General features: G+C 39.2%; 12 protein-coding genes, 1 long non-coding RNA gene and 2 pseudogenes across 26 annotated transcripts; 11 read left to right on the top strand and 4 right to left on the bottom strand.

The window, feature by feature from the left end:
* The first annotated feature begins 22,355 nt into the window (after positions 1-22,355).
* LOC122036882 (3-oxoacyl-[acyl-carrier-protein] reductase FabG-like) lies at positions 22,356-24,752 on the top strand. Its single transcript, XM_042596315.1, has 3 exons — positions 22,356-22,716; positions 23,430-23,659; positions 24,471-24,752. Exons 1-3 carry the CDS (start codon positions 22,359-22,361, stop codon positions 24,747-24,749), a joined length of 867 nt encoding a protein of 288 aa, XP_042452249.1. The 5' UTR covers positions 22,356-22,358; the 3' UTR covers positions 24,750-24,752.
* A 3,696-nt stretch (positions 24,753-28,448) lies between these two features.
* LOC122036879 (thioredoxin-like protein Clot) lies at positions 28,449-31,224 on the top strand. Its single transcript, XM_042596311.1, has 2 exons — positions 28,449-28,689; positions 30,851-31,224. The coding sequence occupies exons 1-2, from the start codon at positions 28,542-28,544 to the stop codon at positions 31,102-31,104; spliced, it is 402 nt and encodes a 133-aa protein (XP_042452245.1). The 5' UTR covers positions 28,449-28,541; the 3' UTR covers positions 31,105-31,224.
* A 1,077-nt stretch (positions 31,225-32,301) lies between these two features.
* On the top strand, positions 32,302-34,513 carry LOC122036883 (IRK-interacting protein-like). Of its 2 annotated transcripts, XM_042596317.1 has the most exons (3): positions 32,302-32,725; positions 32,846-32,864; positions 32,953-34,513. In XM_042596317.1, the coding sequence occupies exons 1-3, from the start codon at positions 32,589-32,591 to the stop codon at positions 34,351-34,353; spliced, it is 1,557 nt and encodes a 518-aa protein (XP_042452251.1). In that variant the 5' UTR covers positions 32,302-32,588; the 3' UTR covers positions 34,354-34,513. The 2 variants fall into 2 exon arrangements, with proteins under 2 accessions (XP_042452251.1, XP_042452250.1); XM_042596316.1 differs by lacking the exon at positions 32,846-32,864 and having other exon boundaries at positions 32,303-32,725.
* A 342-nt stretch (positions 34,514-34,855) lies between these two features.
* On the top strand, positions 34,856-35,559 carry LOC122036894 (histone H3.2). Its single transcript, XM_042596327.1, has one exon. The coding sequence runs from the start codon at positions 34,919-34,921 to the stop codon at positions 35,327-35,329; it is 411 nt and encodes a 136-aa protein (XP_042452261.1). The 5' UTR covers positions 34,856-34,918; the 3' UTR covers positions 35,330-35,559.
* A 264-nt stretch (positions 35,560-35,823) lies between these two features.
* Positions 35,824-43,098, bottom strand: LOC122036872 (E3 ubiquitin-protein ligase makorin-like). 4 transcript variants are annotated; one of them, XM_042596302.1, is made up of 8 exons: positions 42,882-43,098; positions 40,748-40,835; positions 39,878-40,680; positions 38,976-39,045; positions 37,784-37,872; positions 37,629-37,689; positions 37,298-37,387; positions 35,824-36,234 (listed from the first exon to the last, which is right to left on the bottom strand). In XM_042596302.1, exons 1-6 carry the CDS (start codon positions 42,887-42,889, stop codon positions 37,656-37,658), a joined length of 1,092 nt encoding a protein of 363 aa, XP_042452236.1. In that variant the 5' UTR covers positions 42,890-43,098; the 3' UTR covers positions 35,824-36,234; positions 37,298-37,387; positions 37,629-37,655. The 4 variants fall into 4 exon arrangements, with proteins under 4 accessions (XP_042452236.1, XP_042452237.1, XP_042452238.1 ...); XM_042596303.1 differs by lacking the exon at positions 35,824-36,234 and adding an exon at positions 36,296-37,014; XM_042596304.1 differs by lacking the exon at positions 35,824-36,234 and adding an exon at positions 36,297-36,992.
* Positions 43,099-43,476: 378 nt separating this feature from the next.
* LOC122036868 lies at positions 43,477-46,500 on the bottom strand (annotated as a pseudogene).
* A 607-nt stretch (positions 46,501-47,107) lies between these two features.
* On the top strand, positions 47,108-50,508 carry LOC122036884 (heat shock protein 81-1-like). The gene is made up of 3 exons (XM_042596318.1): positions 47,108-47,298; positions 47,404-47,826; positions 48,755-50,508. Exons 1-3 carry the CDS (start codon positions 47,173-47,175, stop codon positions 50,303-50,305), a joined length of 2,100 nt encoding a protein of 699 aa, XP_042452252.1. The 5' UTR covers positions 47,108-47,172; the 3' UTR covers positions 50,306-50,508.
* A 445-nt stretch (positions 50,509-50,953) lies between these two features.
* On the bottom strand, positions 50,954-52,782 carry LOC122036886 (GPI-anchored protein LLG1-like). The gene is made up of 3 exons (XM_042596319.1): positions 52,476-52,782; positions 52,345-52,401; positions 50,954-51,466 (listed from the first exon to the last, which is right to left on the bottom strand). The coding sequence occupies exons 1-3, from the start codon at positions 52,558-52,560 to the stop codon at positions 51,111-51,113; spliced, it is 498 nt and encodes a 165-aa protein (XP_042452253.1). The 5' UTR covers positions 52,561-52,782; the 3' UTR covers positions 50,954-51,110.
* A 12,507-nt stretch (positions 52,783-65,289) lies between these two features.
* Positions 65,290-67,863, top strand: LOC122036895 (BTB/POZ domain-containing protein At1g55760-like). 2 transcript variants are annotated; one of them, XM_042596329.1, is made up of 4 exons: positions 65,290-65,702; positions 66,422-66,570; positions 66,772-66,890; positions 67,067-67,863. In XM_042596329.1, exons 1-4 carry the CDS (start codon positions 65,617-65,619, stop codon positions 67,682-67,684), a joined length of 972 nt encoding a protein of 323 aa, XP_042452263.1. In that variant the 5' UTR covers positions 65,290-65,616; the 3' UTR covers positions 67,685-67,863. The 2 variants fall into 2 exon arrangements, with proteins under 2 accessions (XP_042452263.1, XP_042452262.1); XM_042596328.1 differs by having other exon boundaries at positions 65,291-65,735; positions 67,067-67,862.
* A 1,938-nt stretch (positions 67,864-69,801) lies between these two features.
* On the top strand, positions 69,802-72,420 carry LOC122036887 (pentatricopeptide repeat-containing protein At1g62260, mitochondrial-like). The gene has a single exon (XM_042596320.1). It carries the CDS (start codon positions 70,067-70,069, stop codon positions 72,125-72,127), a length of 2,061 nt encoding a protein of 686 aa, XP_042452254.1. The 5' UTR covers positions 69,802-70,066; the 3' UTR covers positions 72,128-72,420.
* A 488-nt stretch (positions 72,421-72,908) lies between these two features.
* Positions 72,909-76,021, top strand: LOC122036867 (ubiquitin-conjugating enzyme E2-17 kDa-like). 2 transcript variants are annotated; one of them, XM_042596299.1, is made up of 5 exons: positions 72,909-73,017; positions 73,300-73,387; positions 74,472-74,599; positions 75,367-75,471; positions 75,693-76,021. In XM_042596299.1, exons 2-5 carry the CDS (start codon positions 73,318-73,320, stop codon positions 75,834-75,836), a joined length of 447 nt encoding a protein of 148 aa, XP_042452233.1. In that variant the 5' UTR covers positions 72,909-73,017; positions 73,300-73,317; the 3' UTR covers positions 75,837-76,021. The 2 variants fall into 2 exon arrangements, with proteins under 2 accessions (XP_042452233.1, XP_042452232.1); XM_042596298.1 differs by having other exon boundaries at positions 72,976-73,017; positions 73,244-73,387.
* Positions 76,022-78,807: 2,786 nt separating this feature from the next.
* On the top strand, positions 78,808-86,313 carry LOC122036866 (phosphatidylinositol/phosphatidylcholine transfer protein SFH13-like). 6 transcript variants are annotated; one of them, XM_042596293.1, is made up of 16 exons: positions 78,808-78,955; positions 79,228-79,427; positions 79,510-79,604; positions 79,677-79,983; positions 80,152-80,251; positions 80,736-81,002; positions 81,257-81,334; positions 81,401-81,502; positions 81,588-81,637; positions 81,737-81,836; positions 81,950-82,048; positions 82,148-82,249; positions 82,814-82,976; positions 83,473-83,840; positions 83,953-84,027; positions 85,900-86,313. In XM_042596293.1, the coding sequence occupies exons 3-16, from the start codon at positions 79,583-79,585 to the stop codon at positions 85,915-85,917; spliced, it is 1,851 nt and encodes a 616-aa protein (XP_042452227.1). In that variant the 5' UTR covers positions 78,808-78,955; positions 79,228-79,427; positions 79,510-79,582; the 3' UTR covers positions 85,918-86,313. The 6 variants fall into 6 exon arrangements, with proteins under 6 accessions (XP_042452227.1, XP_042452231.1, XP_042452229.1 ...); XM_042596297.1 differs by having other exon boundaries at positions 78,808-79,037; positions 82,151-82,192; XM_042596295.1 differs by having other exon boundaries at positions 78,808-79,037; positions 82,151-82,249.
* Positions 86,314-87,245: 932 nt separating this feature from the next.
* On the bottom strand, positions 87,246-101,844 carry LOC122036864 (transmembrane protein 245-like). Of its 3 annotated transcripts, none has more exons than XM_042596288.1 (2): positions 99,950-101,844; positions 87,246-87,580 (listed from the first exon to the last, which is right to left on the bottom strand). In XM_042596288.1, exons 1-2 carry the CDS (start codon positions 101,783-101,785, stop codon positions 87,482-87,484), a joined length of 1,935 nt encoding a protein of 644 aa, XP_042452222.1. In that variant the 5' UTR covers positions 101,786-101,844; the 3' UTR covers positions 87,246-87,481. The 3 variants fall into 3 exon arrangements, with proteins under 3 accessions (XP_042452222.1, XP_042452223.1, XP_042452224.1); XM_042596289.1 differs by lacking the exon at positions 87,246-87,580 and adding an exon at positions 99,498-99,786; XM_042596290.1 differs by lacking the exon at positions 87,246-87,580 and having other exon boundaries at positions 99,951-100,122; positions 100,232-101,844.
* LOC122036865 lies at positions 92,314-92,621 on the top strand. Its single transcript, XR_006127453.1, has 2 exons — positions 92,314-92,370; positions 92,455-92,621. It is a non-coding gene; the product is annotated as an uncharacterized LOC122036865 (long non-coding RNA).
* A 275-nt stretch (positions 101,845-102,119) lies between the features above and the next one.
* Positions 102,120-105,578, top strand: LOC122036842 (annotated as a pseudogene).
* Positions 105,579-108,529: the final 2,951 nt, after the last annotated feature.

The raw sequence follows: 108,529 nt of genomic DNA, 5'->3' as shown, positions 1-108,529 counted from the left end.
GAAAATTACACTCTATTTTTTATCAAACTGTAAGTATTATATTATATTATATTATATTATATTATATATATATATATCCAATAACCGTTGGTTATGTATTAATTACTATTATCTTTTATATGTAGGTGTTGTTTTTTAAAGAGTTAAACTGGTCATACTATCACAATTGGCATCAAAGATTAGCACCTTCCTCCGGTAGAGACTTTAAAATGCTTCAAGTTAATGGCCCCACACAAAGCAAATCGTATGTATTTATGTATGTTCCATCATCTTTACCTCACAATAGACTCTCACCATTATAATATTTTTCCTTGTAGGTTAGATTGTGCTTTTTTTATGATGCGCTATGCAGAGAATTTGATGTTTCAGAGGTCAACAAACTTTACGCAAGCTGACATTAGAGCTTATAGATTTAGACTTAGACATAAAATCATGTATGACAAAAACTTTATCATCTAGAAATTGAAAATTTGTAATAAAAAATGTGTAATAGACTATTCTTGTAATGATATACTGTTTGTGTAAATTAAAATTATGGTGAATCAAATTCCCATGTTGTAACTTCAAATTATGTTATTTTTAAAGGTATCATATCAGACCCACGTTGGGCCAGATATGGTATCATACCAGGCCCACGTTGGGTCTGATATTGTACCATATCAGACCCAATATGAGGCTGAATTTTTTTTCCAAAACATCCTGCCACACATAGAGAGTTGTACAATAGTAATAGATAGCACCGTTGGAGTCCTTGCAATAACAGAATCTAACCAGACTGAAAATGGGTCAAATCAGAGGTGTCTAGGTCCATCTGTGGGTTTTGACCAAAACTCACTGATGGCCTTATGCTACTTAGATTTACTTAGTTCTTGCTGTTTTTTTTCAAGTCTGAAAACTCTCCCAAAACATGAATCTGTCAGTTTGCCAAACAACTCTCCCACTACGACGAGGCACTGTCTGTAATTGTGCATTATTTGTAACACGTGTTACAGTTTCTTGTGGTATCTCATCTTGTACTGTTGTTACTAGATTAGACGTGTCCTCTCTTATTTCCTTAAGAACAATTTTACTCATGGGCTTGTGGTTCATTACATAGTCCTCTTCTAAAAATTGGGCATTGGTGCTAACAATGACCTTCTGATTTTTAGGACTATAAACCTCCTTTTGTTTCTCTAGGATAACCCACAAACAAGTGAACTCCTGTCCAACTTATCAGTGTCTCCCTTCAGCACATGTGCTGGACTACCCCAAAGTCGAATATGCTTTAGACTATGCTTACGCTCATTCTACAATTCTATAGGAGTAGAGGATTCTGACTTAGAAGGTACTATGTTCACTTCCGTTTCTAGAGTATATCCTCAAAACGAATTTGGTAATTCTGAATAACTCATCATTAATCTAACTATTACCATAAGAGTCCTATTCCTTCATTCTACTACACCATTTTGTTAAGATGTACCAGGTGCAGTCAGTTAGGATTGAATCCCGACTTCTGATAAGTGACTCCTAAACTCTCCTAAGAGGTACTCGCCACTACGATCTCACCGTAGTATCTTGATACTTTTACCTTGACATTTTTCCACATCAGCCTTGTACTCTTTGAACTTATTAAAGCAATTAGACTTATGGCGCATCAAGTAAATGTACCCGTATCTCGAATAGTCGTCTATAAAAGAGACAAAATATTCAAGACAACCTCTTGCCTGGATAGTCAAAGGTCCACACAAATCAGAATGAACCAATTCCAACATATCTTTGGCTCCATACCCCTTAGGCTTAAAAGCTTCTTGGTTATTTTTCCTTCCAAGTAAGACTCGCAGGTTGGAAAGTTTTTCACTACCAATGAACCCAAAAGTTCATCGGCTATTATCCTTTGAACCCTACTCAAGTTAATATAACCTAGTCTTAGATGCCAAAGATATGATTGATTCATCTCTGAAGGTTGCTTTCTCTTATTAAAGTTAGAAAATGTGTTATTAATTTCCATTTGTTGCATCGTGGGAGTTATTGAATTATAAATTGTCAACCAACGTACCAAAACAGATAACTTCACTATTTTTCTTGATAACAACTTTGTCATCAAAATAGACAGAATATCTATCCTTAATAGTTTTAGCAACTGAAATTTAGTTCTTTCTAAACTTGGTACGTAAAGACAATTTCTCAATATCCATATTTTATTCCTATCAGAGGATAAATATCTCCCACTGCAACAACTGCTACTTTTGTAGCGGTGTCAATGTAGATGGTATTTTCCCTTTCATGTAGTTGTCAGGTTTTCTGGAACCCTGCAATGAATTGCAGACATGATCAGTGGCTCCTGTATCTACACACCAGGTACCGGTAGATAACACCACTAAACATGTTTCTACAACTAATGAATAAAATACACCTATATTGTTCTTAGTTCTGAGAGGACAGTCCACCTTAATGTCCAAGTTTTGTTTCCAGTCATAATTGGGACTACTAAGTCTATTCTATAGTATAACAGCTAGGGGTGATTGACAAACATTTGAAATCCTAAGAATCACAAAAATATTTGGTCAAGACCAACACCTCAAAATCCTTGTGATTTATCCATTAATTTTATTATCTTGTCAACCTAACTTTATGACAAATAAAATTAATAGTTGGTCTGCCTTTGATCAAATATTTGGTCAAAACTTTTGAATTTAAAATAATATTGATTCCTCAAAACAATATCATTTAAATTCACCAACACCTCTAACACCTTGAATTTTGTATGGCACGTTAGTGTGGACGTATATAAAATCAAATATTTGTAAGAGGAGGGTCTTACCCATTAATTATCTTGTCATCCTTAAATTACCTCAAACGCCATGAATTTTGTATGCCACATTAGTGTGGGTGTATACAAATTCATTTGTTTGTAAGAGGCGGTTTTACCTAATTTATTTTGTCAAACTAACTTTATGACAAAATTACCTCAAACACCATGAATTTTGTATGCCATGTTAGTGTGGACGTATACAAATTCAAACATTTGTAAGAGGAGGGTTTCACCTAGCTTTATGACAAATTAATAGTTGGTATTCCTTTGGTTCCGCAAAACAATAGCAGTGACTCCGTTGGGGATGATACTATTGAATGCGTCTAAGTGTATACCATTACTTGATACTTAGTCCATTAAATAGGATTATGCCCCTTCAGTTGGAGAAGATCACACACTCATAAATAATTTTCTATAACCATCCATAAAGGAAGTTTGATCTAGTGATCCGCAACAAACCCATCCGTTGTGGAGGGAGGCACTCAGAGCCAACACGCAAGCTTGTTGCATCACTTACAGACCAGTAATGGAGACTGTGGAATTTATTTAAAAATCCCTCTCCCACTTAGTTTTTAAAGTGAGGAATTTTAACCTATGCTAGCATACATCACATGCACATCACAGTAAATAAAAGCAATAAATATGGAAATTAATTTTCCAACTATTATGGCTTCTTCCATCACTGTTCTTCTTGTGTTCCAACCTTGGTTGCTGCCATCTTTAGCCACCGCCATCGGGTCCATGTCGTCAGGTCCATCGAGCTTCCTTTTCTGCTGCGCCTCTGGTCCTCCAATAGCACCACGCTTCGCAAGGATACGCTCCACGACAAAAATAGAATTTTACATATATCGATCATATATTCCACAAAGGAATGTACATGTTATCTAGATCGAAATAAAAATGTAAAATCCTAATAACTAATACAGCTCCTGCTGTATTTAATATTACAATCATCCACACACAATAAAATTCTCTTGACATGTCCAAGGGTATAATCACACACAATATCTATATGTCATAATAGTTGGAGCCTGCAACCACAAAGTTAGCACATCCTACTATTATCCTGCCTAAATTATGTATGACATGTGCATAATCTATTTGAAAACCAAACACACAGAGGCAAACCCTAGCTCTGATACCAATTGTTAGTTGGTCCTAGGAAGATCGTACCGGATCCACTGTATAAAAATTTTGTACAAGTGTTGAATCTTTCCTAAACAACCTATTGTGTCCTTTAGAAATTAAATTAGGAATCACAAACGGAACTTAACATTATTGATTTCCAAATTTAACTTATCTGTTCTTAATGGTTTAGATTTGGATCGCAAGTGGAACTTAACACTATTGACCCAAATCCACCTATGTTATAAAGTTGATTAAATATTTATTTCTAAAATCGGCTCCCATGTCAAACATGGCGAGGCACTAGGCCTTCTTGGGTATGGGATCATCCACCACTGCCTCGACAAAGCCTTTAATAGAAATTCAATATTTAATTTCCTAAAATAACATTAGGTTTAACCGAAAAGAACAATCGAATAACAAATTCGAAAAATAAAACAAAAGAAACACAACTTCGAAACAAATCCGAAACTCTAGAATCATATGTCTCTTGTGTTTGGAAATCATACAAAGAAAAACTAGTATGATGCGGAAAACAATTACTAGTTATACCTTCCTTTATAAGCAAATAACCTCTTGATCTTCTACCGTATTCCTCTTCTAATCTTAGACGTTGTGTGGGCAACGATCTTCCAAGACGAGAACCACTAAGCTCCTTCTTCTCCAAGCTAGATTCGGTCACCACCAATTCTCCAAGAGAAGTATAGTCCGGCCACCACCACCAAGCTCCAAGGGATATGCAAGAAACAAAACCTCCTTTCTCTGCTTCTTCTCTTAGCTTGAGCCGGCCACCAACAAGAGCTCCAAAAGAGGGATGAAACCGGCCACTAAAGAAGAAGAGAAGAGAAGGAGAAGAATCTCTAGGGCCGGCCACCACCAAGGAAGAGAGGGAGGAAAATAGAATAGAGTTGTCACCCATGAAGGCACCTCTACCCCCTCTTTTATAATCCTTGGTCTTGGCAAATAAGGAAATTTAAATAAAATCTTCCTTAATTCCTTTGCCATGAAAAGGAAAATTTTAATTAATTAAAACCAAATTCCTTTTCTAGAATTATATGGCCGGCCACCTCAAGAGCTTCCAAAATAGGCAAGTTTTAAACAAAATTAAAACTTCCTTATTTGTTTCCAGAAATTTTAAAAAATAAAATTTCTCTAATAATTTATCCTTTTATGGTTGGTTATAAAAAGAAATTTCTTTAAATTAAAATATCTCTTTTAAAACATGTGGATGATTTCCAAAAAGGAAAGTTATCAATAAAATTAAAATCTCCTTTCAATCTATAAATAAGAATAAGGAAAGATATCAAATATTTTCTTAATCTTTTGTAGAAACTTATAAAAGGAAATATTTAATTTTAAAACTCTCTTTTTAAATCATGAACATGGTTACAAAAAAGGAAAATTTTATCAAAATTAAAATTTTCCTATCAATCTACAAATAAGGAAAGATATCAAATTTTTTCTTAATCTTTTGTAAAAAAGCTATAAAAGGAAATATTTAAATTTTAAACTTTCTTTTAAAACCATGGAATCCACATAAGAAAAATTTTAAAATAAAAATCCTTTTATTTTGCTTATGGCCGACCACACCATGCTTAGGCTCCAAGCATTGGCCGACCCCTCTATTTGGCTCAATCTTTGGGTCTTGGTCGGCCCTAGCTTGGGCTCCAAGCTAGCTTGGCCGGCCACCAAAGAGTGGGTAAGAAGGTGGGTATAGGTGGGTATAATTCTTTATATACAAGAGGCTACGATAGAGACTGAGATTAGGAGGAATTGGTTTTGGTCTCCCGATGAAATTAAGCTTCCCGTGTTCGCCCCGAACACCCAACTTACACTACAAGAAAAAAGCTAATAGACAACGCTTTAAAAGCGTTGTCTATGTGGCTAAAAAAGCGTTGTTAAAAGCACTGTTGTTAAAGTCTGCTCAAAGACAACACTTTAAAAGCGTTGTTGTTTATAGCAAAGACAACGCTTTTACAACGCTTTAAAAGCGTTGTCATTTCTTACAAAGACAACGCATAAAAAACGTTGTCTTTGTTAAAGACAACGCATAAAATGCGTTGTCTTTGTTAAAGACAATGCATAAAAAGCGTTGTATTTTTTAAGAAAGACAACAATTTCACAATGCATAAAAGAGCGTTGTTTTTTTATAGTAAAAGATAAGAAGTTTAAACTATTATCTTTTAATACCAAAGATAATTAAGAGATAAATGAAAATAAATATATTTCAATCAACAACATATTATTAAATAAACAATTAAGATCAATATAGAAATTATCATCCTTACACTTCTATAACAAACATAACTACTTGCATACAAAGAAATTTTAATTAGGAGACACTCAAAACTACTCCTATCGACTACATCTTATTGCATGAACTTAAATAATCTTGATAGATGCTACTTATCCTCTTGACTTGAATGCTCTTTACTCATTGGCTTTAACCATCTTCTCGTTTAAATCCCAGTCTTCTTAATAGTTCTTCGCCAAAGTACTTTCCAGTGGCACCCTTGAGGTTTGGATGCAATGCCACATAGCATGTAGTTGTTGCTCCTATGATCATCCATATCTGAGTTGTAGCTGGAGTTTCTGAATACCTCCATTCACCATTCAAAATATTTGAAAAGACTCTGCATGTAAAATTTTCAAAATCTCAATATTTAATGAAAGTCAACAGGAATAAGCAAACGACATGTGAAATTTTCACAATCTCAACTTCTATCATCCAAGAAGTCAAAACCTTATTTCAAAAAAGTTAAGAAATTGATGCATTAGAACATAGTCAACTGGAATAAAACTATCAACTAAACATAAAGACAAACATAGGAAAAGTAAATACCTTGCAGATGACATATAAGATTATTTCTGTAGTCCACATGGCAAGGTCTGACTAGGATAATTAGTATCTATTCTATGTAGTTGTTTATAGATTCACAATGTTGAGATACAGACTCAGTCACAGTTTTGTCACCCAAAACTAACTCCTGCAATGATAATCATCCAATGACAAACTATATATGCATGTCAACAATTTGCAAGGGAAAGTAGGAAACTCACTTGTTCGCACTGTGGATTTTTTATCCAATCTAACCTAGAGCATGGAAAGTAAAAACACATCAAGTAAACATCTAGTGAAACAAAAACTAGAGCATGTAACAAAACCTAAACTAATTGCATTCAAATAAAGAACAAATATCATAGGAACATAAATCACTAAACTAACAAGCATTACATGGAATTAAATTAAAGAGACATTTCACCGAACACCTACTATGCATGAAACAAATAAAGCAAGATGAGTGCAATTCAAACATAGGGAATTAAGTTAAATACAAGCATTCAAACAAAACTCTGCTGGTGGCTGCACACTTTGACACGACGATGGTGAACGACTCTTTACTTGAAGAAACCCTCTCTAAATGAAGTTGGCAAGCTGTGGAAATGCACTGCAAAGGAAATTTATGATCACTACTGATTCTGAAGATTACCAAATATCTAGTATCTTTTGTTAACAAAAGAAATAAGGTTGAAATTCAGAAATTCAGATGACCAAATAAAGATCAAACATTTACCCAAGGACATGTGAAAGCTACAACAAAGCATTCTTAACGGCAAGAATTGGAGTTCAAAGAAATACTTGTGGGATATTCACAAACTCAAAGTCAATTCTATCAGTTTGAAAGGATAAGTGATATTATACAAGGCTAGAGCTAAGTTCTGTTACAACTGCTAAACACTAACAAAGAAGTAATATTTCTCACATGTCCTTGGATAAATATTACAATTGCAAGAGGAACAAGAGTTTCACAATACTAAGATCATTCAATGATAAATCTAGAAATTATAAATGCATCCCTTTCCAGTGAGAAAAATATCACAAACACTTAGTTAATCTGCCGGAGTCAAACATTTAAGATCCACAGAAACAACTAAAGATGACATTTAGAAACGACATAGAATTCTTGTGTTTTTGATTCAAAATCCCGTGAGAATCCACCTACTCAAGTTCCTAACTTTAGTGAGCACACAACTAGTTCCATCACGCGGACTTTAAGGAAACTCGTCTAAGAGGAAAATTCACAAACACTTGAAAGCATGAGTCAAGGGACACCAACCTCCAGCGCTTGTCGGTACCTTCGGCGCACACGAAGCTCTCTGATTATATTCTGGAGCTCTACGTGTCGTACGGATTTTCTCTTGTTGACCCAACGGTCGAGCACCGACGAGGGGTTAATGTTGGGGGTCGCCTAACGGCCATATCTTGGAATGTAGCGTCAGACGACGGGGTTTCCTGGTGCAGTAATGTCTGTCGTTCTCCAGCGCCGAATCCCAGTGGAGGAGACGGCTTTCGAGGAAATTTAAAGTTAGAACTTCTTTTCTAGAACAAACTCTACTTGATTCTGAAGATTACTACTGGCTAAGAAAGAAACTTCAAAACACAGAAATTTAAGAGAACAACGAAGAGGGAACATTGAGCCACTTGAGATCCATCTCTAAACTCAAGAAAGAGGCCGGGAGAAGGAGGGGCTGCCTCATCAGCCGGGGCGGAACATTGAGCGACGTCTCTCTCCAAGGCGGCTGCCTCATCGGCCGGGGCGGAAGAAAGAGGTCGCGAGAAGGAGGGGCTTCGTCGTCGATGGAGTAGGAACGGGAAGCACGCAGTGGAAGTAAAAGATACGGCGGTGGGCACACCTCGTTGTCGTCCTCTTCCTCCCAGTTCACTTCGGAGAGGGGTTTGCCGGAGAGGCGTGAGAGGAGGAGTTGGATGTAGAAGGCGTGAGATGATGAGTTGGGAGAAGGGTTCGGGAGGTATTCTAGCGGAGGATAGGTGGGCGAGTGAAACCTAGGGGTTTTTCTACTTCAACGCGTTTTTTACGAAGCGTTGTCTTTGACCCATAAAAATCACTAATAGACAACGGTTTTTAGAAAAGCGTTGTCTATTAATAAGAAAATAATGAAATAGACAACGATTTTCACTAAAAGCGTTGTTAAAAAAAATAGACAACGTTTTTTAAAAAAAGCGTTATCATTTAAGTGTTGTAAAATCCCAATTTTCTTGTAGTGTTAATTTCATCAATAATAATTCATACCACTAAAATATTATTATTGAACTACCGCATTAATCCCAAATTATATTTTGGGCTCCTTTTTATATGAGTGTGTTAGTCTCCCTGTGTTTAAGATGTCGGATGCCCACTAACTAATTGAGTTACTGACAACTCATTTTAATTAATGTCTTAGTCTAAGAGTAGTATCACTCAACCTTATCGGCATGTCGAAATAAATCCACCTGCAGGGTTTAACATGACAATCATTATGGGCTCCTCTTGGGGACATTATCAACCTAGATTACTAGGACACAGTTTCCTTCTATAATCAACAACAAACACTATAAGTAATATCATTTCTCAACTTATCGGGCCTATTGATTTATCGAGCTAAATCTCACCCTTTAATAAGTCAAAGAAATGAATACTAAATATATGTGCTTGTTATTATATTAGGATTAAGAGCACACACTTCCATAATAACTAAAGTGTTGTTCTTTTATCAAGTCAGTACAAAAAGAACTTACCTTAGATGGTCCTGCTCAGTACACTCAAAGTGTACTAGTGTAATTTATCAGCCAAGATAAACTAACACCTAATTACACTACGACTATTTCAATGGTTTGTTCTTTTTCATCTTAGTCGCGAGCTACTGTTTATAATTTATAAAGAACCGATAACATGATCTTCTGTGTGTGACACCACACACCATGTTATCTACAATATAAATTAATTAAACAACTACACTTAGCATAAATGTAGACATTTTTGACCAATGTGATTCTTTATTTCAAAATAAATGTTTACAAAAGCTAGGCTTTTAATATACACTCTAACAATTAGGTCCATCAGTGGGTTTTGACCAAAACCCACTGATGGCCCTACACTACTTGGATTAACTTGAAATCACATTCCCTATGAAGGTTTGAGAGGGGAGATGGTATATATGGTGTCAAACCTTAGTTATACACCTTGGATAAGAAGTTCTTGCTCCGTGCCATTTGGCACGGAACAGTGCACCTATTTTTTTTTCAATGAACGACAACCAATGTCTAATTTTTTTTTCAAGCATCACAACAATCATTTTGTCTAAGTTTTAACTTATTTATAGTTTAAACAATCATTTTGTCTAAGTTTTAATATCAGACCCACGTTGGGCCTGATATTGTACCATATCAGGCCCAATATAAGGCTAAATTTTTTTCCAAAACGTCATACCACACATAGAGAACTGTACAATAGTAATGGATAGCACCGTTGGAGTACTTGCAATAAAAGAATCTAACCAAACTTGAAATGGGTCGAATCAGAGGTGTCTAGGTCCATCAGTGGGCTTTGACCAAAACCTACTGATGACCCTACGCTACTTGGATTTACTTAAAATCACATTCCCTATGAAGGTTTGATAGGGGAGATGGTATATATGGTGTCAAACCTTAGTTATACACCCTGGATAAGAAGTTCTTGCTCCATGCCATTTGGCACGGAAAAGTGCACTTTTTTTTTCAATGAACGACAACCGGTGTCCAATTTTTTTTTCAAGCATCACAACAATCATTTTGTCTAAGTTTCAACTTATTTATAGTTTAAAACAATTATTTTTGTCTATATATAGCATCATATCATACCCACGTTGGGCCTGATATGGTACCATATCAGGTCCAATATGAGGTTATTTTTTTTTCAAAGCATGCTACCACCCTTAAAGAGTTGTACAACAGTAATGGATAAAATCGTTGGAGTCCTTGTAATACCAGAATCTAACCAGACTTGAAATGGATCCAATTATAGGTGTCTAGGTCCATCAGTGGGTTTTGACCAAAACCCACTTATGGCCTTACGCTACTTAGATTTACTTGAAATCATGTTCCCTATGAAGGTTTGAGATGGGAGATAGTATATATAGTGTCAAACCTTAGTTATACACCCTGGATAAGAAGTTCTTGCTCCGTATCATTTGACACGGAATAATGCACCTATTTTTTTTTCAATGAACGACTACCGGTGTCCAATTTTTTTTAATCATCACAACAATCATTTTTTCTAAGTTTCAACTTATTTATAGTTTAAAACAATCATTTTGTCTAAGTTTAATATCAGGCCCACGTTAGGCTTGATATAGTATCATATCAGGGCCACGTTGGGCCTGATATGGTACCATATCAGGCCCAATATGAGGCTGATTTTTTTTTCAATGCGTGCTACCACCTTTAGAGAGTTGTACAACAGTAATGGATAGCATCGTTGGAGTCCTTGCAATATCAGAATCTAACCAGACTTGAAATGGGTCCAATCAGAGGTATCTAGGTCCATCAGTGGGCTTTGACCAAAACTCACTTATGACCCTACACTACTTGGATTTACTTGAAATCACGTTCCCTATAAAGGTTTGAGAGGGGAGATGGTATATATGGTGTTAAACCTTAGTTATACACCTTGGATAAGAAGTTCTTGCTCCGTGTCATTTGGCACGAAACAATGCACCTATTTTTTTTTCAATGAACGACTACCGGTGTCCAATTTTTTTTTCAAGCATCACAACAATCATTTTGTCTAAGTTTCAACTTATTTATAGTTTAAAACAATTATTTTTGTCTATATATAGCATCATATCAGGCCCAATATGAGGTTATTTTTTTTTCAAAGCGTGCTACCACCCTTAGAGAGCTGTACAACAGTAATGGATAACATCGTTGGAGTCCTTGTAATATCAGAATCTAACCAGACTTGAAATGGGTCCAATCAGAGGTGTCTAGGTCCATCAGTGGATTTTAACCAAAACCCACTGATGGCCTTACGCTACTTAGATTTACTTGAAATCATGTTCCCTATGAAGGTTTGAGATGGGAGATAGTATATATGGTGTCAAACCTTAGTTATACACCCTGGATAAGTGTTGGTTGTTACTCGGAAAGCTTAACGGTTCCACTGTATAAAAATTTTGTACAAAGGTCTGAACCTTTTCCTAGCTACCATGTGTTCTTTTAAATTAAACTTGGATCGCCTGCGGAACTTTACACGTTTGATCCTAAGTTTAACTTATTTGTTCTTTTAGGTTTAGACTTGGATCTCCTGCGGAACTTAACACGTTTGATCCAAATCACCTAAGTTATTAATTCCATTAAATATTAATTTCCAAAATTGGCTTCCAGGACCGCATGACGAGGCACATGGCCTTCTTGGATATGGGAGCAACCACCACCGCCTAGACAAAGCCTTTTAAGGAAATCTAATATTTAATTTCCTTAAATAACTCTAGGTTAACCAAAAAGAACAATCGAAGCACAAGTTCGAAAAGAAAACAAAAGAACACATCATTGAAAACTAATTTGAAATACTAGAATCGCATGCCTCTTGTATTTGGTATTTTTACAAAGAAATAAAACTACTATGATGCGAAAATTAAATACTAGTGTACCTTTTCTTTTGCAAACAAAAACCTCTAGGTCTTCTACTGTATTCCTCTTCTAACCTTGGACATTGTGTGGGCAATGATCTTCTGAGATGAGAACCACCAAGGCACCTTCTTCTACCTTCCTTCAAGATTCGGCCAAGCATATCTTCTAAAGGATGAAGAACCTTTTTCACCAACCAAGCTCCAAGGGATGCAAGCTTTCTCTCCTTCTTCCTCAAGCTAGATCCGGCCACCTCCTCCAAGCTCCAAGAGATAAAGGATTTCGGCCACATAAGAGGAAGAGAGAAAAGGAGAAGGGTCGGCCACACCAAGGAAGAAAAGAGGGAGAAAATAGAATAGATTCGTTCACCCATGAAGGCACCTCTACCCCCTCTTTTATAATCCTTGGTCTTGGCAAATCAGAAAATTTTAATAAAAACTTCCTTAATTCTTTAGCCATGAAAAGGAAAATTTAATTAATTAAAAATCAATTTTATTTTCTCAATTCATATGACCGGCCACCACAAGCTATAAACAAGGAGAGTTTTAATTAATTAGAACTTCCTAATTTGTCTCCAGAAATTTATAAAAATTTCTCCAATAATTTTAATCCCTTCATGGTTAGTAAAAAGGAAATTTTATAAATTAAAATCTTTCTTTTAAACATGTGGATAAAAAGAAAATTATCTCTAAAAATTAAAATCTCTTTTAATCTACAAATAAGGAAAGATATCAAATCTTTTGTAGAAACTTATAAAAGAGAATATTTAATTTTTAAACTCTCTTTTAAATCATGAACATGGTTAAAAAGGAAAGTTTTCTTAAAATTTAAAATCCACCTTTTAATCAACAAATAAGGAAAGATTTCAAATTTTAAACTCTCTTTTAAACATATGGATGATTTACAAATAAGGAAAGTTTTTACCAAAAATTAAAATCATCCTTTTAATCTACAAATAAGGAAAGAGATTAATCTCTTCTCTTAATCTTTTGTAGAAAGCTATAAAAGGAAATTTTTAATTTTTTAAACTCTATTTTAAAACCATGATATCCACATAAGAAATAATTTTAATAAAAATCATTTTTAATATTCTAGTGGCCGGCCACCTAAGCTTGGGACCCAAGCTTTGGCCGACCACCAACTTGGCTCATCCACTTGGTCTTGGCTGACCCTAGCTTGGGTTCCAAGCTAGCTTGGCCGGCCCCATTGGATGGGTAAGAAGGTGGGTATAAATCTCTATATATAAGAGGCTACGATAGGGACCGAGAGGAGGAATTGGTTTTGGTCTCCCGATGAAATTAAGCTTCTCGTGTTCACCCCGAACACACAACTTAATTTCATCAATAATAATTCATTCCACTAAAGAACTATTATTGAACTACCGCATCAATCCCAAATTATATTTTGGGCTCCTTCTTATTATGAGTGTGTTAGTCTCCCTGTGTTTAAGATGTCGAATGTCCACTAATTAAGTGAGTTACTGACAACTCATTTAATTAATATCTTAGTCCAAGAGTAGTACCACTCAACCTTATCATCATGTCGGACTAAGCCCACCTGCAGGGTTTAACATGATAATTCTTGTGAGCTCCTCTTGGGAACATTCTCAACCTAGATCACTAGGACATAATTTCCTTCTATAATCAACAACACACACTATAAGTGATATCATTTCCCAACTTATCGGACTTATTGATTTATCGAACTAAATCTCACCCATTGATAAATTAAAGAAATAAATATCAAATATATGTGCTTGTTATTATATTAGGATTAAGAGCACACACTTCCATAATAACTGAGGTCTTTGTTCCTTTATAAAGTCAGTATAAAAGAAACGACCTCTAATGGTCCTACTCAATACTCTCTAAGTGTACTAGTGTAATTATATAGTTAAGATAAACTAATACCTAATTACACTACGACCTTCCAATGGGTTGTTCATTTCCATCTTGGTCGTGAGCTACTGTTTATAATTTATAAGGTACTGATAACATGATCCTCTGTGTGTAACACCACACACCATGTTATCTACAATATAAATTAATTGAACAACTATATTTATCATAAATGTATACATTTGACCAATGTGATTCTTTATTTCTAGATAAATGTTTATACCAAAAGCTAGGCTTTTAGTATACATCCTAACAATAAGAAGTTCTTGCTCCGTATCATTTGGCACGGAATAGTGCACCTATTTTTTTTCAATGAACGACTACCGGTGTCCAATTTTTTTTTAATCATCACAACAATCATTTTGTCTAATTTTCAACTTATTTATAGTTTAAAACAATCATTTTGTCTAAGTTTTAATATCAAGCTCACGTTGGGCTTGATATAGTATCATATCAGGGTCACATTGGGCCTGATATGGTACCATATCAGACCTAATATAAGGCTGATTTTTTTTTCAATGCGTGCTACCACCTTTAGAGAGTTGTACAATAGTAATGGATAACATCGTTGGAGTCCTTGCAATATCAGAATCTAACCAGACTTGAAATGGGTCATCTAGGTCCATCAATGGGCTTTGACCAAAACCCACTGATGACCCTACGCTACTTGAATTTACTTGAAATCACGTTCCCTATAAAGGTTTGAGAGGGGAGATGGTATGTATGGTGTCAAACCTTAGTTATACACCTTGGATAAGAAGTTCTTGCTCCGTGTCATTTGGCACGAAACAGTGTACCTATTTTTTTTCAATGAACGACAACCGGTGTCCAATTTTTTTTTCAAGCATCACAACATTCATTTTGTCTAAGTTTCAACTTATTTATAGTTTAAAATAGATTGACTTGATTTTGAAATTAACAACCCCTACCTGTTGAATTGAAATACAGAGATGGACTAAACCTATTTTTTCTAAGTATTCACAACTGCTAACGCGTTTTTATTTTACAAAATGGATATATGGTGTGAAGTATTAGTTCTGCCTTGTTGGGATGGTTTACACTTCTCATACCATAGATAACACTGTATTATAAAATATATACTACAATCAAAGATATAACAGTAACATCACTTTGCACAACTGTTTTAGTTACAATTCTATGGATGTACTGCATATAAAATATACAAAATATATGGATCAACTCCTCCAATTTACAAGTAAGTCAAGACCCAGGGGCTGACGGCATTCTACAGGTCCTCCGATTATTGCTCAGTTGTTTGCACTGGCTGCATTTGAATTTTACCTTCCTGTTATGTCTCGACTCGATCCATGTCTTCTTTCGCCTACCCGGCTGCTCAAGGCTACGGGGACATAGAACTATAATGTTGTTTACTCCCCTAGGTTAAACTTCTTTGCTTCGACAGGGGTAAATACGATCCATGTATGTCGCATTCCAATTCTGTGAATGAAAATAATGCTCACAATATGGGAGTACATCCGTGTTTCGGTGAATGATGACGATAATTGTATGTGAGCAAAGCAATCCTGAAATTTGAAACTCCCCGTAGTTACAATATTTTCTCTTCAAATCAACAATGAATGAAGCACCTCATGTCTCTACTTCCATTTCAGATTGAGAGTAGGGGTAGACTTTATATCGTCTAGCTTTCTCCCTCCTTGAATCCATTTCTTTGGTAGCATGAGGTGTCAAAGCAACATACCATTTTGAGACTTCCTCCCTACGGTTATAGAACCATTGAGCTACCTTTCTTCTGGTATTATCAATTAACCTGTTTATGGGAAGTTCACGTGCCTCCTTGAACAAAGCATTTAAACTCTCTACACAATTGGTGGTTAGCATTGTGTGCATTCTGCCAATAAAGTGTGAATTAGCCCATCTTTTAGGGTCAATGTTCTGAAGCCACTTATGAGCATCTGGATGTTTTTCAAGCATGGACTGCATTATGAGATCATATTGGAGTGTTGTGTTTGCTTGAGCTGCTACCCAAAACAAGTCTAAACCTGACCTACTGCCAGTATCTGTTACCATATTACAAGACATGTGGTGACAACAGAAAGCATAATGGGTGGTAGGGTAGACTTTCCTAACTGCTAATATAATGTCGCGATGTCTATATGATACTATGCTCATTGACTCTGCATCAACAGCAAACGATCTCTTTGTATGATCCAAAAATCACTCTCATGTAGACTCACATTCAACTTCAGCGATTCCAAAGGCTACTGGGAGGACATTGTCATTAGCATCAATTGTTGTAGACATCAACAACATACCCGGATATTTCCCTCTTAGATGTGTGACATCAATTTCAATCAATTTGCGTAGATAAGACCTGAATACTCTTCTACAAGCTCCAAAACCTCAAAGATAGCGTTGGAACTGATTATCCTCATTCTTGTGTAGTGCCACATAGGTTTCAGGATCCCTGACTCTTAACTCACGCAGATATAGTGGAAGATCTCTATATGCTTAGTCATAATCTCCAACGACTTTCTTCATCGCTTTCTCTCGAGATATGTATCTTTTCTATATGATATGGTCACTCCAAACCTAGCTTTTATATCTGATATAATCATACTTGGCTTGTACTATTCATTAGCAAGAAATTGCTCTTCAACAAAAGATGCTACAAAGGAGGAAGAGCATGCTTGATGATCAAAACTTTCCCTAATGGTGCTACATTGGTGTTCCTTCATATATATAGTAACAATAAACTCTACATCCCCTTGGCCAACTACTCTCCATGTACATGGTTGATTGAAGCAGACGACTTTTACTTTATTTTTTCGAGTGTCAACTGGGTTATATCTCATATGTTTAACCATGGCATGTTTCACAAGTGTATTCTTGAACTCTCATCAAGACGGAAAAATCTGTCCAACGCAAAATTCATACTCATCTGTTGCCTCTTCAATTGGCCTTTGGAGCAATCGAGAATTTAGAATATATGGATTATCAGCTATTGGAAACTCCTCCTCTAAGTCACTGTACTGCTCTGGAGAAATTTCATATTGTTCAATCTGCATATCATCAGCTAAGAACTCTTGTACATTTGTATTACATTGTAATTCCTCTCCAATTCGGGTATAATACTCTTCCTCCTCACTCCAAGTAGGCTCAAAGTAATCACAAGTGTTGTATAAGGATTCAGAACCTCATCTTCTTGAATACTTGCTTCTTCATTTAGATCAAATGTGAAATTACTGCTTGTATTTCGATTTGTGTTAGGCATACCACTATACTCTGAAGACGATGGAATATTTCTTCTGGCTAATTCTCCTACATTAGCTTCATGTCCAATATTAGAATTTGTATCAAGTGTATTCCATATCTCAGAGAGAATTTCTTCAGTTATGTGATCGTCCCTGATAAATAAATTACAAACTAATTTAGTAAATTTGCAACTACATAATCAAGTGTTGTTGTACATACAAATTTATCAAAGACTAAGTATATGATGTACCTATTAGATTTTCATAATTTATCAGTGGTTGTGACATAAGCCAACTGATATGGGCCTAGAGTTTTTGTAATTTTACATATTTCCAACTGCTAGGAAGGGTTTAACGAGGAAAAGATCTATATGATGTAAAAGTAAAGTTTTAACAAAAGATCATGTTGGACCTGATATGATCACATATCAGGCCCAAGCTGGACCTGATATGGGATGATATTGTTGGTTGCTACTCGGAAAACCTAGAGGTTCCACTGTACAAAAATTTTGTACAAAGGTCTGAACCTTTTCCTAGCTACCATGTGTTCTTTTAAATTAAATTTTGGATCGCCTGCGGAACTTAACACGTTTGATCCAAAACTTAATCTATTTGTTCTTTTAGGTTTTGACTTGGATCTCCTGCGGAACTTAACACGTTCGACCCAAATCGCCTTAAGTTATTAATTCCATTAAATATTAATTTCCATAATTGGTTCCCAGTACTGACGTGGCGAGGCACATGGCCTTCTTGGATATGGGAGCAACCACCACCGACTAGACAAAACCTTTTATAGAAATCTAATATTTAATTTCCTAAAATAACTTTAGGTTAACCGAAAAGAACAATCAAATCACAAGGAAAAAATAAAACAAAAGAACACAACTTCGAAAAACATATTCGAAATACTAGAATCGTAAGCCTCTTGTATTTGGTATTATTTCCATAAATAATTAGCATGATGCGGAAAGAAAAATTACTAGTTATACCTTCTAGAAAGACCTCTTGATCTTCTACCGTATTCCTCTTCTAACCTCGGACGTTGTGTGGGCAACGATCTTCCGAGATGAGAAACCACCAAGCACCTTCTTCTCCTCCTAGCTAGGTTCGGCCAACACAAAGAAGCTTCACCAAGGACGAAGAACAAAACACCAACCAAGCTCCAAGGGATACAAGCTTTCTCTCTTTCTTCTTCTTCTTCTCCAAGTAGTATCCGGCCACCACAAGAGCTCCAAGCCAATAGAGAAGGTTCGGCCACCACCAAGAGGAAGAGAGGAAGAGAGGTTGGCCGGCCACAACACCAAGGAAAAGAGAAAGAAAAATAGAATAGAGTCGTTAGCCTTGAAGTCTCCTCTACCCCCTCTTTTATAATCCTTGGTCTTGGCAAATAAGGAAAATTTAATAAAAACTTCCTTAATTCCTTTTCCATTGAAAGGAAAATTTATTTAATTAAAAATAATTTTCTTTCTCAATTTTATTTGGCCGGCCACACCAAAGCTACAAACAAGGAGAGTTTTAATTAATTAAAACTTCCTAATTTGTCTCCAGAAATTTATAAAATTTCTCCAATAATTTAATCCCTTCATGATTGGTTTATAAAAAGGAAATTTAATAAATTAAAATCTTTCTTTTAAACATGTGGATAAAAAGAAAGTTATCTCTAAAAATTAAAATCTCTTTTAATCTACAAATAAGGAAAGATATCAAATCTTTTCTCAATCTTTTGTAGAAACTAATAAAAGAGAATTATTAATTTTTAAACTTTCTTTTAAATCATGAACATGGTTAAAAAGGAAAGTTTTCTTAAAATTTAAAATCCTCCTTTAATCAACAAATAAGGAAAGATTTCAAATTTTAAACTCTCTTTTAAACATGTAGATGATTTACAAATAAGGAAAGTTTTTACCAAAAATTAAAACCATCCTTTTAATCTACAAATAAGGAAAGAGATTAATCTCTTCTCTTAATCTTTTGTAGAATGTTATAAAAGGAAATTTTTAATTTTTAAACTCTCTTTTAAAATCATGATATCCACATAAGAAATAATTTTAATAAAAATCCTTTTAATATTCTAGTGGTCGACCACCTAAGCTTGGGACCCAAGCTTTGGCCGGCCACCTACATGACTCATCCACTTGGTCTTGGCCAGCCCTAGCTTGGGTTCCAAGCTAGCTTGGCCGGCCCCATTGGATGGGTAAGAAGATGGGTATGCGGTGGATATAAATCTCTATATACTAGAGGCTACGATAGGGACCGAGAGGAGGAATTGGTTTTGGTCTCCCGATGAAATTAAGCATCCCGTGTTCGCCCCGAACACACAACTTAATTTCATCAATAATAATTCATTCCACTAAAGAACTATTATTGAACTACCGCACCAATCCCAAATTATATTTTGGGTTCCTTCTTATTATGAGTGTGTTAGTCTCCCTGTATTTAAGATAACAAATGTCCACTAATTAAGTAAGTTACTGACAACTCACTTAATTAATATCTAGCTCCAAGAGTAGTACCACTCAACTTCATCGTCATGTCGGACTAAGTCCACCTGCAGGGTTTAACATGACAATCCTTATGAGCTCCTCTTGGGGACATTCTCAACCTAGATCACTAGGACACAGTTTCCTTCTATAATCAACAACACACACTATAAGTGATATCATTTCCCAATTTATCGGGCTTATTGATTCATCGAACTAAATCTCACCCATTGATAAATTAAAGAAATAAATATCAAATATATGTGCTTGTTATTATATTAGGATTAAGAGCACACACTTCCATAATAACTGAGGTCTTTGTTTCTTTATAAAGTCAGTATAAAAGAAACGACATCTAATGGTCCTACTCAATACACTCTAAGTGTACTAGTGTAATTATATAGTTAAGATAAACTAATACCTAATTACACTACGACCTTCCAATGGTTTGTTCCTTTCCATCATGGTCGTGAGCTACTGTTTATAATTTATAAGGTACTAATAACATGATCCTCTGTGTGTGATACCACACACCATGTTATCTACAATATAAATTAATTGAACAACTACATTTATCATAAATGTAAACATTTGACCAATGTAATTCTTATTTCTAGATAAATGTTTATACCAAAAGCTAGGCTTTTAGTATACACTATAACAGATATCAGGCCCAAGTTAGGCCTGATATGAGATGTTGAGCGAGAGAGAAGGTAGATATGGTATCAAACAAAACTTTTGATCAAGGCAGAAAGTAGGCCTGATATGATCGCATATCAGACCCAACGTCCTGATAACACCATATTAACCTAACATGCATGAGCAAGGTTTAGCTGAAATCTAGCATCATACTGGAGCACCTTGCAAATCGATTAAGTATTGGATTACATCATATTACATGTGTTGTTAAATATTTATTCCCCACACATCCAATGAAACCATAAACACGATTTTTTTCATCGCCCTTTATAACTAAACTGTAATTTTTTTTACATCACTACCCTATTTACAATAATAAATCTATACATACATCGCTAAATCTTTAACTGTATTATTTTACTAATTTCACTCTTACTAGAAGTTTGTCCTTCAACATTGATGTTTTTAACTGCTGTTGTCCTTTGGACTTCTCTTGAAACTCTTACGCCAATATCCCTAAACCCTAACTGGTCTTTTGCATTCCCGCCAACTAGCACGAGGAGGAATGACAAGTTAAGGAGGTTCATATTTCTTTCGTGTTTATAAGACCAAGCCAGAGGAATGGAGGGAGAGAGACGGTGAGAGGATGTGCATCCGAACCATAAAATAATTTTCAATTCAATTTGTGACTTGGATGCTTGGAAAATGATGATTAAAAAGAGGAGGTTGGCAAGTTGTCAGAGGGGTAATCTGAAAAATAATTTTTTTTATCTGTACCATTTGATATAAATAAAAGTACCTTACCTCTTTTGATAAATATAATATACAACGTACGTCTTTGGGTAAATTGCCCCTAGTTGTCCTTATGACTTGTATTTTAAAAATCAATACGTGTTTTATAAATTTTAAAATTAATACTATAATAATATTATATTTTTAAAATACATTAATAATTTCAACATGGTTCTTTAAGTCGATGTCGGCAGAGACCTGAGTGTGCCAGGCTCGGTGGCATTCGTCGTAATTCCGAGGAAGAAATTATCGTATTATTTCGGCATTGTTTTTCTATTTTAAAGGGAAAACAAACTATTTGAATTATTAAATAGCCTCCCTTTTATATTGTTATTATTTTACTTTTTAGAGAATAATTATTTTTGTTAATGATTAACAACTTGGGTTTTAGGCTTAAGTAGTCATTAGAGCAAGAAATTAATTTTTGCCGATAGTATGTTTTTTTTTTAAAAAAAATCATCCCATCTCCTAGATAATTTGACGATAAGTATAAATTATCTTCATAATTTATCTCTTTTTATTATTATAATCTAGAAACGGATTATAAAAATCATCCGAAATAAATAAAATCATCTTTTATTATAATTAAATAGTCATTACAATTTAATTATTTATTTTTCACCGGACGCTCAAGCAAAACTGACTGTATGGATAAAAAGAGATGAGATACATCCACAAAGGCTGAACCAGATCCTTTGGGGGCAATGTCCCCTATCTATTAGCCTCTTACCAATTCTCTTTTTTCGATCCAGGAACATATCAGCAAAAGGGGTAAGAGGAAGTCTGTTTTTTAAGGCAACTCATAGCATAGGCCATTTATACAATTTAATTCAATAATATATAAAATAATTTAATTAATTATTATATAATTCAATTAATTTTGACTTGGCGTAGACGTATTTTAGTTTAGTCTATAAATAGGCCACCCTTGAGGCGGATAGTATTAACGTCGCCATGGTGGAACATACGGCGACGGCGGCGGCGGCGATCTCGAGCCGAGGAGTCTCGACCCCGTGGGCGAGGCTGGAGGGCAAGGTCGTGATGGTGACAGGCGCGTCCTCCGGCATCGGACGCGGCCTCTGCCTCGACCTCGCCCGGGCCGGTTGCCGAGTCCTTGCGGCCGCGCGGCGTGTCGACCGTCTAGAATCCCTCTGCGAGGAGATCAATGGGTCCTCCGCGCCGGAGGATCCGAGATCCGTTGCGGTCGAGCTCGACGTGAGCGCGGAGGAATCGTCGATAGCGGCCGCCATACGGAGGGCGTGGGAGACCTTCGGTCGGATCGATGGGTTGGTGAACAACGCCGGGATTCGAGGTACTCTTCGTTTGGATCTATCTTTATTCGAACAATTTGGTATTTTAAAGAAAAACCTAAATTTTTTCACCCCGTTTTGTTCTTCAACAGCCTTCGCCTAGTTTTCGCAAAATGCAAACATCTATAAAAGAAAGCCAAAGTTCTTTATTTCCAGTAATTTTTATGATAATCGAAAGTGTTCACGAACTTAGATTCCAGTATCATCGATTGAACTATTGATTAAATCAAACATTGGAGCATATTTCTGATGAACACGAAAATGGTGTCAAATCGGAAACTGTATTCTGAGCGAGATGACAATGGACTGCATGAACAAAAAGGAACAATGCATTGTGAATTTTAGAAAGTCGTGTACAATAATGTGTTAGTAACACTACCTAATGATACATTGTCTCTTTTCTCTTTGTTGTTCTGATCTTGTTATGCCCTTATGAGGTATATGTTGTTCTTCAAATGAGGCACAAATGATTGCTTCATAAATAACTTGGAAATTACTGAAGGGTATATCTTTCATTCTTACTCTCACTTGAACTGCGTTCTTCTGTTGTTGTGATGCTCACTTGAAACAATTGGTTTTTCATCAAATCATAACTTTTGTTCTTGTATGCTTTCAAATCCTGACATTTTGGGTTCCTCTCTGTTGCCAATTTATGTGATCTATCTGCTTAATTTCAATACAATGCATGATCAATGCTTTCAATTCTTTCTCTCAGGTAGTGTGCATTCACCTTTAGATTGGTCTGAAGAGGATTGGAATGACAACATCAGAACAAATTTAACTGGACTGTGGCTTGTCTCAAAACTTGTGTGCAAACTCATGCGTGATGCAAAAGTGAAAGGATCCGTAGTTAACATTTCATCTATTGGAGGCATTGATCGTGGCCATTTACCTGGAGGACTTGCCTATACTGCATCAAAGACTGGTGTCAATGGAGTTACTAAGGTAATCTTCCAACTAAAAACATACCTAAACCTTCCCTAATAATAATACTTTCAATCATGATGCTTGAACAGAACCAGTTTCAGAATTTTATAACTTTTGCTTTAGATATTTTGATTCTTACTGCAAACTCTAGTAGCTAAAGTTATTAGAGACACTATTTTTATTAATTATAAGCTTCAGTGCAATCTCATTTTTTTAGTGAAACAAAATGAGATCAATAAATTATTTTAATCAGTCAAGAGTTCACTAGGTCAAAATTAATTTATTAGAGTTTAATATAATTGGATCTATCACGTGTATTAAACACATGGCAAGACAATTGATATTTAATTGCAAAATTAAGTTGGGCAAATACCGGAGAAGATTGGAGGTTTGGAGCGAAAAGTTATTGAAAGATAATTAAAGCACACTTAAGGGTAATTTCTATTTCTTTGTGTGATGCATTATTCAATTCATGTTAAATGTGTAAAATAGTCAAGATTTTGTGGTGAGACGTTGTTACATAAAATCAATTTTTGTAATTTAACTTTCTCATCTTGGCTCAATATAATGGTAATTTTGATATTGGTTACATATTTCGAAATGATTTATACATGTGTTAGATAATAACAGTATTAGGAACTCAATAAATTCTAATTTGAGTTGAGGAATTCTTATTGGTCTGGTAGAACTCTTGGGGAGAGAAAATGTAGTATTACATTGTTATATTAGGATATAACATAACCCTAAACCCTAAACCCAAAAAAATACTAACGCTCCTTTTGTTTATCTTCACATCTCTATGAGATTTGATAAACTTTTTGCCTAACAGGCCATGGCATTGGAGTTGGGTCAGTTTAACATTCGTGTCAACTCGATCGCTCCAGGACTGTTTGCGTCTGAGATCACTTCAGGTCTAATGAAAAAAAAGTGGCTGAACAAAGTGGCTGAAAGAATAGGCCCACTGAGAACTTTTGGCACATTGGATCCGGCAATGACATCGATTGTTCGATACTTAATTCATGATTCATCAGAATATGTTTCAGGCAACATCTTCATCGTCGATGCCGGCGTCACCCTACCTGGAGTCCCTCTTTATTCTTCCCTTTAATCCTTGTTCTTCTTTTTGTTATATTTTCCTGATATGGCTACCCAAAACCTGATCAAGTCAATTTAGTTGTTTCATTTAGGAAATTGCTTTTGTTCAATAAAATAACTTCATTGGTTCATAAAGATGGATTGGTTCTCTTATGCATCACATTTACCACCTGTCTCCCTTTTTTATTCACCGCCATTTTAGTTTCTTCATACAAAAATTAAAAGTTTATTTTTTCTCTATTTATTGTAATTGTTTCAAGAGGGTATAGTGTTTTTTAAATCGGTTTTTTACTTAACCACGTATATAAGTTTGTAAAATATTTATTTCACGTAGGGAAGTTTTTAAATGATCAAATCATGTACTTATTTCTAATTTTACCCTTATCAGTCGACTAGTGTTTTGGAACAGTCGAATCGATTTAGTTCTGTATTGAAATGCCAAATTGTTAGTCAAAACCAATCGATTGATTTTAAAAATCAGTCGAATTGATTTATTTTTTTTATTGTTTTTTAAAAATCAAAATTGATTTTAGATCAAATCGGTTGATAGACCAAACTGTTGGGACCTTGACGTCCGCTAGAGGGGGTGGATAGCGTCTCACCCAAATCGTCACTTCCTACATTTGTCAGTACACAGCGGAAAACAAAATATAAACTAATAAAAAGAAAGCTAAACCCTATAAATAATAAGGAAAGACAATAAACCAAAACAAACCGTAAGACTAGGCGTTTACGTGGTTTGGAGATTAGAACTCCTATTCCACAGCTGTCCGTAAGATGGACGATCACAATCTGTCGGTGGATGACTCTTCGGAAACCTCTGGCTAACTCAAACCTCCTTCTTGGTGGAAAAACCTCACCACAACCTTGATCCAAACACTCTTAGATCACAAGAAGAGCTTAGAAGCTTTGGAAGACTACTAATAGGGGTTAACCACCTCTTTTTCGTCAACTTTGCCCAAGGAACCCAAGCTCTATTAAATAGAGCTCGGGAGGAAAACACCAAATGTTTCCCACCACCAGTCGACTGGTGTATGCATCAGTCGACTGGTCCTTTAAGTGAAGTCGACCATTACCCAACGGTCGACTATCAGTCGATTGCTACAGTGTACCAGTCGACTGTTACAGTGTCGCGCTACAGTAAATCCTAAAAAAACATAAGATTTTGCCCTGAGTACAATCACTCAGCACTCGTCCTTGCCCGACCAACCTAAACCTAGCCTTCTAGCCTCCTCCATCAGCCTTGCGTCCCTCGGATGTCTCCCCATCCTTCACGTCTTGCCTTCTAGAGCTTCCTTCGACCTTGTCCTTATTGTCGGGTCTTCCTTTGCCAAGAGGCTCCTCACCTCCGGGATTCATCCATTGTCAAGTCACACTTAGACTTACGTTGCCAAGGCTACATGCTTGGACTTACATCTCCAAGACTCATCCTTGGACTTTCCTCTTTTACCAAGATCACACTTGGACTTTCCTTGTTGTACATGTATCCTGCACACTCACAATGCATATCAAATATAACAATAAACCTAACTTAAACCTTTACCTAAACATCAAAACCTAGGGCATCTAGATTGCTCCAACACAAACGACCTCGGATTGATATGAAACTAATTCCTATGTATTTATCTATCTATCTTGATTATATGTATGCCCTCAAATGTCAATGATGCTTGGTACAACAGTCGATTTTGCCTAAAACCGGTTGATGTACCAAATGATCTCAAATTGACATGAAATTAGTTCTTATGTGAAATGTTGATTTGACTCAATATATTGAGAGTAATGATTTGTTGAACATGAATATGTATGAAAAATTTAATTCATGTTAAAAAAAAAAATTGCTCTCAATATATTGGGTCAAATTGAAATTTGAGAGTATGGATATAATCAGAAGAACTAGCCGAATATATAGGATATAGTTTCATGTCAATCCCAGGTCATTTGATCAATCAGCCGATTTTGAACACGAATTAATATTTTTTAAATATTTTTTATTTCAAAAAATTATTACTCTCAATATATTGGATCAAATTGAAGTTTGAGGGCATGGATATAATCAAGAGAACTAGTTGAACACATAAGATCTAGTTTCATATCAATCCGAGGTCGTTTGATCCATTATTGCTCTCAATATATTGGATCAAATTGAAGTTTGAGGGCATGGATATAATCACGAAAACTAGTTGAACACATAGAATCTAGTTTCATGTCAATCCAAGATCATTAGATCCATCAGTCGATTTTAGGCAAAAACGGCTAATGAATCAAATGACCTTGGATTGATATAAAATAGTTCCTATGTGTTCGTCTACCTCTCCTTATTATATCTATGCTCACACACTTCAATTTAACCCAATATATTGAGAGCAATAATTTTTTGAATACAAAAATATTTGAAATTAGACGAACACATAGGAACTAATTTCAAATATTGGCGTGTTTAAAATATTATTGCTCTCAATATATTAGGTCAAATTGAAGTTTGAGGGCATGTATATAATAAGGAGAGGTAGACGAACACATATGAATTAGTTTTATATCAATCCGAGGTCATTTGATCCATCAATCATTTTTGCCCAAAATCGGCTAATGAACTCAATGACCTTAGATTGACATGAAACTAGATTCTATGTGTTCAACTAGTTTTCCTGATTATATTCATGCCCTCAAACATCACTTTAACCTAGTATATTGAGAGCATTAATCTTTTGAAATAAAAAATATTTAAAAATTTTAATTTGTGTTCAAAATCGATTGATGGATCAAATGCTATGAGATTGACATGGAACTAGATCATATGTATTCAGCTAGTTCTCTTGATTATATCTATGTCCTCAAATTTCAATTTGACCTAATATATTGAAAACAAATTGATGTTTCAAGGCATCGATATAATCAAGAGAGGTAGAGAAATACATAAGAACTAGTTTCATGTCAATATAATATCATTTGGTATATCAGTCAGTTTTACCTAAAATCGACTAATGTACTAAACGTCAAATTGATATTTGAGTGCATTGATATAGTTAAGAAAGATAGACAAACACATAGAAACTAATTTCATATCAATCTGACATCGTTTGATTTATCAATTGATTTTATCTAAAATCAATTTAGATTAAAAAAAAATCAGGTCGTTCGATTTCAAAAATCAAGTTCACTGATTTGAATCAAATTTTCTAACGATTCAATATTCGATATAGAACCAAATCGATTCAATTGTTTTAAAATATTAGTCGTCTGATAAGGTTAAAATTGAAAATAGATACATTATTTTAAAATTTCCCTATATGAAATTAATATTTTACAAATTTATGCACATGGTTCAATAAAACAGTCGTTTAGAAATTGAGAGCAGATCCTCTGGTCCATAAATTGGGGATCAGAGGATGGTCCATTACATGAGTACCCTTGATTTGGATGGATCCCATCTTTAAATAGATGGGGTCTATCTAAATCAATGGTCCACATCAGTGGATCATCCCCTGATCCGTAATTTGTGGATTAGAGGATTTTTACTATTTAAAATCACCTTTTGAGGATTTTATATTTCAAGGGATGTTTTAATTGGAGGTGTAAATGAATCGAATTGAGTTAAATATACTGAAAAGTTTAAGGTTCGAATTCAATTTAAAATAGATATATTCGAATTCGAATACGATTCGAAGCTCAACAAAATTTAAAATTTTGCGTTCGAATTTGATTCGAATTAGGGCTCGAGTTCAACTCGACAGATTGTTCACGAAGTATAATACACGCTCATTTTCCGAGGAAGAAGAACCAGTTTGGGGGAAACGATACTTCGATGCCGCTGGAAATCTGGGACGCCGTCCTCTCCGATTTCGATCGAGTTTTCGAGAGGTTTGACAGCACGCAGAGCGCCCAACCCGCGCTCAAGTTTCTACTCTTTTTGGCCGACAAGGACCCATCTACCAAGCTTAGCTGGTGCCCTGGTGCGTGCCTTGTGCCCATCCTCTCCTCTCTTCTTCGTTGCGATTTTGTATGAACTGAATCAGGAACAAAAAGAGTGCTCGTGATTCGACTGAGAACTGCCCGCCTAGCTAGAAGTTGAAACCCTCATGTTCCTTTTTAGAAATTCTTAAAAAAAAAGGTTTTTTGGGGTCCGATCAGGTACTTAGGCGTCCAGAGGATTTCTTTTTGGAATCTTTGTGTTTGAGGTGCTGAATTTTGAGGTGATAGATTGTTTACCATTTGGTTGTTAATATTGTTTTTCTCGTTGTTTTTCCATCGACTTCTCAAACTTTCTCCAAAAGTTGATTACCATTGGTCCATTGGATCGTGAAACCATATTCATTATCATGTAAAAGGTCATACATCCATCTTGACTCCCACTCTGAATCAAGTAAGATGGTATAGGCTAATAGATCCATCTATCTTTAGATAGGAATAGAGAATCTAAACCCATAATTTCCAAACCACTTGATAGATGCAACTATCCTTAATAATCCGATTATCTGTAGTAATTGACCTAGAGGCAGCAAAGTCGAGGTTGTGGAAATAGGTTTATTTTTAAGAAGCAAGTAGAAGTTCCCAAGAATTCAATCCCACATGATAATACAAACTGCAAACTATTCAAAATGGACAATCTTGTACTGTAAATCTCTTGCCGAATGCTGAACCAGTCTTTAGATTATCAGAATGTCCTTAATAATCTGATCATCCATAGCAATGGCCAAGAAGCAGAAAGCTGTGGCTGTTAATCTGATCGTCTATTCAGTAGCTAGTGGAATATCCAAAGGACTTAATCCCATATGATAATTCAAAGTGCAATCTATTCAAAAAATGGCCCAACTTGTACTGTAAATCTCTTGCCAAATACTGAACTTGTCTCAGAACAGTGAGTTCCCAGCACCATTGCTTCTCTTTGTAGATGATTTTGGTGCATAAACTCTTTGTGCATTTGTATCTGATTATTAAGGAAAAAAATATATAAAAAAATATTACTGTTAAGGAAAAGGTAGGTGTAACTTCAGTAGATGGTAAAATGTGAGCAAACATGTTTTAGGTGGTATGAACAAGTTCAAATACAATCAATAAGTTCTATAGCAAACAAGTTAAACATGGTATGAAAAGGATGATTATAATGTTAAAAAAAAAAGGAAAAAGTTAAGAGGTCTGTATGTTACTAATATTATGACCTTTCACTGAGGTAGGATCCAAATAGCCATCCAAGACTCACGGTTGTTGTTGCTATTGTTGTTTTCTATTATATCTACATGTACAAGTAACAAATAACAAGGCTTATCACTGTCATAATCCATAATGCTAGAGGCTGTGGCATTTCAACGGGGTTTGTAACCACTCTGCAAAACATGTTCAATTTCTGCCTACACATGGTCTTTGTTAGTTTTTGAAGAAACCAAGGGCTGATATTGATCAAAATCGATTTTGCTATCCAGTAGCTACAACATTTGCCACCATTAACAATTGATCATTGTTAAGGCTTATTCTCAAATGACCTATATCTATAGCCATAACTACTTTCCTAGTGTCATTCACATGTCTTCTATCTATTTCTTTTCCTTGGAGACACTCTATGCTTGGAGGTGAATCACCAGCATGCCACCTCTAATGCAAAAAAATCTCTGGCTACAATCAACTTGATCTGCAGGTTATCCTGTGCACAAATTGACTTTGTATTTTTCCCTGTTTTTTGCTTATGTAATTTTGGTTCATTGGACTGAATTGCTTCTCTTTCTGTGTCCCAGTCCATCTTGACTGCATCCTTATTACGAGTGTTAAGAGTCAATTTTGTGTCATCAGAAACCACCACCAGTGTTCATTACTTTGGTTGTTCCATTTGTCTTGTGCTCTCGGCTCGATGCAGTGTTGTTGTTGCCTAAGAAATAACCTTAACAGATTCATAGCAAAATGCATAATATGATGGCCTTAGTGGTTGGGGATGATACTCTTAAAGTGTCAACTATTTGGAGCTTTATGATTCCTGTTTGCATATGGTCAAGTGCTTTTTTTTACTGAATAATATACTTAATATTCATCTAATCTACCAAGTAAAACTTTATAAGGAATAGAATCAAGTTTATGTTTCTGCAAGACTGTTGCTGCTTTGTGAACTAGACTTCCACTTTACAGATTGCAATGTTGCTGAGCCTGTAATATACAAAAAGCTGGAAGCATCAAGTAGCAACGTGGTACTTCTGAGAGCATATGTTGGAGATAGACCTACATGGAGAAACCCTAGCCATCCATGGAGGGTGGACCCTCGATTCAAGGTCAAGGGTGTTCCTACGCTCATTCGGTGGGAGAATGGCGGGGTCACCAAACGCCTAGAGGATTACGAGGCTCATGCCGAGGAGAAGATCGAATCCCTTTTGGCTACCAAATGAACTCTGTCATGGATGTTAGGGAGAAGATATACAAACTATCCTACTGAATAATGAATCAATGATGTAGCATGCACTCTGGAGAAACTACAGTGTTGCAAAACTTTTCGTATTTGATATTTACTCTTCTTCTGATCCACTGAAGTTTCAGCCTCTTGTTAACCTCGAGACAGCTGCTTTGAAACCCCCAAATTTGTTGGTGAAGGCCACAAACAAATGAGCACAGCTTGGAAAAGGACTTCCTGCCTTCCTCACGCCTTGTCTTCTCCCCCTCTTGTGCACCAACTTGTCTATTCCCTTCATTTCCTGACAAATTTCCTTTGGCCCTCGCACATCTCTCCCCCTCTAAATCCAAAATGCTAAATCGTCTTTTCAGATTCAAGACTTTCTTTTTTTTTGCAACGTGATTAAGCTTTGTCTTTGCATGCCAACTTTAACCCGAGCAGGAATTCTATTGCATAACTTATTATGGCCAAGTCTGTGCCGTGACTAAGTTTTGGCTTCTTATGAAAACTTACCATGCGCCAGAGTTTCCACTCTTGGTGAGTTTTCTGGCTTCTCTCTTGATCCAATGCATCTTTATTTGGAATTTTTATTTTTTAAAATTATTTGTTGTTTGATTAATTATTAAGTTTTATTATATAAATTTATTTGTTCTTTTTGAATATTTATTTATTTATTTAATAATTTGATAAAAAAATTTATTGATGGATATTATTTATGTATATTTTTCATCAAGATGAAAATTAACGAATTGAATATATATCTGTTTAAAATTATTAAATTAATTTGATGAGTATTTTATTTTCTAAGTCAACATGGTTCTTATTTAGAGCCTAAGTAGTCTCCATTGTGGCAAAAAAAAAAAAGGTGAAATGCTTGTTCCCATAGCTTTCGTCATACCCGATTCAAGGTCATCACTAGGGAGATAAATTACAGTATTCGAGTGAACATGTGATGGACAGGATATAACATGGGGATAACCTAAGTAGCCCCCATGAATTTAGTTGGAATGATTAGTGCGTAAAAATTTAGTTGGAATGATTAGTGCGTAAAAATTTAGTTGGAATGATTAGTGCGTAAAAATTTAGTTGGAATAATCAGAGCGTAATTTTTTTTTTTCCCTGTGTATCGACTTTTGCCACTTATTTTTTGAGCCTAAGTACACACACGTGTTTAGTTTTAAAAAAACATGGCGCACAGAGGCTGGGCACAGACTAAAGCATCCATTTTCCTATCCTCCTCCGTTCGATACACTCCATTAACACACACTGCTGAAAACGAAGCAGCGACGACGACTACCCTCCTCCACTACTACTCCGGCCACATATTTCTTCTCCTCCTCTTCTGAAGCTTCCTCTTTGACGATTGCGGCCGCTCCTCCATGCCCGTTTGAGCCCGCTCCATGGCTTCTTCCGCTGCTTCCTCTCTCCGAACCGAGGACATCCACGCGGCCATCGCTAAGGCCGCGGAGCTGCGGTCGTTGCATGCGTCGCTGGTCCAAAGGATCCAACTTGGTAGCCCAGCCACCTTCGCTCCGCCCGCCGGCGCTTCCCCTTCACATCTTCCCCGCCGCTCCAATCTGCTTCCCTCCGCCGGCGAAGATTACCCCATCTTCGCGGCCGTGAGCAATCTCGAACCCTAATTATTTTTTCAGAACAAACCAAGATGAATTCTTTCCTAATTTCCTCTTCATAGGAACGCATCTGGATCGATTTACACCGATTTCCCTATTTTCTTTCAGAAAAAGATCGATCTCTCAAGTAGTATTTATTCATCTATTTCGGAGCAAGTTCAAAGTTTCTATGGATTATCATGCGTTTTCAGTCGATCGCCTGTTCTGTTTGACAGAGTAACGAAGATGAATCGTGGCGGAGTCATCGATGTATCATCGGTCCCGAAAGCCGAAGCTTTTCGGAAACATGGAGAGCCATCAAGCTCGGACAGGGGAAGATTGATGAAGCAGTGAGTGCAGGCAGAAGCGAACACTACTCCACTCCATGTAGCGAGCACAGCTTCAGGAATGAGCAGCTGTCGAAGAGGATCTCGTGTTCGAATGCTGTTTCGAGTGCTTCTCTCATCCAAACAGCTCGCAGGTCTCCCAACATCAGTATAGAATCTGGAAGCGAACACAATTACTCGAAGAAGCTGAAAAACATGAACCTTTTGCATGATTCGGAGCCACAGCCACGGGGGTGCTCGAGACGCCGAGGGCGGCGCATTCTGTCATGGCTGTTTTCTCGGCCGAAACCGAAATCCAGGCCAGAGATGTCGCCGGACGCAACGCAATCCAATGAAAAGGGGGTAGTTCTGGATGATTGGGGATCATTTTCGTTTGAGTCGCTTAAGAAGGAGGTGCATGAGGCCAACAGGAAGAGGGGAGCTGCGGTCGATCAAGTCTCGGAAATGAGATCTTCGATCGGCGATATGCAACAGAAGCTAGCCCACCTAGAAGCACACTGCGAAGAGCTTAAGCAAGCATTGAAGCAGGCAAAGCTTGGCAAGCAACAGCAGCTTTTGAGCACTCCTAGTTTGTCAGTGATACCGAAATGTAATGGCGGAGCGGCCGCGAACAAATCCAAATCGACGATGCCGGTGAGCCATGAAGCAATGGCAGAAGGCTTCATTCAGCTGCTATCCGAGTCGAGGCTCTCCATCAATCAACTTTGCAAGACGCTGCTGATGCTCCAACCCCTTCAAGTGGCAATCAGCAGTGCTAGCCATTCCAAATTGTTGATGCACCATGTCGAAGCTCTCGTGAACCAGTCTCTCTACCAGGACTTCGAGAACTGTGTGTTCCAGCAGAATGGATCTCCAAAGTTCCTCGACCCGCGGCAAAATCGTCAGGCGAACTTTGCGGCGTTCGTCGCGATGAGGAACTTGAGCTGGAACGAAGTGCTGCGGAAGGGGAGCAAGTGTTACGATGAGGAGTTCAGCAGATTTTGTGATAGGAAGATGAGCGGCATTGCTGCTTTGCTGAATTGGCCGAGACCTTGGCCGGAGCAACTACTCGGATGCTTCTTTGTCGCCGCCAAGTGCGTCTGGTTGCTCCACCAGCTTGCATTTTCGTTCAGCCCGCCATTGGCGATCTTGCGAGTCGTCGAGGGCCAAAACTTCGATCCGATTTACATGCAGGACGTGTCGGTAGATCGAAAGGGAACAAGAACCGCAGTTTATGTCAAGATCATGGTCATGCCGGGATTCTACGTTCAAGATAGGGTCATCAAGTGTAGAGTTCTTTGCAAACACTAGTGGATCGTTTTTGGTGTGGTTTGTGCTTCTTCTTCCGTTGTCTGTTGAAATTGTCGATCCGACGTTCGAACCTGAATTTGTGTTCTTCTTCAAGTAAATTTCTGAATCAAATAAGCAACTGTAATTTCCATCTAACCAATGATTAAGTGAGATTTTGAAAGAGTTTAAGTGCTGTAAATTTCTTGGTTTTGTTTATTATAATTGATTGATGGAAATTTTGAATTGATAATTTTTAGAACTGATTTTAATAAAAAATCATATAAAATAAAATTTGACGCTAGATTACAATGGCGATCACGTGATCGTCACATGCAGTTAGTTTCCATAAGGTCTATTCCTTTCGAACACCGATCCGTGTGCTCTTGGTGCAATAAATCTTAACCGTTAATCTTGCAGATCGAACGTTACCTACTCTCCATTTTTTTCTCACATTCCCGCTTCCAATTCCAATGGCGCCTTGCTCATCTCTATATAAAGCACGACCCTCTACATCTTCCAAGGCATCAAATCTACCGGCCGGAAACCCTAAACCAACCCTATTCTTCCTCTCTCTACTTGCTTTGCGATGGCTCGCACGAAGCAGACGGCGAGGAAGTCCACCGGCGGGAAAGCACCGCGGAAGCAGCTGGCGACGAAAGCGGCGAGGAAGTCGGCGCCAGCAACTGGAGGCGTAAAGAAGCCGCATCGATTCCGTCCCGGCACGGTAGCGCTGCGTGAGATCCGAAAGTACCAGAAGAGCACGGAGTTGCTGATCCGGAAGCTGCCCTTCCAGCGCCTGGTCCGCGAGATCGCGCAGGACTTCAAGACCGATCTCCGCTTCCAGAGCTCCGCCGTCGCCGCTCTCCAGGAGGCCGCCGAGGCCTACCTCGTCGGCCTCTTTGAGGACACTAACCTCTGCGCCATCCATGCCAAGCGCGTCACCATCATGCCAAAGGACATCCAGCTCGCCCGCCGCATCCGCGGCGAGCGCGCCTAGTGCCGATACCGGAGATAAAATTCGATCGCTCCGTCTAAGTCCCTCCTCGTTCATGTGTATCTCAGTAGTTGTAAACTTGATCTCATCGTGGCAATCTATTTGCTTCGATCTTTTGGTGAATTTTGTGTCAGCGTGTCAGTAATTGTATGCAATTTTCGATCTTTTGGTGAATTGTGTTCGCTTCTCAGTAATTGTATGCAATTCTCCATGTTACAATTGCAGATTTGAAATTGACGAGCAGTTGCTGGTGATGAAGAGTATGTTCATTAAGAACAATTCAACAAAATGTGCATTTGATACTTCTAGGATATTGAAGGTGTTTATGACACTTCATATCCATTGCTCGAGTTCATTGATTAATCTTGCTGTCGATTGAATATGATTGAGGTTTATCAAACATTTGATTAAAATTACTCGTAACTCGAAATGTAGTTGAACAAACGTGCAGAAAAGTAGAAAGGGTAAAATTTTCAGCAGATGAATGCACCCAGATATTGCAAATATTGAATCAGTTCGATTCCCTAACCACCAAGTTGAGAAATATCACAACTATACTTTCCAAAAAAATAAATTTGTTTTGAAGACCTGCTTGTTCTTATCATCACTAGCTCTACCCTCCAACAATGGATCATTCATCTTCATCAAACATAAACAAAGTTTTGCCACAAGAATGATTCAAAACATCAAAAGATTCATTCAGGTTGATGGAGAATCGATGAACTACTGGCACAAGTTTGCACTCGAGGTTTTTTTTTTGTTTTGTTTTTTTGTTGTTGTATTGGTTTTTCATTTTATGATCTTGTAATTAACATCCATAGTTCTGGTGTCAAACATCAGTTAAGCCAAATGGCGTTCCTTGTACAAATAATTATGCCTTCTTATCCTCCTCCAGAATGATAATATTTCTGCAATGAAAATATTCCATGTGAAACAAACAGTCATATGGAAAAGTCATGGGAAATTTGAAAAAAAAAATGTAATTAATCACTGGAGAAAATAGGAAAAATGTTAGTATTGCAAGGTTAGGAAGTTGATAGTAAAACAAAATTAAGAAATTTGGATTACTGTATAGTTTTTGAGAAAGACAGGACTGTCGATAATGGGACTATATTTCAGCGATAGCCATATGGTAGATATGTCAAAAAGTTCTCCGTGGTTAAAGAACGATGGAGAAGTTAACTGAAATGGATTAGTAAAAGGCTTCTGTGGTATGATTCAAATGCCTAACGCACATAGGATAGAAGGATGACATAATGAACACTTATCTCGCAACCTGTATTTAAACTGTAACATCTTACTGGCAATGGAAAGGTGTTGTTTGATAAATTTGATTCATGGTGTAAAATTTTTAGCCATGCGGGTTGAGATAGGCAAAATTTACCATTATGCCAATTGATCGACACATGAAACTCATCAACACAAATGACACGGAGTTATCAACTCATGAGGCTTGTCAAGCAACACTGCTTTTAGGTTTCCATGGGCTAGTGTTCCATCATGAACCCCGTGAGGCTTCTGCATGCTCGAGGTTGGCGACAAGAACAGGTCTTCCACAAGCTAGGGTTTTATAGGAGGCTTAAGCTGGAGGTCAGTGGTGAGATCTCCCACAAGCTTCCTCCCCATTTCTTCTTCTTCCTTCTTTGATCCCTCCTGCAGATTGGTGCTGACCAGTGCTAACGTCATTTCTTGTTCATACAGCGAATGAAACCCGATAAGAAACCGGGATTTCGAACCTTGATTTGCATAAAGTTGAACTTGCACAAATTATAAGTTTTATCTCTATATACAAACATATAATCTTAAACCATATGGTTCTTTTGTAATACTTGACATTTGGCTGGAGATACAAAAAAAAATGCAAATCATGGAAACAACTGTCAATTTAAATGGCATTTTGTGTAAACAACCAGAGATAAATTTGAAGAAGAAAAACTAGAAACAACTAAACTGCTGCAGAGAGAAGAATACCTCAATATCGTAGTCTCAGTAGAATGATAAATCCATTTCATCGCATATAGAGGAGCCAGCACAGCAAATATCCTTGAAACAATACGTTTCCTGCAGTTAGATGGAAAAATTAATTCCAACAGAATTTACCAGAGCAAACGTAGCAAAAACAGACTAAGCAAATATTATTTCAACAATGCCATCATTCACTGCATCACCAAGAAAGTTACAATACATTAGAGAAAGATGAGAAATCCATTGCAATTTCATCAAAAGGAAGGATGGATCAACTTTAGATTGAAATCTGGAATCACTAGCTGATGAGAAGAAATAAAATGGTCTCCATGCTTACGTTTTATTATACACAAGTGATATGAGCCTACAGACGCAGTCCGCTGAAGAAATCGGAAAGCCTGATAAAATAATAGTCCAATTGAGTCAGCTATAAATACACTTGTTGGCAATATAGAATTGAAAAAAAATAACAATGAGACATCATTGAAGAACCTTATATCTTTGGCAATGACCGTGTTTCCATCTTCAGCATCTAGATGGCGTAGTACGACTTCTTCCAAACGACCATCTCTATATGCATGCTGTGAAGGTTAATGTCAATCGTTAAATGAAAAACTCAAACAAGATTTTTCAAAAGATGAATCAATTAAAGATATATAGTCATTGATAATGAACAAATAAAGAAAATTGGTGATATCAATTTTCTTAAAAGAATATGTTCAAGACAATATAAAATAATTGCCGATAGTGATAACAACACACCTATTGATGGAAAAGATGATTAGCCATGAATTTCAACCATTTGGGATTGGCATATGGACCTTATCCTATTCCAACCATTGAGCACTAACAACTTCTAGAACCATTTTGGATCACTTTGATCATGTTAAGTAACATTATATACAGCCACATTTACTCCTCACATCAAGTATTATTAAAAGGACAGCTTGGTGCACGAAGCTCCAGCCATGCGGGGTCCACGAGAAGGATCCATTTTACGCAGTCTTACCTTGCTTTTTGCAAGAGGTTGTTTCTAGGATTCAAATCGTGACCTTTTGGTCACATCAACTTATTATTGATTCAACTTATCTAACTACGAAGTCCACAAGAACATATCCATGCCAATCCACACCAAACATATATTTTTTTTCATCATGGAAATGACATAAGAAGACCTCTGACACTGTTAGAAATGGATATTCCAAGCATGGTCTTTAGGATATAATAGTATGTGTGCATCGATCAGGTTAATTCATGTGCATTCACAAGAATATATCCAGCATGTAGTATTTTGATTCCCAATCGCTATTTTAGCATTCAACTTACCTAACCAGAAACATAATTTCATAATCTGTATTCTTAGCACTGTTCTTTACAATATTTGTAGTAAGCATGATTGGGATGATTCTGTACTAGGAGATGTAAGTATAAGTACATGTTTGTCCAATAGAAAAATGAGCTATTAACAATTGCAAAAAAATAAAAACAACAACATCCATATATAATCATGATAAGTCAGGCAATATGAAGAATGGAGATGCTCTTATACACACATATGCTTGTCTAATTGAAAAATGATATCTCCAATCAAAGGCTGAGAAAGAAGTATAACTAAAGCTCCCATATATATCTAAGCATGAAATAGTACGGCAATGCAAAGAATCTTCAAGGAGTGACATATAACCTTGTAGAAGCAGCTAGTTCCAAAAGGGCATGTGCCATTTCCAAAGTCAAAATATTTGCAATCAATTGATCTGACAAATTAGACAAGTCAGTGATCTGCATAAATATACATTCTAGAGATATCATCTTAATGACACTAAGATGTGGTTCAAGAAAACTGTAAATGATGAAGTTGCTGCATGTGGCACAATCACAAGTCATAAGAGTAGCCTATTTATTGAAATCGAAGCTGAAGAATAAAAGACAGATTTTTCTTCAGCATTCGATCAAAGCTGATTGATAATTTGATAATTGGACTGCAACTTCATGTCACTTAATTTTAACCAATATAAATGAATCCATTGGTTTCATTATTAGGTTTCAGATCAAAATTGTCAGTGATCTAGCATAAATATACATTCTAGTGATATCATCTTAATGACACTAAGATGTGGTTCAAGAAAACTGTAAATGATGCAGTTGCTGAATGTGGCACAAACACAAGTCACAAGAGTAGCTTATTTATTAAAATCATAGCTGAAGAATAAAAGAGAGATTTTTTTTAGCATTCAATCAATGCCAATTGATAATTTGATAATTGAACTGCAACTTCATGTCACTTAATTTTAACCAAGAGAAATGAATCCATTGGTTTCATTAGTAGGTTTCAGATCAAAATTGTCAGAACTAGAACAACTCAATTAAACTAGATCAATCTACTAGCCTGAAATAACCACTTTTCATTGAGGATACTGAACATGAAAAGAATAATCTAAGCCGCAAAAAGGAAGAATTCAACTATTTTTGCATCCAACTTAAGTAATTAGATTATATATCTTGCCCTATCTACTTAAAGCAACAGATAATTATATATTGCATACTTGACAAATTAGCACAGATAATTGAAAAAAATATATATGATACTTGAGTTTGGCTTTGTAGTTGTCAACGATCTCCTGCTTTTCCTCCTTTGTAGAATACCAGATGATACTAGGGATGACAAAGTATGATAGCTTTCGGCATATAGGACAAGCCCTTAATGCAGAGTTGATATCCATGCCAGATGCTGGAGAATTGCCACGCCAATTGCGAATACATGAGATACAAAATGGATGGTCACACTCCGAAAGCAACCCAAATTTCCTCTCAGCTGGATTGGGTTTAGAGTGTACTCGGTCAAGACAAACGCTGCACTCTATTTCTTGACTGTATTTCAGGGCTTCAAGGTGCTTGTTATTCTTTTGACACATCTTTATATGTTCCTCTCTTTCATCAGGACGGAATGGATGCAAGCAATGTTTTCCACAAATGGTGCATAAATCACCATGGAGGCGAGGGCAACTTTGTCCATAAGGACATCTACCAGCGGCAGCAAACGAGCAGATGGGGCGGTCAGAATCTGTTAAATAGGTAGGATGGTCTCCAAGCTCATCATTCGAAGAAGTAACAGTTTCAAAATTACTTGTCCATACAGATGTAGAAGGAAGTTTGTGGATCAAATTCATTGTTGACACATCTATGGATTTGCTTGGTTCCAAAACATGTTCTCTTGCTGAAGGAACTTCAGAAGTGTGAGTGACTTGATGAGAACCCGATGATGAGCGAGGATGAGAGTTTGGTGATAAGGAGAATGATGGACCTGATGAATGGGTACGGGAAACTTTTACATGGTCATATCTGCAACGACTACCATAAGAGCAGACACCTTTCTGGTAAAAGGTGCATATCTGTAATAAATACACATTAGCAACTAAAGGAGAAACAATTTTCAATCTGGACAACAAGATGAGTTACATTGTTGGCTTGATCTTGCCAATCATGGGAAAACTCACAGTGATCCCCCTTCAAGCAAGCTCCATGCATAAAAAACTTGCACAAAGTCCTAGATTAATCAAAGAAAAAAAAATCATCTAATTAACTTATAAACATATTATAAAACAGAGGATTTTATAAGACAAATACATACAAAATTCATCTTTACATGAAACATACAAAACAGACTATACTTATGAAATTTACAAGGGATAAAAAAATCTGCATACTCAGCATTAACAATGAGATATTCAGTAAAACTAAGCCATAAAGAATTGATGCAGAAACAGTTAATTCATTTTAATTATTTGAACAGTTGTTTTAATGAGATGCGTTTAAGTTTAAGTAGGATTAAGTGGATGCTATGAACTATTTATTTACTCTCTTAATCTTATCTCTTTCCTCTTTTCCCCTATTCCCTTCTCTTTCCTGTCTTCCGGTCTTTTTCCACTGCTTAAATTCATCTATTAAAATTAAATCTAACCTACTAGATACAACTCAATCGATTGGAAATTAACCCAGACTATTATTAAAAAAAGAATCTACTGTTAAAAATAGAACTGGAGAGATCAGGTATGGTAGAATCACAACATTGCATTGTGATAGAAAATAGAAATGTTGTCATGTCAAGACCTAGTACAATAAACAAGGGCGGAGTCTACATCTGATGATGCCTGGGAAGAAACAAGCTTGCTGCATTGAGATTGGAGTCAGTAAGGATGAGGTCCACAATAACCAATAAATTAACTCTTGCCAGATCAAAGCCATCTTTCTCCCCTCTTCATATAAAGGCATCATGGCCAAGCTTCCTATCTTCATTTAATTTAATTTGATTTTTCATTTTTGTTTAGTTGGCTATTCAAACTATTTAGATTTAATTAATCCACTTCTCAAAAATGATTTGCACTATTCCACATACCTTACCAAAAAAATGGTCCAGTGGATTTCCAAATGAACATTTCATTCCATTTTCTTGTACTCCATTATTGCTTAACTAGCAATTGTTTATGATTTCTTTCTTTTTTGCTTTGACGTTTAGTCTTCCAACAATGGAGACAAATAGTATGAGAGTTTTATTATGGATAAAAAAATAGCAATTCCTATAGATGGTCAAATGGTTGTTTGCAAGGATGGTAAAATTACTATGAGTAATAGGTTCAATTGTTCAGAAAAGCTTCTACTGGATGCATTAGATTGGTTGGAAAAGATTTAAAATTATTTAAAAAATAAAAATAAAAAAGAAACAAAGAGACATAACTACAAAAGCACAAAATATATGGATTTGCATTGCTCTGAATGGATTATGATTTTATATGAATTCCTTCATAAAACTTATATTTTACCTGCACTGTGATTAATTCAACATTTTTTTTAGAAATTCTAATAATTACAATAACTTACAATGTACTACTGCAGAGAACAAGCTGTGAATCTAAAATATTTAGGGTAGGCTACATAAACCATATCTCATTTATTGAACTGCATAAGGCTATAGCTAATTGACATATTGCCCTTAGAGGGGGTTTACAGTACTAAAGTTAGTGCTCATAAATTTTTTGATATTGTTTCACATTGGCTGTTAGGATCTATGCAACCCTTAATCTTTTATATCCAAGCTTGAAACCACAATGAACGGTTTTGTATCTCGTTATTACTAATTCAAATCCTTAAGTTGCAATCGTTTATTACTTTATATATAAATTTAGTATCTTGTGTACTTAAAATATGAATTCCATGCTATATAACGGTATTTATTCTGCAGTATCAAATTTCTTTCTCAGAGTTATTAATCACAAAATAGCTACCCAATCCAACAAATGGTTCGACAAAAAGGAAATTTTTGTGTTAAATGGCAGTGAGAAGCCCAAAAACAAATTGGAAAATTGGGGCGATCTAAATAAATGAAATTCAGGTGAAATATTCCCTATGCAATTCCAGCCACAGAATTCAAGGATGATTATACTAGAAGCAAAACTCTAAACGGAAAGACAACAACAACAGAAGCAGCAAATAGTCAGACGGAAGCACGAAAGTCAAAATCAGTTTGAGGAATCAGACCGATCATAGATCCCTTAGAGTAATTCTAAAGCGAGACACGGAGAAAGACCCTAAGTACCTCCTCATATCGTACGGACCGGAGGGAAATTTGGTGGAATAGGGCGAGAATCGGCAGGATCAGGCAGAAAAGTTCGAGGACGCGAATATCTGGAGGAGGAGCGCGGTCTACGGAGTCTCCGGACGAGGAGGCGGAGACGATCGGCGGATGGCGGAGATCGACGGCGCGATAAAGTTAGAGAGCGAAGAGAAGATACCAAAGGAAACGGAGCCGCTTCGGTCGTATATATAGCCGTATAGGTATAAGGTACTATGGTAATAAGCTATTTTTGGCTTTTTCTTTCAGGGTATAATTTTTTTTTTTTGTTGTTTTGAATATTAAAAAGTTATTTTGGTATCTTCATCCGTAACTACCCTTCACCACTCGTGTAAAAATTAAACCGCAAAAATTAGATTGTAATTTATATAAAATGAGGGGAGGGGCAAAAATTAAAAAGGCATATCTGTAAATCTTTTTCGAGTATTTTTTTTTAAAAAAGTATTAAAATAATATTTCATCATATTTTTCATTCTAAAAATACTTTCATTACATTACAGTCCTAATTCCATTTGACTTTAATTCAATCCCAATCCAAACAAGATTTAGATTACCTTACTGATGTTTTATTTTATATATATTTTTGTAATATAATAAAATGCTTATTACAATTATGAGGATAAGTTAAAAATCTTGAAACATAAAAGCAGAAAAAAAATGTTTGCTGCTTGATACAAGCCAGACTTCTAAAATCCAGGATCAAGTTTATGAAGACTAGCATAGCACACCAATCCTTGGCTGGGATCTTCTCAACTAAGGAACTTGATTCATTCTCAGTTGAGGACAAAATAAATCAAATCTGCACAGAATAAAACTAAATTTTAGTGTAAAAAAAATGATGGAATCATCAAAAATGCAGAGCCAAGACATGCATAAGAAGAGAACCAAAACATGTATCTTATGACTAAAAAATGACTGTCTAAAGAGTACGTTTGTCCAACAAGAAAGAAGAGTAGAATAGCAACAAACTAAACTGCAAATCTCTACTCTTACCTTAGGACTAAATTCCATTTGTTGAAAAGTTTGCTTTATGCAAAATCCACTATACAAACAAGAAAGCACAAATTCAATTGCTTTACAATTTAGTATAAAACATATAGCCAGCACAAATTCATTAAATTCACAATTTAACTAGAGCAAAGCTTGTTCCATTCAAGTAGAGTTGAAATAAAACATTGAGATTCCATTTATTTGGCATTTTTTTTCTCAGCATAATCAACTATCCAAACAAGAAAGAACATAAATAATGTATTTCCATTACCAACTCACTTACTGTTGCAATTCAGTCTAAACTCTAGCCAGAACCTAATGTTCTAGCTCATATTTGATTCATAATTTAAGTATAGTAGAGCTTGTTCCATTTTGTGATAATAAGTTGCAGAACTGAAGCTGTCCTCCATATTTTCACATGGCTAATTCACCGACTGTAAATTGACCAAATATAAGCACCAATCGAGTAGCAAACATATTAACTTATTACCCTTCACTCAAAGAAAGACATTAGGCTAATAGTATCAAAATTCCATTTCTTCAGCGTTTTTGTATATACATAATCCACTATGTTAAATTCCCAAGTTCTCCATTAAAATCTAGATTGAAGTCTATACCACAACCAAATGTTCTGACTCATGTTTGACTGACAATTATGTATAGTAGAACTTGTTTAATTTTGTTATAACAAGTTAATTATGCTCTTTATTTTCACATCAACTGCCTATTTCACTGACATTAAAGTGATCAGATAGAAGCACCAATCAAGTATCAAACCAAATCAACTTATTACCCTCCACTTGTAGAAAGACATTAGGTAGCTACTATCAAAATTCCATTTGTTCAGAGAATGTTCCTATGCAGACTATATTTCCTTTACCAACTCATTCTCTATTATAATCTAATTTGAAATGTATAGTCAACATTCAATTTCATGACTCATTAGATTCGTTAATTACGTATAGTAGAGTTGTTTCATTTGAGCTTATTAGTTGTGGGATTATCATCTTTATTTTCACATAATTGGTCAATTCACCGATTGTAAGCTAATTGATGTTGGATATATGTGAATGGAGAAGAAGTGAAAGAGGCATGAACCTCCATTGTAAATGAGACTTTAGCCCCACATTGAGTTTCAAGGCATATTGGCTGGTTTATATTGATTCACATACATTGATGGTGTGAACAAATGCATAGGGAAAAGTTCTCTCTCACACGTGGGTGCGCAAGGGGGTGCAAATCCAGGACTCGGATTGCATTGAACAATGTTGACTTGTTAAGTTGAAGCTCTCCATGCCCGTGATAGCAGTCGGGTACCTCTCAGTTCGCCATGACCATCAGTGCTTGGTGGGGATCACGGTTCACCATTGCATCCTCGAAAATAGACGATCCGAGGAAATCTCGAAACACAAACGGAGATGGGGCGGTGGGGAAATTGCGACCCTCGGAGGCCTCGGTCCATTTGCTCGGTCGGTTGCATGCTTGTTTAGCCGCTCGGTCACTTGGTCTGCGACTCACCCGTCCGGTCACTCAGTTGGCTCGGCAGTTCACTCAGCACTTGACAGAAACAGACGACCCGAGGAAACCTCGAAGCACACCATCTGCTTGCTTGAATTCTCTGCTCAGGACAGATAAGTTGGATTTAATTTGGTATATTTAAATTTAGCTAATTCCCAATATCTCCGGTAATAGATCGGTTTGTCCAACAATTGTTTGGCAAACCAAATTTTCTTCTTCCTCTACATTTCTAGAAAGACATTAAGGCTGCTAGTCTATAACAGAGATCCTAATTGTAAATTATGCAAGTTCTGTTACTCTTATAGAGCTAAATATTCCTCTAGAAAAGGATTAGACGCTCGCCAAGCAATCAAGAGAACCTAACTAAAGCATGAGTGTAGAAAGAGGATCATATTAGGGATTGCATACTACAATTACCTAGCTCTAGTTCTCAGAAGAGGCTGCTGCGGTGGTTCCTTCTGCAGCTTGGTTAGCATCCTTCTCCGGCAACTGAAATACGCTCAATAAGGAGACAGCAGGAGTCTGCAAGCAGCCGAGGAGGTAAGCGTACGATTCCATCCGCGTGGGCATGGTCTCAAGGGCTTGGAAGTCGATCGTCGGGCCCATAGAGACGGCCCTCAAAGACGGCGCCGGTGAAGTCATTGAGGGAGAGCTTGAATTCCCGATGTAAGTCACGGCAGGGCTTGATGTCGGGCGGGATCTCGTCCGAGTGCACGAAGAGCCAGGCGTTCATCCCCTTGGCGCAGGGCTGAAGGGGGTCCCACCGGGTGCCGGAGATGGCCTTCTCCACGAGCGTATTCTTGGCAACGATGAGATTCGAAGTGGGAGGAAGGGATCCACGGAGCGCCTGCAGCTGCCGTACCGTGAGGCCATGGCACCAGATCCTGGCGAGAAGGTGGCAGTTCTGCAGCTCCCGACGCACCGTCTCCTTCTTCATACGGGACACCACCGCGCGTATCGAGGGAGGGTGGCGGACAAGGCGGAGCTTACGGATGTCATGACCGGAGGAGGAGGAGAAGGAGGCCCTTGTCGCCGCCGTGGAAGCCCGAAGCCTAAATGGTAGCACAATCCCAGTTTAATTCTCGACTGAAGATGACGGCAAATGCTTTAATTGACGTGTTTATTGATCACAAAAAGCATCAACGGCGGAGAGCTTTTCTTGGCTGAATTAAAATTATTTATATTGAAAATTATATTTTCTCACATTTCCGATTTAGAATATTGTTTATCAAAATATATAATAACAAATTAACAATCCAATTCAAAAACAAAATCTCCATTAAAAAAACACATCATAAAATTTATTTAATTAATGTTAAAAGACCACACACATCAATTTATGTATATGTAAATATTCGAAGCTTTATTTAATAAAGGGGAGAGGAAATAAATTGATTTGATATGTAATTAGATAACATTCTAAAGAATTATTTATTTTTATTTTTAATCTTATTTATCGACAAATTGATCTTCGTTCCAACAAATTTCCAGTTAATATAAGATATGAATGGAAAAGTGTTTTAATTAGCGTACACTCTTTAAACACAGAAACATCTAGAATTCTTATCGGATTCGGATCCTGCTTTTGTCGTTTGATCCGGTCTCATAGAAAATGATCTACAGAAGAGTCTAGAACCACGCTTCGCTTCTGCTACATTATATATTCCGCCTCTTCCTTCAACCCTAGTCCTCATTCTCGCCCACATCTCCGGCGCCGATCGCTTGGTGGAATCAAACAGATCCTGCCATGGCTGCCGAGACAGAGACCTTTGCTTTTCAGGCGGAGATCAACCAGCTCCTCAGCCTCATCATCAATACTTTCTACTCCAACAAGGAGATCTTCCTTCGCGAGCTCATCAGTAACTCCTCCGATGTGAGTTCTCGTCCTCCCTAATCTCGATCATGAGAACAACGTTTTTGCTTTGTTTTTTTTTATATGAAAGAATTCTTCGTTGTTGCTGTCATGGCTGTAATGAAGGCCTTAGACAAGATCCGGTTCGAGAGTCTCACGGACAAGAGCAAGCTCGACGCTCAGCCGGAGCTCTTCATCCATATTGTTCCGGATAAGGCCACGAATACCTTGTCCATTATTGACAGCGGTATCGGTATGTCAAAATCCGATCTGGTTAACAATCTTGGTACAATTGCCCGGTCCGGTACCAAGGAGTTCATGGAGGCCCTCGCTGCTGGAGCTGATGTCAGCATGATCGGCCAATTTGGAGTTGGGTTTTATTCTGCGTATCTGGTGGCTGAAAGGGTCGTGGTGACCACCAAGCATAATGACGACGAGCAGTACGTTTGGGAGTCCCAGGCTGGGGGTTCGTTTACGGTTACCCGGGATTCCTCAGGGGAGAATCTTGGAAGGGGAACAAAAATCACTCTCTTCCTCAAGGAGGATCAGGTAACACCAAACTTTACTCAACCATTACGTAGCTTGTCGTTTACAGGATTGCTTTATTCTGCTTGCTTTATTCTGCTTGCCTGTAGAAGAAAAGTTTATAATTACTTTTCCATAGTTTAAAACTTGTATAAAATCAATTATTGCTGGAAAATATTCCGATTGCATAATTCTATATTGCTGGAAATTCCTCAGTTTGTATTTAATATGTGGGGAGTTGTAAAGTATCTATATGCTGGCGTTATGTGTACTCCACAATTACTCTTATGAATTTTTAAGAATTCCTAATAGTATGTTTAGTTATTTTTCATCCAAATCCTTTTTTTGATTATATGTAATTTTTGAATTTTTAGTTTGTTTGTAGAATGCACGACTCTGAATTTGTATACGAAACAGTTCCTAAATTTAACTCCATTAACGTTGGAACTAGCTTTCAACAAATAGGTTATTCAAATATGATTGAAACTAGAGTGGAATTAATTATGATATGAAACTTGATGGAGAAATGTTGTTTATTGTAGATGTAGAAATCTTTCATGTGGCAATTACTCTAAACAAAATGTATTTATTCTATTTCTCTCTTCTAATTTCCTTGCATCCTCATGTGATGTTAAACAACAAGTGTTTGACATATTAATCTTTTAGCAAAACTATATCGATGACACTGATGTTGTGAATCATATGCTCTTTACTTCACTATGCTGCTATCTGTAGTTGTAGATTATCCCATTGTATAAAATAGGTGTGATTTTTCACAGATTACTTGCTTATCCTTCACTTTTTTAAGCTCTATGTTTCAAGATAGAATCATAGTGGTTACCTAGAATCATTTGGTTGTTCATTGTACTTTGTTTCAACAACCATGTTTGATAATTAAGATTGTCGGTGGTACTAACTGATAAGATGAATGACTCTGGATGTATTATTGCAGTTGGAATATCTCGAGGAACGCCGCCTTAAAGACTTGGTGAAGAAGCACTCTGAATTCATCAGCTATCCCATCTCCCTGTGGACTGAGAAAACCACTGAGAAAGAAATCTCAGATGATGAGGATGAAGAAGAAAAGAAAGACACTGAAGAGGGCAAGGTGGAAGATGTTGATGAGGAAAAGGATGAGAAAGAGAAGAAAAAGAAGAAGATCAAGGAGGTTTCCCATGAATGGTCATTGGTCAACAAACAGAAACCCATCTGGATGAGGAAACCTGAAGAAATCACCAAGGAAGAGTATTCTGCTTTCTACAAGAGCCTCACAAATGATTGGGAGGAGCATTTGGCTGTGAAACATTTCTCGGTTGAAGGCCAACTTGAGTTCAAGGCTGTTTTGTTTGTGCCAAAAAGAGCTCCTTTTGATCTCTTTGACACTAGGAAGAAGCTCAACAACATCAAGCTCTATGTTCGTCGTGTTTTCATCATGGACAACTGTGAGGAATTGATTCCTGAGTACTTGAGCTTTATAAAGGGAATTGTGGACTCTGAGGACCTTCCACTCAATATCTCAAGAGAGACTCTTCAGCAGAACAAGATCCTCAAGGTTATCCGCAAGAACCTAGTGAAGAAATGCATTGAGCTCTTCTTTGAGATTGCTGAGAACAAGGAGGATTACAACAAGTTCTATGAGTCATTCTCGAAAAATCTCAAGCTCGGAATCCATGAAGATTCCCAGAATAGGTCTAAGATTGCTGAATTGTTGAGGTTCCATTCCACCAAGAGCGGTGATGAGATGACAAGCCTCAAGGACTATGTTACAAGAATGAAGGAGGGCCAGAATGACATTTACTATATCACTGGTGAAAGCAAAAAGGCTGTGGAGAATTCTCCCTTCCTTGAAAAGTTGAAGAAGAAGGGCTATGAGGTTCTCTTTATGGTTGATGCGATTGATGAATATGCTGTTGGCCAGCTGAAGGACTTCGAGGGCAAGAAGCTTGTGTCTGCTACAAAGGAGGGACTGAAGCTGGACGAGAGTGAGGATGAGAAAAAGACAAAGGAAACTCTAAAGGAGAAGTTTGAAGGGCTCTGCAAGGTCATCAAGGAAGTGCTTGGTGACAAGGTTGAAAAGGTCGTTGTCTCTGATCGCGTGGTTGACTCTCCCTGTTGTTTGGTCACTGGTGAGTATGGATGGACTGCTAACATGGAGAGGATCATGAAGGCTCAAGCTCTGAGGGACTCCTCCATGTCTGGTTACATGTCGAGCAAGAAAACTATGGAGATAAACCCAGAGAATCCAATCATGGAAGAGTTGAGGAAGCGGGCTGATGCTGACAAGAATGATAAGTCTGTCAAGGATCTGACATTGTTGCTCTATGAAACTGCCCTCTTAACTTCCGGTTTCAGTCTTGATGATCCCAACACTTTCGGCAACAGGATTCATCGCATGCTCAAGTTAGGTCTCAGCATCGATGAGGATGACAAGGTGGAAGACACCGACATGCCTGCCCTTGAGGAAGGGGATGCAGAGGAGAGCAAGATGGAGGAAGTCGACTAAGCTTTTCAATGCTGCTTGTTTGCTGGAGTTCGTGGTGCTAATTTGAGTTTATGGTTTTGCCGTGTCCTCTACTTATCCATGCCTTGACAAAGTCTATTTTCCTTGCAGTAGCCTTAAGACTAATAGAAGCTTTAAGTGCATTTTATTTTAATATCTACTTGGACATTTTGCTTAATTCTATCTTAATTTGATATTTAGTGAAATATCTAAGATCAAAGTGGAGCATGGGATGGTTATCGGTGACAGTGGGAACTCTACAAGCTGCCTTTTCGTTATTTTCTTTTCATTTGAGTTCTAAATCAATTGAAGAATCCATTAAAGTTATTAGTTTCCCATTTTCCCCTCTAGATTTCTGATAGTTCGAATGATTCTTTGGACTTTTGATTATTCATCATGTACTTACAGCCCTCTGGAGGGGCTGTAACACCCACATGATTTCTGATGGGAAAACCTTTTGCATTGTTTATGCAGTATTATAAGGATCTTTTAGTCTTGTGCAGCTCTTAGGAACACAGGAATGAGCTAATCTACTTGATTATTTTTGCGTTTTGAACAAGCAGTTCTTTCATTTTGTCAAGGTTCATTATGGAAGAGGACAATACGACCTGCAACAAAAGAGGAACAAGAGCTCAACTACTTAAAGATGGGTTACTAAAAAAATCTTATTGTTCTATCGAATTAATAGATACATAGTGATAACACATGGCCATATTCCTATAACAATTTTATCAAATTTAACTCAACTGTAATAATATTGGACTGTGGTCTTGCATCTTTTGGAAATCTACAACTTATTCCACTTTGGTTAACAAAGCATAAACCCTAGGAGACCACACAAAAGCAAGGCCAAAGAAATAAGGCTTTGGTTCTTGCGTCCTGTGCGTGAACTGATCGGCGGCTGTGGGGCACTAGCCATGCAAGAAATCCCTAACTTGCCACCGTGGCATTCGTTCGCGAATAGCCCTGGAGGGTAGTTCCCGTAGAGATGGATGTAACTGAACATGATTTGTGCACAATCGTTCGTCAAATTGTTTATTTGTTCAGCATACGGGCATGCAAAATCCGTGAGAGCTCTGCAACATTGATCTGCCGGATACCGGGGACCCTTGCACCGGCTTGTGATGATTGTATAGTTCATGAACTCAAAGTTCACAGGGCAACCTAGGCAGTGATGCAAGACGAGTTAAACTACAAATTCATGATAAATCCAATGGATGACCACAGAGAAGCAAGAAAATTCTACATAGCAGTTTCTTCCAATGATCCCTCATTCACATGATGAATGAAATCACTCGGCATCTTAGCTAAAGCTACTGGTGCAAATATTGCAATATGATGACCTTAGTAAAATGTCGAGTTAGTTTCTAGAAGTGCAAATTGTGACAAGTTCACCTTTTGTGCTAAACCTTCTGACATTTCACTTCTATCCTAATTCATGTATCATCTCAATTGAGAGATGCTCACTGCAAATAAAACTCAGCTTAAGTTGCTGACTCAAAAACAATATTGCCATAAACATGAGTTGCTCAATCGCTGGTTCATCATCGACGCCACACACATGAACAAATCTTTACTTATTGTTGTTGAAGGACGCATTCCCTTACACTGTATATGAATCCATCAAACTGTTCTTTGTGAAACGATGGGCAAAGACAATGTGGAAAAGCTAAGTGAGAAACAAGACAGTCAAATCAACTACATGATGCTAAATCTCCTCGAATCATTCGCAGCTACTAACTCAAGTCTGTGCTATGGATTAGCATAAGCTTTTTCAAATCAATAACTGATAGCTTAGATGGTCAGGGTCTTCAGGTACATGAATCATTAGCGGAGCTGAAATGAGTGGGACTAACACAGCTTTTGTTGTATTAAATCAGGGACTACAAATTCTTCATCGAAGTTAATAATCATTGACCCAGATTATTGAAAAAGAAAAAATAGGCAAAACGTGCGTTCGAGAAACGCAATGGATCTCGAGGATAAATCTAAGAAAAAGATGGTTAAGGAGGTAAAGAAAGGAACAGAGAATGAAATCTTACTAGTTGTTGCTTGGAGCAAGCTCCGACCACCAGATCCATGAGGCACCGACGCATCATCTAAAGCCAAAAACATTTCGTAAACTCACCAAATCCGGCTCGAAAGACCAAATTTCACCAAGAAGAGGGATCACCTGAGATAAAGCTCGAAGCAGCCGCCAATCCAGCGATCGCCGAAAGAACAGCAACCATTAACGAGAGCTTTGGATTCGAGTCCATTCGGCGTCTTCGTTCGCCGCCTCCTTCGATCAAGGGAAGAGGAGAGAAGGTCTAGGTCTCCGAACCACGAAATCGTTGGAGATGGGTAAATCGGCGATCGCCACCGATTCCGAAACTAAAACGGCGACGAATATTTAAAGAAGAAAAGAAATTCAGCGATTTACTGAAACCGCGTTCTTAGTCGTAATACCCACCCAATACGCGAATCTGACTTTCATATTTATCAAATAATTTCCAATTATATCCTGCTGTATCACAATCAGGGTGATCAATTGATTTCAAAATTTTAAAATTATATCTGCAATAAACACAATAAATTTAGTTTGAAATATTTATGTGATGTCTAAAATTATCAAGGCGGATCGGCTCGTTATTCGGACGGATTGAAAAAATAATCAATCTAACTCCAGGTGGATTGTTAATTAGACGGGCCAATTCAAGAGCAAGGTCGGCCTATTTGAGGTATTTAGAAAAAAAAAATTCGATCTTTAACATTGTTTAGAAAAAAAAAAACCTCAAATTGGGATAAAAATGGTAATTTAATTTTTTTTTACAAACAAAATATTAATTTTAAAAAATATTTTTTTATACAATTTAATTTTCTTACTTTTTAAACGTAAAATTATTAATTAAAATTTTATATTCAAATTTTGATAATCAAATTCAAATAAATATAAATTTTACAATATTAAACAGAGTATTATTATTAGATATAATAATTAATAAGTTTACAATTCTCTTAACTAAAAAAATAAGTGTATTCAAAATTATTTCAAAATAAAGAAAGATAAAAGTTTGTCTAATTATTTAAATGAAAAATAAAGAGAACAACCCTTATAAAAAAAGGAACAAAATTGAGTAAATAAGAACAATGAAATAAGATAATAATAATAATAATAAAATCATATTCTCATGCTCAACTCATCATCGGTGAAGCACAAAAAATAAATAAATAAAAAATAATGTCCAAAAATAATAAAACTGAATACAATCCTTAAAAAATAAAAATCGCAATGAGACCAAATCAGCTATTATCATTTATCAAGAACTAAATGAAAGTCTTTTTAGGCATAGAGCAAAAGAAAAAACAAACTATATTTTTTATTACCTAAACAAGAACAATTGTAAATGATAGAATGTAGACAAAGGGAAAATAGAATAATTTATAACTATTGATCCTGTCCGAATCGCTGAACCAACGGACGTTGGGCACGTGGCGCTCTCCTAGTCGATGACGTAGGCCTCCATCTGGTCGCACGAATCTCCGGCGAGCCTGCACAAAAGTCGGGCCAGGAAGGGGTTCCCGGCGACGAACCTCCGACGCTCAAGTCAGGTAAGCAAGCAATGAAAAAGTGGCTCTCCAAATATTAGAATGCGTACCTCCGGCGAAGGATGAGGGTCTTTATATAGGGCCGCGGAGAAGCGAGTGTACACATACCGAGGTGTACACGTGTCTGCGGCCCATACCCCAATAAGGGCTTGTCAGTGAGCTTACCTGACCCCTACTGCTACAGTCCAAGCATGTCCTCGATGGGACAATGGAACCCCCTGTCATAAGATTTGGAGTATGGTCTACATGTAGAACATACCCGCTGTCAGAAAAAGATGTCACTTGTCCTTTTGCCCTTACTCCCTGGAGATCGTCCGGCCGGCCAGCTTCCACGACATCCGCCCGGACGTATACGGCGGTTTACTTAGGGCGATTCTCAATCACGTGCTTTGTGGCGACTTCGCAGTATGCTACCTGATGGCTTTGGCCGAGCATGCAGTCCGATCGGCCCTGCGATCTTGTCCGCTGAGCGTCGGAACCCTGACTTTCGACGAGACGCCTTTAATCAACTAGACACCGCCCGGCCGCTCGGCCGGTCGAACCCACCCCTCTCCGGCCGGCCACCTGCCACTTTGACTTCCACGTGGCGTTGACCCCACCGGACGGGGGTCCCCTGTTCTTACAACCGGATCACTTGCCTCCCCTTCAAGTCTAGTCGAAGGAGGCGATTGCTAGTCGGGCGGCTCCTCCGTGCTAGTATCCTCCGATCGGCCTACCGCCTAAATGGCCTTAAAAGTAAATCAACAATGGCATTCATCGGGTCTCCTCGTGTGTTGCGCCAATCTTCGACATTAAGGCTGAGCATGCGTTCATTAAATGCTTCGAATGGTCGAATGCCACGTGGCGTACTGCCATCATCGTACGGCGGCGGTGGCATGGTGCTTTGATGTGATCGAAGCGATTCGAAATGGACGGCACGATGCATGCTTTGTTTCCCGTGACCTGGATCCAACGGTGGAGGCCGCCCGACCTCCACCCTATAAATCCTTCCTTTCCTTCTTTCTCTCATTTGCCTCCGCGATTTCAACCCCTGCCCCCAGCGCTTGGAGCTCCGGCGATACCGTTTCTGTTCTCCGACGCTCTCCGGCGCCTCTTCCTTGATCCCTTTCCTCTCTGTAAGGCTTTATAACTTTTCTTCCTCATTTCCGGTGTCTCATCCGCATTTCTTTCCCTAGTTCCAATCCTTGAAACCTCTTTTCGTTGGCTGTTGTTTTTCTCCTGCCTTTTTGCCTTTTTGACTCCTTCCGATCGACTCAAGGCTAGCTCTTCCCATCCCGAAGAACAGTCCCTCGGCCCATGGTACACCACCATGCAGTCCCGATTCGACCAGTGCGATTTTGATATTCTGACAGACAATTTCGAAATCCCCGAAGATTTTGAACTTCTTTTAGCCGGTCCTTCCGCTCGGCCGCACAGGCCGCCGCGCGGAGCTTTCTGTGTCTTCCGCGACCAGTTTACTGCCGGTCTACGTTTCCCCGTACATCCTTTCATCATAGATGTTTGTAATTTTTTCGGTGTGCCGCTCGGCAGTCTGGTACCCAACACCTTTCGTCTCCTCTGCGGTGTTGTTATTTTGTTCAAGATTCACAACATCCCCCTCCGACCGGAGGTCTTCTTTTATTTCTATTACCCCAAGCAAGCCGAGCCGGGCACTTTCATGTTCCAAGCTCGGCCCGGCTTAGTCTTCTTCAACAAACTACGCACTTCCAATAAACATTGGAAGGATTATTTTTTCTACATCCGTATGTCCGATCAGGCCAACTTCCCGACCAAGTGGCAGGTCAAATTGCCCCCCACTCCCGAGCTGAAGAAATTCAAGACCCGACCGGACTACCTCTATGCGGCAAATATGCTAGCCGGTCTGCGGCTTGACATCAATAAGCTTCTTCACGAAGGGGTGATGTACATCTTCGGCCTGAGTCCAATGCGGACTCCCCTTCCGAGCGACTTTGGTAAGCATTTTACTTGGTCCTTTGTTTTGATTGCTAACTGATTTCTCTTCTTTCCTTTACAGCGGACATCGTCATGGATTCGGTAATGGCCGACGTTTTGAAGAGAAAGGCGGCGACGCTCGAAGCCGCGGCGGCCAAAGAAATGGAAATGCTGGGTATCCAGCCGGTCGGATCCCATGAAGGGGAAAGTGGGACTCAGGCTGAGTCGGCCGCTCCAGCTTCTCAACAAAATGTGGCCAGCGGAGCCACCGCCACTGGGGAACCAACTGTCCCCGAGGAAGGTTCCGCTCGGGAGGAGGAGCAACCTCTACCAAAGAGACGCCGAGTGGAGACTCCCCTGCGGTCGGCTACCTCCGCGGTCCAACCATCCGAGCGGGTCACTGCGACGGCTCGGGGCAAGGCGCCAGAGGTCGAAGCCATTTCGTCCGACCGGACGCCTTCCGAATGGGACGAGCCGGCTGTTCCAATTGAGGCTACTCCGGTTAGCACCCTTCCGCCCGCTCTTCACTCAGTCCAACGCTCAACCATTCATTCTCAGTTTTCTGCGCCGGCTTCTGATCCCCTTCCGACCGCCGGTCGGACGACCCACGGTCATGGCCGCACCGTACGAGTCACTCTTCATCTCCCGACTGAAGAACTGCTGCCAGAGGCCGACCGGCCAACCGCTCCCGAGCACACCACTACCTTGAAAGGGCCCCTAGCGGAGATGTGGGCCGATGCTCGGGCGCGCATCGCGCTGATTCCCCTCCGGAACTTGGCCAATAGCCACATGCAGGAGGCCACGGGGGTAAGTTCGCTTTCTTCGAAGTTTTGTACACATTGTTTCCGATCGGCCACTAATAACTCTAATTTTCTTTTGCCAGAGATGGGTGGAGGATATTGCAGTCTCTAATCGTTTAGCCATGGTGGATGAGGAGTTAAGGCAACTGAAGGCGGCGTGCGGTCCGTCCGGCTCTCAAGGCCCGTCTTACTCCGAGCTGCAGAAGGAGCTTAAGAAGACACAAGATATGTTGGCGGCCGAACAGAAGAAAACAGCCGACCGGGCTCATCATCTGGCCGAGCTCGAGCGGCAGGTCAAGTCGTTTGAGCAAAAATTTACCCTGGCCACCACTCGGAAGAATACGACCATTTCCGACTTGGAGACGAAGAATGTGGAGGCTCGAGGCCTGGAGTTGAAGGTCAAGGAGTTGATGGAGCAGCTTGACCAAGAGAAGATGAGCCGCTCGGCCGACGCCACCAAGCATAAGGACGAGCTGACCACTTTGCAAGAATCCCTCGCTGCAGCTCAATTAGCCTTCAAAGAGTACCAAGAGACCGAGCCGAGTCGGGTTGCTGCTCTAAGACAGGGCTACATCCGCTCGCCTGCATTCTCGGAGAAAATCTGCGAGCAGATGTACACAGCCTTCGACTTGGCTATGACCGCCACCCTGACATATCTGAAGTCTAAGGGTCTTCTCCTGGAGTCCACTACTATTCCGGTCGGCGATCAGATGGCGCTTTTGGATAACATCCCCAAGACCCTTTATGATTATATTGAGTAGTTTCTGTAATTTGGCCACTCGACTGGATATGATCCTTTTTGTAATTAGGTCGCTCGGCCTAAAGTTTTAACCTTAATGCAATGTTTCCATCGTATTTGCTATCTTTTTACATAACCGAAATGTGTGTTTATCCGCTCGCCCATTATTACTTCTCGTGCTCCCCCAAAGGGATTTTCACAAAGTAATCATCGTGATCTCCCCGCTCGGCGAAATGTACCCTGTTCCTCTTTGATAGTAGAGATCGTTTACAAAATGCCAAGTACCTTTGGATACTGGGCCAATCGTAGCGTAGAGACGGTCGAACAGTATCGAAATCGCGTGCCTCGGGCTACTTGCCGTCCTTTTTATGGCTCTATTCCGCTCGGAATATTTATATACGCTGGCTCGTCTCTCGATATTTAACGTCGGAGCTCGACGGTCTTCCGCTCGGCGGGTTTATAGACGCCGGCTCGTCTCTCGATTTTTAACGTCGGAGTTCGACGGTCTTCCGCTCGGCGGGTTTATAGACGCAAGCTCGTCTCTCGATTTTTAACGTCGGAGCTCGACGGACTTCCGCTCGGCGGGCTTATAGACGCCGGCTCGTCTCTCGATTTTTAACGTCGGAGCTCGACGGTCTTTTTATGGCTAACTTTAATACTGTCGTTCGGCGAAACCACCAGCCATCCTTTAAACCATTTATGCTTCCTGCATTTCAAGGACAGGGGCGACCAAAATATACAGAAATGAATTACATCAATGCACCTTTCACCCAGCTTTATAAGGCTGGAGATGATTCGCGCTCCACGGTCGATCAAGCTGCCGTCCGTCTTCATCCTCCAAATAGTAAGAGCCCGAGTGAAGCTTTTCAATAACCTTGAAAGGGCCCGCCCAAGGAGCTTCAAGCTTGCCAACGTCGCCGACCTGCTTGACTTTCTACCAGACAAGGTCGTCGACCTGGAATGATCTGGGGATTACGCGCCTGTTGTAATTTTGCTTCATTCTTTGACGATATGCCATCAGCCGGACAGATGCCTTTGCTCTTTCTTCCTCGACCAAATCCAGCTCCATGTTCCTCCGCTCGAGGTTGTCCTTATCATAATTTTGGATCTGAGAGGACTCAACTCCAACTTCGACAGGAATAACCGCTTTGCCGCCATACACCAAATGGAAGGGCGTGACGCCAGTTCCTTCCTTCGGGGTCGTTCGGATGGCCCATAAGGCGCCTGACACCTCATCCACCCAGCTTCCTCCCATATGATCGAGCCGAGCGCGCAAAATACGAAGAATTTCTCGATTGGCTACTTCGGCTTGACCATTGCTTTGGGGATATGCCACGGACGTGAAGTGTTGCTCAATGCCGAAGCTTTTGCACCAATCTTCGAGCAATTTTCCTGTGAACTGCCGCCCGTTGTCGGAAATAAGTCGACGAGGGATGCCGAACCGACAGATGATGTTCTGCCAGATAAACTTCTTGACCATCTGCTCGGTGATCTTGGCTAGCGGCTCGGCTTCCACCCAATTGGAAAAATAATCGACTGCCACTAGTAAAAATTTCCGCTGCCCGGTCGCCATAGGGAATGGACCCACAATATTCATTCCCCATTGGTCGAAGGGACAGGATACAGTAGCTGCTTTCAACTCTTCCGCCGGTCGGTGGGAGAAGTTGTGGTACTTCTGGCAAGACAGACACGTCGAAACGGTCCGAGCGGCGTCTGCTTGTAAGGTTGACCAGAAGTATTCGGCCAGCGGGATCTTCTTAGCTAATGATCGTCCGCCCGGATGCCCTCCGCATGATCCTTGATGCACTTCTTGAAGGATGTATGCCGCATCTTCCGAACTTACGCATTTCAAAAGTGGGCGGGAGAAAGCCTTCTTGTAGAGTTGATCGCCGATGAGTGTGAACCGGCCGGCTCTCCTCCTTAGCAACTGGGCTTCATCCCGATCGGACGATGTAGCTCCCGAGCGGAGAAACTCCATGATGGGTGTCCTCCAGTCGCTCGGAAACGCGAGGCCCTCCATCCGGTCGACGTGCGCCACCAAAGATACTTGTTCAATTGGCTGTTGGATGGCGACCGACGTTATTGAGCTCGCGAGTTTGGCTAACTCATCGGCCGCTTGATTCTCTGCTCGGGGTATCTTTTGGATAATAACCTCTCTGAAGTCGGCTTTGAGTTTTTCAAAGGCTTCTGCGTAGAGTTTGAGCCGAGCGTTGTTAATTTCAAAGGTGCCAGAAAGCTGCTGAGCGGCCAATTGCGAATCCGAATGGAGCGTTACCCGACCGGCTCCAACATGCCGGGCGGCCTGTAAGCCGGCTATAAGGGCTTCATACTCTGCCTCATTATTCGTGGCTCTATAATCAAGCCGGACGGATAGATGCATCTTCTCTTCTTGGGGAGATAGCAATAATACACCAATATCGCTTCCAAGCCGAGTGGACGATCCGTCCACATATATTCTCCACATAGCTTCCGGCTCTGGATTCTGCACCTCAGTTACAAAATTCGCTAAGACTTTCGCTTTAATCGCCGAACGAGGCTGGTATTGAATGTCGAATTCGCTCAATTCTATAGTCCATTTGATGAGCCGTCCGGACGCTTCTGGATTCAACAGAACTCTTCCCAGAGGACTATTCGTACGGACGATGATGGTATGAGCCAAGAAATATGGTCGAAGGCGCCGAGCGGCGAGGACCAGAGCGAAGGCCAACTTCTCGAGCCCAGTGTAGCGAGATTCAGCATCTTTTAAAATATGGCTCAGAAAATATACAGGTTCTTCTCTGCTCGCTCTCACTAGTGCCGAGCCGACTGCTTGCTCAGTTGAAGATAAGTAAATACAAAGCTGCTCACCTACAGCTGGCTTGGCTAGTATCGGGAGAGAATTCAAATATGTCTTCAGATCTTCGAATGCCCGATCGCATTCTTCGTCCCATTGAAACTTGGCGGCTTTGCGCAAGATTTTGAAGAAAGGCAGGCTCCGGTCGACGATTTTGGAGATGAACCTAGACAGGGCAGTTATCCGACCGGTCAAACGCTGCACTTCCCTCAGATTTCTTGGAGGCGGCATGTCTTGTAGAGCTTTCACCTTGCTGGGATTTGCTTCAATACCCCGCTCGGTCACTATGTAACCTAAGAAGCGTCCTCCTTTTGCTCCGAACAGACACTTCTGGGGATTTAGTTTAACGCCATACCTCCTCAGTATTCGGAAAGTCTCCTTCATGTCGTCCAAGAGGTCGGCCGCTCGGACGGATTTGATGAGAATGTCGTCCACGTATACTTCTAGATTCCGCCCGATCTGCTCTTTGAACACTTTGTTCATCAAGCGTTGATACGTGGCTCTCGCGTTCTTCAATCCGAACGGCATCACCTTATAGCAATAGGTGTCGTCGGCTGTAACGAAGCTAACTTTTTCTTGATCTTCCCGAGCGAGCGACACTTGATGATAGCCTTGGTAAGCGTCAAGCATACATATCAATTCGCAGCCGGCCGTAGAGTTCACCAGCTGATCTATCCGGGGCAGAGGATAAAAATCTTTCGGGCAAGCTTTGTTGAGATCCCGAAAATCTATGCACACTCTCCACTTATTGCTTGGCTTAGAGACTAATACTACGTTAGCCAACCAGCTCGGGAACTGCACCTCGCGTATATGGTCGGCCTCCAGAAGCTTCTCAACTTCCGCCCGGATGATGACATTCTGCTCGGCGCTGAAGTCCCTTTTTCTTTGCTTTACTGGCCGAGCGTCCGGTCGGACGTGGAGCTCATGCTGTGCTATACTTGGTGAAATTCCGGGCAGCTCCTGTGTCGACCAGACGAAGACATCATGGTTTCTTCGGAGACATTGGATCACCTCCTCTTTCTAATTCGCCTCCAGATCGGACGCGAGGAAGGTCGTGGCCCCCGATCGGGTCGGGTGTATCTGCACTTCCTCTTTTTCTTCGTAAACTAAAGAGGGAGGCTTTTCAGTGATGGCGTTTACCTCGATCTGGGGCGTCTTCCGAGCGGAATTGGCTTCTGCTCGGACCATCTCGATGTAGCATCGTCGAGCTGCCAGTTGATCTCCCCGTACTTCTCCCACTTTATCATCCACGGGGAACTTGATCTTCTGGTGGAAGGTGGAGACGGCCGCTCGGAACTCGCTGAGCGCCGGTCGTCCCAAAATGACGTTGTATGATGAGGGCGAATCGACCACCACGAAGTTTGCTGTCCTCGTCCTCCTAAGCGGCTCCTCTCCAAGAGAGATAGCCAGCTGGACTTGTCCGACCGGCAGGACTTCATTGCCCGTGAACCCGTAGAGGGGGGGTTGTCATGGGCAACAGCTCGGCTCGGTCAATTTGTAGTTGATCGAACGCCTTTTTAAATATGATGTTGACCGAGCTTCCTGTGTCAATAAATATGCGGTGAATAGTGTAGTTGGCTATTACCGCTTTGATGAGCAGAGCGTCGTCGTGGGGCACTTCGACTCCTTCCAAGTCCCCGGGCCCGAAACTGATTTCGGGTCCGCTTGCCCGCTGTTGGCTGCAGCCTACTGCATGGATTTGGAGCTGCCGAACGCTCGCTTTGCTTGCTCGGTTGGAATCTCCTCCGGTCGGACCACCAGCTATGATGTTGATCTCTCCTCGGGAAGTATTACTTCTATTTTCTTCTTCCCGAGCGGACGGTCGAGACCGTTCTCTAGACATTCGCCGCTTCTCCCGCCTCGGGGATCGATGCCGATCGGGAGTCTGTTGCTGTCGCCTATCAACTTGCGTCCGATCGGCTTCATGAGTTCTCTGTTGCCTATCGGATGAGGGAGATCGTCGACCACCATTCCGGGGAACTGGATGAGCAATCAAGGGAAGACTTCGACAATCCCTTGTGTTGTGCGTATCCGTTCGGTGGAAGGAGCAGAACATCGGGGTCCATTTCTTCTTTGGCTTGGGTCGGGCAGCAGCTACCTCTTGCACGTTAGACCTGGCATGGGGGGAGCGGATTGCTTCGACCCTCGGCCCTCTAGGTGGATGAGCAGCGTGCGGCTTCCGCTCGGCAGGAGGAACCCGCTCAGTTGGGGCTTCTTTTTTCCGGGCTGCTTGGGCTTCCTCTACGTTGATGTACTCGTTGGCTCGGTGTAGCATATGGTCGTAGTCTCGGGGCGGCTTCCGAACGAGCGAGCGGAAGAAATCCCCGTCCACAAGGCCTTGTTTGAAGGCATTCATCATGGTTTCCGAGGTGGCCGTGGGGATATCCATGGCCACCCTGTTGAACCGCTGGATATAGGCTCGTAGCGACTCGCGAGCTTCTTGCTTGATGGCGAACAGGCTTACGCTAGTCTTCTGGTAGCGTCGACTGCTGGTGAAGTGGTGGAGGAAGGCCGTTCGGAAGTCTTTGAAGCTGGTGATGGATCCATCCGGCAGCCTCCGAAACCACCGTTGAGCCGATCCCGAGAGGCTGGTAAGAAAAACTCGACACTTCACTCCATCTGTGAATTGATGGAGAGTGGCAGTATTATCGAACTTACCCAGATGATCATCCGGATCGGTGGTCCCATTGTATTCGCCGATCGTCGGAGGCACATAGTGTTTGGGCAGAGGGTCTCGTAGAATAGCCTCTGAAAATTGGCGGTTGATCCGCTCGGGCGATGTGTCCGCTCGAGGGGCTTCTCCTTTTCTGCCATCTCGTCTTGGCATTTCATCCGATGATGATCCCCGATCTCTGTTAGCTGCTGCGACTTCAGGCGTGCGGAATAGGGCCCTATGGAATGCTACGGTGGCCTGAGGTGCTTCCGCTCGGCCACCAGACGCGGACGTTGCTTGCTGCTCCGGCCGCTCGGCTGCTGCTTTCTGTTTTTGCTCCACAAGCTTGGCGGCCCTCAACTCGATCAGAGCATCGTGTTCCTCCGTGGAAAGCGTCACCGTGTGTTGTCGTCCAGCCTCGTCCATTGTTTCCGTTCGGATGCAGGAGCGTTTCCCACAGATGGCGCCAAATTGATCCTGTCCGAATCGCTGAACCAATGGACGCTGGGCACGTGGCACTCTCCTAGTCGATGACGTAGGCCTCCGTCTGGTCGCACGAATCTCCGGCGAGCCTGCACAAAAGTCGGGCCGGGAAGGGGTTCCCGGCGACGACCCTCCGAAGCTCAAGTCAGGCAAGCAAGCAATGAAAAAGTGGCTCTTCAAATATTAGAATGCGTACCTTCGGCGAAGGATGAGGGCCTTTATATAGGGCCGCGGAGAAGCGAGTGTACACATACCGAGGTGTACACGTGTCTGCGGCCCATACCCCAGTAAGGGCTTGTCAGTGAGCTTACCTGACCCCTAATGCTACAGTCCAAGCATGTCCTCGATGGGACAGTGGAACCCCCTGTCATAAGATTTGGAGTATGGTCTACATGTAGAACATACCCGCTGTCAGAAAAAGATGTCACTTGTCCTTTTGCCCTTACTCCCTGGAGATCGTCCGGCCGGCCAGCTTCCACGACATTCGGCCGGACGTATATGGCAGTTTACTTAGGGCGATTCTCAATCACGTGCTTTGTGGCGACTTCGCAGTATGCTACCTGATGGCTTTGGTCGAACGTGCAGTCCGATCGGCCCTGCGATCTTGTCCGCTGAGCGCCGGAACCCTGACTTTCGACGAGACGCCTTTAATCAACTAGACACCGACCGGCCGCCCGGCCGGTCGAACCCACCCCTCTCCGGCCGGCCACCTGCCACTTTGACTTCCACGTGGCGTTGACCCCACCGGACGGGGGTCCCCTGTTCTTACAACCGGATCAACTATAAATATATCTAAATAAAAGTTAAATTTAATGTATATCAAGGAAGTGGAATGGTAGAGATATCTAACTCTTTATTCCTAGAAAAATAATAAAATATTCTATTTTGATCAGAAATAATATGCATGAATACATTAATATTTGAATTTAATCAAGCAAGGAGTATCGGTGTTAGTGTTAGTTGTGGTTTCTCTTCTCCAATTTCAATGAGCAAGAGAAGCACAGAAAGGGAGAGTTGGAAAAGGGGAAGAGTAGGAACTTAAAAAAAAAATTAGTATTTTCATTTTACATTGTCTAAATCATATTCTTATTAATTAAAGTAGAAAGCATCACCACCAAGTGAAAATGTAATGAGAGTAGGTTATAATTAAGAGATATAGAAGAGAAATATATTAGATTTTATAAAATAACATCCATAATTAAAAATAAATTTAATTTATAAAAAAAATCTTTTATGACTCTATTCATTGAATTATATTAAATTCGAAGCTATGATAGATAGACCTTATAAATATTTAATCAAGTGAGCTCTAGTCTTTTATATTGTCTTATAAAAATATATTTAATATATTAGAAATAATGATCCTAATTTTTAAAGAATGAAATGGTATAACTTTTTATCATGTGGAAATTATTTGTTCCTATTCTCTTTAAAAATATATATATTAATATGTATTTAATACATAAAAATAATGAGTCCTAATAAAAATTGAGACCTTAGGTGATTATGACCTCTGCCTAAAGTTAATCATGTTCAAAAGCCTATCAAAAAGTTTTTTTAATTTTCATTTTAAATTTTAAATTTTAAATATTTTTTTCAATCCATCCGCATCCAGCCACGTGGGATATTAGCGAAAACTATATACCCGGCTGAATACATGGCTAAAAGAAATTTAAAAGTGGTATTCTAATAAAGCAGAAGATGTGCAATCGCCTATCTCGTGTTAACCATTTACAAAAAAGTGTCTCGTTTAGTCGTTTTTATTAGTTTTAAAAGTAAGTTCCTTGTGGGGTGCCATCTACCTGAATACAATTTACATGATCATATTAAGAATGGTGAATGAGACGAGACAGGTGATTCACCGCTCGGAGCTGAGACGGAGGCGATCGACTGATCGGACGGTTGGGAAAAAAACTTGTTTCCGAGCTGGATCTTGCTGGAAGATTTGATAGATTTCGTCGTGTGTTGGAAACATATGTCACTAAATTATTTGGAAGCCCATGAAAGGGTCGCCTTCCTGGCGCTCCCTCTCCTTTGCCAATGCTTCTTCAATGGCAGAGAGGCGATTGCCCTTGCTGGATTCCGCAAAAGAGACGCCTCGTTTCTTCGCCCCTTTGCCTATTTCTAGATTTTGACAGGGGCAGTTTTGTAGGGCACTGCCGCGTTCATGAGGAGAGGGGATCGGAGGAGGCAGAGAGGCGGAAGAGCAGAAGGCGGAGCGGTGGCGGAGTTTCCTGATGCCACGGAGAGGTCACCGCAGCAGCGATCGCGGCAGGACCAACGAGGATGAGCGATCGAGCGTACCGGGTGGAGAGCACAACGCGGCTCGCGCAATGGAGGATCGATTCCCTTTCCACTTTCTCTTATCGCAGGTCCGACCTCTTCAAGCTCGGCCTCTGGAACTGGTATCAAAATCTCCATTTTTTTCTCATCTCTCCAGATAGTATCGAAATCCCCAATTAACCTATGCGTTCTCAATTGAAATCGATCTATGATTCAATTTGCTAAAAGTTTCTCCTTCATTGGATATCGAAGTGCACATTTGTTAATGCAGGATATCTCTATCTTCATCTTGTTCCTAGTGAATTATGCTTGCATTGAATTAGTTTTGTAAGTTTTATTCTTAGGTATGCATTGGGGGTTTGAATCTCTAATGTTCCTCATAACGTGAATTGAATATCAAACTTCAAATTTGGTTTGCTAAACGTCTCTATCTTCATCTTGTTGTTCCTTGATTGTGCTTTAGTCGCCACCCCGTCTTATCCTCCTTTGTCCAACTTGTATCGAAATCCCAGGTTAACCTATGCGTCTTTCAACTGAACTCGATCTGAGACTCATTTTGGTAAATGAGCATAAGTACAAATTTTATGCTTGCATTGTTATAGTTTATACTCAGGTCTGCACTAGAGTATGATCCTCTACTGTTTCTTATAATTCTGTTTTTGTTTATGGAGTTATATTTAACCAATAAACTTTATCTGTACATGCAGTAAATTATGCTTCTTTCTAGTTTGGATTTTTTTTTTTTCATTTTCCCTGTAATTTTACAAAATCTAACCAACCAAGCCCATGCTTGGATTACGAAAAACAGGTATCTCGCAGTCGAGAAGAGCAAGCAACTCTATGTCAAACTGTACCCTGAGGATTCTAGCTTCACAAGAGAAAATCCACCTATTGCCTCCTTCAACATCAAGATTGTGTTTCCATCTGTTCCAAATCGCCAAACCTTTATCCATCCAGGTCTGAGTTTGTCAAATTGACGATTCATTTTGTTTCTTAGCAAAAGATAAGAGTTTCCACTTAGATCATCACAAGTTTGGAAACAGAGCTGAGTTTTCCAACAAGGCGATTCATTTTGTTTCTTAGCAAAAGATAGAGAGTTTCTACTTAGATAATCACAAGTTTGAGATGGATGCTAACACATATAACATTTATGTCCAGGAATTTCTGACAAACAGTTGAAGAACAATGACGACTTTGTGTGGGTTATTGATATGTTACAAACTGGCAGATTCATCATCGACGTTGAATTCCTTGATCTAAAGATTGTAGCTCCATCAGTAAGCAGATTCATCATCTAATGATAACTCTAATCTTTCTCTAACTACTACAATGTGACCTAAAGATATTGAGGCTTCAAGCAATTTTCTGGGTGTTTAAGAAGTTTGCAGAAGGATCACAAAATGGTGCTCTCTGAAACAATTATCATTTCCTGATTTTTCTTCTTGTGTTTCAGGGTGGTGATCCTACATCCATCTGGACTGGCCATCAGGCTGACAAGCACAGAGGGGCCGCGACCACCCTCGACTCGTTTAGGAGGATGCTAATTCATGGTGTCCACACAGACATCAGGATCAATGTCACTGATAATCTCGCTGACGGCAGCATTGGTGCACACAGAGCTGTCCTGGCTACAAGATCTCCTGTTTTTCGCAGCATGTTTGCTCACGACCTCAAAGAGAAAGGACTTTCCACCATCGACATCTTTGACATGCCGTTCGCCGCTTGCCAGGCCTTCGTCAACTACATTTATGGCAATTTCCAGTCCGATGAATTCCTTGTCAATCGCATAGCGCTCCTACGAGCCGCCGACAAGTACGACGTATCTGACCTGAAGGAGTTGTGCGAAGAAAGCCTCGCGGATGACATTGATGCCAGCAACGTGCTCGAGAGGCTCCAAGTTGCCCACCTCCACCACTTGCCTAGGCTGAAGAGCAGCTGCTTGAGATATCTTGTGAACTTTGGAAAGATCTATGAGATTACTGAAGACATCAATGTCTTTATGCAGAATGCTGATAGAGAACTGATAGCTGAAGTGTTTAAGGAGGTTCTTGCTGCGTGGAATGGCCTCTGAAGGCATATCTCACAGTGCTTATTCTTATAGAAGGGGTTGATTGTTTTTTTCAAAATAAAAAAATAAATTATTGTACATGAATTTTTATATTGTAAAATGTATGATTTGATTAGGAGAATGTAAACGACTATGAGCCTGTAACACCATAAATATTCCGTGGTTTCATGTTGCCATTCAGCATTCACATCTTGTTCAATATAGTCATAGAAAGCCGATGCCAGATTTTATAATGGTTTTTTGGCCGTTGATGGGCGAATTATCACGAATATTTTTGGATTTATTCGGTGGCTGAACCAGAGGATGGCCGCTAAGGATTAACCACCTTGCTTATCTATGACACGGTGCAATAGCAAGGCTTTAGGTGGATATACAAAGTATCATGGTTTGAAATCCAATCGGGACGAGGGCAAATTTTACAATGGATTTTGAGCATCTTGAGCGTTTAGAGTGCGTTTGATTCAAGGTTATTAACCATCTTGCTTATCTATTCAAAATTATCAACAAGGTAATGAGTGATTCTAAATGCCTAACATGTTAGCAAACTGGGGTTGCGACCTGGAATGCGATTCCTTCAGAGGTTTTAATGGGAATCCAGTTGTAGTTGGTCATTGAGCACAAGCAACGGTGGTTGGTTGTCAAGCGAGTAGGGAGGGCGGTGTCGGCTCAACGTCATCGTTGTTCCTTCGTGCGGAAGGCTCGCCGAATGTGGCAGGCGGCTCACCGACCATCCAGCATTAGTAGTGGTACGATCGATTGTCAAGCGAGAATGATGCCAACTGAGGTAACGATAGCGGCAACGAGCACATGTCACAAAAGGTGAAATCGTTCACCCCAGCACACCCATCGCATCCGACCCCAGGTCATCACGAAGAAGGTAAATCACGACAGCCGAAAGGGTAAGTGGTGGTAGGATGAGTTGCACAAGGTCCGGAAATTTACCCCTTGACAGCCCTACGATTCAACCCCACGACCTCATATGATAAGTATACCATCACTTACCATCTCGGATGACCCGTGGGGTCTAGCGGCAACGAGCACACGTGCATGAGGGACAAAACTGCTATTTTTTGTTACTTGATTTTTGTAATTAAAATTTTAATTAATTAGTTCTTACTATTCCCTTAATAAAAATATCTCAATTTTTTTTTAAAAAATAAGAATACAACTGAAAATATTATTTGAATTTGGTTATTTATATATTATACCCACTTCTTCTACTACTACTACTACTAATAATAATAGCAATTTATGATAACTTAAATCAAACACACTTTTAGTATTTATTTGAATTTTTTTAAGATTTATGATATATTATTCAATTTTTTACCAAAAAGAGCAGTCACGTGTTTTTATTTTATCCAAAAGAGCATCTTAATTTTAAAACTACCAAAAAAAAATATATAAAAAATTGTGTTATTCCCTTCCTACCCCTCCCGCCAACCTCCTAAATCCTCTCTCTCGTCGTTTTACAATGCATTCTCTCCACTTACCATATTAGGCTCATCATTGGTGTGTTTGATATTTTCTCATATCAAGTCTACTCTGGATCTGATATGGTCCAATATCAGGCTCAGCATGAGTCTGATTTTATCTATATCAGACCGACACTAGGCCTAATATTTTCACATATTATGCATGTTGGGTCTAATATGAAAAATATCAGGCCCACGCTAAGTTTGATATGGTCCAATATTAAATCTAGTGTAGACCTGATATTTTTTTATATTAAATTTATGTATTAAAAAATAACATGAGATTTAGGAGGTTGAGGAGAAGGATAAAAAAAAGAATAACATCGTTTTTGATAATTTTAAAATTAGAGTGTTTTATTTTGATAAATAAAAAAAAAATATGATCACTCCCGGATAAAAAGTCGTATATTATTTAGGTTAAGTAATGCTTTTTTTTTTTTTTAAATAACACTAAGTCCTCGTCGATGAATGCAGTGCTATCTTCCTTCACATGTATATAATTTTTTTAACTTCCTTTAACCTAAATGCTATATCATAATTCCTAAATATTAAATCCCGAACCCTACATGGCAACACGCAACATCCCCTAAATCCTCTTTTCAATGCTAACGGATCTTTAATCATAGAAAAGTTATGCCAGTCGAGTGATTAAATTGAACAATGATGGATTTAAGTTTGGGATCGTAGGGTGTGGAATGAGAGCGGGAAATAGGAATGCACCAGTTTACTCACTTGTGAGGGATTAAATCCGAAAGATCCACTACCAATTTTCTAAATCAAATACTAATTTTTCATTTCTTCCCATTACTCACTCCCATCCCATTCCATCCAACCAAGCACCCGTTTTTCTTAACCTGGGCATTCTGTCGAACGCCTTGATGGCGATCGTAATTGGAGGAGGTCAGGCCGCATGAGAAGGTTGGCATCGTCAGCCGCTCGCAGCGCCGGCGCATGCCAAGCTCCTCGCCGTCCTCTCTGCGTGGTCACTCCTCCCCTCGAACCTCCGCGGAGTCTGAACAAGGCTCTCGCTCATCTGATCCGGAGCGGCCGCCTCTGCGAGGCCCGGCGGCTCTTCGACTCCCTCCCTGGCCACCACAACGTTGTCACCTGGAATTCCATGATCGGCGGCTACGTACGTCACCGTGAACTCTCTGAGGCCCGGAGGCTGTTCGATGAAATGCCCGCTAGGGACGTCGTCTCCTGGAACTCTATCCTTGCTGGCTACGCGCTGTCCAGTGATTTGGGAGAGCTCGAGGAGGCTCGCCGCATCTTCGACCGGATTCCGGCCAGGGACATCGTCTCGTGGAATACTATGATCACTGGCTACGCTCGGAACGGCAGGATGGGAGAAGCCATGCATCTGTTTGGAAGAATGCCCGACGCCAATGTCGTCACATGGAACTCGGTGATCAACGGATTTCTTGGTGTTGGTGATGTCAAAAGGGCAGTGGAGCTGTTCGACAGAATGCCCGTTCGAAATTCCGCTTCCTTGAATTCGTTAGTTTCGGGCTTCATTCGGAATAACAGATTGGAAGAAGCAGAAGAATGGCTGCTTGGAAATCGAAGAAAAGTAGCCGAGATTGATGGCTTGATCGACTCGTACAACACTTTGATAGCTGGTTATGCACAACGGGGAAGGGTCAATGAAGCAAGGAGATTGTTTGATTCAATTCCTTGTTCAAAAGTTGTTGGAGATACAACAATGTCACACGAAGGAGTGAGATTTGAGAGGAATATTGTATCATGGAATTCTATGATCATGGGCTATGCGAAGACCAATGATCTTCCAGCTGCCCGGATACTGTTCGATGAAATGCCCAAGAGAGACTTGATATCATGGAACACTATGATTGCTGCCTATGTTCGTCACTCATCCATGGAAAAAGCCAAAGCTCTGTTCGAAGAAATGTTCAATCCTGATGCATGGACATGGAACTCAATGATATGCGGATTCACGCAGACAGGCCAGGTCGATCGTGCAAGGGAATTTTTTGATAGAATGCCACAGAAGAGCATCGTCTCCTGGAACACGATGATAGCCGGATATGAGCAGAATGGAGACTATCATGCAGCATTCTGGTTGTTTGCTAGTATGTGTGCTGCTGGTGAGAGGCCTGACCGACATACACTTTCATCAGTGCTCAGTGCTTCTGCTGGCCTTGCCATGCTTCTCCTTGGACTCCAGGTGCATCAGCTGATTACGAAGACAATACGTCCAGACATTCCGATTAACAATGCCCTTGTTACGATGTATTCCCGGTGCGGTAATCTGATGCACGCCAAAACCATCTTCGATGGCATGGGGAAGGAAAGGGATGTAATCAGTTGGAATGCTATGATTGCAGGATATGCGCAGCATGGACAGGCAAGAGAAGCTCTTGAGCATTTTGAAAGAATGAAACTGATGAGCATTAAGCCTACTCACATAACCTTCATTTCTGTCCTCAATGCTTGTGGCCATTCAGGACTAGTGAATGAAGGACGGAGACAATTTGACTCAATGGCCAGGGATTTCGGTATCATCCCCAGAGTTGAGCATTATGCTTCACTTGTCGATCTCATAGGTCGCTATGGCCAGCTTGAGGACGCGATGGAGGTAATACATAACATGACAGTGAAGCCTGATAAAGCTGTTTGGGGTGCATTGCTTGGTGCTTGTAGAGTTCACAATAATGTTGCATTGGCTCGAGTAGCTGCAGAGGCTTTGGTGGAGATTGAACCCGAGAGCTCTGCACCATATGTGTTGTTGCACAACATGCATGCAGATGAAGGGAAGTGGAGCAATGCCACTGAGATAAGGAAACTGATGGATAAGAACATGGTGGTGAAACAGCCTGGTTACAGTTGGATTGAGTTGCACAACAAAGTTCATATATTTATTTCAGGGGACAGATCTCATCCATTCTCACATGAAATATTTTCCCTGCTAGAAAGTTTCAGCAAAACGATAACCGACCTACAAGTTGATTGAATTATCGGAGTACTTGTTGTGGATCACTTTCTGTTCATTCTTTTCTTTTGACTAAGTTGATAAATTGCAAGTCAGGCCATCTTTCTGGTGCTTTGACAGTCCCGAACGCTGAACGACATCATGATCTGGAGGAAACACTGGTTGCATTGCAGTTGTTGCGAATTCCATAAGCTCTAAATTTATTAGAGAAACCAAATAAGAGGAAAATTTGTGTGCATTGATAGATCAAGATTTGACAGAGATAGTGTACTGGTTAATTTTATCTCAAAGAATACAAAAGTAAGGGTGACAGTTCAGATCAGAAATTGTGTTCTTTCCTTGAATGCTCCTTCCCTAACTACTTCCCTAACTATTTTGTGCTTTCAGATATGGAGCTTCTCTTCATTCGCTCAGCTCAATAAGTTGACAAAATAATGATTTCTCCATATTTTTAGTAATTAAACATTAACAATTATACAATAACTTTAAAAATCAGTTTCTACAGGTTTAAAATATAATTAATTGAACCTTATTTTTTTTTAAAAAAAATAACTTTGTAAGTCAAGATTAAAATTGTCTTAAAAGTAGGATATTGTTCAATGCAAAATTATATTTAAAAGTAATTTCAAATATACTCGTAGAAAAGAAAAGTAGAGAATAGACTAAAACTAATTAGTACATTAGACATTTAAAATTGGAAATTAGCGAACGAGTAATGAAAAATAAAATTTTAAAAATAAGTTAGTGTTTAATTATGAAATTCTTAATAAATTCCTACTGCATCGTAACTTGATCCGCGGCCGCAGGTGCGAATCACGTGTCGCAAATGGGCCTTCCTCTATAAATGCAGCGGCTTCCCCTCGCCTTTCGGTAACCGAAAACAACCATATCATCGAAGAAACCCTAGCGAGGTAAGCTGGATCCCTTTCCCTTTTGTTCGTTCATTGCGCGATGGCTGTTCCGCTTTGCTGTTTGTTTGTGTGCAATCATTTATTCCCTTTTCCACATCGTCTTGGATCTCTGCGTTTTGATGATCAACCGAGTTTGTTGGTTTTGACTGCGAGTGATCGATCCATTTCCGGTCGATGTATTTTTTGTTCGTTGCTTGAGATTTCAGTTTGATTTCGTATTTTGCAGATGGGTATCCATAATCTAATAAGTTGTGAATGTTTTCATGGTTGATCGCCGTTCAGAATATTGTTTGCTTGTTCATGGCTTCCAAGAGGATACTGAAGGAGTTGAAGGACTTAGAGAAGGATCCGCCCGTGTCCTGCAGTGCAGGTAAATTCTACTTTTTTAAACTCTATACAGTTTATGATTTTATGATTAGTTTACATTATGTTCTTATTGCTTGGCTGCATTTTTTTATTTGCTCTTGATTTTTCGTATTAGAGAAATTTCATAAATTGATGTATTTGTTTGAACATTACACAAATAAGGATTTTCTGTCTCAGAAGTTAAGGATATTGAGAATTATATTATTCACAATTCGTATCATATGATACATTACGGTTCACATGTAGAACTCTGGTTACATTCACACAAGTGTTAATCGTTTGGATTTGAGTACCCTTCCTTTTGATGGATAACGTCAAGATACATGTCCGTTAGGTTTTTGGCAGTGTTTTACATTGGTTTTTAGGACCTAACACCAGTCTCTACGTTTTTCATTCAGACATGGGCCTTTTTCATTCACAATCAGTTTTTGGTAAACATTGGATTAGTGTCTATGCAATTTAAATATGTGGACTTGATATGTTGTGGCATTCGTATCCATTCTAGTGATATAAGATAATGGATTTTATTTGTTTCATTAGTATTGTGCTCATGTTCTGTATTTAGCATTATATTCATTTCAGCAGAATAACCTATTAGCTTATGTACATGTTATCCTTCTAACCTTTCACTGGTCACGTTAAATAAAAATGTTTCCATTGCATTTGCTCCCTTTCGTACAATTAGGTCACTATCCTGATTGTTTATGAGGTCCAGATGGACCACTACATGTTATATACCTATTAGTTTATGTACATGTTACCCTTCTAACCTTTCACTGGTCACGTTAAAAATGCTTCCATTGCATTTGCTTCCTTTTGTACAATTAGGTCAATCCTGATTGTTTATGAGATCTAGATGGACCACTACCTGTTATATACATCACCTTGATTTTGTTCTGGAATAGTTGTTTGTTTTGTTTGACTTCATAAGTTGTTTATTGTATCTATGTTAAAGCCAAACGGATAACGGTAACTAGCGTTAAAATTGTCCACACTACATACTGAAATAAAATTCATGCACATGCACAAGTGTATCAATTCATGCATGTTCATTTCATCCCTTTGTTGTTGCTCATTGACATTTATAGGACCTGCTGGCGATGACATGTTCCACTGGCAAGCAACGATTATGGGACCTGTTGATAGCCCCTTCGCAGGTGGTGTGTTTTTAGTGAATATTCACTTTCCACCTGACTACCCATTCAAGCCACCTAAGGTAACAAACAACTGCCTTTAGAGAATTTCCTAATTTGGCATGATCAAAGCTCGTGTTCAGTTCAATTTCTTATGAATCTAATTTCTTGTTATATACAATCTTTCGTGAATACAAGTTTTCTTAGTACCTCACATACAAGATCAATATAATAACCCATAATAGATTCAATTGTCAGTATTAGATGTTTGCTGCTTTGGTGTTTGGTAGGTTATAATTGTACAAAAGTACACCTTGTTGTGCTTTGCAGGATATGTACATTTATGTGTCATGGTTTTTATAATCAAGGAATGGGTTCTTATCGATCTGCACTATTCGCCAATTTATGGTTGCTGCCATGTTGAATCTTATTTCTATAAATTGCAGTTTTAATTAATTGTTCTACTCTTTCAAGTTAAAAGCTGTTGGTTCTTGCCTTGTCATTTTGTAGTCGTGCTAACAAGCGTATTCTAAACTTTTTTTGTTATATATTTGTCCCATTACCATCTCGTTTTTCTGATGCTTCTATTAGATGCCTATGTTTCTGCTGCTTGATCTGTCTTTAACGTTGATCTCTTGTACCTGCCCGATATATGAATATATTGGTGGGCTCTTGCTCGCTATTTTTTTTTCTTCTTTGAAAAAAAAACTAGTCTCATTATCAGATCGAGAGCTACAACAATCATAGATACATCTGCGGTGTGTTTATCCTTTTGAAAAAACTTATTCCATCCTAACTAGGCATATGGTTCTTTTTTGAATGATATCTCAAAAGCAAATTGATCTTGTAGGTCTCTTTTCGCACCAAAGTTTATCATCCAAATATTAACAGCAATGGTAGCATCTGCCTTGACATCCTCAAGGATCAGTGGAGCCCTGCTTTGACATTATCTAAGGTAACATCATATGTTATTTTGCAGTTTTTTTATTTCATCCTTTAATCCTGGAGCCAAATTTTGGAATAAATTTGTGCATCTTTAACTGTCTCTTTGGAGACATCCAGTAAAATTGGAACAATACAATTAGTGTTCAGTTAGTACATCTGAGGGTGGATTAGGTAGAATGTACTCACACAGAGATCTTACAAGTCAATTGGTCATCCAAATTCAAAATGCAGGTGTTACTGTCGATATGCTCACTTCTAACAGACCCCAACCCCGATGATCCTCTTGTTCCTGAGATTGCCCACATTTACAAGACTGATAGAGCCAAGTATGAATTGACCGCAAGATCATGGACCCAGAAATATGCCATGGGTTAGTGGCAGTGATGCTTTTCCATCTTAGTAAATAATAATCTCAATAACCTTGTCTCCTGGCTAAAGACTCATATTCCCACTCTCCAAGGATCCTTGATGTCACTTGTTATTTCCATATGTACTTGTGTTGGTAAGTTCGGTTAATTGCATATAATAACTTTGCATCTTAAAACAAATTTATGCCTTAATTTTTTTTTTTAAAAAAATCTAATCTTATCCTTCAATCCTTATCTCTCTTGTGAAAGATACAAGAAGGGTTACAACACAAGTAGGCTTCTCCATAACTACTCATGACTTGTCTATTTGCTTAAGAGGACTATTACGTAACTGTGGTGCGTGTTGCGCACTTCATCCCAGCATATTCAAGAGCTGCGGGCTGTGACCTTTTGATTGTGTTCCCTTTTCGATTTATTTATTAACGATCCAAAAAAGTTCATTGTGAATGAACAAGGTGGAGTAGAAGAAAAGGTGAAGGGAGAATGGAAAGATGGTTGAGTGTCTTAACTTGTGAGCTCGTCTTGTAAGTCAGCATGTTGATGGACCTCGAATTACCATTGTAGATGGACAAATACTAGGCATTGATTGCTACAGTAGTGTAACAATACCCGAAAACCTGTCATACCTTATCATTTGTGCAACAATGATGTTTGGTCGCAATCAAGTTTAAAGAAACCCTTGTTGTCCTGCTCGCTCCTAAATCAAAGCTGCGACACAATGTTGGATGTCGCTAGCACGAGCCCCCAATTCAATAGTATCGTGTGTCACCGTATGCTATGCCGAAAGGGCACATACCACCGTCACAACTTGAGACATCAGACTCAATGCCGTGTTAATTAATTGTACTTTAGTCTTGTTATTATTATTGTTGTTGCTTAGTGATGGATGTCTCAAAGCAGTAAGTTTGTCCACGGTTACAACCCCATCAGAATGTCTTCATTGGATATCCAAAGACAGCATGCAAGAGTTCCAAACTTTTTCTTAACTGTAAACAAGATTTCACAGATCGATCCATGATAGTCACCTCACGAAACAATTGGCAGAGAAATCTCATCATATAATCTGTATTTTAGAAGGAAAAAAAAAGAAACTGAAATTCTGCATTCAAACAACATCCTTGTATTCTCAACCATTCTGCAAGTCCACATATGCCTAAATTATACTGAAGAGGACGATAGATTCCTACATTCTCAACCTTTCTTACAATAATTCTTCTTTGTTTGTTTCTACGTCGACAGACCAAAACCGGTGGAACACAGTAGAATGGTCCTTTCCCTAATTTATTGTTGTCTTCCTCTGTATTATCAAGTGAACGACCTAGCAGAAGAGTGGCCGTCTGCTCTTGCAGCTTATTTACTTTATTTTCTTTTATTTTAGTGTCAATATTTATATAAATCTTTTTGTCCTGTAAAGTGTACATAAAATGGAAAATATCTATATTTGAGAAACATATTTTTTGATGCAAGCAAAATGTTAGATGTTACTGAGCTTGCCTTAGTGGTTGGTTGGTCCCTTTGAACAAGGTGAGCTGGTGAGATTTCATATCATGTAGATAACGTTTAGAACTTGATTTTTTTTTCCCAATTCAATCGAGTATGTTTGATTGCTCGATCAGAAAAAAAATTCACTCAATCACCAGAGATGTCGCCATAATGAGGAGACATTTCAGACGAGCACCAAGGCAATCAAACCCATCAAAAAAGCAAGTTATGGGTGTCTCAATCAACAAAAAATGAATTTCAAAACCATGCCACTGGATATCAAAATTATCTTTAAAAAACAAGCATCGGTCATCTTCAGAATTAAATGGTTTGAAAACAACAAACAAACAATTTAATGAATGATGGTGTTGGATCACAATCTATTACTATCTCGTCGTGCACTCTCCCCCCATGACATGATTCTAGATCAATCAGCATCTCATATTTTAAAGGGAGTTTATTGGAGCAAATTAAATAAATAAAAGAGATAGCTACGGCTGCTGCCGACAATATTTAGGATTTTTCTAAAATGTCACCTTGAAATTTATTAGCCTTTTGAAAGCGCCCTTTTAAATTTATAAAATACTTTTAATGTTTTATTGTTTTGCCAAAAAGTCCTCTTCCCATTAAAAAATGAATAATTTAGGTGATATTTTAGAAAGATAAAATATCTATGTTAATGTCAGGTAGAGATATTTTTTATAATAAAATAAAAAATAATGATAAGTTGAGTTAACCTTATTGATTATCGGTTAGATTTTGTGGAAATTTTCTATCAGCCCGCATAGATAAATCGAGAAATGTGCATAGTAATCAGTTCAGAAGTACATCATCTTTTGGTTGCATATCTTATTTGGAAGAAAAATTTCTACAAATATATTATAATTAGGGATCGAATCGTGGATACTTGGGTGATAATCTAAATGTTCTACCGTAGTAGCATTCCCTTTGGTTGCGTGCCCATTTGTCCCTAGGGTTATGGTACCATGGTAGGACATTTAGATTGTCACCCAGGTACTCGCGGTTCAATCTCCAGCTATGATGTATTTATAGAAATTTTCTCTCCAAATGAGATGCACAAGCAAAAGATGCTAGACTCTTAAGCTGTCTGTCGTGCACGTTTTCCGTTTTACCCTAATAGTCGGTGGGAAAATTTCGTGGAGCCGGATCGATTACCCCTTGGGTCCATCGTTTTTTTATATAATAAAATAAAAAAGCTTATATTCAAGTGCACTAATCTTTTTATTATACTAAATGATAAAATATCATTTAATTGGGATATTAAATAAATAATATAACAAATTAAATGTGGGCCAGTTAAAAATTTATGTTTTATCTTCAACTCGAGCAATAAAAAGAAAAAGAAAAAAAAAAACCAGTGAGTGATATATATAATTAGTATAATTAATGAGGGGTAAAATGATTTTTTTGGCCATACAGTATCATATTCGTGCAAATATATTCGCATAGAAATGCTCTATGCGTTTATCAAATATGGCGATACGATCTCACGGCAAATGTGAAAAGCAACAATGGAGACGATGCTATAATTAAACTCCTGCGACGATCTCTCTTCTGTCATGTTATTCTTGCGATCCTTCGATTCGCTCTGCTTCGTGTTCCCGATCCGGCGATCCCAAAGTGGTGCGTGCCGGTCTTCCTCTTGTTGTTGCGGCAAACCGAATTCTTCCGATCAAAAGTTTGGTTCCTGGTCGTCGGATAAGAAGTGAGGGATAGAAGGGTTCTTTTCTTCATTTGGTATCGGGTTTTGGGGCGGTTTTTGTGTTTTGGTTTTTGAGCATTGCCTTTTTGGTCCAGTTGAGGATCTTCGACTGGGGTTATGGTGATCTACGGCTGGTTAAGGTTAAAGAATGGTGTTTAATTTGTTGGTTTTGGTAACTGATGGATGAATGCAGGTGCTGGGGATCTTGTTGGATACGAAGGCCGGTTTCCCTGCGACTGGATCTTGAGATGTTGGAGCAGTCGACGAGGTGACTTTTGCTTCGGCTGCGCGATCCATCTCTAGATTCGATGCGCATCTACTTTGTCGAGATGATGTGCTAAAGATGACTTCTTCTATTCTGTTTTTTGATGATTTTTATATGATGGTTGCAGAGTAATGTACCTTTCTTCACCTAATTTATTCCATTTTTAAAAATTTATTTCTTAATATAACACCATTTTTGGACCTTCGATAGATTGATTCTGAGTAGAAGCATAAAGTGCAGTTCAATACTTCTGAAGCTCGTACACTGAGAAGGTTGTTCATTGATGGCTCGCGAGAAAATTTTAGGTGGGTAGTTCAAGGAATTTTGGTGTGACCACATGGATGGACTTCTCAAAAGTGTACTTATCTTCCTTGCAGAATGTCCTGAGGGTTCCACTTGTTTTGATCAGAGCAAAGAAAGAATACCTGATGTAGGAAACTCTGAAAACGAGCTTGGGAGAAGAAAAATAGGATCTTTAAAGAAAAAAGCATCGCATGCCTCCACTAAACATACTCATCCCCTCAAGAAGCGGAGTAAGAGGAAAGTTGAATTCAGGGTTCCTTCATTTTCTATTGAGGATGTGAGAGATGCTGAAGAGGAGCGAGCTGTCCAAGCATTCCGGCAAGAACTCATTGCCAAACATTTATTACCTGATAAGTTTGATGACTACCATACATTGCTCAGGTTGGACCATCTGTTCCTAATTGTTTGATCACTTAGGTTGGCATGAGTAGCCTTGCTGTGGCTTGTTGTTTATGTGGGGGCTTTATATATTATATTATGAATTTGTGAACACATTAATCCAGAAGGAACTTTATCTAAGTTCTTCTTCTTATTATTATTCTTTTGTAGATTCCTTAAATCCAGGAAATTTGATTTGACAAAAGCAAAACAGATGTGGGTAGAGATGCTTCGATGGAGAAAACAATTTGGAACAGACTCGATTCTGGAGGTAAGACATTCTTCACTTACATGCACCACCCCTAACAATTGTGACTATCAAAAGAGAGTATGTTTGCATAACCTTCTTCATTTTTTGAAAATGTCCAGGTATTTGTTTATGTCTTCTATAATATTTTTCTCATTTTCAAGGAATATAGCAAAACCAAATTAGCCCATATGGATATACCACGCAATAGTCTGTATTCAAGGGAATGGACTTTGATTCAAGGGAATGGCTTGTTATTAGCAATAATAGCCGGTTGCAATGTATTGCATGCAACGGATATCAGAAATGTTAATACCAACTTTATTATGTAAACCTATTCACGATTTTTATATGAAAAAAAGGAATTGACTGGGCCAGTGAAAAAACTGTGCCTGAGATTTTTGTATTGTTGTCAACTTTAGAAGAATTCTTTTGATTGTACTGAAGTCTGTTCTTTTTAAACAATGTTTGCATGTTGATCAAACTTAATTTTTTTAATCAATTGAAGGACTTTGATTTTGAAGAGCTGGAGGATGTCTTGCAGTATTATCCTCAGGGGTATCATGGGGTTGATAAGGAGGGAAGACCTGTCTATATTGAGAGGCTTGGATGTGTTGAGCCTGACAAGCTTATGCACATAACTACAGTGGAGCGCTACTTGAAATATCATGTTCAAGAGTTTGAGAGAACCCTGAATGAGAAATTTCCTGCTTGTTCTATTTCTGCCAAAAGACATATCAGTTCAACAACGACAATATTAGATGTACAGGGAGTAGTATGTTTCTATCATTTCTTCCTATGAGCTTTCTTTGTATGCTCTGTTGAAAAATTTGTTTAAATATTTTTCTTCATCCTCTTGTATTTAACAACTAACAATGCTTTTGGACAAAATGGAAGACCATTATACAATTTTATGCTATATTAAACACCATTAATGGCCTCTCAGCTTCATTTTATCTAAATTGGAATGGGTAATTTATTTGACTTCTGAGTGTAATTTTGAACTACCCAATGCATTGTGGATTACAGGGACTGAAGAATTTCAGCAAAACAGCAAGGGATTTGTTGTTTAAGATGAACAAGATAGACACCGAGTACTACCCTGAGGTAGGTTTAATTTCTCTCTTCATCTTCTTTATGGAAGAAGGTTCTAACATGTTTAAGTTTGTACAGACGCTTCATCAAATGTTTGTGATAAATGCCGGGCATGGTTTTAAACTTCTGTGGGGCACTGTAAAAGGATTCCTTGATTCCAAAACAACTTCAAAGATACATGTAGGCTAAATTCTTCCAGTGAATTTGTTCATTGTGCCATATTTCTTCTGTTCTGCATGACATCTATGGTAATCTTCTCATATAGGTTCTTAGCACAAGGTACCAGAGTAAGCTTCTTGAAGCAGTTGATTCGAGGTTGGTAGGTTTTGAGTTTCTGGCTTTAGGTAACTATTGTATACCTATGATCATTAGTTGACTTACAAGGCTCAGGTAGAAGTGTTTGTTTTCTTACAGCCAATTGCCTGATTTTCTTGGTGGCACATGTACTTGCCACAATCAGGGAGGATGTCTCAGGTCTAATAAAGGACCCTGGAATGACCCAATTATAATGAAGGTAGGTACCGTATCTCCATCTTGTGATCTGCTACATCATGTAGCTTCTATTTACTGACAAATAGACTAATATGCTGATCAACTGAGAGATCTATGGCCCATTTTCCTTTGTAGATTGTAAATTGCATTGGAACATCATGTACTTGGGAAATCAGGCACAGAGATGACAATGAACAAACTAATGCCTCGTATCCCAGGCGACATCCATCAAAGGCAACATACTGAATTTGTGACTTCTGTCAAAAAAACAAAAAAAATTGTGTCCACTTTTCATTGTCACTAAACTTACTCCATGTCCTTTCCTTTGAACAGCAGAAAAGTAAAAGAGTTAAGTCAGTTGTTGAATCAAGATCTGAGGTAGACTTTCTTGATTCTCCAGTCACATCAACTTCTGAATATACTCATTTAGCTCTGGTGCGTGAAGACTTAAGTTTGATACATCTGATTAATAAATGCTTACTAGAAGTAATACAATTTGCAACATGTGTTTTTATTTGGGTTGTATGCATTTTGGGAAATCCTCCAGCAGACCATGATTATTTGAATAATATTCTAACAATCAATGCTCATACTAAGAAATACTGTAACTATCTCTTAGTTGAGGTAATAAAACAGTTTATTACATAGAAAAGAGAATAATTATCCTCATACATATAGTACCACAATAATAGCAATAAAGATAAATTCATCAGTTATATTCTCAACACTCCCTTCGAGTTAAATTGTTTATCAATGCCTTAATATGCAAAATAGAAAAAAAATCTGTGTCCTATAAAATCGAGGATCATGCCGAAATTGGAGATGTCACACTGGTGATCCCATTGAGTCTTGTTTTTTCATTATTTCCATATTAACTTAGACACATACTTCGGGAAAATATATATATATACATAATATAGTTGTAGCTTAAGGTTTCTGCACAAGTATAGTAACTACTAAAAAGTCTTAGTGCAACTCCTTGTTTCATTGTCTTGACAGGTCAGAGCAGCAGATTCTACAAATGCATATGGCTGTTCTAACCATGTTGTGCCTGATGCTATACTTGTAGGAGCTGGTGGTAAAATACCAGTATCAAGTGTGAACTGGTCTGATGAAGTAAAGGACCATAGTCCTTTTCCTGCTAGAACATCACCTTCATTAGGTATTATAGATTGATCTAAATGCCTTCTTCTTATTAAACAAATAATTTGGTTCTTGGATTCTTTTTTTCCCCATAAAGTGAGAAAGATCATATAGCACTTAAATTTGTCATATAAATCTGCACCAGACCGAAATGAACATTATACTAATTTTTTCCTAAACCAAATCTTTGATACAAATGTGCCAAATTCTAACGACATAACAGTATCCATAAGCAACACTTGTACAACCATTCATCTTCTTTATCTTCTATCTTACTTCTTGGAGATCACAAAATTAAATAGTCCTTGAAGCAATAACAAGAAAATTACCAGTTTCATCAGAACATTAATGTGTGATTCATTCTTTCAGTATGCATAGATGTGCTCCTTCTCATACTTCCTCTTTGATATTCCTTGTATGAATTGTATGAATTTGCAAGTCAAGCAACTTTACAAGTCTTGCATAGCCTCTTCTAAATATTGGGTGAAGTTTTTACCTTTATTTTGATGTTTCAGGCAGCTTGTCCTTTGAAGGTTACAATACCACTGAGAATGAGTCAAGAGGAAGACTGCAATCTTATGGTAGAGGATTGATCACTTTGTTGGTAAAAGTATTGTCCTTCCTTCTTACCCTCCGGTCTAGACCACACCATAGACTTCACACATCAGATAGACTGAGCTTGATAACTGATAAACATTCAAACTTGGGATCTGCCAAGGAAGATGATGTCGCTCCATGTATCAAACGTCTTGATAAGCTGGAGTCATTGTTTAATGAACTTAGCAGAAAACCTGCAGAAATTCCACAGGAGAAAGAGCATGCAATCCTGGATTCAATGAACAGGATAAAAAATATTGAGTTGGATCTTCACAAGACAAACAAGGTAATACAATGTGTGGATATATTAGTCATGTTCATTTGATGAAGTTGGTGTGGATATTTCTCTTTTTTCCACATCTTAGTTGCATTATTTTGATCTGAAGTTCTTCATTCAGGTATTGCAAACAACTGTGATGAAGCAACTGGAGATTGAAGCGTCTTTAGAAGCTCTAAATGACACAATTTTTATGGTATGTGGAGAAAACTTTTCATATTCCCTCATCCATTGCCACATTCATTTATATGCTGATGAGTGAGAAAGCACTAATCTTTTCAGTTGCTTGCTGCTCTTATTTCTTAATTTTTGAAACAAGATTTTCTTTTGAATTTATCTGCTGGTTTAATTTAGTAGCTTCAGCTGGAAAAGGAAACAGACAAAATAGCTAATCAGTTAACCAATGTAGTTTATTTCATTCCTTGTTCGAATTCTGATATACTCACTATGCATCTAAATAAATGTTTGATCCATATAATTTATAATGTATAGTGGTCTTCTAAGCAGGCTATGAATTGCTTAAGAGAGAGTAAGCAAGAACTTTTGTGATACGTTAGGCAAAATTAAATCACTACCGGCAAGAATAGGTTCTTCTAACCATTATAGACTCATATTTTGTTTGGTTTACCAATTACAATACGCAAGGAATATAATAACCAATCCTAGGGAATGGAATTATATAAAACATAAAATAGTGAATAAGTATTGACTAACTAGTCTCATGTTTTATTCATAAGGAATATTATAAAAATAAAATATTATAAAAAAGTAAGGAATAACTTTTATAATTATAAGATTTTCATACATAAAGTATTTTGTTCAACTCATCTACCCTGTTCAATAAGTCCAACCAATCCGTTGGCTCGCCCTCCCCAATATGATCAAAACACCCAACTTGATTGCTCTCCTGACTTATTGATACATTTCAATTCGCCCATTTGACTAATTCTTTTGGTCCACTCAATTGACCCATAAAGCTTGGTCGGTCTAGCCGACCAGTCATCACTTCATATAACTAGCAAATTCAGTTTGCTAGGTCAGATGAATTCGCTTAATTTGACTAGCTCAACTAACTATTCCACTAGGATTGCCAACTTGCTTGGCACAACTAACTCATTCTATACGACCCAGTTGGCCATGCCAGCCTGATTGGATTGATTGGCCTTGTCTAGTTCATCCAGCCAAATTTGTTTGCCATGCCCGATTCTTCTTCGGTCCTACTAGTTCAGTCAACACACCTTCTCATTGGTCCACTTCTCCCCTTCATAATATATAGTTTTGAATGGTTGAACAAAGTAAGAACATGCATTATTTAAAAAATGAATATAAAAGACATTTTTACTGGAGTAAGGAATAGCTATTACTTACAAATTAGAAACCACAATTCTACAAAAATTAGTATTCCAAGTTCATCTTTACAGCCGCACGTAGAAACACTTATCCTACACATAAATACTTATACTATGAACCAAACAAACCATCAACCTTCGTGGAATTTGATGCCACAATACTGTGATTTTGATTGCTTACTGTGCTAAGTGCTCTTATTCTGAAATCTAGTGCTCAAATACACTAGTTCTATATAGGCTCCTCAAGTGAGAAGAGACTCGCCGCTCTTAATTTGTCAAACTCTTATCAAGGATTTCGAATAGAGTTCTTCAACGTGTTGATCTTCCAGTTCATGTGGCAAAAGACGATTCGTTCACCCCAGCGCCCCCGCCAATCCGTCCTTAGGCCAACACGGAGGAGGTAAATCACGAGTGACTACTAGTCATTAGTGCAAATGGCCAAGACATGAGGGAGGTTATACTCGGTCACACTGAGTTTCGACCCCAAGACCTCATATGGTAACACCCTATATTTTAATCATCCCATCGCCCCGAGAGGACCTGATCTTCCAGTTCGTGTACTTGGAAGAAGTTGTGTACGTAGCCGATCAGACATTGAAACATAGAGTTCCTTTCTACGAATTGAATTATTTTATACTATTTCGACTAATTTAAGGCCTAGTATTATTTATTCAAACGTGGCACTGCTTTACTTGTGTTCTGTTTTTCTTTTTGTGCAGAGGAGAAAATTTTGTTGATGCCTCAAGATAAAACAGAGATTATCATATTTCCTTCCCCAGTCCCTGATTTTTTTTTTAAATGTTTTGGCTCGAGAATGAAAGTAGAAGAAAGGAGTTGAACGGGTTAATTAGGATGGCCACGCTGCATCTAGCAGACTGTTTGGAAAATGGAAAAAAAAAATACAAGAGTAAAGAAAGGGCCAAGTAGATAGATAAAAACATGAATTTTTAGGCTTTTGTGCTTCCTTTTATCTTAGTTTCCCATTTGTTCTAGTGTTGGTGTTTTTTTCCCCCCTTTCCTGGATGCAATATATGTAAATAATTTTGTAATATGATACTGCTATTTGATGCTTAAATTCTGGCATCTAGTAGACTTCATGCTTCGGCATCCTCAAAGCAAGTGTGGTGATTTTTGTGAAGTTGTACGGTGCAATTCGCTTTTTCTTAATAAAAATTTGATTACAAAGAATCAAATAATAAGATCTCCACGACACACTCTTTTACCAGGTAAGTGCTCTGCCATGAGATATCTAATCTCAACTCACTCTACTTTGCTATCCATCATGTTCATCAAGGCAACTGTGTGAACAAAGCATGTTTGCTTTGGGATATATGAACAAGAACTGTTTTATAAAAATGATTAGATGCATCTATTTAGCAAAAGAGATGGAATAAATATGAGTCATGCCTCTCCTATCATAATATTCCGATAACAAGATGGAATGCTCTATCCATGCATTACAACCTTTCATCCAACCCGCCAATGCATTTCATTCCAGAAGCACAGGAGCAGCTTCCCTATGTGAACAACTGCTGAAACAAATATCACCTTCTTTTGTATTCAGTTGTCGGCCAAACTGCTGCATTGATAGTTAGATTTGTCGCAGCAAAAGCGCCTATTACATCCTTCCTAAACACCGCAAACAGATGCCACACCTTCCATTATCTATACTGCTTTATTTGCTTCCAGCAATCAAATCTGCAACTAAAGTTCCCTTAAACTGAACAAGACAAAAGCATCAAAACATTCACGAGTTAACTTGGAGAAAAGTCTTGTTCTCTTACATGAGCAAGTGCACGGACAATTAGTTGAGTTTAAACTCTGAATATAATAATTACTCAGTACCATGCTCTAAGATTTCAACACCACAAAGGGCAACAAACTCCATCTAATATACAACTAGTACGCGTGATTTATAGTCCGAAGGTTAAGAATACACATAATTTCTAACTAAAGCAAATATCTTCTTTCAAATACTAAACAAATTGGTTATATACATGGACTCTTTGTTTTTAGAAAAAAAATAATGCAAGTTTATTACACTAAAATATAGGTACATCGCTGCTTATCTAAAATTCATAAATGGGACGTACAATTTTTTTCATTGAACAGACAACATTGTTACAGAAACAAAAATAATAACCTAAAGAAAAGCAATCACTCACAAAATGATTCATAAATATACCAACAGAGATAGGTCGTTGAAGATCTGATGTACATCCCAAATGCCGCTACCCAGTCTGTGCAATCTTACATGTACAAAAATAAACTGTTACCATCTTTCTTATCTGTAACCACAAATTATCCTTCATTTTCCTCTTTATCAATGAGCACAAATTCCACATACAAATTCTTCAAAGCAATGACAACTGTCATTATAAGTGGACCCATAATGGCTCCCTGAAGAATGGAAAACGAAGTCAGAAATTGCTACTTAAATTGATTATTCAAATTGGACAAACAAGAAAGAATTTCCAATGTGAGAACACAAGAGCCACAGTGGGATTATTGACAGTTGCAGCTTACGGTTGAAAGGAGATCAAAAGAAAGAAATTCTATTATCATATTTTATGCTTTTACAAATAGCAAAATGCAACAAGTGGATGCAACATTCAACGCAACAGTTGAATGAGATATATGATTGTGCCTTTGTTTGAATTATATGTGCGAATGGTATGATTATGAACAAGACTGTAAATGAACCAAACGTTCGTGAACAAACATAGTGTTCGGTTTGGTAAGAACTTATTTATGTTCGTTCAATACACATAAAATTAATTAAACAAACAAGTTTGAAACCTCGTTAAGCTAAACAAACAAGCTTGAACACATATATGTTCAGCTTGTTAATGTTCGTGACTAACGTTCATTAACCATATTTATTAACAAAACTTTTTTCAATATGATAAATAAACAATAAAATAAAATAAATTAATTAATTAAAATTATCAAGATCAATAACCAATCAAACAACAAAAAGTTTCAAACAATCAAACAAGCTTGAATTGAGAGCTTGATGACATCTAAACAAACCAAGCTCAAGCCAAGCTTGAATTGAGAGCTTAATTACATCTAAACAAGTCAAGCTTAAGCCAAGCTTCAAACAAGCTCAAGCTCATAAAAAATAACTCAAGCCAAGCTTGAACAATCATTTCAAAAGCTTGTTTATTTTAAACTCGGCTCAGCTCAGCTCGATTACCTTATCAAACAAGCTTGAACACCCCAAAGCTCGGCTCAGCTCAGCTCGACTTGTTTACAACCCTAATTATAAACACACTAGAATACAGTCTTATCACATGATATCAAGGATGTCTCATAGAAAGCTTAGGACTGCAATTACCTTGCACAAAATTATGAGAAATAAGGTATAAAGATACTTTAGTAATCATAATCTCATGTGGTACTGGGGTAATCAATGAAGATCACGTGGCTAAAAAGGTCACAAATCTTGCCATGATAGTAGTCAAAATCAGAGAAGGCATACTCCTGGCTCCCAGTTATCAACTCCCCGCTCCCGGTTACCGACTCACGACTCTTGGTGACCGACTCTCGACTACCGACTCCCCGCTCACTCCAATTTCTCAAAATTCGACTTCTAGCCCTTGACTCGGTTCTCGGACGAACCGTTATTCATGGGGATGTGAACCACACAACCATTATTGCGAAAATGGTGGAAAATGCAGTTATTTACTCCGAAATAAATGGTGATAAAAGACTATTTATTGCCGAAAATGTGGTAACGAGAAATGGGTAGAACGTGGCAAATAGTCAAAGCCCTATAAAAGGTAGTCGGCCCTTGTGAGTAGAGGTACACACACATAATGCATCAAACCCTAATTTATGTGATATCACATGATATTTCTCCCTTTTTGAAATCTTACTTAAGTGTTGGAGTGGCTACGCCGGGGAACCTAGCCATCATTCTAACTTGCTCTGGGGGTGTTCTTCATCTCAGGCATTTTGGAAGAAATTCACGAGATTAGGTGGCCTGGTGATCCCTCTCGAAAGTCAACATCAGCGACACCTCACTAGCGAATTGACCATCGACGTTCTCAGGCAGAATCAAATTGACACCATCTTAGGACTCTAAGTTAAGAACTAAACTGAGACGTTGTAAGATGGACAACACCAACAGATCCAACGCAGAAGATAGTGAAAAATCGAATGTCATCATTATGACGATAGAAGACTTCAACAAACTAGTGGTAATTACGGTGCATGCCATGTTGCAAGGACAACCCCAACAATCAACACCGCTGGGGCTTAGCCCCTTAAATGAACTACCGCCCCAACCCGCACAGGCCTCACCCACATTATAACAAAAGTCGACACGACATGTTCCCTACTCAGGTCGGTATTTCCATTATGAGAAAAGAATCTTTGGGATATTTAGGGGAACTCCTTGTCGAAATCCCCAAAGAAAAAAAAAAGTGTTCTTATCGGGCAAAGTTCAGGACTCCAAAGGTACCCTCCCTTCTCACATAATATCTTTCGAGATGAACTACCCAAACATTTTCGAGCACTGCAAATTGGAGAGTATAATGGCGCGACTGATCAGAAGACTACATTTGTAAATTCAAAAATGCCTTTGTACTGCATCAATAGTGTAGGGATCTTTGTGAAAAATAATAAACATACGCAGTGAAAAAATCGATCCCTTTAAAGATCCATGCAAATATAGTATACAAAGTTTGATCGAGTTGTTACCTTTATTGCGTGAACGGTACAATCCCGACAACAACTTCTCAGTGCGATCAGAGTGGATGCGCCTCTTCGGTATCCACATACACACGTCCTTCGTTCGTTGTATGAACAAAAGAACAACCTTTGTTGTGCTAGCAACAAGAAGGTATTCGACCATGAAAAGAAGAGGAAGAAGAAAATCAAAAAGTTTCTCTTGAAAATTTCACTCAAAAAACATTTTATATTCCTTCAATGAATACCAAGGGTTTGCCTTTTGATCTTCTTCCATTAATGATGAATTAATCTCCGTTAATCTTCTTAATGGGTTGGATTTTAATATATTGAATTACTGTGTTGTTAAAGGCGCGCCTGAGGCGCGCCCCAGGCGCAAGGCGCGCAAGGCGCGAGGGAAAACGCTTCTCCCCGCGCGAGGAGGGCGCTGTTCGCCAGGCGCGCGCCTAGGCGCGCCTCGTGCGCCTTTGCACCTCAACGAAGCGCGATCGAGGCGCCGCAATAGATCTTGACCAAATCTGGATTTTAAACAAAAAAAAAAATTCCAAATCAGCATTGTTTGGAATTAGGGCACGGGAAAGAGGAGCGAAAACGCAGCAGAAAACGCAGGAAGGAAACGCAGGAAGGAAGAGAACGCAGGAAGGAAGAAAACGCAGGAAGGGAGGAAGAAACCTGAACCCATTTCCGTCCGCCGCCGCCATCGCTGAGTCGCACCATCGCTGAGTTGCATCGTCGCCAAGTATGTTTTCCTTCTTTTTTCTATATTTTTCTGTTCTTCACTTCTTCTTCTTCTCTTCTTCTTATTCGTCTGTTAACATCTTCTTCTTCTCTTCTTCTCTTCGCTGCTTTCTCTTCGTTTCTTTTTCTTCTTCTTTTCTGTATTTTTTTACCTGCTGCAGTTCTGTATTCGTTTCGCCGCCGAGTATTCTTTTCGCTGCTGTTCGGTTCGTGTACTTTCTGTGCTGCTGTCAGGTTTTGTTTTGTTTTGGTTTCTGTTTTTAAATTTTTGCCGGTTGTTTTTTAATCACCTTCTTCTCTTTTGCCGTCTGGTTTTGGATTTTTGATACTGTTTTTTTGTTTCGTATTTGGTGTTGTATTAGTGCTACGCGTCCACTGTCCAGTATTTCAGTCCACTGTCCAGTATTTCAGTTTTTGACTTCCTACGTGCTGCTGTCCACTGTCCAGTATTTCAATTGTTTTAATGTTTTTTCATTTTTTTCTGTCTTTACTGCTTTTGGTTTTGTTGTATTGGTGTTGGCGACTGCCGTGCTCTCCACTGTCCAGTATTTCAGACTTTTTACTATTTTTTTATTTTTTTTTTCTTTACTGCTTTTTGTTTTGCTTTGAAATGAACATTTCTGTTTTTTTACTGGTTTTTATTTTTTCAGGCGGTAGGTACAGTGCCTGAATTGGTCTAAGTTTTACTTTTAAATTACTGGTATAGATTGTACAATGCTTTTTTATTGTTGGTACCTTATTGATTCTATTTTTATTTTTAATTTTTCAGACTATTTTCTTGTTCAATTATCATGGAAGGTAGTAGTGATACTCCAACATATATATCAAAAGATCCGGGATGGAATTATTTTCAAAGAATTAATCCGGATAATAAAAATGATTTAATTTGTAACTTTTGTCAAAAAGTTACAAAAGGGGGTATTTATCGTGCAAAACAGCATCTTGTTGGGGGGTTTCGAAATACTACGACTTGCAAAAAATGTCCACCTCATGTACGTGAAGAAATTAAAAATTTCATGGAGAAAAAGCGTTGAAAAGTAATCTTTCTCAACTTGCGACATTGGACTTTGAGGATGTAGACCCTCTTGGTGATGATATTGATATGGATAATATTGGAGCTAAAGTTGTGTCGTCGCCTACAAGTACAAGTACAAGTTCTAGATCAGTGAATATGCAAAAAAGGCCCAGACAAATAGGTCCAATGGATACGTATTTTGCTCTTAATGTGAAAAAAAATATTGAAAGTAGAAAGGGTAAAGAGAGACAAACTACGATAAATGAGGCATACAAGAAAGAATTGAGGGAAAAAGCTTGTATGGCCATAACTGAGTGGATGTATGATGCGGCAATTCCTTTTAATGGCGTTAACTATTCAAGCTTCAAAAAGATGTTGGACTTGGGCGGCCAATATAGTATAGGTCTAAAAGGACCTAGTTATCATGAGGTGCGGGTTCCTTTTCTAAAAAAAGCTATTGATAGTGTGACAAATGATTACATTAAGTCGTGTGAAACAGAATGGGCCAAGTATGATTGTAGTTTGATAGCAGATGGGTGGACAGACAAAAGACACAGGACATTGATTAATTTTTTAGTGAATTCTCCTAAAGGTTCAGTTTTCATCGAATCGGTTGATGCTTCTGATTATGCAAAGACTGGAGAGAAAATATTTCAGTTGCTTGATCGATTTGTGGAGCGTGTAGGAGAAGCAAATGTTGTTCAAGTTGTTACGGATAGTGCAAGTAACAATGTGCTTGCTGGTAAGAATCTATTTAATTCTTTCTTATCAATATGCTTTTTCTTATATATGTTAAATTTATCTACTTTTCTAACTTCGTTTGTAGGAAAATTATTAGAAGCAAAAAGGCCACATTTGTATTGGACTCCTTGTGCTGCTCACTTGATCTTAGAAGATATAGGGAAATTGCACGATTTTAAAGCAACATTGAAGAAGGCAATGAGTGTGAATGCTTACATTTATGTTCGCCCCGGCATGGTAAATATGTTGAGGCAATTCACAAGACAAAAAGAGCTTTGTTGGGTGGTGTCACAAGATTTGCTACAGCTTTTCTTACTCTTGAAAGGATGCACCTACAGAAGCAAAATTTAAGAAAAATGTTCATTTCAAAAGATTGGACAGAAAGTAAATGGGCAAAAGAAGCGGCGGGGAAGAAGGTAGCTAAAATTATCATGACACTTAGATTTTGGAGCAGTATTGTGCATATTTTAAAAATATATGGCCCTTTAGTCCGTGTTCTGAGACTGGTTGATGGCGAAAGAAAACCTGCAATGGGCTATATTTATGAGGCTATGGATAGGGCAAAAGAAACAATTATGAAGACCTTCAAGGAGAAAGAAGAGAAATACAAAGAAGTGTTTGAGATCATTGATGCGAGATGGGAATGTCAACTTCATCGGCCTCTGCATGCTGCGGGACATTATTTGAATCCAGAATATTTTTATTCATACACAGATTCAAATATCTGTGGAGAAGTGGTGAATGGTTTGTTTGAAACTATGGAGAGATTGGTTTCAAGCGCTGCCGAGCAAGATAAAATCACTACCCAGCTCTCTATATATCGAAAGGCAGAAGGGCTATTTGGGAGGAATGTAGCAATTAGACATAGAAGAGCATTATCTCCAGCAGAATGGTGGGAATGCTATGGAGCAAATACCCCAGAATTGCAAAAGTTTGCTATTAAAGTACTTAGCCTCACTTGCAGTGCTTCTGGTTGTAAACGCAATTGGAGTGTATTTGAGCAGGTATGTAATAAATATAAATGTTTGATACTATTAGTATGCTACTTTTATAAGTAGAAAATATTCTTTGATATTTTATTATACTTATTGTGATTTTTGACATTTTGTAGATTCACAGCAAAAAAAGAAATAGGCTAGCTCAGCAACGCTTAAATGATTTGGTATTTGTGAAATACAATCGTGCCTTAAAGCTTCGGTATGATGCACGGGATAAGATTGACCCCATCTCTTTGACAGATATTGATGATAGTAATGAATGGTTGATGGGTAGAATGGATGGAGAAAGTGATAATGAAGAAGATGAGTTGGTTTTTGAAGGTGATGACTTGACATGGGATGTCGTTGCTAGGGCTAGTGGAACTGAAGAGCCTGAATATTGTACTAGAGGAAAAAATATTGCAACCATGACCTCTAGTTCAAATGCTAGGCCTAAACAAGTCGAGAAGGGAAATGCATCTTCCTCTATGAGACACTCATCTCTAAGATTTAGAGATGAAGAAGAAGAAGAAATTGAATTTGAAGAAGATGAAGATAACGAAGAAGAAGAATACAATGAGGATGATCTTGAGCTTGATGATTAATTTTACTTATTACACTTGTTTTGATAGACTTTGTTAGTTTAAATTAGAAACTTGAAACTTGAAAGTTTGAAACTTTTATTAATTTTATTGTTATTTTGCTTGTTATATTTGATATTGATGTGTGTGGAATATTAATAGTTATCATATTTGACATAGTATATGAGTGTGGCAATAGTCTGGTAATCATCAACCTCATGTTCAAGAGGCGCGCGCATCGGGCGCACCTCGCGCCTCGCGCCTCGGGCTCTAGGAGCTTTTTGCGCCTCGGTGCGCCTCGCGCCTCTAACAACACTGTTGAATTAACCATTAATTTAATAACCCAATGGGTCTAACCCATTAATCCAATGAGTCTAATTCGGATTAGACTCAACTCTATAATCCTAGAGTCCATCATATTTTAGTCAAACTAAAATAACCTCATATTTAAATCAACATATTCTTTGTGTGTGACCAAATAGGTTCTCGTAACGTTGGCATCTGCAATGCATCATTGCTACCTAAGTGACGAGAATGTCGAGATCCGACCACTATTATCTTGTTTAATTTGATCTTTCTATCCTTGATATCTAGATTGATCCATGAGGCATAGACTGTGTCATCCTTTTATCAATTTTTGTGTTCATTGATCTCCAAGTAGACTTGCTTAACCAAATGAGCTCAATATCTCATATTGACCTATTTGAGAATGGTCATGCATTTTAGTAGTCCTACTTAATCTAGGGACCATAGATATCACTTCCGTCATATGAAAATGATAGATTTCATCTACATCACTCACATCTCTCTGCATAACTTATTGCATATCAATGATCAACTTTATAGTCCACCTTATTGCATGTGACGTTTGCCGATACCAAAGTACATAACTCTTTGTGTAGGGAACCGTAGTTATTTCAAGTCTAAAGACTATTCATACCAATAGTCATTATGCGAATGTTTATGACACTTATATAACAATCAATAAAACATTCTCATGGCGGATCAATTTAATACATACTCTCTAATATATCCCATGTGTCAACTTAATATCTTGTATCCATAACTTGTGAAATTAAGACATTAGTTGACCTACATATTAGTCTCAATGTATTAATATTATCCTTGAATATTAATGCTTAATTAGGAATAGTTAAAAGTAGTGTTTTATATATATATTTAAAGTCTCTCACTATCAATTCAACCAATTGATAAGCGATAAACTAGAACCTATTACCACATTATTATATTTATTCATCTGATAATAACATAAAATGTCTTTATTAATGGAATTTAATACAAAAGTTTTCTTGTCAATCATCTCATAATTGGCTCTAAGAACTAATACTAATAAATACACAGATGGGGTCGAGTGTCGGATTTTCCTAACGACTCTTTCGGGCTAGGCGCAAAGATGGTTTAACCGTCTTCCTACATCTTCCATCCGTTCTTTCAAAGACTTCAAAGTTGTGTTCATGAGGCGTTTTGCCACTAGTCAAAGATATTAAAAGACACCGCATGATTTGTTCGCCCTCAAACAAAAGCCCAAAGATCCTCTAAAAGAGTAGGTTTAATCAGATAGCTATGGATGCACCTTTTGTTACTCCTGAGGTGCAAGTCAGTGCATTGCTTAATCGATGGGAATTTCTTTAGGTCCCTGGGGAAAAAAACTCCGATCGATTTCGATGGGTTGTAAGCTCGAGCTTGAAATACACCAAAGTGGAAGAAGTTCAATCAGCAAGAAGAAAAGAAGTGTCAACCCTTGCCTCCGTGTCCGTTGAGTTGGATCGAAAAATACCCCTTCCACTATTGCGAAATTAGAATTTCACAAATCACAAAGGAGAGAAAGCAGTGCAAACTGTGGAAAGTACCCCAACCCCCAATAAGGGCTGAGTCAGGAGTTTATGACCACACCTCATTATGATTTTCATCGGTCAAATACTCACTCCACTCAAGAGTGCCAGCGGTATGCTCGGGAACTACAACTCGCGGCCGATCAGAGAAAAGCTGGATGTAATCAATGGGCTAGAAGATCCTCCGAGCCTTACTATCGTCAACAGAACGTTGGACAAAAGGCAAATACTAGACGTAGTCCGTGGAGGTAATCCCGTTCTCCTGAGCAACCCCTGTCAACACTCGACTGCAACAAGAGTCGAGTCGAGAAAAAGCAGCGACGAGAAGGACAAAGGTAAAATGGATCCATTAGGGATGATTAACATGATTTCGAGGGATTCGACAGATGGAGATTCCACTCAAGCTCGGAAGGCCCACGGTCGCCGATTGGAAAGCTACAGGATCAGTTCGGGTCGAGTTGCGACTCAAGGCCCCATAATTAGCTTTGAGCCTAGCGATTTTGAGGGAGTAGAGATTCCTCATGAAGATGCCTTGATCAATCAGGTTCTCATAGCCAACTATATTATAAAGAGGGTATTCATAGACACGAACAGTTCTGTCAACATCATCTACAAAGAAGCCTTTGATCAACTACAACAAGACGAGGAGGAATTATACCCGTGAACACCTCTCTATTCGGATCTACCGGACATTAGGTACAACCCATGGGGCAAATCCATCTTTCTTTTTCCCTAGGAGAAGAACCAGACACGCCTTTCATAGTCATAAATACGAAATCAACCTACAACTTATATTGGGAAGACCGATGTTAAGCGCTTTTTAGACTATTGTTTCCACTTTCCACCAAAAGATCAAATTCCCGGTGGATAACCAAATAGGGGAAGTAAAGGGAAGTCGCAGCCCAAAAATACTACATAGATGTGATTCGGGTTGATTCTCAAAAAGCTCACTCATAGCATTGTCTTCCAAGTTACTAAGAAGACACCAATAACTCGACCTGAGGGGCACCATGATGTACCAATCCATCCCACCTAACCGGGAGTGGTCGTTCGAGTTGCTACACATCTTGAGACCAAACTTAAAGGAGAACTGATTGCCCGTCTCTCCCATAATCACGATGTCTTCGACTGGTCAACTAAAGAAGTCACATGTATCTCTCCCTTCGTAATAGTCCATCGGCTGAACACCCTTCCTAGGGCTCGATTTGATTGGCAAAAAAAAGAGATGCCCTGTCACATCACTTTAGTACAGTCAATCGAACTTTCGCCTCCTTCGACTAGACTTAAGAGGGAGATTAGTAGTCCGGGGGAAATCAACGAAGGCCACGTGGCTGAAAAGGTCAAAAGTCTTGTCATGATAGTAGTTAAAGTTAGGGAAGGCAGACTCTCGACTGCCGGTTACCGACTCCTCGCTCCTGACTACTGACTCCCCACTCCCCGCTGTTGACTCCTAGCTCACTCTCGTCTCTCAAAATTCGACTCCTAGCCCTTGACTCGATTCTCGGACGAACTGTTATTCATGGGGGATGTGGACCATGCACCGTTATTGTGAAAATTGCAGAAAATGTAGCATTTACTCCGAAATAAATGGGTGGTAAAGGACCATTTAGCACCAATGGTCAAACTCAGGTTCTGATTTAATGTTAGATGTTATGTTTATCTGAAACTTTTACCGAATATGCTGGAATTGACGGGTCTAGAGGACCTGACACCAAGATGAAGTCCGATTAGGTCTGAGGACTTGATAACTGGCACGAAATCTAGATAGGTCAAGAAGTGACCGGATACCTGGTAGGAAGTCCAGTTGGGTCTGTGGGACCTGATAGCTAAATGAAGTTTAGTTGGGTCTGCGAACCTGACAACTAGCAGGAAGACCTGGTGGGCTAAGAGATAAGTCAAGTGACTTCAAATGGTAAGTAAAGGTAAGTCATTGGAAGAGAGTGATCCAGTGGGACTATAAGCGCTGGTTTAACTTAGATCTATTTTGAAAGTTTAAGCTGAAACTATGACTAGATCCTGGTCTTGGTAAGACAAGATATAATTAATAATTTTATCTTGTTGTACTAACTCTGGTTTGTAGATTGTTTGTTGTTTTTTGGACTAACGTGTCTTGCAAAAGTTAACCTCGTATGAACAGAGTCTGAGGCACCTTAGAGCTATGGGGAAGCGTCTCGGAGTCGTGGGGAGGTGTCTCGGAGCTTAGAGGAGGCGCCCTGGACATGGCGGAGGCACCCTCGCGCGGATAAACTTCGAGGACAGAAGTTCGCTAAGGGAAGGCGCTTTAGAGGTGATTGGAGGAGTTTGTTAGTACCCCGAGATAGTTTTAATGTAATCAATCGAGTTTAATTAGGTCCTGTATGTATTTGATGCCTTGTGTCTAAGTGTGCAGGAAGTTAGGAGCACAAGAAGTCGAGTGATAAACGCAGCTAGCGAGAAGGATGGCACGAGAGAGAGTCGACGACCTCGGTACGTCTGAGGGACGAGGTGCTGTGGAAGAGTATGCTGGTGGACGAGAAGGGAGCGCACGGTGTTTCCGAGGGACAAGAAGCTGGAGCGGAAGCTTGCTCGAGGAGAAAGTCAGAAGATGAGTTCGAGCCGAATTTCGGATGGATGAAATCACCCAAGCGATCAGCGTAGCGGAAGAGTGAACGGAGTTGTAGAGCTGCTGGAGGCGCCTCCAATGCTGTTGGAGGCGCCCTCGTGCCTTTCTGGTGAAAGGCGCCTTTATGGAAGGCAATAACCATTAGTGAAGATAGAGTTTTATCTTCGCATGGATAAGACTTGCCACGGTGGAAGCGCCTTCAAGCCCATTGAAGGCGCCTTCCAGCTTCGCATAGAATTTTCCAAGGGCTATAAAAAAGACCCCTGGAGCTAGAAAATATTCAACAACTCAAGCATTCATTCCTAGTAACTTTCTGAGCGTTCAACGAGTGTAAGAGGCTTCTCCGCCTTCATCGAAGAAGATTTTTTGTGCTTTCTTTTGCCTTGGATTAATAGCCACCTAGGTTGTAACCAAGTAACTTTCTTTGTCTCTTTATTTTATTAGTTATTAAATTGCTTTAGTTTAATTGTGCTACTAATCTTATTGGAAAGATCGAGAAAGGTTCATTTTTAATTTACAAGCAACCCCCCCCCCAAACTCTTGTCGGCCGCACGGGTTCTAACAGAGCCTCGGAGCTCTTAGAGACGCCCTCGCGTAGATAGAGACCGAAAGTTTCAGAGTTGATAAGAGGCCTAAGGTTACGAGATGAAGTTTGGGGTTGAAGGCACCTCAATGAGGTTGGAGGCACCCTCAACACTCCTTAAAGACCTATTCAGCTAGCAGCTTGAATACATATTTCATACGAGCTCAAACGATCATTCTGCTACTTCGTCTTCACACTGCAGATATACTACAGCTCTACTACGCCCGACCGTTGTCGGAAGACCGACACCAACACACAAGTGCATCGAAATTTTCAATTTTTGTTGGCAAAATTTAATTTACAGTAATTTGCTTTATTGCTAAGTGTAGAGTTGTTATACTTTTCTATTTTTCTATTTGTATTCGATTACTCTACTGGGAGTTTACCATTAGAGAATCTAGTGGATTGTCCATCGGAAAGGTCCAAGGGATCTGGGTCTTGGAGTTCTTGGAGTAGGAGTTGCCGAAGGCTTCTAACCAAGTAAAAATCCTTGTGTTCTTCTTTTGTTTTTTTTGTTTATTCCTCTACGCACTTTGTTTTAAAAAGCCAAAAAAAGAAAAGATTTCAAAATACGCGTGATTCAACCCTCCCCCCTTGTGCACCAATAAAAGGTAGTCAACCCTTGTGAGCATAGGTACGCGCACATAATGCATCAAACCCTAATTTTTGTGATATTTCTCACTCTCAGAAGTTTTACTTAGAGCATCAGAGTGGCTGCGCCGGGAACCCCAAGTCGTCATTCGAACCTGTTCCTCTAGGGTGTTCTTCATCTTAGGCACTTTGGAAGAGCTTCACGAGATTAGATGGCCTGGTGATCCCTCCTGAAAGTCAACATCAACGACACTTCACCGGCGAGTTGATCATCGGCGTTCTTAGGCAGGATCATCATAAAAGACTTAAAAAAAAGGATCGATAAAAGGAGAAACAACGATGGGGAAGTAAATTGAGTGTGCCACATAGTGTAAAGGTCAAATAGAGTAGTACCTCTAGAGCATTAGGAAACAATGTCATGCCACCAATGATACTAAGGCCTGTTAGGTATGCATTATGTCCAGGAATATCCTTCTGAAGCACTGAAGTTCCATAATCCATCAGCATAAGGTATATCAAAGTCAAAACAGCAGCCGATATGTATCTCCCTTCATAGAACAACTGCACTGTAGCAGGAATTGATGATAGCCAAAGTGGCAATATAGGCACCAATGAGCTAATAAATGCAAGGAGAGTTGATGTATACACAAAATGAACCGAGTACAATCTTAGTACCAGCCATGTCAGGCAACCTTGGAAGATTGCAATCTTTGCAGTAGCCAAAAACACACTACTGATAGCATGGTTGATCACCTCAACAGTACGAGTTCTAGCATACTTTGACATTGGCAGCATATCTACAACTTGCTCTGTTGCCCCACCAGACTTGGAAGTAATGAGATAATATAACACCCAGAGGAATACTGTTAGCTGGGAAATAAAATTCACTAGTTCAGCTGCTCCTGAGGCTACATTCAGGGCAAAAGAGGCCATCAAGCTAGCACTCCCACCGAGAACAGAAGTACTGCTCGAGAGAACCCTTTTTGAGATTTCAATCCCTTGGAAAGCAAGTCCTTTTGCTTTCACTACCAAATCCTCTCGAGTTATTAGCAATTCCCTGAAAAAAGAATCCAGTTCTTTGTAGATCTCTCCCCACTCGTGGTTCCTGATGAGCACGCTCAAAGATTGGAGCTTTAAGCTGTAAGGATGCTGCGCTGAGGCTATCAAACCGGTGGAAGCATCTACCGAATGATTACCAGATTGGCTGGTCATGAAATGCCGAAAACCATTGGTGAAATCCGTGACATTGTACTCATCGGCCAAGCTATCGATCTGTTCCCAGACTGTGTCATACAGTTTTGCCGAGTACTGATCCACCAGGCCAGGGATATCGTTTTCGTCCATCCACTTCTTGAATCCGATCCTCTCAGCGTAATTGCTATTCTGGACATGAGATTTCAGCGATATCACAGCATCCTTCCCTTCCACTCCGACCTTATAGGAGAAGAATATGCCACCAGCTAAAGTTCCGATGATCATCCACACGATTAAACTGACGGCAATGATGGTGTTCAGGTGCTTCAGGATGGGACTAGTGAAGAATCCACCGCTACCCTTGTCCGAGGAGGATTTGGGGTAGGGACGGCAGGCAAAGCTGGCATTTTTAACAGCAGAGGTGGCGGTAGGAGTGGCGAGGAGAAAGCCGAGGGCGAATAGACCGAAGGCAGCGACGGGGCCAAGATTCTCATATGAGATAACAAAGACCCAGAAGGATACGAGCCAGCGAATGAGGCGGGAGAAGCCGACCTTGCTTGAAGGTCGGATCTTCCGGCGGAGGATGGCAGTGCGGAGATCGGAGAGGGTGTCGGCGGAGGCGCCGAGGAGGGCTGAGGGGATGGCGAGGAGGGTATGAGCGAGGCCGAGGCGGAGGGGCGGGGACCAGAAGGCAACAAGCGCGCTATGGAGCTCGCAGAGGGGAATGGAGCAGAGGAGCGCCCACTGGAGGGGGCGAACGAAGTCATGCAGGAGGCGGTAGAGGCCGTAGAGCAGCAGAAGGGATAGCGCGAGGCCGGCGTGTGCCATGGCGATGTACAGCGCAAGGAGCGCCGGGTCAGCAGTGGCGGCAGGTGGCGGGTGATCCTCGCGGCGGCGGCTGGACGGGGTAGGGGAATGGGCGCGGGAGGGAGGGAGGGAGTCCGGCGGGCGGCGGAGGGAGGCGGATCGGAACATCTCCGACCAAGGGACATTCGAATCGGACTTAGGGTTTGACGAATAAGGGACGAGCTCCATCGATGGCGATCGCCGTCCCCCTCTCTCTTTACCGCGTAGCGGAGGCAAAGAAGGAGTATCTCTATTCATTAGTTCTAGAAATTTATAATTAATATAATTTTAATTTCAAAATCTATTTTATAATATTTCATTTAATTAATTAATTAATTAATTAGTTAATATACTATTGGAAGGTACATAACTTATATATTTTATATCATTTTTAATTAAAAAAATTATGTCGGCAATTATGATAAGATGCTAAAATCTTTATATATATATATATATATATATATATATATATATATATATATATATAATAATAATAATAATAATGGTTTATTCCAGTTTACATTCTGAGAAATGAATATTTCACAATTTAACTCGAAGGTTGCACCGCCGAAAACGAGTATACGACATCCCTTCTTCCTCACTCCCCCGACCGCCCTTGTCTGCCTTCGATCGCGGTGTCAGATCCCAAACATCTAGCCTTCTTCCATCCTCCGTGCGCATCCGTCGGTCTCCTCGCAGAAAGATAGGATCTTTCGAGTCGGCTTGATGCTTTCTCCGCCTGGGAGATCGGAATGGGACTGTTGGAATCCATATTAGGCAAGGATGGGAGAAGACTCATGAAGCGCAAAGACAGTGACGCCAGGGAGCAAGGTATGCTTTTCCTTTTTGTTCTTTGATCGACGTCGGCGATTCACGATTTGGCATTGAGGAAACCATGAAAATTTTGTTTTTTTTTTTAAAAAAAAATCGATCTTCGAATTGGGGAAAACTGGTTTTTTGAGTGTTTTAATTTTTTGTATTAGTTAATTTGGTTTTTATTTTTCTATTGCTTCGGAGGGTTCGTCTCCAACACGGATGACCTTTCTGCAAGGAATATGGATTTAATTTTAAGGTTTAAGGGTTTCTTTCTTTGTCACTGCCTTTTCCTAGTGCTGACTGTTGATAAACACGGGATTGTGTTTTTTCATTCTGAAACTGTGATTTTACTATGCGTTCCATGCTAATCGGCATCAGTTATCGTCTACAATTCTCCATAGAGATAGAGCTTTCGTTTTACCTACTTTACTCTTTTGTGGACTTATTATATGCTCTACATTCTCCCCAAGAGGCTTTAGACAATAACCTGATGTAGACCTTGCACCATAATTTCCTGATGGATGTATTATTCCTAATTCCAATTGCTTGTAGCTATAATATAGGCTTTGGATTCTGCAACTATCTACATTTAAGGGAATCGAATTGTAAAGTTAGGTCTAGTTATTCAAATTACCGCATCTTTTCTTTCTACTGCATTCAGTGCCTTTTGGGGAATCAAAATTAGTGGCAAATGGTATTTATTTATTTTTTGGATATTATGCATTTGATCTTGTGCTAGTTTTTGGAATTATACCAATATCTTGGAAGATTGCTGGAGATTTCATCAGTTACATCAGTGTGAAGTTGCTAAAAAAGATAAAAAAAAAAAATGCTACTCGGAAGCAATTAAGTGTGGCAGATAATAAATGGGAAAAAATAAATTAAGATGGTAGAAGTGTTCCTAGGCAATCCATATCTGCCATTTTTTAGACAAGTGAAATCAATTTAAGGTGGAGGTTTAGGAAATAGAAGGAGATCATCAACAACTTTAATGAATAATGCTAGTGACATTGTCATAGAGGGATAGGATTCAAGTAGTCAACCTCAAATTGTTGGCATTAACTGTCGTATAATCTGCCAGAGATTTTGGGGAAAAAATTATTGAATTGAAATTATACAAAATCAATTCTAATTTATCTGTTGTCATGACCTGAGCAGATAATCTCAGGTTGGCAGCGGAGCTAGTTCAACCAAGCTTCCGATGGTCTGAGTCGCAAAGTCGATGCAGTGTGCAACCAAATCGGGAAAGGAATTCGTCGAGAAAGATGGCAAGGCCGGCGCTTAACGCAGTTTCTTGAAACAGATTCGTCCCACCTCTGGCTGTGCTTCGAGGTCCTTTCGGGCCATTTGTTTTCCATGATATAACGGCAAAACCACGAACACAACTAAGCATTAGTTGTTCGTGGCAAACAGAGAATGCACCTGAGTGTTATTACGAGTAGTTCAGCCATGCGGATAATGCACGACTAAGAGAAAAGAATTAGAAACGACAGTGGAGGAATTCTTTTGTTATTGCTCTCGCCTTCGCTTATCTTCCGCTCCTTTCCTCTTTGCTCAAGATCCAGACTCCTTATATAGGAGCTCTCACATTGCCTACCAAATTATGGTCATTTAATGTTGGGTTTAATGTCGCCATTAATGAGTTTAATGTCTTCATTCATGTCAAGACATTACGGAATCATTATTAATGGGTTTAATGTCGCAATTAATGTCGAGACGTTACGAAATCACGATTAATGTCGAAACGTTACGGAATCGCCATTAATTTCATATTAATGCTTCCATTACACTCTTAAGCAGGTAGCAAAAAGATATTCAGGTGGCAAAACGTTGGTTCATTCTTTTAGGCAAATTTTGCCTCGATCGGTCCGGCATTCGACGAGTGCAGGTCGTGCTCGTACACGAGTCAACTTGGTTCAGTCAAATCTGGGCCTTGGATTTTCACCCCTTACGCACCCACGTGTGAGAGAGAGTCTCTCCCCATGCATATGTCCACAATATCAATGCATGTGCCATAATTTAAACCAACAATAAAGCCAAGAGACTCACAATGTGGGTCTAAAAACTCATGCACAATAGAGTTTCTTCTTCTCTACCTCTTTTTTCCATTCACATTTCCAACATTAACATGGTTCGATAATGGTGACATATTCTTGGTGTGTCTTGTAAGGGGGTAAAATGACCATTATGAGTTAATTTAAATTTCTGTCTCAGTAAGTCTTCATGGATAAAGGTATAATTCATTGTGCAAGTGGAACAGGAGATATCAAATTGCTCCGTTCTGGTGATTTTTTCCAATCATATGGATTCCAGGTCGAGCATTGGAGGAGCTACGAAGTTCTTTATACAGTGATATTCATACTTTGGAAGGAGCAAAGCACAAAAGTTATGTGGTCCTGTTGTGGCATTGACCTTCAATTTCATTGTGGCTGTTGGAATAATCATGACCAACAAAGTGGTGGGTATCTCATGTCTACTAGACAAACCAATTTGGTGCTTTCATTTCTTTAAAAATCCTACTCCTGTGCGGAATAACTCCACGCATTCCTTTCGAATCACAATAGCCAATTCGTTCAATATAGGCTTCTTTTTGTCTGAAGAACCAGTGATCTTTGTTTTGCAGGTGATGGGCAAGGTCGGATTCAATTTTCCAGTAGCCCTTTCTTTGATCCATTATGTAACTTCTTGGTTGCTCATAGCTATCTTCAAGGCACTCTCACTGCTTCCTGCTTCACCTCCTTCTAAAACTACACCATTTTCTTCTTTATTCGTCTTGGGTGCAGTGATGGCTATGGCCACTGAACTTGCTAATGTTAGCCTACTACATAACAGGTGACTCCCATCCGAGTTGTAACTTGATTTGTGCTAATTCTTACCTAACGCAAAAAATGATCCCCTTTCTTATACTAATGCTTAAAACTTTCTTTATTTCAATTGATTTCTGGTTTTTATTGGCAGTGTGGACTTCTATCAGATGGCTAAGATAGCTGTGACTCCAACAATTGTTCTTGCTGAGTTTATGATTTTTAGTAAGAGGGTGACTGTAGCACCGTTGCGGCCGGCTAAAAGGGGGGTTGAATAGCCCTGAGAAAATAAAAGCAAAAACACCCTTCTCGAACTTTAAACTAACACTTGCAGACTAATAAAATAAACAGAAAATAACAAAAAGACGAGGCATCGGATTTGACTTGGTTACAACGGGGAGGTTGTTAATCCAAGGATGATGATCGCACTACTATCTCCTTCAGGCGGAGAAGCCTCTTTTACAGCAGTGTAGTCACAGAAAGAAAGAAGCTAATCTAAATAGTGGAAGCGCACAAGTGTTGTTTACAATTTCTAAATGAATTGAAAAGCTTCTGGACCAAGGCTATATTTATAACCTTGGTCGGGGTGCCTGGAAGGGTTCTGGACGCCCTGGGGGGATAAATTTTATCCCCTAACGTTCAGATCGAGATAAATCTCGATCTAGTCAACATTCAAGGTCCGGGCGCCCGGAATCATTCCGAGCGCCCCGGAGCCCAAAGTCAACAGAAGTTGGCTTTTTCGTCCGGAACCTCTTCTCCGGTTCAGTCCCGCCTCGGTTCGGTTCTTCTACTCCGGATCCGCTTGCTTGGGTGATCTCTGTCATCCGAAAAAGGGCTTATCCGAACCCAACTTCCGGTCTTCTCGAGCGGGCTTCCCTCTGGCTTCTCGTCCCTCGGAATCGTCGCGTGTTTCCTTTTCGTCCACCGACGTACTCATTCGCAGTCTTCGTCCCTCGGACGCACCGCGTGTCGTCCTTCTCGCTAGCTGCGTCTCAGCAGTCTTCTGCTCCGGCTTTCGTCCATCGGAACCACCGCACGCTTCCTTCTCGTCCGCCAGTGTACTCTTCTGCAGCGCCTCATCCCTCGGACGCACCGCGTGCCATCCTTCTCGCTAGCTGCGTCTTCCACTCGACTACCTGTGCTCCTAAGCTCCTGCACACTTAGACACAAGATTAGAAACACACAAGACCTAACTTAACTTGTTGATCACACCAAAACAACCTTGGGTTACAACAATCTCCCCCTTTTTGGTGTGAGCAACCCAAGTTAAGCTAGGGTAAAAATAGACATAAAATAAAACTAACTTAATTTGCAATTTAAGTACAAAAATAAGACATGTTAAATTTTGGTTTACATCCCTCTAGACTTATACTTTTCTTTCTCTCCCTTTGATCACATAAAAAATGGGGTTGTAAGAAAAAAAATCTAAGGGTAAAAACTTAAAAAATAGTCTCTGAAAATTTTAAGTAAAATTTTAAGAAAATTTTCTAAGTGAAATTAAAAAAATTCTAAAAAACTTAAGCAGAAATTCTCAATTTCAGAACAACTTTTAACTTAGGCAAAAAAAATATCTTCTGAAAAAATTTTCTGAGTATAGAAGAGAATTTTTCAAAGAAAAAATATCAAATTTTTTTTTTCTAAATAAAAAAATATTTTTTTAAAAAAAAAAATTTAAGTCTTTGCAAAAATTATATAAAAAAAATTCTAACTTAAGATTTTTCTAAGTAAGATTTTTTAAGTAAAAATTTCACGTAAAAGTATTTTTCTATAAAAATATTTTGAAAAAAAATGTTTGAAAAACTTTAAAAGCATTAATTAATTCTAATTTTAATGCTTTAGAAGTTAATTAAACATTTATTTCAATATTTTTGCTTGCAGGTCACATTAGGCCTTCTTGGTTATCGAGCAACAACCACTTCCTTAGTCAAAGTCATAGAGAAATTCATTGTTTAATTTTCTCACTGAAAGCGCTAATTTTATTAATATTTAGACTAAGCAAGATTTATTTCAAATATTACATATCTAAATTCTTAAAACTTGGACATATTTTCTAGAGATATTCCTAATTTGTCCCTCGTGATATTTAAAGTACCAATTTAAATGATTAAATCTTCTAAAATTGGTTTTAGATGAACATGCATAGTTTTTCAAGTCATTTATTCAATTTTCAAATTTTGATTTTCTAATTGTAATTTTCATTCTCTAATTTTGATTTATCTAATTCTTCTAAAGGACAGGATTTAACTAAAATTATTTTTAAATTTTGATTTCCTTTTCTAATTTATAGCAGTCTTTAGTTAATAACTTAACAAACTTAAAAGTTTATCGAGGAAGAGAACGACCGACTTACCACGAGCTCGTTGTCCGCTTCTCCCCGAATCGCCGCTGCTTCCGACGTGGCTCCCGCTCATCGATGCTCGATGCTCATTTCGAAGAGCTTGACTCGCGACGTCGTCTTGACGACTTGCCTGTAGCAAGTCCCAGGAACTTAACCGACCCGACGACGATCGTCCCACGCTGCCTTTTAGGTCTTTCGCTTGGATAGGTTTCTTACCCTCTCTCGTCCTTGTTCTTCCGCTAGGCGCTTGTCCTCGACGCGTCTCTTCGTCCGCAGCGTAGCAACGGATCGTCCTTTCTTCTTCCCCAGATGGTTAGTAGATCTGAATTTACAAAGTTTCTTGAATCTTTTACCATCATTACCATTTCCTCCGCTCGAGAAGAGATTCCGACCGTTCGCCTCAAGCTTTGAGGCGACGTTGTTCTGGGCTCCTTCATTCCCGCACATCTTGACTCATGACTTCAAATGTTGAAAAGAATTCTTCTAACGAAATTTTTCTAAATCTTTAGAAATGTAAAGGCATCTACTAATGATGCTCATTCGTATTTCTAGGAAAGGAATTCAATGCGCACTGAGTGAATCTCTACATTACCTTTCTCCCAGATTCGAAAGCCAGAGTAATTTCTTTATTCTCGAGTGTAGACGCCTGACCGCCTCGCCTTCCCAAGTCGCGGTCGGTGAGCCGATGGGCGTATCTCTTCCGCAGCTTAGCTTCACGTCCCTTCGTGCAACTGAGGAAGTTCTCCAAAGTTCCTTCGCCAGTCGTAGTGTCCGATCCGCTGACTTCTTGAGATGGAAGAACGCTTAGCGATGATATTCTCGCTGCTCGCCACGATTCACCGCCTTTTTGTCCATCGACATTTTTCCTTATCTTCCGAGCTACAAAGCCAAATTCCATTGTTAAACTAATTCAAAATTGTAAAATTACCCCATCAATTTTTTCCAGTGTCAAGTCCCTCAGATTTTCGGGCAGTG

Source organism: Zingiber officinale, unplaced genomic scaffold (genome assembly GCF_018446385.1).
Source record: "Zingiber officinale cultivar Zhangliang unplaced genomic scaffold, Zo_v1.1 ctg222, whole genome shotgun sequence".
NCBI classification, from domain to species: Eukaryota; Viridiplantae; Streptophyta; class Magnoliopsida; order Zingiberales; family Zingiberaceae; genus Zingiber; species Zingiber officinale.
Note: the sequence above shows the minus strand (reverse complement) of the source record. Positions and strands in the feature narration are given on the sequence as shown.

What these genes read in the sequence shown, in the direction of transcription:
- LOC122036883 (XM_042596316.1), top strand. Translation starts at nt 32,507, where the DNA reads ATGGCTTCTTCCGCTGCTTCCTCTCTCCGAACCGAGGACATCCACGCG. An exon ending in ATTACCCCATCTTCGCGGCC is followed by an intron (nt 32,726 to 32,952) that starts GTGAGCAATCTC and finishes TCTGTTTGACAG; the next exon opens with AGTAACGAAGATGAATCGTG.
- LOC122036895 (XM_042596328.1), top strand. Translation starts at nt 65,617, where the DNA reads ATGAGCGATCGAGCGTACCGGGTGGAGAGCACAACGCGGCTCGCGCAA. An exon ending in AAGCTCGGCCTCTGGAACTG is followed by an intron (nt 65,736 to 66,421) that starts GTATCAAAATCT and finishes TACGAAAAACAG; the next exon opens with GTATCTCGCAGTCGAGAAGA. An exon ending in TAAAGATTGTAGCTCCATCA is followed by an intron (nt 66,891 to 67,066) that starts GTAAGCAGATTC and finishes CTTGTGTTTCAG; the next exon opens with GGTGGTGATCCTACATCCAT.
- LOC122036884 (XM_042596318.1), top strand. Translation starts at nt 47,173, where the DNA reads ATGGCTGCCGAGACAGAGACCTTTGCTTTTCAGGCGGAGATCAACCAG. An exon ending in TCATCAGTAACTCCTCCGAT is followed by an intron (nt 47,299 to 47,403) that starts GTGAGTTCTCGT and finishes GCTGTAATGAAG; the next exon opens with GCCTTAGACAAGATCCGGTT. An exon ending in TCTTCCTCAAGGAGGATCAG is followed by an intron (nt 47,827 to 48,754) that starts GTAACACCAAAC and finishes GTATTATTGCAG; the next exon opens with TTGGAATATCTCGAGGAACG.
- LOC122036886 (XM_042596319.1), bottom strand. Translation starts at nt 52,560, where the DNA reads ATGGACTCGAATCCAAAGCTCTCGTTAATGGTTGCTGTTCTTTCGGCG. An exon ending in TGCTTCGAGCTTTATCTCAG is followed by an intron (nt 52,402 to 52,475) that starts GTGATCCCTCTT and finishes TTTTGGCTTTAG; the next exon opens with ATGATGCGTCGGTGCCTCAT. An exon ending in CTTGCTCCAAGCAACAACTA is followed by an intron (nt 51,467 to 52,344) that starts GTAAGATTTCAT and finishes ATCACTGCCTAG; the next exon opens with GTTGCCCTGTGAACTTTGAG.
- LOC122036866 (XM_042596293.1), top strand. Translation starts at nt 79,583, where the DNA reads ATGGCTCGCGAGAAAATTTTAG. An exon ending in GGCTCGCGAGAAAATTTTAG is followed by an intron (nt 79,605 to 79,676) that starts GTGGGTAGTTCA and finishes TCTTCCTTGCAG; the next exon opens with AATGTCCTGAGGGTTCCACT. An exon ending in AAACAACTTCAAAGATACAT is followed by an intron (nt 81,503 to 81,587) that starts GTAGGCTAAATT and finishes CTTCTCATATAG; the next exon opens with GTTCTTAGCACAAGGTACCA.
- LOC122036887 (XM_042596320.1), top strand. Translation starts at nt 70,067, where the DNA reads ATGAGAAGGTTGGCATCGTCAGCCGCTCGCAGCGCCGGCGCATGCCAA.
- LOC122036879 (XM_042596311.1), top strand. Translation starts at nt 28,542, where the DNA reads ATGCCGCTGGAAATCTGGGACGCCGTCCTCTCCGATTTCGATCGAGTT. An exon ending in CAAGCTTAGCTGGTGCCCTG is followed by an intron (nt 28,690 to 30,850) that starts GTGCGTGCCTTG and finishes TCCACTTTACAG; the next exon opens with ATTGCAATGTTGCTGAGCCT.
- LOC122036872 (XM_042596302.1), bottom strand. An exon ending in AACTACAAAGCCAAACTCAA is followed by an intron (nt 39,046 to 39,877) that starts GTATCATATATA and finishes CTAATTTGTCAG; the next exon opens with ATCAATTGATTGCAAATATT. An exon ending in GTCATTGCCAAAGATATAAG is followed by an intron (nt 37,690 to 37,783) that starts GTTCTTCAATGA and finishes TTATTTTATCAG; the next exon opens with GCTTTCCGATTTCTTCAGCG.
- LOC122036867 (XM_042596298.1), top strand. Translation starts at nt 73,273, where the DNA reads ATGTTTTCATGGTTGATCGCCGTTCAGAATATTGTTTGCTTGTTCATG. An exon ending in GCCCGTGTCCTGCAGTGCAG is followed by an intron (nt 73,388 to 74,471) that starts GTAAATTCTACT and finishes TGACATTTATAG; the next exon opens with GACCTGCTGGCGATGACATG. An exon ending in ACCCATTCAAGCCACCTAAG is followed by an intron (nt 74,600 to 75,366) that starts GTAACAAACAAC and finishes TTGATCTTGTAG; the next exon opens with GTCTCTTTTCGCACCAAAGT.
- LOC122036894 (XM_042596327.1), top strand. Translation starts at nt 34,919, where the DNA reads ATGGCTCGCACGAAGCAGACGGCGAGGAAGTCCACCGGCGGGAAAGCA.
- LOC122036864 (XM_042596288.1), bottom strand. Translation starts at nt 101,785, where the DNA reads ATGGAGCTCGTCCCTTATTCGTCAAACCCTAAGTCCGATTCGAATGTC. An exon ending in TGTTTCCTAATGCTCTAGAG is followed by an intron (nt 87,581 to 99,949) that starts GTACTACTCTAT and finishes TCCATTCTTCAG; the next exon opens with GGAGCCATTATGGGTCCACT.
- LOC122036882 (XM_042596315.1), top strand. Translation starts at nt 22,359, where the DNA reads ATGGTGGAACATACGGCGACGGCGGCGGCGGCGATCTCGAGCCGAGGA. An exon ending in GAACAACGCCGGGATTCGAG is followed by an intron (nt 22,717 to 23,429) that starts GTACTCTTCGTT and finishes TCTTTCTCTCAG; the next exon opens with GTAGTGTGCATTCACCTTTA. An exon ending in GTGTCAATGGAGTTACTAAG is followed by an intron (nt 23,660 to 24,470) that starts GTAATCTTCCAA and finishes TTTGCCTAACAG; the next exon opens with GCCATGGCATTGGAGTTGGG.